This window comes from Emys orbicularis, chromosome 2 (genome assembly GCF_028017835.1).
Source record: "Emys orbicularis isolate rEmyOrb1 chromosome 2, rEmyOrb1.hap1, whole genome shotgun sequence".
Taxonomy (NCBI): domain Eukaryota; kingdom Metazoa; phylum Chordata; order Testudines; family Emydidae; genus Emys; species Emys orbicularis.
In genome coordinates, this window is record NC_088684.1 from 816,603 (window position 1) to 957,164 (window position 140,562).

The 140,562-nt window shown below is 59.0% G+C and overlaps 1 protein-coding gene across 1 annotated transcript; it reads right to left on the reverse strand.

Annotated features, from left to right (window-relative positions):
• Positions 1–36,491: 36,491 nt before the first annotated feature.
• On the reverse strand, positions 36,492–115,049 carry LOC135875122 (microtubule-actin cross-linking factor 1, isoforms 6/7-like). The gene is made up of 31 exons (XM_065400108.1): positions 114,837–115,049; positions 112,910–113,113; positions 112,215–112,446; positions 108,969–109,195; positions 108,637–108,759; positions 107,880–107,981; positions 100,708–100,809; positions 99,995–100,141; positions 97,168–97,323; positions 94,001–94,198; positions 92,294–92,422; positions 91,557–91,850; positions 86,853–87,008; positions 85,532–85,738; positions 85,298–85,417; positions 81,711–81,880; positions 75,530–75,689; positions 73,504–73,701; positions 71,433–71,558; positions 70,676–70,819; positions 62,014–62,202; positions 61,310–61,424; positions 59,634–59,803; positions 58,845–59,007; positions 58,338–58,492; positions 51,358–51,432; positions 49,598–49,715; positions 40,860–41,044; positions 40,523–40,643; positions 38,047–38,168; positions 36,492–37,322 (listed from the first exon to the last, which is right to left on the reverse strand). The coding sequence occupies exons 1-31, from the start codon at positions 115,047–115,049 to the stop codon at positions 36,492–36,494; spliced, it is 5,652 nt and encodes a 1,883-aa protein (XP_065256180.1).
• Positions 115,050–140,562: the final 25,513 nt, after the last annotated feature.

The window sequence follows — 140,562 nt, forward strand, 5'->3', positions numbered from 1 at the left end:
GACGGGTGCAATCAGGGAATATAATTAAAGTAGGTTCTAGATTCCAGACCTTTGTGATCATCTGCTCTGACATCCCCTATGACACAGGCAGATCACCCTAGAGCAGACCCTGGGGAAAACCAGCCCGTCTGGGTTTGACAAGGAAGGATTACTCTCACTGGTAAAAATTCACGCCTTATTTCCAGTCTGAACTTGTCTAGCTTGTATTTTAAAGAAGCCTTATTGAGGGCGCAAGAACAGACCATCCCGATGTGCAGAAAGAAGAGCAAATATGTCAGGTGACAAGTTTGGCTTAACAGAGAAATCTTTGGTGAGCTTAAACACAAAAAAGAAGCTTACAAGAAGTGGAAACTTGGACAAATGACTAGGGAGGAGTATAAAAATATTGCTCAGGCATGCAGGGGTGTAATCAGGAAGCCCAAAGCACTATTGGAGTTGCAGCTAGCAAGAGATGTGAAGGGTAACAAGAAGGGTTTCTTCAGGTATGTTAGCAATGAGAAATAGGTCAGGGAAAGTGTGGGACCCTTACTGAATAGGGGAGGCAATCTAGTGACAGGTGATGTGGAAAAAGCTAATGTACTCAATACTTTTTTTGCCTCTGTCTTCACAGACAAGGTCAGCTCCCAGACTGCTGCACTGGGCAGCACAGTGTGGGGAGGAGGTGACCAGCCCTCCGTGGAGAAAGAAGTGGTTAAGGACTATTTAGAAAAGCTGGACATGCACAAGTCCATGGGGCCGGATGTGCTGCATCCGAGGGTGCTAAAGGAGTTGGCGGGTGTGATTGCAGAGCCATTGGCCATTATCTTTGAAAACTCCTGGTGATCGGGGGAGGTCCCAGATGACTGGAAAAAGGCTAATGTAGTGCCCATCTTTAAAAAAGGGAAGGAGGAGGATCTGGGGAACTACAGACCGGTCAGCCTCACCTCAGTCCCTGGAAAAATCATGGAGCAGGTCCTCAAGGAATCAATTCTGAAGCACTTAGAGGAGAGGAAAGTGATCTGGAACAGTCAACATGGATTCACCAAGGGCAAGTCATGCCTGACTAACCTGATTGCCTTTTATGATGAGATAACTGGCTCTGTGGATATGGGGAGAGCAGTGGACGTGATATATCTGGACATTAGCAAAGCTTTTGATATGGGTCTCCCACAGTATTCTTGCCAGAAAGTTAAAAAAGTATGGATTGGATGAATGGACTATAAGGTGGATAGAAAGCTGGTTCAACAGGTAGTGATCAACAGCTCGATGTCTAGCTGGTAGCCGGTATCAAGCAGAGTGTTCCAGGGGTCAGTCCTGGGGCTGGTTTTGTTCAACATCTTCATTAATGATCTGGATGATGGGATGGATTGCACCCTCAGCAAGTTTGCGGCTGACACTAAGCTGGGGAGAGAGGTAGATACGCTGGAGGGTAGGCATAGGGTCCAGAGTGACCTAGACAAATCAGAGGATTGGGCTAAAAGAAATCTGATGAGGTTCAACAAGGACAAGTGCAGAGTCCTGCACTTAGGACGGAAGAATCCCATGCACTGCTACAAGCTGGGGACCGAGTGGCTAGGCAGCAGTTCTGCAGAAAAGGACCTAGGGGTTACAGTGGACGAGAAGCTGGATATGAGTCAATAGTGTGACCTTGTTGCCAAGAAGGCTAACGGCATATTGGGCTGCATTAGTAGGAGCATTGCCAGTAGACCGAGGGAAGTGATTATTCCCCTCTATTCGGCACTGGTGAGGCCACATCTGGAGTATTGCATCCAGTTTGGGCCCCCCACTACAAAAGGGATGTGGACAAATTGGAGAGAGTCCAGCGGAGGTCAACAAAAATGATTAGGGGGCTGGGGCACATGATTTACGAGGAGAGGCTGAGGGAACTGGGATTATTTAGTCTGCAGAAGAGAAGAGTGAGCGGGGATTTGATAGCAGCCTTCAACTACCTGAAGGGGGTTTCGCAGAGGATGGAGCTCGGCTGTTCTCAGTGGTGGCAGATGACAGAACAAGGAGCAATGGTCTCAAGTTGCAGTGGGGGAGGTTTAGGTTGGATATTAGGAAACACTATTTCACTAGGAGGGTGGTGAAGCACTGGAATGGGTTACCTAGGGAGGTGGTGGAATCTCCTTCCTTAGAGGTTTTTAGGCCCGGCTTGACAAAGCCCTGGCTGGGATGATTTAGTTGGGGTTGGTCCTGTTTTGAGCAGGGGGTTGGACTAGATGACCTCCTGAGGTCCCTTCCAACCCTAAACTTCTATGATTCTATGATTCAACTTCCAAGCCATTGGATCCTGTTAGACCAGGGGTCGGCAACCTTTCAGAAGTGGTGTGCCGAGTCTTCATTTATTCACTCTAATTTAAGGTTTCACGTGCCAGTAATACATTTGAACGTTTTTAGAAGGTCTCTTTCTATAAGTCTATAATATATAACTAAACTATTGTTGTATGTAAAGTAAATAAGTTTTTTAAACACACGTGCCATAGGTTGCCTACCCCTGTGTTAGACCTTCCTCTGCTAGACTGAACGGCCCAATATCAAATCTTTGTTCCCCTTGTAGGTGTCGTCAGACGTCACCGTTGTGATGCTCTGCTCTGTTCAACGTTGATAATAGTCGGCTGCGTGCGTGTTCCCTCTGTGTGCTGCCCTGGCTCTGCGGACAGCTGGCACAGCAGATCTCGAGCGAACCGCCCAATGACCACAGACTCCGATAAGGTACAAAGGCACCTGGCCAGGTTTATTGCCAAACGAAGCACAGTCTCTAGCTCCCTGGATCAGATGTCTACAGTTCTGCTAGTACATATGTGCTCCCTGACAATGGACCGGCTCAGTCAGTGGTGGGACTTTCCACTGCCCCCTTGGCCAGACCAAGACAACTCCCCAGGGATGCGTTCTTAGTCACATGTACAAACATGTTACACATCACTTCTGACATACTGAGGTGCAAGCCCTCTGCGCAACAAGGTGCTGCCTCTCACCTTGTACATGTTGGTTTGAACAAAACAACTCTATCCATCATATTACCCTTTTGCCCCGTCTTTACGATGGGTCCGCCAGTTCCTTTTTATCTGTGTGGAATGTACAAGTATCGGAGTGTTCTGGTATCATCCTGGCACATGTTTATATCGCTAGTGTCCAGTACCTTTAGGTATTTTTGTATTTTTGCAACATCAGCCCTCTTCTTGCCAGCTTCTGTGAGCAGGGCCTGCCTCTGGCTCACAGCTTAACTTTGCTTTATGTTAACAAAGTCTTGACCATTCCTTTAGCTCAGGCCTTAGGCCTCATCCCAAGCCTCTGATACACCCAGCTACACCCTAACCCTGAAACACACCCATTGGATGATGATTCCCCCTGTACAGTTGCAGTTTGAGACCTGTCAGTTAGCCGGTTCTTCATCCATTTAATGTGGGCCATGGTCATTTGATATCATGCTAGTTTTTTAATCAGAGTGTCATGGGATACCAAGTCAAACGCATACAGAAATCTATTATGTCAGCACTATTATCTGTATCAACCAAACTTGTAATATCATCAAAAAAAGATATCCAGTTAGTTTGACAGGATCTATTTTCCATAAACCCTTTGTCACGGAGTCACAGATGTGACGAAGTGGGAACATGTTTAATGTTTTCTCTGACTATTGTGTGTGTGCCTCAGTTTCCCCTATGTGTTACTCAAGTATCTAGGTGATGGATAAGGGTGTGTGATCGCAGCAGAGAGCCCTAGAGGGCAGGTGTGACTGCCGACTGGCTGCCTGAACGCAGAATGGCTGATACTCTGTATCCTGGCAAGTGATGCCCAGAGCCTGTCCTCTGCAATGAGCCAGCCGGAGGTGTTGGAGAACAAACAGAGAGGTGCAGACCAGGTGACCTGTTTGCCCAGGAAAGAGACAAAGCACGGAGGAGAGGCAGCAGGGCATGACGGAGGCTGGGTGTCCACTGGAAGGGGTCAGTCTCCTGGTTTAGGACTCAGGGGGAGAGCCCAGAGCTCTGGATGCCCCCCGATGGACTTTGCTGAATGGTCCTGCTTTCTGTGCTAACAAGCTCTGTCCTACGCTGTGTTCCTGTCGACTAATAACCCTTCTGAGAGTGACGGCTGCCTGTGGAGTGGGAGGCAGGGCCCTTTGGGGGTGCACAAGGCTTCCCCAGGGGTCCCACCCAGGGGGACTCGCCGCAGGGAACTCACGGGGTGAACAGGGGGCTGAATGCTCTGAAGTCAGACCCAGGAAGCACTGAAGCCGAGCAGGCTTCTTGCCCTAGTGAGTGCGCCCTGAGGGGAGACGCTGCACCAGAATCCTGCCTGACTTCATTCAGAGCGGTTCCAGAGCACCCAGCCTGGGACTCCGTGACACGTATTCTGATTGACATTAATTATATTCCCTCCTTTAGTTCTTTATTAATCGAGTCCCATGTCAGATGCTCCATTATCTAGCCTGGGAATCGATGTCAGACTGACAGGCCTATAATTACCCAGGTCATCCCCTTTACCCTTTGTCAATATTGGCCCAACATTCACTTTCTCACAGCCTTCTGGATATTCCCTGGTGCTCCAACAGTAACGGTCCCACAAGCGCCTCAGTCAGCTCTTTTATACTTTTGGATGCAAGTTATTTGGACCTGCTGATTTAAAGATGTCCAACTTTAGTAGCTTGTGCATAACATCCTCCAGGGCTACGAGTGGAATGGAAGGCGTGTTATCACCAGCACTCCTCTGGCAGGAGTCAAGGCTGGTCTGGGACACACCCCACATACTGTAGACCCTGCCACAGTACAAACTCCGGCAGGCCGCAGTGACTTATGGGCAACATCTTACACACTGTAACTAAGACACCTCTGAATCTGCTTTTCGATAAACTAGATAGATGAGCTCTTTGAGCCTCTCCCTTTCAGGCCTTTTCCCAGCCCTCGAACTGCACGGTTGTTGCTCTTCTCTCCAGGTTTTCAATTTCCTTTCCAGAACTGGACACAGGACTGCAGTGCCAGGCTCCCCAGTGCCGTATACTGGGGGTGGCCCCTCCCTGCTGCTCACTAGCCCGTTTATACATCCCACAGCGAGGCAGGGGAGCGTCCCCCAGGCTGTCAGTCTGGCCTGCGTCCTAGAAGTATGAGCTTGCATTTGGCTGTCTTTACCACCCCCCCACCTCTTTTCTTCATGGGCCCATCTTACCCAGCAATCCAGCCTGCTCTGTCCTCATTCACCACTCCGCCAAATCTTCTGTCAGCTGCGGGTTTGATCAGCCGTGATTTGATCTTTACTGATGTCATTATCGAAGTGCCGCGTCGCGTGTGCCTAGAACAATCCCTGTGGAACCCCGTTCCACCACGCGTCTCCATCGAGGGCCGTTTCAGAGCTGTCAGCTAGCCCGGCCTCAATCCATCTCACCAGCTCCTCACAGCTATTCATGGGGCTGATTTTTTAATGAGCGCCTGTGTAACACCAACAGACCACGGTCGTCATCGAACCTGGGACCTCTGGAGCTAAATGCATGACCCTCTACAGCATGAGCCTCAAGCCACAGGGCCCTGAGCTCCGGCTGAGGCAGACTCGTTGATCTCTAAGTGGTCTCGGTGCCACTCGATGGGACACCACCCCCAGGAGGTGTGTGGGCTACACCTGCGTTTTGTCGGCAGCAGCTCAGCCGCTTTGTGCTGCCCTTCACAGCCGGGCGGGAGCCTCGTGGCGGGTGACTTTTTGCCCATTCTAGCATGTCCTGTCTGGGCCCCTCACGCTGCCAGAGCCGCATCCCGCTTCTCTGTCTCTGCAGCAGCATGACAGAGTCATAGACTCACAGAACCGGGGGCTTAAAGGGAGCGCAGGGGCCATCCAGTCTGACCCCCTGCAGGGGCCCTGGAACCTTCCCAAAAGTGGGGGGGTGGGGCCCCACCCCCTGAGGCCCGGACCCGCCCCCTCTCCCCCCAGAGGCCCCGCCCCTGGCCAAGCTGGAAGCCAGGGTGGGGCCGGATTTGAACACAGCCCCCTGCCCGTGACCTCACCCCCCCGGGACCCCTCACTCAGGGCAGGCAGAGGAACCTCGGCTCCCCCAAGCTGCCCACGCTGCTCTTACCCCGACCTGCAGGGCCGGCTCTAGGTTTTTTGCCGCCCCAAGCAAAAAAATTTTTGGCTGCCCCCCGTCCCAGCCCTGGGCTCCTCGCCGCACCCCCCTGCTGCCCCAGCCCTGGGCTCTCCCTACCCACCCACCCACACCCTCTGCCGCCCCAGCTCTGGGCTCCCTCATTCCCCCCCACCATTGCCCCCCACACACACCTCCTGCCGCCCCATCCCTGGGCTCTCTCCCCCCCTCCCCCACCTGCACCCTCCTTCCACCGCAGCCCTGGGTCACTGGTAACTCGCTCCCACGGCAGGTCATTCAGCATGAATTTTAGATGTGCACAGAACACAGACAGGATTGGTTCCCATATGGTTACAGAACTGCAGTAAAGTGGAACAATTTTCAGCTTGTGTGATTGGAGGATATCTGGATGCATATTATAAGACTAGGAGTACTTGTGGCACCTTAGAGACTAACAAATTTATTAGAGCATAAGCTTTCGTGGGCTACAACCCACTTCTTCGGATGCATATAGAGTGAAACATATATTGAGGAGATATATATACACACATACAGAGAGCATGAACAGGTGGGAGTTGTCTTACCAACTCTGAGAGGCCAATTAAGTAAGAGAAAAAAGAAAAAGAAAAAAAAAAACTTTTGTGTGTATATATATCTCCTCAATATATGTTTCACTCTATATGCATCCGAAGAAGTGGGTTGTAGCCCACGAAAGCTTATGCTCTAATAAATTTGTTAGTCTCTAAGGTGCCACAAGTACTCCTGTTCTTTTTACGGATACAGACTAACACGGCTGCTACTCTGAAACCTATTATAAGACTGTCCTACATAAATGAGGAAAAGTTGAGGTGCCTTTATTATTCTTTTCTTCCACTCTTTCTTTCTATGGGGAATTTGCCAATGCAATATCACTGTCTTCCTTTTAAACAAACAAACAAACAAACAAACAAACAAACAAAAAGGCAATGGCTGTTGAAAATAGCAATTCCAGTCCTAATAACCACTGGGAAGCATTTCTTGCTCAATTTTATCCTACTTTTTCTACAGCAAGCTACAGTGGATCAGTATATTTGATTTGGGAGAAATGAAGTAACAGCTGCCCAAACTGAGCTTGAGCACTCCTGAATTTTGAGGTGTTCAAATCTGGAAGGCAGGTGCTGGGGGGGAAAGGGGGCTGTGGCTCCGCGGGGGAGCACGGCAGCATGTATGCAGCAGTGTGTCTGGCACTGCGTGGAGCCAGACATGCTGGTCTGAGTGGCACGGTAAGGTGGCTGGGGGGTTGGATGGGGCGGAGGTTATGGGGGGCAGTCGGGGGCAGGGAGAAGGGGGGGTTAGATGGGTCAGGGGTCGGGGGGGCAGTCGGGGGACAGGCAGCAGTTGGATAGGCATGGGAGTCCCGGGGATTTGTCAGGGGACAGGTAGGTGTGGGGTCCTAGGGGGGGAAGTTGGGGCGGTCTCAGGAGGGGGCAGTTGGGGACAAGGAGAAGGGAGGCTTAGATAGGGGGTGGGGTCCTGGGGGGCAGTTAGGGGCAGGGGTCCCGGGAGGGGGTGATCAGGGGACAGGGTGCAAGGGGGGTCGGACGGGTTGGGGTTTCTGTGGGGGGGGCAGTTGGAGGGGGTGGATGGTGGCGGGGTGGGGCTACCCTCCCTCCCTGTGGAGTGTCCTATTTTTTGAATGTTAAAATATGGTATCCCTGCCCCTCCCAGTGCAGCTCTCCATTCACAGCAGGCTGCAGCATGAGGTCTCAGCTTCCTCACTCCCTCCCCCTCTTTCCTGTTGGTCGTGGCCAAGGGAATGCTGGGAAATGTAGTTCTTTCCCTGCTCTAGGGCTGGCTCTATAGGCAGGGAGCTAACCAAGGAACTACAGCTCCCAGGGCCCCCTGTTGGTTCTCAGCTCCCAGGCTGGATCCCTGCCACCCCTGCAAATGGGCTGCCCCAAGCACGTGCTTGCTTTGCTGGTGCCTAGAGCCGCCCCTGCCGACCCGGCTCCGGCTGGTGGGAGGGGGCCTCGGAGCCGCAGCCCGGCCATGATAAGAGCTGCGTGGGCAGCTCTGGGGAGCCATGGACCCTCCACCAGACTCAGGCGGGGGCGGGGAGGCGCCGAGAGCAGCCCCCAGCCCATGTCCCCGCCCCTGGGCCTCCTTCTAAGGGCAGGCAGAGGGTCCGCGGCTCCCCACAGCTGCCCGCGGCGCGGCTCTTACCATGCCTGGGCTACAGCACCCCTGGCCGGAGCTGGGTTGGGGGGAGCCACGCGGGCAGCTGTGGTGAGATGGGGAAGGGGCAGGGTCTGCCCCGGCAAAAAGTGGACGGGCCAGGCCCCCTGGCCCCCTGGTTCCCACTGCCCTCCGCCAAGATGCAGGATTGGTTGGGTCTAAACCATCCCAGACAGACAGACGGCTCCAGCCTCCTTCAAAAACCTCCAGTGAAGGAGCTTCCACAGCCTCCCCAGGCCTCTGCTCTGTCCCATTGTCCCACTGTTCTTACAGTTAGGAAGTTTATCCTGAGATTTAATCTAAACCTGCCATGCTGCAGTTTGACCCCATCGCCTCTTGTCCTGCCCTCTGGGGCCAGAGAGAACAACTTTTCTCCATTTTGATGGCAGCCTTTCAAGTATCTGAAGACCCCGACATGCCCCCCCCCCATCTCCTCTTTTCCAAACTAAACATACCCAGGTCCTTCCGCCTTTGCTCGTATGGCGGCATTCCAGCCCTCTGATCATCTTTGTCACTCGCCTCTGGATCCTTTCCAGTTTCTACATCCTTTCCATTGGTGACCAAAACTGGACACTGTTCTCCAGCTGAGGCCTAACCAGCGCCGAGTAGAGCGGCACTATCACTGGGGCTGATGGGGGGGGGGAGGAAAGCCGGTACAAATTACCGGGGCCTGGCAGTCCAGAAGGGGGCCTGGGGCCTGGCTTCTCCCCCCACCCTCGTCGGCCCTGTTTAGCCGGTCTGCCCTTGCTGGGGGGCCTGAAAAAAATTCTGGGCTCGGCTTCCCCGGCTTCCCCCCCCCCCTCGTCGGCCCTGTTTAGCCAGCCTGAACCCACTTTCGGCGGCCCTGACTATCACCTCCTGTGACTTGCATGCTATGACTCTGTTAGTGCAACCTGAAATAGCATTTGCTTTTTTTGCATCAGCATCGCATTGCTGACTCATGTTGAGGTTGTGATCCACCACAACTCCCAGATCCTTGTCAGCAGTGCTGCTGACAAACCAGTTATCCCTCCCCAGTCTGTATTTGTGCATTTGGTTTTTCTTCCCTAAGTGGAGCATCTGACATTTGTCTTTGTTGAATTTCATTTTGTTGTCTAGCCCAGTTCTCCAATTTATCAAGATCCTTCTGAATTTTAGCTCTATCCTCCAAAGTGTTGTCAGCCCCCCCAGCTTTGTGTCATCTGTAAACTTGATCAGGATGCTCTCTAGTCCTACATCCAGGTCATTAACACAGATGTTAAATAACACCAGACCCAGAACAGATCCCTGTGGAACCCCACTTGAAACCTCCCTCCAATCTGACATCATTCCATTAATAGCTTCTCTTTCATTGAGGTTGTTTAATCAATTCTGTATCCACTTAATGGTAGTTCTGCCAAGCCCGCATTTCTCCAGCTGACTTATCAGAATGTCACGTGGGACTGTGTGAAGAGCCTGGCTGAAGTCCAGGTTTATTATGTCCACCACATTCCCCCCATGCACCAAACCGGTTATCAACTAAGGAAATCAAGCTGGTTTGGCATGATTTGTTCCTGGTAAATCCGTGCTGTCTGCTAGCGATTTACCCCTCCATCCTCCAGGTATCCGCAAATGGAATGTTTTATCCACTGCTCGAGCAGCTCCCAGGTATCGAGGTCAGGCTGACTGGTCTGTACTTCCCCGGCTCCTCCCCTCCCCCCCCCTTTTAAAGATGGGCACCACATTAGCCCTTGTCCAGTCTTCCAGGACCTCTCCTGTCACCCATGAGTTTGCAAATATTATTTGCATTGAGCTCCCGGGGCTGGGATCTGCTCTGTTTGCTAGTGAAGAGGGGTGTGTTGCTACAGAATGGATACATTATAACAGAACAGTAATTAACCAGCTTCCAGCCCTACCCAGCCCTGAGCTCACACCCACAGCCCCTGTCTCCAGTACTTTCCATCCAGGGCGTGCCCCATACTCCACCCATCGATGCGCTCAGCCTCCTGCCCCCACTCTCAGGGCGTGGGGTTTGGCCCCATTTTACAGAGGCGACTCTGAGGCACTGAGGGGAAGTAATTTGTCCAAAGTCTCGTAGTGAGTTAGTGGTAGAACCCAGGAGTCCTGGTGCCGCCCCTGCCCCCACTCCTTGCTCTCACTCGAGGCTCCCTTTCTCCCTAAAGATGCTCTGCTCTTCGTAACCCCCAGCCCGAGTGCTCCCAGCCAGGGAATACGGATTGCCTGGGATCTAATCCCCAGTGCGTGCCCAGCCAACACCTCCCGCTCCCGGAGCTGGGCTCGGCAGGGACCAGCGTCCTTGGACTGTGTCACCACCTGCCACTGCTGTACCCTGCCCCCGTCCCACCTCCTGGCGCAGGGCCAAGAGCCACCGCTCAGCACCCAGCGCCCTGCTGAGCCCACAGCCCCACCGACCCTCCAGCTGCAGGCCAGGGAGCTCCTGCGCCCAGCGCTTCCCATGTGGCGAGGGGAGGGTCCCAGCTGGGGCTGGGTTGTGGATCCTGCTCTGGAACTACTGGGTTAGCGTCTTTTCACTGCTACGCCCCTGCATGTGCCTGCTCCCCCTTGCAGCGCCCGTACGCTGCCTTGGTGCAGGGGCACGACCAGGATGCGTGGGCAGGACAACGGGCAGCATAATGCCAGACCCTCTGCCCCCCAGGGCCTCCTGCCAAGCCTGGGCCCTGAACTGCTGAGCAGAGTTCTGCTGCGGGCAGGCCTGGGAGCCAGAAGCGCTGGCCATTGCTCGGTGCCGCGGGCTTGCTGGAGGCCTCACTGGCTGGAGCACGCAGGAGCTCAGGCTGGCTGGGCACCATGGGCCCTTTGGCCTCACTCCTGACTGCTCCTGGGCCAGGCTGGGGCAGTGGCACAGCCCAGAGGTGATGTTGCCTGGCTCCTGTCCTGCTCCTGGCTCTTGGTTCCCAGCCAGTCGCCCATCGTCCATCCCGGTGTCCTGGCCTCGACAGCAGCCCGGCCCCCTGAGCCCTGCAGGACACAGCCAGCTGGTATCCGTTCTGCGCCCTGAGCGCTGGCCCTCTGCACCGGCTGTACCCAGGGACAGAGAGCTACAGTGCCTCCTGCCCCCCCCCCGGGTCCTGCCCTCCCCCTGCCTGGCAACGCCCTGGCACCTGCCAGCCCTGGCTAGCTGGTGCCATTCTCTGGGGGGGACCCCTCTGCTAACGGCTGTTTCCTTTGATGACCCCCCCCCCCCCCCGAGCCCATTGGTCGCCCACTGCTCGGCTCCTGTTTGTTCTGGCCGCTTCTCCCAGTGGGGCTTTGGAGCTGCCCCTGCAGCGGGCAGGCGCTGGCCTGGGTTCTCTCCCCCGCACAGGACATGGAAGCCAGGAGCCATCGCTGGCCTCAGCCAGGCTGGCACCGGCCAACTGCCAGGCGCTTTGCACCGGGCTGTGCTGCAGGCTCCAGCCATGGCTCTGTGGGAAGAGGCCACGAAACCCCCACAGGGCTCCCCTCCCCGCAAGCACCCAGGGCCACAGGGCAATGAGTTTGCTCCCACAAATATACCCGACCAGGGAGGCCACCCCCTCCCTGGGCTAAGGGGCAGCACATGTCAATGAGAAAACCCAACCCTCCCCCATCCCCCGTAGACAGATTTCCCCCTCCCTGGCATAGGCAGAACCCCCCAAATCCTGCCAGCCCCTCCTCCAGATCCCCCCAGCCCCTGAGAGCCCCTCAGTCCCTCCCTCAGATATCCCCCATGTCATAACTATAAAGGGAAGGGTAACAGCCCTCCTGTGTACAGTACTAAAATCCCTCCTGGTCAGAGACTCCAAAATCCTTTTACCTGTAAAGGGTTAAGAAGCTCAGGTAACCTGGCTGACACCTGACCCAAAGGACCAATAAGGGGACAAGATACTTTCAAATCTTGGTGGTGGGGGGAAGGCTTTTGTTTGTGCTCTTTGTTTTGCGGGGAGTTCGCTCTTGGGACTGAGAGGGACCAGACATCAATCCAGGCTCTCCAAATCTTTCTGAACAAGTCTCTCATATTTCAAACTTGTAAGTAAACAGCCAGGCAAGGCGTGTTAGTTTTATCTTTGTTTTCTCAACTTGTAAATGTACCTTTTACTAGGGTGTTTACCTCTGTTTGCTGTAACTTTGAACCTAAGGCTAGAGGGGATTCCTCTGGGCTCTTTAAGTTTGATTACCCTGTAAAGTTATTTCCCATCCTGATTTTACAGAGATGATTTTTACCTTTTTCTTTAATTAAAAGCCTTCTTTTTAAGAACCTGATTGATTTCCCCTTGTTTTAAGATCCAAGGGGTTTGGATCTGTATTCACCAGGGAATTGGTGAAGAGTCTCTCAAGGCTACCCAGGGAAGGGAATTAGCACATTGGGAGTGGTGGCAGCGGACCAGATCTAAGCTGGTAGTTAAGCTTAGAAGTTTTCATGCAGGCCCCCACCTTTGTACCCTAAAGTTCAGAGTGGGGAAGCAGCCTTGACACCCCATAAGAACATGAGAACGGCCATACTGGGTCAGACCAAAGGTCCATTTAGCCCAGTGTCCTGCCTTGCGACAGTGCCAGGTGCCCCAGAGGGATGAACAGAACAGGGAATCATCAAGTGATCCATCCCCTGTCACCCATTTCCAGCTTCTGGCAACAGAGGCTAGGGACACCATCCCTGCCCATCCTGGCTACTAGCCCCAGCCCCTGAGAACCCCTCAGCCCCTCTCCCCAGATACCCCTGTCTGGAAGTGGGAACGTTCTTAATGTTTTCTCTGAACACTGTGTGTGCCTCGGTTTCCCCTATGTATTGCTTAAGTATCAGAGAGCCTTAGAGGGCAGGTGTGAGTATGGCCGGCACCCTGTAGCCCAGCAACTGATAGCTCCTCCCTGCTCCAGCTGTTGGGGAAAAAAGAGATCAGGTGACCTTTTGCTGGGAAAAGGGACAAAGGACATGGGGGGGAGCTACAGGGGGTCTCATGCCAGGCAGCTGGAAGGGGTCAGTCACCTGTTTTGGGTCTCAGGGGACAGGGCACCAAGCCTGGATCCCCCCCAAGATGGACTTTGCTGTTCCCAATTTCTGTGCTAACAAGCTCTGTCCTACGCTGTGTTCCTGTTGACTAATAACCCTTCTGAGAGTCACGGCTGCCTGCGGAGTGGGGGGCAGGGCCCTTTGGGGGTGCACAAGGCTTCCCTGGGGGTCCCACCCAGGGGGACTTGCCACAGGGAGCTCACAGGGGGCTGAACGCTCCGAGGTCAGACCCAGGAAGCACCGAAGCCGAGCAGGCTCCTTGCCCTCGCATAAGGGAGCCCTGCGGGAGTCACTGCACCAGAGTCCTGCCTGGCTTCACTCAGGGGGGTTCCCGAGCAGCCTGGGACTCCGTGACACCCCCGAGCCCCTGAGAGCCCCTCCCCCAGATACCCCCATAGCCCCTCCCCCAAATACCTCCTACCCTTCAGCCCCTCTGAGCCCCTCAGCCCCTCCCCCAAATATCCCCCAGATACCCCTCAGCCCCTTCCCCAGCCCCTCTGAGCCCCTCAGCCCCTCCCCCAAATATCCCCCAGATACCCCTCAGCCCCTTCCCCAGCCCCTGGGAGCCCCTCAGCTCCTCCCCCAGATACCCTCAGCCCCTCCCCCAGCCCCGGGAGCCCCTCAGCTCCTCCCCCAGGCCCTGCGCCAGCCCTAGAGTCTGTGCGGACAATACACTGCTCAGGGGGGCTGGGGGCTCCTGTCCATTGCAGCCAGAGCTGGACAGATTCTAGCTTCTCTGGGACTTGGTCTCCAGTGTGCGCCCTGGGGGCAGGGGGCAGCAAGGCCAGGTGCGGGCCGCTCCAGGAGGAGGCCGTTCACAGCGCTGACGCTGGCCCAGTCCCTAGCACAGAGGGCAGCTGGCATCTCTCGTCCAGCAGGGCCTGGTGGGGCTCTCACTGGGGCAAGGCGTCTGCCAGGGCTCTGGGGCCTGGTGCCCCTCACCCTGCCCCAGTGCCTAGCACAGGCTTGTGAAGGGCAATGCACGGGGATGTAATTGGAGCCCTGGTGAGAGAGCTGCATGGGCAGGAGGGCCGGCTGGGCCAGCGAGGCCAGGCCTGGCCCAGTGCCGGGCTGGGGAGAAGGGCAGGCGGGGGCTGGGCCACGTGCACATAAACACGCAGTTCAGCGTCTGTACAGAGCTGCCCAACGCTCGCCTGCCCACACACTCAGCCCGAGCAAGTCCCAGGCTCTGGCTACATGCGCCCAGCTCTGGCCACGGCCCCAGCTAATCCTGGGGGGCCCGGGGGCTAGTGGGAGGACAGGCTAAGTGCCTTGAAGCTGGGTGTTCCTCAACTGCTGTGACGTTATTGACATAAACTGTGACCATATAGATCATTGTTGCAACCACTGTTATATATTTGCACCAAATCTTGTACAAAGGACGTCCAGTAAGGTGTCTATGGAAAGGTTCTGGTTTGCTGGTTATGATTATGCTGTCTGTATGTGTGTATCATTTTTGTAGTTGAAGTTATGAATATTGGCTCTGTACTTGTATCTCAATGGGTTTTGATTCTAAGTAGCCTCAGTGAAGCATTTGATCAGCTTCTTAAGGAAGGACTATTCCCAGTAAGTGCCCAATCAAGAAACACTTAACTGACAATGAACTTTGGGAGACGCCAATCCACATCTGAGCTTCCCTGGGAACATTCAAACTAACATGTAAACAATGGCGTCGGCCTGTAAAGAACTGAGTCATCATGGACATGTGACTTGCCCATGTGACTCCAAACTCCATCTTGCTGCTGTGATGTTCCACAGTAAGAACAAAGGGGTCCTTCCATGGCCAGAGAATATAAAATGCCCTGAAAACCCCTCCATCTTGTCTTCAATCCTGATTCTTACTTCTGGAGGAGCCTTGCTACAAACTGAAGCTCTGAACAAAGGACTGAATGACCCATCCCAGCTGGGGATGTTCCAGAGACTTGATTTGAACCTGCAGTTTATTCTATCACTGCTACAAGCCTGAACCAAGAACTGTGCCATTACTAGGGTGACCAGACAGCAAATGTGAAAAATCGGGATGGGGGTGGGGGGTAATAGGAACCTATATAAGAAAAAGACCCAAAAATCGGGACTGTCCCTATAAAATTGGGACATCTGGTCACCCTAGCCATTACTGTATGTAATTGATTCCATTTAACCAATTCTAGCTCTCATTTATATTTCTTTCTTTTTATGAATAAACCTTTAGATTTTAGATTCTAAAGGATTGGCAACAGCGTGATTTGTGGGTAAGATCTGACTGGTATTTTGACCTGGGTCTGGGGCTTGGTCCTTTGGGACCAGGAGAACCTTTTTTCTTTTACTGGGGTATTGTTTTTCATAACCATTTGTCCCCATAATGAGTGGCACTGGTGGTGATAGTGGGAAACTGGAGTGTCTAAGGGAATTGGCTAGGCAGCAGTTCTGCAGAAAAGGACCTAGGGGTTACAGTGGACAAGAAGCTGGATATGAGTCAACAGTGTGCCCTTGTTGCCAAGAAGGCTAACGGAATTTTGGGCTGTATAAGTAGGGGCATTGCCAGCAGATCGAGGGATGTGATCATTCCCCTCTATTCGGCATTGGTGAGGCCTCATCTGGAGTACTGTGTCCAGTTTTGGGCCCCACACTACAAGAAGGATGTGGAAAAATTGGAAAGAGTCCAGCGGAGGGCAACAAAAATGATTAGGGGTCTGGAGCACATGACTTATGAGGAGAGGCTGAGGGAACTGGGATTGTTTAGTCTGCAGAAGAGAAGAATGAGGGGGGGATTTGATAGCTGAAAGTAGCTATCTGAAAGCGGGTTCCAAAGAGGATGGATCTAGACTGTTCTCAGTGGTGGCAGATGACAGAACAAGGAGCAATGGTCTCAAGTTGCAGTGGGGGAGGTCTAGGTTGGATATTAGGAAACACTATTTCACTAGGAGGGTGGTGAAGCACTGGAATGGGTTACCTAGGGAGGTGGTAGAATCTCTATCCTTAGAGGTTTTTAAGGTCAGGCTTGACAAAGCCCTGGCTGGGATGATTTAGTTGGGAATTGGTCCTGCTTTGAGCAGGGGGTTGGACTAGATACCTCCTGAGGTCCCTTCCAACCCTGATATTCTATGACTTCTGGATAGCCAGTGCAGTCACACCAAAATCTTCTCTGTTTGTTGCCTTGATGTGCAAAGGACCCCCAGCCTAGGGCTGTAACTGCCCTGCTTTAAGCAATTTGCCACCTTGATTACATTGAGCTCATTAGCACTACACAAGTGATTTCCTCCCTTCTGGTCAACTGTTGAGAATAGGCCACTTCCACCTTAATTGAATTGTCTCATTAGCACTGACCCCACACTTGGTAAGGCAACTCCCATCTTTTCATATGCTGTGTATTTATACCTGCCTCTGTATTTTCCACTCCATGCATCTGATGAAGTGGGTTTTAGCCCACGAAAGCTTATGCCCAAATAAATGTGTTGGTCTCTAAGGTGCCACAAGGGCTCCTCATTGTTTTTGCTAATACAGACTAACACGGCTCCACTCTGAAACTTGTCCTGAATTGATACTCTCAGTTGTGTCCCGCCGAGGCAGCATCGTTACAGTGGCGTACTCATGCTAGGAGCCACAGAACCAGGTCAATTAAGCTTTGGATCAGAACCCCACGCTATCCAAATTTGAATTTTGGTACTGAGAGTTTTGTTGGTTAAAGATCAGTGACCGTGAGCCAGAAAGCATCAGGAGAAGTAATGAAACTGCAAGCCCTGAGAGAGAGCCTGCAGTCTGAACATAAACGCTGGCAAAAATGTTGATGAGAGAGAAGCAAGTCTTGGCCCGGCTGGAAAAAGAAGCTAAGGAAAGGAATGCTGAATTGGAGAAGGAAGCTGCTGAAAAGATGGAGGAAAAGCTAAAGAAAGAATGGCTGAATTGGAAAAAGAGAGGAAAGGGCTCGTAGGGGGTGTATGGAGCTGCTGGCTGAGGAGAGGGTTGCCAAACTTAGGCTCCAAATCAAAAAAGCAAGGGAAGAACAGCAGAAACTATCATCTTGAAAGTCCTGTTTATAACAATGTTGGTATGTTGTATTACTCTGTATTTAACCCATTATGCTATGACCAGGGGGAGGGGGACTCTAACCTGGTGGGAAATAGCTATTTGTCTGTGAATGAAGTTTCTGAATGTCTGTCTAATGTCTCAGAAGTGAATCTGGAATTAGATGAAGCACAGAACGAATTGGTCAGGAAAATGTTTCTCAGGAGCAGATTAAAGTGGAGGATCAGGTTAAAGCCCTAACTGAGGAAGAAGAACGAGAAGTACTTGTGGCACCTTAGAGACTAACAAATTTATTTAAGCATAAGCTTTCCATGGGCTAGAACCCACTTCATCAGATGCATGCAATGGAAAATACAGTAGGAAGATATATATACATAGACCATGAAAAAAATGAGTGTTGCCATACCAACTGTAACGAGTGTAATCAGTTAAGGTGGGCTATTGTCAGCAGGAGAAAAAAAAACCTTTTGTAGCGATAAACAGGATGGCCCATTTCCAACAATTGACAAGAAGGTGAGAGTAATTGTAGGGGAATAGTTCTACTTTGTGTAATGACCCATCCAGTCCCAGTCTTTATTCAAGCCTAATTTAATGGTGTCTAGTTTGCAAATTAATTCCAATTCAGTAGTTTCTCATTGGAGTCTGTTTTTGAAGTGTTTTTGTTGAAGAACTGCCACTTTTAGGTCTGTAATTGAGTGATCAGGGAGTCTGAAGTGTTCTCCGACTGGTTTTTGAATGTTATAATTCTTGACGTCTGATTTGTGTCCATTTATTGATGGATTGTTGGCTAATACAGCTTATAAAAGTGAATCTGAAAAGGGTAACTGTGATTTGTTGGCAGTAGCTCAGTGTAGTGAGAAGAGCAGCAGTTTATCTGTTGGGAGTGGCAATGTGCCTGGTAAGAAAAGTTTGGATGGGCCCAGGCAGCCTTGTGAGCTGATGGCTTTGTCTAATCAGCAGTTTGGGAAGGCAAAGATAGTGGAAGATGCTTACCTGTTACCTGTGTGGAGAATTGTGACAGTGAAGGGAATGTACCTGTGTCTTAGGAGTATTGACTTGCCTATGGAGGGAGCTACCCAGTCTCCAAGCAGTTGTCTGTGAACAGCCCTGTGTGCTGGGACAAGGGAAATGAGATCCCAAGCTGTGTGTCTGCTAAAGGGTAAGGTTTCTCCAGCTCTTCTTTGTCTGTGGAGCAGACAGAAGGTGCCTTTCAGCCTGTGATGGTTGAGAATAGTGCAGTTGTCTTAGGCCTGGTCTACACTAGGCTTTTATGTCGAATTTAGCGCCGTTACATCGAATTAACCCTGCACCCGTCCACACCACGAAGCTATTTAGTTCGACATAGAGCTCTCTTAAATTCGACTTCTGTACTCCTCCAAAACGAGAGGAGTAGCGCTAAATTCGAAATGGCCATATCGAATTAGGCTAGGTGTGGATGGAAATCGACGGTAATAGCTCCGGGAGCTATCCCACAGTGCACCACTCTGTTGACGCTCTGGACAGCAGTCCGAGCTCGGATGCTCTGATCAGCCACACAGGAAAAGCCCCGGGAAAATTTGAATTCCTTTTCCTGTCTGGCCAGTTTGAATCTCATTCCCTGTTTGGACAGCGTGGCGAGCTCAGCAGCACTGGCAACGATGCAGAGCTCTCCAGCAGAGATGGTCATGCAATCTAATAGAAGGAGGGCCCCAGCATGGACTGATCGGGAAGTCTTGGATCTCATCGCTGTGTGGGGCGATGAGTCCGTGCTTTCAGAGCTGCGCTCCAAAAGACGGAATGCAAAGATCTACGAGAAGATCTCTAAAGCCATGGCAGAGAGAGGATACAGCCGGGATGCAACGCAGTGCCGCGTGAAAATCAAGGAGCTGAGACAAGGCTACCAAAAAACCAAAGAGGCAAACGGACGCTCCGGATCCCATCCCCACACATCCCGTTTCTACGAGGCACTGCATTCCATCCTAGGTGCGGCCGCCACCACTACCCCACCACTGACCGTGGACTCTGAGGATGGGATATTGTCCGCGGCAGGTTCCTCGTCGGACATGTTAGCGGACGGGGAAGATGAAGAAGGAGATGAGGAGGACGAGGCAGTCGACAGCGCTGGCACCGCTGATTTCCCCGACAGCCAGGAGCTCTTCATCACCCTTACCGAGATCCCCTACCAACCGTCCCCATCCCTTACCCCGGAGACAGAATCAGGGGAAGGATCAAGCAGTGAGTGCTTTAAATATCTAAACATTTATTTTTACAAGAACTAGAATATTTATAATATTAACAATGGCTGTTTATTAAAGTGCTTAAACATGTAAACAATTAACTGCAAAAAAACTGGAATATTTACAATCGTAACAAAGGGTTTTTCATGATTTGTCTGCCTTAGGCTCTTCACAATTTAGTCCCAAGTATTTAAAATTTTTTTTACAATGTCCGGTAAGTCATGATTATGCTGCCCAAGACGCTCCACTCTTTAGTCCCAGTGCACCTACGCGAAAATCCGGTCAATATGGCCGGGGATGGAGGCGAAATCCTCATAGGAGAACTCCTCGTAGGTCTCAAGAAGGTACATTTCCAGCCTGTTCATCAGGTTCCTGGGTAGGGCGATCTTATTGGGCCCTCCGTGGTAGGACACGTTACCGCGCCACGACACCATCAGATAGTCTGGTATCATTGCCCTGCAGAGCATAGCGGCAAACGGCCCTGGTTTCTGAAGGCTTTCTCGAAACATCCTTTCCCTCTGGGACTCCGAGATCCTCAGCAGGGTGATGTCGCTCATTACGCCCTGCTTTGAATTAGGGAGGGGAATGTTAGTATTGGGACTGCTTTACAGCCACGCGGTGGAGGGAGAGGGGCAGCATACAGGGATCTTTCCCTGGAACAGCCGCGAGGGGGTGGGACAGGGGCATAGTTCATGCTGTCCTGATTGCTGGCAGCAGAGACTGGCATTGCTTTCAATGTGAAAGGAGGCCAGTGCTACTAGTACAGTTTTAAGCAGCCAGAAGTCTACGGCTTACCATGATTGCACGCTACAGAAGTTCAGGTGTCCTGCCACGCTTCTCAGATAACTGCAAGACCACTGCAGGACCCCAGGCACTGAAGGCGATGGCCGAAAATTCGACCTTGTCCTGAGTGCGCATGTGAGAGGTGCAGTGCATGGTCTTGTTCACAGAGAAAGACTAGGTTCTTTGTACACAACTTCATTTATCTGTCTCAGGAATTCACTCCATTTTTCCCATTCACACAGACACATCTGCGACTGTCTCCCAACCCAGCCTGTCAGCACACTCCCAGAGGCTAGCGCAGATTAGGAGGAGGAAGAAGAAGACGCGGGAGGACATGTTCTCAGAACTAATGAGCTGTTCCCGAGCCCAGGCAGCCCAGCAGACACAGTGGAGGGAGAACTTGTCCCAAATGCACCGAGCAGTCATGGAACGGGAGGAGAGGTGGCGTCAGGAGGACCAGCAGGCTACTGAAAAGCTGCTTGGACTTCTGAGGGAGCAAACGGACACGCTCCGGCGCCTTGTGGATGTTCTGCAAGACCGGAGGCAGGAGGACAGAGCCCCGCTGCGGTCTATCTCTAACCGCCCTCCCCCGCCACCAAGTCCCACACCCCCCTCACCCAAAGTACAAAGAAGGAGGGGCGGCAAGGGCCGTTAAAACTTTCAGTCAACCCCTGCAGACTGCTCTAGCACTAGAAGGCTCTCATTCCCCAAAATTTTAAAAGTCCTTTCCTACACACCTCACAGAAGCCCCCGTGCAAGTTTCAACCCCCACGTTTCATGTGTGGTTCATAATAAAATATTCGTTTCTGTTAATTACTGTTTCCATGATTTTATTTTGGAGGAGAGTCTGTCTGAACGAGGGGAAGGGGCATGGTAATTGGACAGGACAGTCACCTTTACCAGGGTACAGAGGCGGGGTCAGGTCCAGGATCAGGACACATACCCAGTGCAGTGACTAGTGACCCTGTTCAATCTGGGAGGTGGTTTTCGTGTTCTGGGGGGGGGGGGGGTTGCTCTGTGACTTTGTGGCGGGGGAGGGCAGTTACAGATCTAATGCATCACAGAGCCCCGCAGCAGGGGAGCTGTAACCCTCCTCCCCCTGCCAGACAGTCACATAGCCGACACATACACGCTGTCCCGCCCAGGAGGGCTGGCAGGCTCTGTTGAAACAACCAGTCCACCACTGCGGAACCCGTCATTCCTGGAGTTTAGAAGCATCATTTGCATCACAACAGTAAACCCGCACCCCGCCACAGTCTGCGTCCCAGGTTTAAAACATTCCCGCGAAAACAGTAATAAAGACAACGGTGTTCATTAACAAAACAGAACAGATTTTATTTTTTGGGAAGGGGGTGAAGGGGGTATGTAACTGGAGAGGATAGTCAACGGTAACTGGGTAAAGAAACGGTGGCAAGTTCAGGTTCTGAGTCCACAAACTTAAAATTCACTGGTGACCCTGCTCAGTCTGGAAACTGTCTTTCAAAGCCTCCCGGATGCACAGTGCGTCCCGCTGGGCTCTTCTAATCTCCCGGCTGTCTGGCTGGGAGTAATCAGCAGCCAGGCGATTTGCCTCAACCTCCCACCCCACCATAAAGGTCTCCCCCTTGCTCTCACAGAGATTGTGGAGCACACAGCAAGCTGCAATAACAATGGGGATATTGGTTTCGCTGAGATCACAGCGAGTCAGTAAGCTTCTCCATCTCCCCTTGAGACGGCCAAAAGCACACTCCACCACCATTCTGCACTTGCTGAGCCGGTAGTTGAACAGTTCTTTTTCTGTGTCCAGGGCGCCAGTATAGGGCTTCATGAGCCAGGGCATTAGCGGGTATGCTGGGTCCCCGAGGATCACTGTAGGCATCTCCACATCCCCAAGAGTTATTTTGTGGTCCGGGAAGTAAATACCTTCCTGCAGCCTTCTAAACAGACCAGAGTTCCTGAACACGCGAGCGTCATGAACCTTGCCCGGCCATCCAACGTTGATGTTAGTAAAACGTCCCTTATGGTCCACCAGTGCTTGCAGCACCATTGAAAAGTAGCCCTTTCGGTTGATGTACTGGCTGGCCTGGTGGTCCGGTCCCAGGATAGGGATGTGAGTCCCATCTATAGCCCCACCGCAGTTTGGGAATCCCATCGCGGCGAAGCCATCTATGATGGCCTGCGCGTTTCCCAGGGTCACTACCTTTGACAGCAGTACCTTCACGATTGCCTTGGCTACTTGCATGACAACAACCCCCACGGTAGACTTGCCCACGCCAAACTGGTTCGCGACTGACCGGTAGCTGTCCGGCGTTGCGAGCTTCCAGAGGGCTATGGCCACTCGCTTCTGGACAGTCAGGGCTGCTCGCATCCGGGTGTCCTTGCGCTTCAGGGCAGGGGACAGCAACTCACAAAGTTCGAGGAAAGTCCCCTTCCGCATGCGAAAGTTTCGCAGCCACTGGGATTCATCCCAGACCTGAAGCACTATGCGGTCCCACCAGTCCGTGCTTGTTTCACGGGCCCAGAATCGCCGTTCCACAGTATCCACAAGACCCATTGCCACCGTGATGTCCTCGGCACTGGGTGTCGTGGTTTCAGACAGGCGTGTGCTACTCTCGGAGTTCAGGTCCTGACCCCGGTGCCGTAGCCTCCTCGCCTGATTTCTCTCTATCTGCCTCAGTGAAAGGTCGATGATGAGCTGCGATGCGTTGACAACGGCCACAACTGCAGCGATGGTCACAGCGGGATCCATGCTCGCAGTGCTGTGGCGTCCGCGCTGTCACTGACCAGAAAAGTGCGCGAACTGATTTCCCGCCGGCGCTTTCAGGGAGGGAGGGCGGGAGTGACGGTTGGATGACGACAGTTACCCAAAAGCACCCTCGACACATTTTTTTACCCAGAAGGCAATGGCGGCTCGACCCAGAATTCCAATGGGCAGCGGGGACTGCGGGAACTGTGGGATAGCTGCCCACAGTGCACCGCTTCCAATGTCGACGCTTGCCCCGTTAGTGTGGACTGACAAAGTCGAATTACTGTCCTTAGTGTGGACACACACGTTCGACTTTGTAATATCGACTCCACATATTCGATTTAACTAAAATCGAACTACTCTCGTAGTGTAGACATACCCTTAGAGTTGGTTCTGGATTCAACTAAAGCCCAGGAAGGAAATGGTCCTAAGTTTGTGTCTGCTGGGGAGAATGGCACTGTAACTAGGTTGCATCCAGTTAGTGTCTTAGCAAAATCCCAGAGACCAGACAATTCTGGTGCTTGTATTTTGCCTATTGCTGCTAATGTGTGGCTGGAAAAGGGTGTAGCAACTCTGTCTGATCAGGGTGATATCCTAGCCAGGGCACAGGGAGAGCATGAAGGTGATTTGATTGTGTTACCTACTGACAGTGTGGCAACTGGTAGCCATAAGGAAAAGATTCCTGAGCTTGTGTGTGGCAAGGGAAGGAGAATGCTTCTGACTTTTTGACTATGAAATCTAGCAGTTTGCCTGAAAGGGGATTGTGTAGAAATCCACCTGATGAGCCAACGGTGATCCTGGATGTAAGTGACACCCAGGAAGAGTCTGTTGTTGCTCAGGGAAGTGTTCCTTTAGAGCAAGCCCTAGGTGAAGAGGGTAAGGGCAGAATTTCTGTGAGGGGTGAAAGGAATCCTCAGGGTAATCTGTGCAAGCAGTTTGCTGTAGCCGAAGGGTGTGGAAGGGAGTTAATCAAGGAAGTTTCAGTTCCTGATAGCAGAAAATTTCTGCTGAGAATGGATTCATTGACTTTGCTTTGGAAAGATCCAGTGTGGATAGCTCTGAGAAGGCTTCAGATGGAAGGGAAATTGTTAGGGAATTTGGACAGCCCTATAACCAAGTGGCTGTGTTTGGCCAGCTTGTTGGGAAGACAATGGTGTTGGGACAGGACTGTCTCCATGCTAATTCTTTAAGTGAGCAGTCTGTGCTTCAGGGTCTGAGGACAGATTTGGTTACTGGTGTTTCAGAGCAGAACAGTTTTATGGCTGAATGCTCAAGGATGCAGGGGAGAGCAAACTCTCACCCTTAGGTACTTTGAATTGCTTTGGTATCGCTTTAAAACAGAGTCCAGTCTCTAAGTTGCTGGGGGTGGTAGATTAACAAGCAAGCATGCAGGAGAGTGTCTGTGAAGAGGTTCAAAGTACAGAGGGTCTGTAGTTGGTAAACACACCTGGCCAGCGAAGGAATTCCTGTGAGCAGGAAGTTTGTTTTCAACCTTCTAGAAAAAAATGGGGGGGGGAAGAACCCAATCCTGCAGAAGGGAAGAATGAGTGTCCAGCCTTGAAATTGGTAGCAGCTGTGAGAATTTAAAAGCTAGTGTTTGTGTTGATGCAAATTACCTGACTGACTGGGGGAAGAAAGACTTGCTGATAGGTTTCAGAGTAGCAGCCATGTTAGTCTGTATCCACAAAAAGAACAGGAGAACTTGTGGCACCTTAGAGACTAACACATTTATTTGAGCATAAGCTTTGGGCTGTAGCCCATGAAAACTTATGCTCAAATAAATGTGTTAGTCTCTAAGGTGCCACAAGTTCTCCTGTTCCTTTTGCTAATAGCTGTTAGCAAAGAGCACACCCCATCAGCCAGTGAATTCTGTTAAGCAAGGGAAATCAGGGTTTAATCCTACAGGACAAGGAGGGAAAAAAAAAAAAAAAAAAAACTTAATTTTGCAAAGGGAAGCCACAGGGTGACCCTAAAAGACCCAAACCCCAATGGTATTGAGCCAAAGGTGTGGCATGACAATGGACACTTGCAATGGATTTGTTATTGCTGATGGTAATTTTTGTAACTGTGTTGCTATTACCAAGAACTGTAAAAATGTACAATGTGCCTAATCTTAGAACATAAGAACGGCCGTACCGGGTCAGACCAAAGGTCCATCTAGCCCAGTATCCTGTCTACTGACAGTGGCCAATGCCAGGTGCCCCAGAGGGAGTGGACCAACAGACAATAATCAAGTGATCTCTCTGCCAGCCATCTCCATCCTCTGACAAACAGAGGCTAGGGACACCATTCCTTACCCACCCTGGCTAATAGCCATTAATTGACTTAACTGGATAAATTCATGGTGGTTCTCTTTTAAACGCTGTTCTAGTCCTAGCCTTCACAACCTCCTCAGGTAAGGAGTTCCACAAGTTGACTGTGCACCGTGTGAAGAAGAACTTCCTTGTATTTGTTTTAAACTTGCTGCCTATTAATTTCATTTGGTGACCCCTAGTTCTTGTATTATGGGAATAAGTAAATAACTTTTCCTTATCCACTTTCTCCACATCACTCATGATTTTATATACCTCTATCATATCCCCCCCCTAGTCTCCTCTTTTCCAAGCTGAAGAGTCCTAGCCTCTTTAATCTCTCCTCATATGGGACCCGTTCCAAACCCCTAATCATTTTAGTTGCCCTTTTCTGAACCTTTTCTAGTGCCAGTATATCTTTTTTGAGATGAGGAGACCACATCTGTACGCAGTATTCAAGATGTGGGCATACCATCGATTTATATAAGGGCAATAATATATTCTCCGTCTTATTCTCTATCCCCTTTTTAATGATCCCTAACATCCTGTTTGCTTTTTTGACCGCCTCTGCACACTGCGCGGACGGCTTCAGAGAACTATCCACGATGACTCCAAGATCTTTTTCCTGACTTCTTGTAGCTAAATTAGCCCCCATCATGTTGTATGTATAGTTGGGGTTATTTTTTCCAATGTGCATTACTTTACATTTATCCACATTAAATTTCATTTGCCATTTTGTTGCCCAATCACTTAGTTTTGTGAGATCTTTTTGAAGTTCTTCACAGTCTGCTTTGGACTTAACTATCTTTAGCAGTTTAGTATCATCTGCAAACTTTGCCACCTCACTGTTTACCCCTTTCTCCAGATCATTTATGAATAAGTTGAATAGGATTGGTCCGAGGACTGACCCTTGGGGAACACCACTAGTTACCCCTCTCCATTCTGAGAATTTACCATTAATTCCTACCGTTTGTTCCAGGTCTTTTAACCAATTCTCAATCCATGAAAGGACCTTCCCTTTTATCCCTTGACAACTTAATTTACGTAAGAGCCTTTGGTGAGGGACCTTGTCAAAGGCTTTCTGGAAATCTAAGTACACTATATTCACTGGATCCTCCTTGTCCACATGTTTGTTGACCCCTTCAAAGAACTCTAATAGATTAGTAAGACACGATTTCCCTTTACAGAAACCATGTTGACTATTGCTCAACAGTTTATGTTTTTCTATGTGTCGGACAATTTTATTCTTAACTATTGTTTCGACTAATTTGCCCGGTACCGACGTTAGACTTACCGGTCTGTAATTGCCGGGATCACCTCTAGAGCCCTTTTTAAATATTGGCGTTACATTAGCTAACTTCCAGTCATTGGGTACAGAAGCCGATTTAAAGGACAGGTTACAAACTTTAGTTAATAGTTCCGCAACTTCACATTTGAGTTCTTTCAGAACTCTTGGGTGAATGCCATCTGGTCCCGGTGACTTGTTAATGTTAAGTTTATCAATTAATTCCAAAACCTCCTCTAGTGATACTTCAATCTGTGACCGTTCCTCAGATTTGTCACCTACAAAAGCCGGCTCAGGTTTGGGAATCTCCCTAACATCCTCAGCCGTGAAGACTGAAGCAAAGAATCCATTTAGTTTCTCCGCAACGACTTTATCGTCTTTAAGCGCTCCTTTTGTATTTTCATCGTCAAGGGGCCCCACTGGTTGTTTAGCAGGCTTCCTGCTTCTGATATACTTAAACATTTTGTTATTACCTTTGGAGTTTTTGGCTAGCCGTTCTTCAAACTCCTCTTTGGCTTTTCTTATTACATTCTTGCACTTAATTGGGCAGCGTTTATGCTCCTTTCTATTTGCCTCACTAGGATTTGACTTCCACTTTTTAAAGGAAGTCTTTATCTCTCACTGCTTCTTTTACATGGTTGTTAAGCCATGGTGGCTCTTTTACTGAGTTTCTTAATTTGGGGTATACATTGAAGTTGGGCCTCTATTATGGTGTCTTTAAAAAGCGCCCATGCAGCTTGCAGGGATTTCACTTTAGTCACTACTTTTTAACTTCTGTTTAACTAACCCCCTCATTTTTGCATAGTTCCCCCTTTTGAAATTAAAGGCCACAGTGTTGGGCTGTTGAGATGTTCTTCCCACCACAAGGATGTTGAATGCTATTGTATTATGGTCACTATTTCCAAGCGGTCCTGTTATAGTTACCTCTTGGACCAGCTCCTGAGCTCCACTCAGGACTAAATCTAGAGTTGCCTCTCCCCTTGTGGGTTCCCGTACCAGCTGCTCCATGAAGCAGTCATTTAAAGTATCAAGAAATTTTATCTCTGCATTTCGTCCTGAAGTGAAATGTTCCCCGTCAATATGGGGATAATTGAAATCCCCCATGATTATTGGGTTCTTAATTTTGATAGCCTCTCTAATTTCCCTTAGCATTTCATCATCACTATCACTGTCCCGGTCAGGTGGTCTATAATAGATCCCTAATGTTATATTCTTATTAGAGCATGGAATTTCTATCCATAGAGATTCTATGGAACATGTGGATGCACTTAAGATTTTTACTTCATTTGATTCTACATTTTCTTTCACATATAGTGCCACTCCCCCCCCCACATGACCTGTTCTGTCCTTCCGATATATTTTGTACCCCGGAATGATTGTGTCCCATTGATTGCTCTCAGTCCACCAGGTTTCTGTGATGCCTATTATATCAATATCCTCCTTTATCACGAGGCACTCTAGTTCACCCATCTTATTGTTTAGACTTCTAGCATTTGTGTACAAGCACTTTAAAAATCTTCTAAAAAACCCTCGAACATGTTAAAAGGAATACATGAGAACACACTTTATGTTAAAGGGCCTTGTTATACTGTTTACAGGCATTAACTGTACATCAGTATTGGAACTTTTCACAGGGGAAAGACAGTCCAAACCTGATGTGCTGTATAAAAGGGAAACTGAGGCACACTACCATATTGCTTACATGGCTAAATGCCAAGATTCCTGTACTATGAACAACATTAATATCTACATTGACTTAATGTTTGGAACCCAATTAACATTTGCCAGAGCTTGTATAGATAAAGTAGCTGTTCTCTTTAGCTCTTGGCAACATCACATAAGACATACAGAAACCATGCTGCAAAAGCAGATCCCATCCACTATTGTTCTAACCAAGTTTTACCTTGAGTTGGTAAAGAGATTCAATCATGTTATTGAACATGACTTCGATAAACCATTTCTGTTATACACTGGTGCGGCTTCTAACCCAATACTAGCTGTAGTGAGACAGAACCCAGGATGGGGAGCTCTGGGGATGCAGTCAGTGATGTTTGTGTCATCCCTTCCTGCATCAATTTTGCGTTGGGGGTGTGACGTTATTAACATAAACTGGGACCGTATAGATCATTGTTGCAACCACTGTTACATATTTGCAGTTGTGATTATTTTGAACAAGAGTGTTGTCAAGCTTAAAAAAAACAATAGTATTGTCAGTATTAGGCCTAAAACTTCCGGAAGCTTCACAAAGTGAGCCTTGTAGAATTAGCTTTAAGAAGCAAGCTTTGCAAATGGAAACTTGTGGTCAAAACGCGGTGTTACCAGTTACCACATTATGCTGCTAACTCCTATAAAGTGAGAAAAGTTGTACCCCCCCCGGCACAGCTTGTCTAGCCCACATTGACCGTATTTAGAACATTTGGCTATTAGACAAACCAGAGTCGAGACAATGGCTATATGGACATAAGTTATCTCCTTGTGCATAACTTATAAAACTAAAATGATAATTGGCTACAAGAAAATAAGTAATTATACAGCCAAAGCGACAACACTAATCACATTACAGATTTGGCCTAACCCAATTGGTTAACCTGCTTCAAAACATGGCGGGCAGATAAGAATAAACGTGTAGAGCCTCAGAGAGGGAGGTGTGTGTGCGCGTGTGTCTTGGTCTAGGATGTGGTTCTCCTTGACCATCTGACCCACACCCCCTAAACCGAGGAAACCTGAGTCACACCGACTATCTGTACCTGGCCAGTGCAAAGAGCAGTCGACTAAAGGGTAACGTATTCTCAGTAGGGTAAGGTTTTAAAGTGAAATAGTCCAGCTGCATGCAGAATAAGGTAACAGAGTAAAGAAGTCTGGGTTGCTCGAGCGGATTTGATCTCAAGTTGTACTGACACTATAGTATTAAAAATGGTAGTGTCGGGATAATTTGATCTCAGCTTATATTAATGCTGCAGTATTAGAAATAGTAGTAAAAGTTTTATACTAGTGTTAAGTTGTTTAGGAATAGTAAAAAGTTATTAATCAATTTATAGTAGCTTTGTACTTGTGGTCATTAAGGGCAGGAATAGAACTTGCAAAGCTATTATTACTTATTAACTATTAACCTTACATGTACTCGTGCCTGTCATCAGTAAAAACTGCCAATGTTAAGGACATGCTTTTATAGTAATAAGTAGTGTGACAAAGTTCCTCCTCTATCTTGGTGGGTCCTGCGCTTATTGGTAGATTTTCTTGCCTCAGAGATTCACCATGTGGGTTGGGGAACAGCCCAGAGACCTTCCCCTCTGGAAGAACCCACAGTCCAGGTCAATTGGGAGGTTTGGGGAGAACCCAGGCCCACCCTCTACTCCGGGTTCCAGCCCAGGGCCCTGTGGACTGCAGCTGTCTATAGTGCCTCCTGTAACAGCTGCATGACAGCTACAACTCCCTGGGCTACTTCCCCATGGCCTCCTCCAAACACCTTCCTTATTCTCACCACAGGACTTTCCTCCTGGTGTCTGATAACGCTTGTGCTCCTCAGTCCTCCGGCAGCACACTCTCTCACTCTCAGCTCCTTGCGCCTCTTGCTCCCAGCTCCTCACACTCACACCACAAACTGAAGTGAGCTCCTTTTAAAACCCAGGTGCCCTGATTAGCCTGCCTTAATTGATTCTAGAAGCTTCTTCTTAATTGGCTCCAGGTGTCCTAATTAGCCTGCCTGCCTTAACTGGTTCTAGCAGGTTCCTGATTACTCTAGTGCAGCCCCTTCTCTGGTCACTCAGGGAAAAGAAAACTACTCATCCAGTGACCAGTATATTTGCCCTCTACCAGACTCCTGTACCCCACTGGTCTGGGTCTGTCACAGTAGCTAAAGCATAATATTACCTGTACTTGTGTTTGTTTGCAATATAATTTGTCATTTATATTAATCCTTATTCAATGCTGGTCTTTCATTTTTCTTTTCCTATTCTGTCTGTGTTGCATTTATAGCCGTAAGTCATTAAAAGCCTGTCTTGAGGAATAATCAGTAGTTTTAATTTCTTTATACGGACACCATTTAACCTCATTACATCTGTGTTGGGTGATGAGAAGTAGTGATCACCCAGAGCCCCATTTGGGCCCTGATGTGTGTCCCCTTCTTCCTATATCTCCGCAGCAGCAAATATTGTACAAAGGACGTCCTTTAAGGTGTCTTTGGAAAGGTTATGATGTGCTGGTTATGATGCTGCTGTCTGTAGGTGTGTATCATTTTTGTAGTTGAAGTTATGAATAGTGGCTCTGTACTTGTATCTCAATGTGTTTTGATTCTAACCTTTCTTCTTTTACTGGGGTATTGGTTTTCATAACCATTCGTCCCCATAACGAGTGGCACTGCTGGTGATACTGGGAAACTGGAGTGTCTAAGGGAATTGCTTGTGTGACTTCTGGTTAGCCAGTGGGGTGAGACCGAAGTCCTCTCTGGCTGGCTGGTTTGGTGTGCAAAGGACCCCCAGCCTTGGGCTGTAACTGTCCTGTTCTAAGCAATTTGTCCTGAATTGTCACTCTCAGAAGTGTCCCGCCAAAGGCAGCATCGTTACAGCTTCCCAATGGTGCTGGGCAGGGGGTCGGCGACCAGTCCCCACACACTATGTGCGGCTGGCACGGGGCATGGTACAGGGCTGCTGGGGCCATGGGGTGGCTCATGGGCCGTGGGTCGCTAGGGCAGCTGGGGCTGAACTGGACCAGGGCTCACACACGGCTCTGCGGAGAGCGAGTAGCCAGGCCCCCTGCTCCGCCGGCGCCCCACTGCTCCGAGGAGCAACGCGTTATCCCCTGGGCACGCACAGCCACCAGCATGGTAATAGGAGGGGAGATCGGGGGGGGGGGGTAGCGTGTGCCTCACAGCCCCCTTGCTGGGTGCTAATGGGACAGGCCTGGGAGTCCCACCTGGCCGGGATTTCACCGGCCGTTTTTTTTAATGGATTTGCCAGTTGCCAGAAAAATAATTTAATCAGCCGGGTTTTTTCACGTGGGTCTGAACAGTTTGTGCTATTCTCCAAAGACACTGGGACAGCGACTTCCCGTGTCCGGCTAACGGTGCTGCTGCGTTCCCACTGCCACCGTTAAAGCGATAACAGATCAATCCAAGCGACTGGGCAGGTGTGCAAGGTTTGAGTCACGCGCGAGTGAGGGGACGGGCGATGCTCTCACGCTGAGTGCTCTGTGTTATCACTTTACTGTAAGTGGCTGTTGAAGGGGGGGCCGTGTTGCCTTGCTTTTGGGGCTGCAGGGGGCTTGCCTTGCGGGGGGCTTTCTTTTGCATTGCGAAGGTGGGAACCCTGGCCAGGCCTGCCCCAGGCTGGAGGCTCTGGGGGTCGGGGGTGAGGACCGTGGGTGGGGCAGCAGGGGCAGCTGCCCAGGGGCCAGTGAATGCTCCCTCTTACATGCCTGTGAACTGCTTTTCCTGCTCCATTCCAGCGCAGTGCAGACAGCTGGCTAGACACACCCAGTACACTCACGCAGGCTGGTTTTCACCAGCTTCCAGCAAGGGCAGGTCCCTCACCTCCAACTCCAGCCAGGCCACAACTCTACAAAACCATCTGCACCTGGCAATCCCAGCACGTGGGGAAAAAACATGTAGGGAAGGGCTCCAGCCCCAGCGGGATGAACAAGCACCTCACCCGGTTGTTAGGAGTCAGCAGAGTCTCTCTGGGGAGTGGAAAAGCAAAGAACGGCACATTGTGGGGGTTGAGAGGAGTAGGGATAAAGGGAGGGCTGCTGGAAGTCAAGTTGAATTAGCTCTTGCCAAGGACATTAACACGCATGACGAGGGTTTTTCAGTCCCATCAATAAAAAAGGAATAAGGAAGGATGAGGCTGGGCCACCCTGCGGTGGGGCTGGGAAGGAGATTAAAGACATTCTAGGTATGGCCCAACCCGGACGGTAACAGGGACCGTGCCCACGAGGCTAGATGGCGGCACAAAAGGAAATTCCGACAGCTGAGGTGGAAGAAAATCTTCCAGGGTTTAATGCGCTCAGCTCCGGGGCACTGGGTCATTGCCGGCCCAGAGTGCGGAAAGAACGGGCACAGGAGACTGCGAGTCCGGGCGCAAGGCTTGGTAAGAAATCCAGCTCTGGGGTGGAGAACAGCTGAGGTCGTGCAGGTATTTAAGAAAGGGAAGAGAAGCGACCCAGGCAACTCCAGAGCTGTTAGTCTGACCGTGGGAGCACACCAGGCTGTAGAACGAACGGGGGAGGAAAGCAGAATGAAATTCCTGCAGGCCGGTGGTACAGGGGCCGTAACGCAGCCAGGTTTACCAAGGCAGCCCGGGCCAGACTCACCTGTTCGTTATTTTCTCAAAGAAGGGTGTTGTTCAGAGGGGAATACGGCAGACGGGATGCACGGGGATTTGAGTGCAGCCTTTGAGAATTTAGGTGTATTTTTATCACTTAGCTAGTTATAGAGGTATAAAAGAAAGAATCAAAATCACTGTCTGTCTGTGTAAGGGCCTTCTCTTACTGTGACAGTTTGAGGCCTGGTTCTTAGGCTAAGGCCTTCAGCTAAGCAGCAGAGGCCAGCCATAAACTGGGAAGTGAACGGTCACATCCTCACATTCCAAACTAGTCACACTGAAATAAGGTGCTATCGGGCTGTTAGGATGTGACGAAGTGGGGGATTTTCTTGTTTCTTTTCAGTGGGGTTTCAATGGTTTGCATGCGGAGGGGGTGGGACTCAGTTTCCCTGGGTGTTACTGGTTTAACAAGGTGAGGGGAGAGGGAGTTTGTTGTTACGGAGGACCAGAGAGGGAATGGAGGACCAGAGAGGGAACGTGGGACCCCAGCCAATGGCCTGGAGGATGGATACCCCAGCAACCGGACCCGGAGACCCAGCTCAGGAGACGCAGCCGGTTCTGGCCAGTGGGCGGACAATGGGCTGCAGAGTGAGGAGCCAGTGACCTAACCAGCCGGTTCCAGCCAGAGGACAGAAGCGAGGAGAGGAGGCCCCGGTTTACGACCCTGTTTACCTGGAGAGAAGACAATGGACAGAGGCGCGGCTTGGGGCCGGGGATCTCAGATGCCCAGCTGGGAGCAGGGGGGCTCTGGGCTGGAGAGTGGGAGCAGGCAGAGCCCACCTGTATGTAGAGAGACTGGGATGTGCTGGGCTGAGGGAGGCCAGGCCTGAGTAGGGTTACCATACGTCCAGATTTCCCCGGACATGTCCAGCTTTCCCCGGACATGTCCAGCTTTTTGGTACTCAAATCCCTGTCCGGGGGGAATTGCCAAAAAGCCGGACATGTCCGGGGAAATAGGGAGGCAGCATAAGCCAGGGTCCGCCTGGCCCCAGCACGACCCGCCGGGTCCACAGTGCAGCCCAGCCGCCCGGCTACATTGTAGCGAGCTCGGGCGGGGGAAGGGGGGGCGCAGCCGCAGAAGGCGGCGAAGGGGCCGCTGCTGCCCCCGGAGGCCGGGGCGCTGCCCCCGGGGTCGGGGCGCTGTGCGGCGGCGGGAGCTGGGGGGGCGGGGCTCTGTGCGGCGGCGGGAGCTGGGGGAGGCGGTGCGCTGTGCGGCGGGAGGAGCTGGGGGGCGGGGCGCTGTGCGGCGGGGGGAGCTGGGGGGGTTGGGGCGCTGTGCGGCGGCGGGAGCTGGGGGAGGCGGTGCGCTGGGGGGCGGGGCGCTGTGCGGCGGGGGAGCTGGGGGGGGTCGGGGCGCTGTGCGGCTGGGGGAGGCAGTGCGCTGTGCGGCGGCGGGAGCTGGGGGGTCGGGGCTCTGTGCGGCGGCGGGAGCTGGGGGGGGCGGTGCGCTGTGCGGCGGCGGGAGCTGGGGGGGCCGGGGCGCTGTGCGGCGGGAGGAGCTGGGGGTCGGGGCGCTGTGCGGCGGCGGGAGCTGGGGGGGGTCGGGGCGCTGTGCGGCGGCGGGAGCTGGGGGGGTGGGGCGCTGTGCGGCGGGGGTTACTGGGGGGGGTCGGGGCGCTGTGTGGCTGGGGGAGGCGGTGCGCTGTGCGGCGGCGGGAGCTGGGGGGGCGGGGCGCTGTGCGGCGGGGGGAGCTGGGGGAGGCGGGGCGCTGTGCGGCGGCGGGAGCTGGGGGGCGGGGCGCTGTGCGGCGGCGGGAGCTGGGGGGGAAGTGGCTCTCAGGTGCTCGTCGGGCTGGCTCTTGCTGCCCTGCTCTGGGGCTGAGGCTGCCCCTCTGTGGGGTAGGGACAGAGCCCGCCTGCCCCCATGCTGCAGGGACCTTCCTTGGGCCGGGGGGTTTTCACCGGCCTCTGGAGCCTGGGGTGCGGATCCAGCTCAGTGACTGCCCCCCCCAGCCCCGCTGCATCAGCCGCCCTCGGGCGTGGTCTGTAAATGCCAGAGCCGTCTCCGGAGCCAGCCAAGCCGGCCAGGCTGCAGCATGTCAGCGGCTGTTGACGTTCTCGCTCTCACTCCACCCTGTGCAGGGGCCGGTGCCAGGCCCCAGGCAGCAGACGACACAAGGGAGCTGCACTGCAGGGTTTGCCGGGCGTAGCGAGCTGGGCCTGGGCTTCCCAGCAGCAGGGCGGGGTGCGCTCGCTGGCTAATGCCCTCCAGAGCTGCCGCGGCCTGTCCTGCCCAGCCCTGCCACGCACTGAGCTGCTGTACAAACGTTAACACCTCTCGTTAGCGGGGGCTTAGCAGGGCTCACAGCGAAGCCAGGAGAGGAACGTCCTTAGCACTGAAGTGTCTCTGTGGGCATTGCACGGCCGGCCAGCATGGGGCTGCATCGCTGCTGGCACAGGGAAGGGGGTGGGGGCTGGCACGAGAAGGGGGAGGGGGCTGGCATGAGAAGGGGCGGGCACTGGCACAGGGAAGGGGCAGGGGCGGGGGCTGGCACAAAAAGGGGGAGGGGGCTGGCATGAGAAGGGGCGGGCACTGGCACAGGGAAGGGGCAGGGGCTGGCACAAAAAGGGGGTGGGCGCTGGCACAGAGAAAGGGGTAGGCACTGGCACAGGGAGAACTCACAGAGGGCAGGGGCTGGCACACAGAAGGGGGCAGGGGCTGGCACAGGGAGGACGCACAGAGGGCAGGGGCTGCACAGGGAAGGGGGCAGGGGCTGGCACAGGGAGGACGCACAGAGGGCAGGGGCTGGCAGAGGCACAGAGGGCAGGGGCTGGCAGAGACACAGAATAGTGACTGGGGCGGGGGAGGGGGTGCAGTAGCAGTGTTTGCCTGTCTCACGCCCGGGCCCCTGCCTGAGGGGTCTGGGCAGTTCCCGGGGCGGGGGCTGGATTCGCTCGTCACTGCCCAGCGGGGAGTGGGGCAAGATGGGCTGAGTTCTGGGGTCTGTGTGGCCGGTGCGTCCCCCGGGCAATGAAACGTGTCAGTACCTGCCTACGATGGTGATGATCCCAAAGCACCGTTTGCACGGGCGGGATGTTACTCCTCAGGCACCGCCCGTGTGGCTGGCTCCTGCTCACTACCCCTCGCTGCCTGGGGGGCAATGGGGCTGTGTCTAGAGGGCTGGGCTCTGGCTGGGGGGCTGGGTCTCTCGGGGCCCTGCTGCAGCAGTCGCGGTCAGTCTGACGGCAGGGATGGCCGTGCACCCGCATGAGTGGCAGGCCCAGCGGCTGGCTCCATCCCTGCCTGAGCCCGGGGGGAAGGCAGGTGCAGAGCCCAGGGGGAAGCTGGGGCCCTGGCCCTGAGAGCCGGGCTGCACAGGACCCCTGGCCCCAGCGAGCGGAGCTGCGGGAAGGCAGCCGCCATTGGCTTGCAGTCCCACTTCCTGGTCACTGACACCTGCCTAGCACAACCGAGGGGCCTGAGCCTGCCCCCCCCCCCCCCCGCTGCACCTGGCTCCGCCAGACCCACACAAGCCCCAGCATCAACCTGCTCTCCTAGCAGCCCCCTGCCCCCAGAAGCCCCATCCCCTGGCACCCCCCAGGCCCGTCTGCCCCACTGCAGCTGAGCGCAGGGCGTGCTGCCCATCAGGTGAAGTTAGCGGCTACATGCAAATTGGGTAATTCAATCAGCTGCATGGTTTCACCGGGAGCAGAACTTGTGGTGACCCCTGAAGGCTCTTTGGAGCCTTGGTGCCGGGGTGGGCGTGGCTGCAGGCCACGTTGCCTCCGGGGCTGGGCTGCCCACAGGACCCATCGAGTCCTGGCCCCTTGTCACTGCTCTGTGCTGCCATGCGGGTGGGAGGCACAGCAGGGCCGCTGCACTGCCTGGCACTGGGGTCAGGACGCCGGGGTTCCAGGCCGTGCCGGTGGCCGCCGAGCTCAGGTTCCTGTTCTGGGCGGGGCGCTGTCGGCTCTGGTGCGAGAGCCCGAGGCGCAGGTGCCGGCTGAGCTGAGAAGCAGCAACGCCTCTTTCGCAGGAATCGCGGCGATGTTTGCCTTGGCAACAGGATGAATAAGAGCCGCCGAGCACGCCTGCACCAGCCACCCGCCCGGGGCTTGGCAGTGCCTGCCCCAGTGCCAGCCCCGAGGGGCAGCAGCATGTGTGGGCATGGCGCGCTGGCCAGCCACAGGCACTGCTGCTCATGCAGCTCTCGCCAAGCCACGGGCCCAGCGCTGCCATCTCTGGGCCGAGCCCCAGGGCTCCGTGGAGTGCGGTGCCATCTCGAGGGCTTCCTCCCGCCGTCGTGCCCTCCTGGCTTGGGAACAGCACGAAGTGCAGGCCCGTTGTGAGCTCGGGTTGTGCTTGGAGCCCGGAGCTAAGCGCAGCCTCTGCCCTCCCAGCTTCCCCCCAGGGCCCGGGGCAGAGCTGGCCTGAACCTTGAGGCTGTTCCAAGGGCGCATGACCCGGCCTCTGCAGCAGGGCCTGGCTCCACGTCTCGGCGGGCCCCAGGCGGAGAGCGAGCGGGAGCAGCTGGACAGACAAACGGGCCAGGCAGCGCCGTGGGGCCGATAGAAAAATCTACTCTTTATTGTCCCTGGCTGCGGCCGTGTTTACCTTCAGCGCTAGTGCTGGCAGGTCAGCGGGCGACGGAGAACAGGCTGCAGGCGGTGGCGGGGGGACGGGGCCCTGCTGCCAGGGGTCAGTGCTGCAGGCAGGGGCGGGGTCAGGGGCTCCAGGCAGGACCCGCTGTGGGTGCAGCAGGGGGATTGGAGGGTGGCTGGTCACCCTAGCTCAGCGGGGGGGGCCCTGCTGCTGCTCACACCCAAGGGGGCCAGAGAGGAGTTAGCACCAGATATGGGCCCCGCAGCTGGGCTGGGACTCCAGGCTCTGCCAGCGGGCTCAGGGTTAGCATCTGACTGGAGCGCAGGCTGCAGGGCAGGGGCTCTGGGACCTGTTACTGGCTACCCCACACGGGGCAGCGAGGGGGTCAGGCAGCAGCGTCAGTGACAGTGGGAACACAGAGCCCAGCCTCCCAGCAGGGGGCACTTGGGGGGGGGGGGCAGGAGCACTGGCTGGGGGGCTCCCAGCAGGGGCCTCTGGGGGGGGCAGGAGCACTGGCTGGGGGGCTCCCAGCAGGGGGCTCTGGGGGGGGGCAGGAGCACTGGCTGGGGGGCTCCCAGCTACTGCAGTGCCAGGTTTAACAGTGCAGCACTGGAGCAGACGACGCTCATGGTGACGGGGCTGGTCCTTGCACCTGCTGTTCCAGCCCCAGGGATGCTGAGGGCAGAGTCTTCAGGGCCGGGTGAGATGCCAGGGTCTGTCTCCAGGCGTAGGGGGCTGGGGATGCCTCTGCCGTCACCCTGAGCCGTCTGCCCCCTGCGCCGGGGGAGTTAGCGAGTGCCCGGAGGGGGCGCAGTCTGGTGTGTTTCATGGGGTGTTTGCATATGTCCTGGGCCAGGCCCAGCGGCACGACAGATGGACACAGCAGAGCCCTGCCCACGGGTCCCTCTGGCTCCCTGCCCTGCGAGCCGGGGACAGGCAGAGCCCTCAGCGGAGCGTGTGTGCACCTCCCCCCCCCGAGGTACACAAACACGCGCACACTTTGAGGTACACCCCCCGAGGTACACACACCCACACACCAAGGTACACACGCAGGTACACACGCAGGTGTACACACCCCATGAGGTGCACATGCAGGTACACACACATACACACCATGAGGTACACACACACGGCCTGCGAGGTCCACACGCACAGGGCCGGCTCCAGGCACCAGCTTGCCAAGAAGGTGCTTGGGGCGGCCGCTCCGCAGAGGGGCGACACGTCCAGCTATTCGGCAGCAATTCGGCGGACGGTCCCTCACTCCCGCTCGGAGCGAAGGACCTCCCGCCGAATTGCCGCCGCAGATCGCGATCGCGGTTTTGTGGTTTTTTTGGCTACTTGGGGCAGCCAAAACCCTGGAGCCGGCCCTGCACATGCAGGTCCACACACGCACACACACACACTTTCCCAAGGTACAGACGCAAGAACACACACACCCCGTGAGGTACACGTCCCCTGAGGTACACACAGAGGTACACCCCCTCCCCCATGAATTACACAGACAGGTACATGCTCAGCCTGTGAGACACCCCCCCCCCCAAGGTACACGCTGTGACGAAGTGGGACTGTTCTTAATGTTTCCTCTGAATACTGTGTGGGTGCCTCAGTTTCCCCTATGTATTTCTTAAGTCTCCAGTGTGCATAAATCACCGACATTCCGTATCCTGGCAACAAATGGCTGGGGCCCTTCCCCCCTGCAAGGGAATAGCTAAAGGTGAACAAAGAGGTCAGGTGACCTCCTGGCCCAGGAAAGAGACAAAGGATAGAGGAGGAGGGGCTGGAGGGGGTTTGAGAGTTGGAGCCGGCTGGGGACTGGAAGGGAGGGCAGATGGGGATGTCTGGCTCGTGGGACCCCAGAATGGACCCAGCTGAGGGGTCCTGTTCTCTGTACCTACAAGCTCTGTTTTAGACCGTGTTCCTGTCATCTAAGGGCTTGGCTACACTTACGCGGTAGTTCGGCGGCTGGCAATCGAACTTCCGGGTTCGATTTATCGCATCTTGTCTGGATGCGATAAATCGAACCCAGAAGTGCTCGCCGTCGACTCCGGTAATCCTGCTCGGTGAGAGCAGTACGCGGAGTCGACGGGGGAGCCTGCCTGCCGCGTCTGGACAGCGGTAAGTTCGAACTAAGGTACGTCGACTTCAGCTACGTTATTCACGTAGCTGAAGTTGCGTACCTTAGTTCGAATTGGGGGGTTAGTGTAGACCAGGCCTAATAAACCTCTGTTTTACTGGCTGGCTGAGAGTCACGTCTGACTGCGATGTGGGAGTGCAGGACCCTCTGGCTTCCCCAGGACCCCGCCTGGGCGGACTCGCTGTGGGAAGCGCACGGAGGGGCAGAGGATGCTGAATGCTCCCAGGAGAGACCCAGGAGGTGAAGCCGTGTGAGCTTCTTGCCCTGAAGACAGTCTGCTCCATGGGAGAGGAGGCTCCCCAAACTCCTGACTGGCTTTGTGGGGAGCAGTTCCAAAGCATCGCCCGGGGACTCCGTGACACATGCGCAGGCAGACACACACCCCGAGGTGTATCCCCCCCCCCGAGGTACACACACACAGACCCCGTGAGGTACACGTGCAGGTACACACCCTGCGAGGTTCACTCACATGTACACATACACCCCACGAGGTACACACGGAGGTACACACACCCACACCCCGAGGCGCACACACACACACCCCGAGGTACACACACCCACACCCCGAGGCACACACACACACACCCCTAGGTTCACACACACACACACACACACACACACACACACACACACACACACACACACAGCTCTCTGCTGAAGGGTTGGGGCTGGGGTCTTCCACCCTCTCCAGCCTTGGAGCCACATCCCCGGCGTGGAAGTGTCTCTGCTGGCGCAGCCATCGGGAAGGGCAGAAAATCCTGAGTGGGGCTCGGGCTGGGCCGGGGAGGGCGCCTGCCCGTCCCTGGGGCCGGGGGGCCGCTCCGACGGGTGCTCTCGGGCTGCGCTCTCAGATGGGGAGGCCTTCGGGGGGCTCTGGAAGCAAAGCAGAGAGAGGGCCTGGTCCAAGAGCAGCAGGGGCAGGCCCAAGGGCCAGGGGGTGGGAGGCCTCCCGCTACCCCTTCCCAGCTGCTGGAGTCTGCTCGTGGGCTCTCACCTGGGGGCGCAGCCTCTGTGCTGGCCTGGGGGGCGGAGAAGCTCAGCTCAGCCCCGTCAGCCAGGAGGGAGCTGCGGGAACGGGGGCACCGGTCTCCGGAGCGCGTCCGGCGCAGGACAGCCTGGGGGCAGAGGAGAGGCGGTTACTCGAGGACAGGGCTGGGGGAGGAGCTCGCTGCAGGGCTGTGGCCAGGCAGAGCCTGGGTTGGGGAATCCAGCCCGTGTGTGATCCCGGGCTCCAGGGCCCCTGTGGGGCCCTGCCCTCCTTGCAGGGGGCACACACTGCCATGGGTCCCCCTCCCGTCGCTCCCTGGGCTCCCCAGGCCGGCGGTTCTTACCTTCCTGGCCAGGGGGCTGCTGGGGGCTGAGGCGCTGCTGTACAGGCTGAGGCTGGAGTTGGAGCGGCTGGGGGACAGCACTTTGGAGGGGGGCGCTGACTGGCTGCCGGCACCGGCGGTCGCGGCCCCTAAGGCGTCTGGAGACAGGTATTTCTCATTGATCTTCAGGTTGGTCCGTCCCTTCACTGCTCAGGGGAGACGGAGCCTGTGAGCGAGAGGCTGCGGGCACAGGCAGCGGCTGCCCGCTGGCAGGGCCATGCTGAGCACAGGCCTAGGCTGCGGGGGGCATGGCCTAACTGTGGCGTGCCAGGGGCTCCTGGGAGGGAGTCACCAGGGCTGGCCCTGGGCCCTGGCTGGGTCTGCCAGTGGGGCAGCCACAGCTGGGATGAACAGGTGCTGCCAAGGATTATTCCCAGGGGACCAGCTGGGGTAGGTTTGGGCTGCAGATTCTATGAGACATGACTTTTAGCACGGTCGAGTGGGTAGAGTGGGGTGGGGGAGGGGAGAGGGCTGGGAGCCAGGACTCCTGGGTTCTCTCCCTGCCTCTGGGAAGTGAGTGGGGTCAAATGGGTAGAACAAGGGGGGGCTAGGAGCCAGGACTCCTGGGTTCTCTCCCCAGCTCTGGGAGGGGAGTGGGGGCTGGTGGGTTAGAGCAGGGGGGGCTGGGAGCCAGGATTCCTGGGTTCTCTCCCCGGCTCTGGGAGGGGAGTGGGGGCTGGTGGGTTAGAACAAGGCGGGGCTGGGAGCCAGGACTCCTGGGTTCTCTCCCCGGCTCTGGGAGGTGTGGGGGTTGCAGCTGGGGGCTAGGACTCCTGTGTTCTCTCCCCGGCTCTGGGAGGTGTGGGGGTTGCAGCTGGGGGCTAGGACTCCTGGGTTCTCTCCCCGGCTCTGGGAGGTGTGGGGGTTGCAGCTGGGGGCTAGGACTCCTGGGTTCTCTCCCCGGCTCTGGGAGGTGTGGGGATTACAGCTGGGGGCTAGGACTCCTGGGTTCTCTCCCGGGCTCTGGGAGCTGTGGGGGTTGCAGCTGGGGGCTAGGACTCCTGGGTTCTCTCCCCGGCTCTGGGAAGTGTGGGGGTTGCAGCTGGGGGCTAGGACTCCTGGGTTCTCTCCCCGGCTCTGGGAGGTGTGGGGATTACAGCTGGGGGCTAGGACTCCTGGGTTCTCTCCCCGGCTCTGGGAGGTGTGGGGGTTGCAGCTGGGGGCTAGGACTCCTGGGTTCTCTCCCCGGCTCTGGGAGGTGTGGGGGTTGCAGCTGGGGGCTAGGACTCCTGGGTTCTCTCCCCGGCTCTGGGAGGTGTGGGGATTACAGCTGGGGGCTAGGACTCCTGGGTTCTCTCCCCGGCTCTGGGAGGTGTGGGGGTTGCAGCTGGGGGCTAGGACTCCTGGGTTCTCTCCCCGGCTCTGGGAGGTGTGGGGGTTGCAGCTGGGGGCTAGGACTCCTGGGTTCTCTCCCCGGCTCTGGGAGGTGTGGGGATTACAGCTGGGGGCTAGGACTCCTGGGTTCTCTCCCCGGCTCTGGGAGGTGTGGGGATTACAGCTGGGGGCTAGGACTCCTGGGTTCTCTCCCCAGCTCTGGGAGGGGAGTGGGGGCTGGTGGGTTAGAGCAGGGGGGGCTGGGAGCCAGGATTCCTGGGTTCTCTCCCCGGCTCTGGGAGGGGAGTGGGGGCTGGTGGGTTAGAACAAGGCGGGGCTGGGAGCCAGGACTCCTGGGTTCTCTCCCCGGCTCTGGGAGGTGTGGGGGTTGCAGCTGGGGGCTAGGACTCCTGTGTTCTCTCCCCGGCTCTGGGAGGTGTGGGGGTTGCAGCTGGGGGCTAGGACTCCTGGGTTCTCTCCCCGGCTCTGGGAGGTGTGGGGGTTGCAGCTGGGGGCTAGGACTCCTGGGTTCTCTCCCCGGCTCTGGGAGGTGTGGGGATTACAGCTGGGGGCTAGGACTCCTGGGTTCTCTCCCGGGCTCTGGGAGCTGTGGGGGTTGCAGCTGGGGGCTAGGACTCCTGGGTTCTCTCCCCGGCTCTGGGAGGTGTGGGGGTTGCAGCTGGGGGCTAGGACTCCTGGGTTCTCTCCCCGGCTCTGGGAGGTGTGGGGGTTGCAGCTGGGGGCTAGGACTCCTGGGTTCTCTCCCCGGCTCTGGGAGGTGTGGGGATTACAGCTGGGGGCTAGGACTCCTGGGTTCTCTCCCCGGCTCTGGGAGGTGTGGGGGTTGCAGCTGGGGGCTAGGACTCCTGGGTTCTCTCCCCGGCTCTGGGAGGTGTGGGGGTTGCAGCTGGGGGCTAGGACTCCTGGGTTCTCTCCCCGGCTCTGGGAGGTGTGGGGGTTGCAGCTGGGGGCTAGGACTCCTGGGTTCTCTCCCCGGCTCTGGGAGGTGTGGGGGTTGCAGCTGGGGGCTAGGACTCCTGGGTTCTCTCCCCGGCTCTGGGAGGTGTGGGGATTACAGCTGGGGGCTAGGACTCCTGGGTTCTCTCCCCGGCTCTGGGAGGTGTGGGGGTTGCAGCTGGGGGCTAGGACTCCTGGGTTCTCTCCCCGGCTCTGGGAGGTGTGGGGATTACAGCTGGGGGCTAGGACTCCTGGGTTCTCTCCCCGGCTCTGGGAGGTGTGGGGATTACAGCTGGGGGCTAGGACTCCTGGGTTCTCTCCCCGGCTCTGGGAGGTGTGGGGGTTGCAGCTGGGGGCTAGGACTCCTGGGTTCTCTCCCCGGCTCTGGGAGGTGTGGGGGTTGCAGCTGGGGGCTAGGACTCCTGGGTTCTCTCCCCGGCTCTGGGAGGTGTGGGGATTACAGCTGGGGGCTAGGACTCCTGGGTTCTCTCCCCAGCTCTGGGAGGTGTGGGGGTTGCAGCTGGGGGCTAGGACTCCTGGGTTCTCTCCCCGGCTCTGGGAGGTGTGGGGATTACAGCTGGGGGCTAGGACTCCTGGGTTCTCTCCCCGGCTCTGGGAGGTGTGGGGGTTGCAGCTGGGGGCTAGGACTCCTGGGTTCTCTCCCCGGCTCTGGGAGGTGTGGGGGTTGCAGCTGGGGGCTAGGACTCCTGGGTTCTCTCCCCGGCTCTGGGAGGTGTGGGGGTTGCAGCTGGGGGCTAGGACTCCTGGGTTCTCTCCCCGGCTCTGGGAGGTGTGGGGGTTGCAGCTGGGGGCTAGGACTCCTGGGTTCTCTCCCCGGCTCTGGGAGGTGTGGGGGTTGCAGCTGGGGGCTAGGACTCCTGGGTTCTCTCCCCGGCTCTGGGAGGTGTGGGGGTTGCAGCTGGGGGCTAGGACTCCTGGGTTCTCTCCCCGGCTCTGGGAGGTGTGGGGATTACAGCTGGGGGCTAGGACTCCTGGGTTCTCTCCCCGGCTCTGGGAGGTGTGGGGGTTGCAGCTGGGGGCTAGGACTCCTGGGTTCTCTCCCCGGCTCTGGGAGGTGTGGGGATTACAGCTGGGGGCTAGGACTCCTGGGTTCTCTCCCCGGCTCTGGGAGGTGTGGGGATTACAGCTGGGGGCTAGGACTCCTGGGTTCTCTCCCCGGCTCTGGGAGGTGTGGGGGTTGCAGCTGGGGGCTAGGACTCCTGGGTTCTCTCCCCGGCTCTGGGAGGTGTGGGGGTTGCAGCTGGGGGCTAGGACTCCTGGGTTCTCTCCCCGGCTCTGGGAGGTGTGGGGATTACAGCTGGGGGCTAGGACTCCTGGGTTCTCTCCCCAGCTCTGGGAGGTGTGGGGGTTGCAGCTGGGGGCTAGGACTCCTGGGTTCTCTCCCCGGCTCTGGGAGGTGTGGGGATTACAGCTGGGGGCTAGGACTCCTGGGTTCTCTCCCCGGCTCTGGGAGGTGTGGGGGTTGCAGCTGGGGGCTAGGACTCCTGGGTTCTCTCCCCGGCTCTGGGAGGTGTGGGGGTTGCAGCTGGGGGCTAGGACTCCTGGGTTCTCTCCCCGGCTCTGGGAGGTGTGGGGGTTGCAGCTGGGGGCTAGGACTCCTGGGTTCTCTCCCCGGCTCTGGGAGGTGTGGGGGTTGCAGCTGGGGGCTAGGACTCCTGGGTTCTCTCCCCGGCTCTGGGAGGTGTGGGGGTTGCAGCTGGGAGCCAGGACTCCTGGGTTCTCTCCCCGGCTCTGGGAGGTGTGGGGATTACAGCTGGGGGCTAGGACTCCTGGGTTCTCTCCCCGGCTCTGGGAGGTGTGGGGGTTGCAGCTGGGGGCTAGGACTCCTGGGTTCTCTCCCCGGCTCTGGGAGGTGTGGGGGTTGCAGCTGGGGGCTAGGACTCCTGGGTTCTCTCCCCGGCTCTGGGAGGTGTGGGGATTACAGCTGGGGGCTAGGACTCCTGGGTTCTCTCCCCAGCTCTGGGAGGTGTGGGGGTTGCAGCTGGGGGCTAGGACTCCTGGGTTCTCTCCCCGGCTCTGGGAGGTGTGGGGATTACAGCTGGGGGCTAGGACTCCTGGGTTCTCTCCCCAGCTCTGGGAGGTGTGGGGGTTGCAGCTGGGGGCTAGGACTCCTGGGTTCTCTCCCCGGCTCTGGGAGGTGTGGGGATTACAGCTGGGGGCTAGGACTCCTGGGTTCTCTCCCCAGCTCTGGGAGGTGTGGGGGTTGCAGCTGGGGGCTAGGACTCCTGGGTTCTCTCCCCGGCTCTGGGAGGTGTGGGGATTACAGCTGGGGGCTAGGACTCCTGGGTTCTCTCCCCGGCTCTGGGAGGTGTGGGGATTACAGCTGGGGGCTAGGACTCCTGGGTTCTCTCCCCGGCTCTGGGAGGTGTGGGGGTTACAGCTGGGGGCTAGGACTCCTGGGTTCTCTCCCCGGCTCTGGGAGGTGTGGGGATTACAGCTGGGGGCTAGGACTCCTGGGTTCTCTCCCCGGCTCTGGGAGGTGTGGGGGTTGCAGCTGGGGGCTAGGACTCCTGGGTTCTCTCCCCGGCTCTGGGAGGTGTGGGGGTTGCAGCTGGGGGCTAGGACTCCTGGGTTCTCTCCCCGGCTCTGGGAGGTGTGGGGATTACAGCTGGGGGCTAGGACTCCTGGGTTCTCTCCCCAGCTCTGGGAGGTGTGGGGGTTGCAGCTGGGGGCTAGGACTCCTGGGTTCTCTCCCCGGCTCTGGGAGGTGTGGGGATTACAGCTGGGGGCTAGGACTCCTGGGTTCTCTCCCCGGCTCTGGGAGGTGTGGGGATTACAGCTGGGGGCTAGGACTCCTGGGTTCTCTCCCTGGCTCTGGGAGGTGTGGGGGTTACAGCTGGGGGCTAGGACTCCTGGGTTCTCTCCCCGGCTCTGGGAGGTGTGGGGATTACAGCTGGGGGCTAGGACTCCTGGGTTCTCTCCCCGGCTCTGGGAGGTGTGGGGGTTGCAGCTGGGGGCTAGGACTCCTGGGTTCTCTCCCCGGCTCTGGGAGGTGTGGGGGTTGCAGCTGGGGGCTAGGACTCCTGGGTTCTCTCCCCGGCTCTGGGAGGTGTGGGGGTTGCAGCTGGGGGCCAGGACTCCTGGGTTCTCTCCCCGGCTCTGGGAGGTGTGGGGATTACAGCTGGGGGCTAGGACTCCTGGGTTCTCTCCCCGGCTCTGGGAGGTGTGGGGGTTGCAGCTGGGGGCTAGGACTCCTGGGTTCTCTCCCCGGCTCTGGGAGGTGTGGGGATTACAGCTGGGGGCTAGGACTCCTGGGTTCTCTCCCGGGCTCTGGGAGGTGTGGGGATTACAGCTGGGGGCTAGGACTCCTGGGTTCTCTCCCCGGCTCTGGGAGGTGTGGGGATTACAGCTGGGGGCCAGGACTCCTGGGTTCTCTCCCCGGCTCTGGGAGGTGTGGGGATTACAGCTGGGGGCTAGGACTCCTGGGTTCTCTCCCCGGCTCTGGGAGGTGTGGGGGTTGCAGCTGGGGGCTAGGACTCCTGGGTTCTCTCCCCGGCTCTGGGAGGTGTGGGGGTTGCAGCTGGGGGCTAGGACTCCTGGGTTCTCTCCCCGGCTCTGGGAGGTGTGGGGGTTGCAGCTGGGGGCCAGGACTCCTGGGTTCTCTCCCCGGCTCTGGGAGGTGTGGGGATTACAGCTGGGGGGCTAGGACTCCTGGGTTCTCTCCCCGGCTCTGGGAGGTGTGGGGGTTGCAGCTGGGGGCTAGGACTCCTGGGTTCTCTCCCCGGCTCTGGGAGGTGTGGGGATTACAGCTGGGGGCTAGGACTCCTGGGTTCTCTCCCGGGCTCTGGGAGGTGTGGGGATTACAGCTGGGGGCTAGGACTCCTGGGTTCTCTCCCCGGCTCTGGGAGGTGTGGGGATTACAGCTGGGGGCTAGGACTCCTGGGTTCTCTCCCCGGCTCTGGGAGGTGTGGGGGTTGCAGCTGGGGGCTAGGACTCCTGGGTTCTCTCCCCGGCTCTGGGAGGTGTGGGGGTTGCAGCTGGGGGCTAGGACTCCTGGGTTCTCTCCCCGGCTCTGGGAGGTGTGGGGATTACAGCTGGGGGCTAGGACTCCTGGGTTCTCTCCCCGGCTCTGGGAGGTGTGGGGATTACAGCTGGGGGCTAGGACTCCTGGGTTCTCTCCCCGGCTCTGGGAGGTGTGGGGATTACAGCTGGGGGCTAGGACTCCTGGGTTCTCTCCCCGGCTCTGGGAGGTGTGGGGATTACAGCTGGGGGCTAGGACTCCTGGGTTCTCTCCCCGGCTCTGGGAGGTGTGGGGATTACAGCTGGGGGCTAGGACTCCTGGGTTCTCTCCCCGGCTCTGGGAGGTGTGGGGATTACAGCTGGGGGCTAGGACTCCTGGGTTCTCTCCCCGGCTCTGGGAGGTGTGGGGATTACAGCTGGGGGCTAGGACTCCTGGGTTCTCTCCCCGGCTCTGGGAGGTGTGGGGATTACAGCTGGGGGCTAGGACTCCTGGGTTCTCTCCCCGGCTCTGGGAGGTGTGGGGATTACAGCTGGGGGCTAGGACTCCTGGGTTCTCTCCCCGGCTCTGGGAGGTGTGGGGATTACAGCTGGGGGCCAGGACTCCTGGGTTCTCTCCCCGGCTCTGGGAGGTGTGGGGATTACAGCTGGGGGCTAGGACTCCTGGGTTCTCTCCCCGGCTCTGGGAGGTGTGGGGGTTACAGCTGGGGGCCAGGACTCCTGGGTTCTCTCCCCAGCTCTGGGAGGTGTGGGGGTTGCAGCTGGGGGCTAGGACTCCTGGGTTCTCTCCCCGGCTCTGGGAGGTGTGGGGATTACAGCTGGGGGCTAGGACTCCTGGGTTCTCTCCCCGGCTCTGGGAGGTGTGGGGATTACAGCTGGGGGCTAGGACTCCTGGGTTCTCTCCCCGGCTCTGGGAGGTGTGGGGATTACAGCTGGGGGCTAGGACTCCTGGGTTCTCTCCCCGGCTCTGGGAGGTGTGGGGATTACAGCTGGGGGCTAGGACTCCTGGGTTCTCTCCCCGGCTCTGGGAGGTGTGGGGATTACAGCTGGGGGCTAGGACTCCTGGGTTCTCTCCCCGGCTCTGGGAGGTGTGGGGATTACAGCTGGGGGCTAGGACTCCTGGGTTCTCTCCCCGGCTCTGGGAGGTGTGGGGATTACAGCTGGGGGCCAGGACTCCTGGGTTCTCTCCCCGGCTCTGGGAGGTGTGGGGATTACAGCTGGGGGCTAGGACTCCTGGGTTCTCTCCCCGGCTCTGGGAGGTGTGGGGGTTACAGCTGGGGGCCAGGACTCCTGGGTTCTCTCCCCAGCTCTGGGAGGTGTGGGGGTTGCAGCTGGGGGCTAGGACTCCTGGGTTCTCTCCCCGGCTCTGGGAGGTGTGGGGATTACAGCTGGGGGCTAGGACTCCTGGGTTTGACAGTCGGCTCTTGTTCTGAGGGCTCTGAGCACAAAACGAGCTTGCACCAAGCCCGGCGTGTTTTTTGCTGCTGCGGCAGCCTGTGGCTCGGGGCCGGTGGAAGGGAATATCTGTCTGCCCGGCCGGCACCCGGACGCTCCCAGCTTTGGGACACGACTTCCAGGGCCGCAGCCATCCCCATCCCTCGGGCTGGGGCACCCCCTGCTGGCTCGCACAGGCAGAGCACAGACACCGAGCCCCCCACTCGCCCTAGCTCCATGCTACCCCGCTCCGGCCATTCTGGGGGCAGCTCGGGCCCCGCTACCCCCTGCCCTGCTCAGCCAGTCAGTGAAGCCCCCACCCAGGAGCCCAACAGGGTAGGGGGTGAAACCCTGCTAGTCTCAGTCAGTCCCCCCCCCCCCGCTGCTCCCTGGGGGCTCCGGCCCAGCCACAGCCTGGGGCACCCAAGGGCAGCATTGGCTGGGCCGGGCCGGGCCGGGCTGGGCCAGGGCTCCCCAGAGGGCACAGGGCAGGCGGGAGGGCCCTGCCCCTCTAGCCTGGGTCCCCTCCTCTCACTACTGGGCAGGGGGACCTGTGGGTTAGCAGTGGGGCCGGGGACTCAAGCGTCTAGGGCCTGCGTAAGGGAGCCGGGGGGCTGGCGAGGGGCCCTGGGCGGCAATGACAGCTGAGCGAGCCAGGCACTGCTGTGAGTGGGATGCAGGGGGGCCCATGGCAGGGGTCCCCCATCATGTACCGAGCCCTGGGGACAGGCCCTGACTGGAGTGGAAATGCAGGCACAGGCTGCAGGACTCCAGCGAGGAGCCGCCGGGGAGCTGAGCAGCCCCCCTGCTCCCTGACTCGGCCCTAGACCCACAGGAAAACCAGGCCCCTGGGGAGGGGACAGCCTGAGCCGTTTCCAGGCCGCCAGCCGGCCGGCGACCTCACCCCCAGGCACAGGGTGAAGCCCCAGGTCCCCCTGCGGCCGGGGGCGGCCCCCCAAGATCTCTGGTTCTGCCCCATGTGCTGCAGGGAGCCCAGGCCCCGCCGCTCCGCCTACCTCTGCAGGGGTCGTTCTTCACCAGGAACTCGTCGAGCGCGATCCAGCCTCCCCCCACTCGCACCATCAAGGTGCTGCGCAGAATCCGCACCATGCGCAGCTGCTGCGACTCTCCGAACTGCAGGCAAAGCGCGGGGGCAGCGTGAGGCACCGGGGCTCTGCAGCCAGGCCCGGCCTGAGGGGCGCACTAGGGTGACCAGACAGCAGGGGGACAAGCCAGGTCGGGGGTGGGGTAATAGGCACCGATACGAGACAAAGCCCCCAATATTGGGACTGTCCCTGGTCACCCTAGTAGTAGGAACAACAGCCCCTTGTGCTCCAGCGGCAGCCAGCCAGCCATGGCGTGGGGCCGCTGACGGGGCAGGTGTCTGCAGGGGCTGTGCTGGGCACGGCTAGGGTGAGCCAGCACCTACACGGGTTGGGACGCCTGGGAGGAGCCAAATTATCATGGTCCCTCTCCAACCCCCAGCCCCAGGCTCCCGGCCTCCTAGCCACGGGTCTCACTAGCCCCCAATCGTCCCGTCACCCGCCTCCAACCCCCAGCCCCAGCCCCCCGGCCTCCTAGCCACGGGTCTTGCTAGCCCCCAATCGTCCCGTCGCCCGCCTCCAACCCCCAGCCCCAGGCTCCCGGCCTCCTAGCCACGGGTCTCGCTAGCCCCCAATCGTCCCGTCGCCCGCCTCCAACCCCCAGCCCCAGGCTCCCGGCCTCCTAGCCACGGGTCTCGCTAGCCCCCAATCGTCCCGTCACCCGCCTCCAACCCCCAGCCCCAGGCTCCTGGCCTCCTAGCCACGGGTCTCACTAGCCCCCAATCATCCCGTCACCCGCCTCCAACCCTGCTCGGGTCCTGTCAGGCCCTTTCTGAGCCACGGTGCCCAGCCCCGGGTGCAGGGTCTCACCCATGTACAGAGCGGCTCTAGGACATCCCCCAGCCCCACCAAGCTGTGCACCGAGTGGGGGCTGCCCTGGGCTGCCCAGGCCCCTCTCCGGAGCGGGTGCAGCGAGCGCAGGGCCCAGACTGGGAGAGGAGGTCAGGGAAAACGTCTCTGCAATGGACAGGGCTTTGCATTGTCGACCCCGTTCTCCGGCTCAGTGGGGCCCCCCTGGAGCACCGGCGTCTCCTCGCAGCTCCACTGAATTACATCGCATGGCCCCATCTGCGAACGCTGCCCCTTCCCGGCTCTCTCCAGCCCAGTGCCTGAGAGAGCCGGGCCTGGGCCTGGCCAAACGCCTTCTCCAGCCAGTCACAGCAGGAGCTGGTTCCCCCGATGATGGGGAGCCTGACTGGGTGGGTGGGACACGGCCTCTCCGTACTGACCGGGGGGGGGGGGGGGAAGGTAGGGAGCCACAGCCTTGCTGTACTGATGGGGGGAAGGAGGGAACAGCCTCTCCGTACTGACCAGGATGGGGGAGCCGTGGCCCCTCTGTACTGACGCGGGGGGGAGGGGGAGGAGCCGCAGCATCTCCGTACTGACCGGGGGAGCTGCGGCCCCTCTGTACTGACCGGGCACCTCACCGGGCTGCTGTGTGGGGCCCAAGGGGCAGGGAGGACTCAGCCCCAAGTCTCAGCTCTGGCCCAGTGGGCTGAACCTCTCCCAGCTCCCCGGCAGAGAGAGGTCAGGGCTGAGGGAGACTCAGGATAAGTGCGGTGTCCGCGCTCGTGGACCCAGGTGTCCGAGTGGGCAGGGACATGCCAGGCTCTGGCAGTCCCAGCTCTCCAAGGGCAGGCGGGAGGCAGCACAAGCCCGGGGGTGGCACTTACCCGATACCGATTGGCACTGATCTGCTCCACCTGGAAGCGCTTGGCGCAGCTGCACTGGGCCACCTGCCGGTTTACCTGGAACACAGCACAAGGGCCGGGGCAGCGTGAGGTCTGTGACCGCCCACCGCGGCCTCCAGAGACTGGGACTCCATGAGCTGGCTACAGCCTGGAGAGACCCCCTCTCCCCGCCAGCGTCTGCCCTTCCTCCCTCCATCATCTTCCCCACCTGCTGTGAGCCCTGGGCCCTGCACCGGTCTGCGAGCTGCCCAGCCCTGGTGTGGCCCTCGCAGACGCCAGGGTGAAGGGGCAGGAACAGCTCCAGCCTGCCTGCCAGGCGGGGCATGACCCCAGAGCCCCGATTCAACCCATCAGCCATATGGGGCAGGGCGGCTGTGGCTGGCACACTCCTCCCCATGTACCCTGTGTCAGGGCGACATCACGGGGCGACGACGGCGAAGGGCACCTGCAGCCCCCCCACAGGTCTGATTGTTTCCTCCCCCGGGCTCCGAGGGCGGCACAATTCATAGATCCAGGCAAGGGAGCCCGTTAGAGTATCTCGCCTGAGCTCCTATGTAGCGCAGCCCAGCGACCCCTGTGCTGAGCCCCGCGGCGTGTGCTTGGCTAAAGCATGTTCCAGCCAGGCTGGACTCCAGCGCGGGAGAGCCCACCCCGACCCTTGGCAAATTGTTCCATGGCTACCCACCCCTCTGTTAAAATCCTGTCCCTTATTGCCAGGCTGAATTGGTCCAGCTTCAGCTTCCAGCCGGTGCCTCTTTCTCGGGCCAGCTGCTGTCAGCACTCTCCCCATCGGTCCTTGCAGGCTGCGAGCACGGCACCTCTCTGCCGGTCTCGAAACTCAACAGAGCGGGCGCTTTGAGGCTCTCGCTGGCAGCCCTGGAATTCTGTCTGTGGCTCTCCAGCGTCACAGCCTCCTGTTTCCAATGTGGAGCCCAGGACAGGACGCAGAATCCCAGTAAGGGCTCGGCAGTGCTGCATGCAGGTCAAATCACCTCCCTGCTCCCTCTCTCTATTCCCCTGCGCACACAGCCTGGGATCCTATCACCCGGCTGGGCCCCACGGCTGCACCAGGAGCTCTGCCACAAGCTCTCAGTCCTTTGCAGGGTCACTGCCTTGGAATCCAACCCCCATGCGGTGCCACCTACAGTTTTGTTGTTAGATGTCTGACCTTGCATTTCACTGTGTCCAAACGCACCCTGTTCAAATGAGCCGCCATCCCAGGCGATCCAGCTCACCCTGTGACCAGTTCCCGGCATTATTTGTCTTCTTCAACGCTTAGCCGAGCAGTTGGCTGAAGCGATCACTCACCATTCAGTCCGTTCCTGCGCGGTCACAAGGGCTTGATGGCCCAAGAGTCAACATTGGAACAGACGTGATGAACCCATGTAATAGGGGGTCTGCCTCTGCACCACCTGCAGCCCTGAGGTGGTGGAATTTTATCCCGGATGTTACGAGCCACCCGGAGAATGACGTTCGCTGGGCTGTCTTGTGGCATTCTCGCGACACGTCCGAAAAGCGTAAGACACTCTGCGGACAATGGCCCCGGGAGTCTGTAGGCCAGAGCGACCATAAACGTCTGCATTACAGATGAAGTCATCCCACTTAGTGCCCAATATACGACGCTGGCATGTTGTGTGGAAAGCTCCAGCTTGGCCCAGTCTGAGCAGCGCAGCAGCCGGACAACAGTCCGGAGAGGATACAACTCAAATAGATCCTGAACTTGGTTGTGGTGCTGGGATGAGGCTGATTCCATATTTGTTGTAAACGACCCATGGCAGACGCAGCGATGCCAATCCGACGGAGAACCTCCGTGTGAGAGCTGGAGGAACTGGTGAGTATAGAAACCAAATAGCAAACGTTGGAGACTGCTTCGACAGTTCGTTATTCAGAGATTGGAATCGTAGGTGGACCTGGTCCTGGATTTTGCAGCTTTGTCTTTGACCACGAAACATGGAGGCCAATCTTAGCCGACTCCCCCGAGTCCAACCTGTACCTCATCATAAGTGTGTGTGTGTGTGTGTAACATCTGAAGTAGGGGATTGCTACGCCATCAGCGAGGAAGGCTTGTCCGAAATATCGCCCTGGGCATTATGCGAGGTGGACAGGCCAGCGTGAGCCCTGGACGTGGTGGCTAACACCGGCGGCGAAGATGCAGGGCAGCGGCTGCACCTCGCGATCTGAGGTGAGGGAAGTCGCTGAGAAAGACTCAATGGCTCGGGTCGCGCAGCGTGAAGCCAGTGCCGGTAGCCCAGGAGAAAGGTCGTGTTACTGTTCCTCCGGCTCATCCCAGCGGGACGAGGTATTTCCCGGGATAATCGTACACTCTTGCTTTCCTTACATCAGCGAGTCTGTCTGTTCTTCCAGATCACTGGTAAAGACGCCAGCCTGATTCCACCGCTAGGTTTCACCCGCTCCCAATATTGTTAAACAATGTGAGCCGCTCCCCAGCCCAGGCACGTGTCCCAGACAGGGCTCAGCCCAACCTCTCCCCGCAAACTCCAGCCTTTTAAAGGATGCCGTGATGGCACCTGAACTTGCCCATCAAAAAAACCCAGGTCGTGGCCCCCCTACACCCTGCCAATGCCCTGGGACCAGGGTCCGCCCACTCTGCCTGCCCCACGACTAAGCCCGCAGGCTCCGCACACTGCCCCAGTGCACAGGCTCTGCGGGCTGAGATGTCACTGGAGTTCCCTTCCTGCAGCCCTGGGTGAGTTCACAATGGGGAGACAACCTGGGCAATTACAGGCCTGTCAGGCTGACTTCGATCCCGGGCAAGATAACAGAGTGGTTGACACGGGACTCAATTAATACTGATGTAAAGGCGGGTAATGTAATTAATGCCAATCAACATGGCTTTATGGAAACTAGATCCTGTCAAACTAATGATGAGATTCCGAGCTTGGCTGATAAAGACGATAGTGCTGACAGAGAGATTGAGACTTCTGTAAGGTGTCTGACTTGGTGCCGCACGACACTGATTACAAAACGAGAATGACATAAAATGACGGTGGCACACGTTACATAGACTGAAAACTGGCAAACTGCTCGGTCTCAAAATGTCCCTGTAAACGGGGTATTGTCATTGAGCGGGTGTGTTTCCAGTGGGGTCGCACAGGGGCTGGTGCTTGGCCCTACGCTCTAACATTTGTATCAATGACCAGAAGAAAACCTAAAATCATCAAAGTGATCATCACCAGAAAACCAGAAACCGGATCACCTCTGCAAATGACACAAGAATTGCGGGCGTGGTAAATTCAGATTGAAATTCTGATTCAGAGTGACCTGGATCGCTTGGTAAATGGGGTGCAAGCAAACCATAGGGCTAAATGTAAATGTACATAACACAGGAGGGGGAACTCTACCCTGGGAAGCAGGGACTCTGGAAAAGATTTGAGGGCTCTGGTGGATACTCAGGTGAACATGAGCCCTAGTGGGATGTGGTGGCCAAAGGGCTAATGGGATCCTTGGAGGCATAAACAGGGGACTCTCGAGTAGGAGCAGAGAGGTTCTTGTACCTTTGTATTTGGCACTGGTGTGACTGCTGCTGGAACACCGTACGGTACAGTTCTAGCATCCATAATTCAAGGATGTTGATAAATGGGGGAGGCGTCAGAGAAGACCCACAAGAATGATTAAAGGATTGGAAAACATGCCTTATATTGAAAGACTCAAAAAGCTCAATTGAACATAGGAACAGCCATGTTGGGTCCATCTAGCCCAGTAACTTGTCATCCAACAGTAGCTGGAACCAGGTGCTTCAGAGGGAATGAACAGAGCAGGGTAATTTTGAATGACCCATCCTGTCATCCAGTCCCACCTTCTGGCATTCAGAGGTTTAGGGACACCCAGAGCATGGGGTTGCATCCCTGACCATCTTGGCTAATAGCCATTGATGGACCTATCCTCCAGGAACTCATCTAGTTATTTTTTGAACCCTGTTATGGTCTTGGCCTTCACAACATCCTCTGGCAAAGAGTTCCACAGGTTGACTGTGCGTTGTGTGAAGAAATACTTCCTTTTGTTTGTGTTAAACCTGCTGCCTGTTAATGTCATTGGGTGACCCCAAGTTTTTGTGTTATGAGGAGTAAATAACACTTCATAGAATCATAGAATATCGGGGTTGGAAGGGACCTCAGGAGGTCATCTAGTCCAACCCCCTGCTCAAAGCAGGACCAACCCCCAACTAAATCATCCCAGCCAGGGCTTTGTCAAGCCTGACCTTAAAAACCTCTAAGGATGTTGTCACGGAGTGTGGGGGAGTCAGGGCCCTGCACCCCACTTCCTGCAATTCACCGTGACTCTCAGCCAGCCAGTAAAACAGAAGGTTTATTAGATGACAGGAACACAGTCCCAAGCAGGGCTTGTAGGTACAACCAGGACCCCCCAGCCAGGTCCCTCTGGGGGGGCAAGGATCTTAGACCCCAGACTTGGGTTCCCTGCCTCTTCCCAGCCAGCCCAAAACTGAAACCAAAAAAAAACCCCTCCAGCAGGCTCTTTCCCTTTGTCCAGTTTCCCGGGCAAAGGTGTCGACTCCCCCCACCCCCCTTCCTGGCTCAGGTTACAGGCTCAGGGACCGTCCCTCACCTAAAGTCATCCCCTGCTTTCCCATCCCCCATGCAGACAGTTCCAGCAAAACTAAACGACATTCCCAGGTCAATCCACCCCGCTCCCTACTGCGTCACAGATGGAGATTCCACCACCTCCCTAGGTAACCCATTCCAGTGCTTCACCATCCTCCTAGTGAAATAGTGTTTCCTAATATCCAACCTAGACCTCCCCCACTGCAACTTGAGACCATTACTGTTTGTTCTGTCACCTCGTACCACTGAGAACAGTCTAGATCCATCCTCTTTGGAACCCCCTTTCAGGTAGTTGAAAGCAGCTATCAAATCCCCCCTCATTCTTCTCTTCTGGAGACTAAACAATCCCAGATCCCTCAGCCTCTCCTCGTAAGTCATGTGCTCCAGCCCCCTAATCATTTTTGTTGCCCTCCGCTGGACTCTTTCCAATTTTTCCACATCCTTCTTGTAGTGTGGGGCCCAAAACTGGACACAGTACTCCAGATGAGGCCTCACCAATGTCGAATAGAGGGGAACGATCACGTCCCTCGATCTGCTGGCAATGCTCCTACTAATGCAACTCAGTATGCCGTTAGCCTTCTTGGCAACAAGGGCACACTGTCGATTCATCTCCAGCTTCTCGTCCACTGTAACCCCTAGGTCCTTTTCTGCAGAACTGCTGCCTAGCCATTCGGTCCCTAGTCTGTAGCAGTGCATGGGATTCTGCACTTGTCCTTGTTGAACCTCATCAGGTTTCTTTTGGCGCAATCCTCTAATTTGTCTAGGTCCCTCTGTATCCCATCCCTACCCTCCAGCGTATCTACTACTCCTCCCAGTTTAGTGTCATCTGCAAACTTGCTGAGAGTGCAGTCCACGCCATCCTCCAGATCATTAATGAAGATATTGAATAAAACCGGCCCCGGGACCGACCCTTGGGGCACTCCGCTTGATACCGGCTGCCAACTAGACATGGAGCCATTGATCACTAACCGTTGAGCTCGACGATCTAGCCTGCTTTCTATCCACCTTATAGTCCATTCATCCAGCCCATACTTCTTCAACTTGCCGGCAAGAATACTGTGGCAGACCGTATCAAAAGCTTTGCTAAAGTCAAGGAATAACACATCCACTGCTTTCCCCTCATCCACTTCTTTATTTACTTTCTCCACCCCAGTCATGATTTTATAGACCTCAGTCATATCCCCCCTTAATGTACACAGAGGGTCTGATCCAGTCTGGCAATTCCGACATTATTAAACAATGAGCTCCAATAAGACAAGGAACATGCCCTCCAGCAATCCCCCATAACCACCTGCCCTTTGCTTTCTTTGTCCCTTCTCTGTATGGGTCAGAACCTGAGCTCCCTCCTCAGGGTCAGCAGCGACTGAAGCCAATGGGAGCTTTGCCTAAAGAGTGCACAAGGCTGCTAGGGTGTGGCCATGTCTGTGGCTGTCTCTCTCCCTCTCTCCATCATTCTATGTTCTTCTCCCCTTGATGCAGTTCCCAAGACCTTGTGCTGCAGAAAGTGCAACCTGCCAGTTAAAGCCATACCCAGAGCATCCTCCATCCCTGCACAGGTCCCCAGTCCCCTGGCCCCGCTGCTAACTCCTCTCCAGTCTGTCTGGACTGTCTCGGGGACAGATACTGGAGCACAGGAGCTGTCTCCTCATCCAGACAGACCCCAGCCTCCCCTTCTCAGCCTTTCAACAGCATTCTGTCCAGCCTGTCGGAGGCTGGGCGCCGGGCGTAAACCCTGCTAATTGCTGGCAGAGGGCGGCGGAGACAGTGTAGTGGGGAAAACCCACCTGGTGACCAATGCCTGGCCTGCAGACACCAGCACTGCAGCCCCGTCCCATCCCCGCGGCCGTGCTCTAACTGGGGAGAAGCAGAGGCCTTAGGAACTATATGGAAAACCAAATGTTTCCAGTGGGGTTTCCCAGCACACAGACGGCCCGTCCATTGGCTCACAGCGAGCAGGTCCGGGGCGAGTGGAGCACGGTCTGTGAGCACGACACAAGGAACAAAGGTTTGATAATGGGCCCTTCAGTGTAGCAGACGAAGGGCCACCAGGATCGCAGGGCTGGAAGCTGAAGCCAGACTAACGCAGACAGGAGATGAGGCTACGTTTCTCACAGGGAGGGCAATGAGGCGGTGGGACAATGTACCAGGGCGGTGGTGGAGTGTTTAAATCCGGGTTGGGTGTTTGTCTGCAAGCTCTGCTCTAGGAGTTAGCTGGGGGCATCTCTGGCCTCCATGACACAGTCCAGCCCAGACGATGCCAGTGGTCCCCTCGGGCTCTCACTCGCTGCCCATCGCCCCCTGCAGTAGCTGCGAACGCTCCTCTCCTCCAGCTCCTGGTGCCCTCCCAGTGCCTGAGCTGCCCAGCTCCGCGCCCTGCCATACCTCGTCCTGGATCTGGTCAGCGTCAGCGACCCTCCGCAGCGGGTCCCGGCTGGGGTGCAGAGCGCTGACAAACTCGTAGTAATCAATGAAGCCATCACTGTTCATATCAAAGATACTGGCCACGGCGCTCATCTCCAGGACATTAGTGGGGAATTCTGGGTGGGGGGGGAGCGCGCTGTCAGAAAACCTTTCAGTGCCCCTGCAGCGGTTCCCCTGCGAGCCGGGCAGCTCCCCGGCTCTGGTCTGGGTCTCCCTGGCTCCAGTCCTTCCCGGAGGGAGAAATTCCCCAGTGTCAGGGCCCTGTCCCTCCCCCACCCACCCCCACCAGTATCAGCCCTTCCAACCCTACAAAAGCATCACTCCCCAATGATGCCTTCTAGTCACCATGGAAACCAGGTGATGTGGAGAGGTGCAGCTTGCATCAACCAGGTCAACCGGACCCGGGCTCCCCAGACCCCCTGGACGGACTCCCCCACCCCCAACTCCAGGGCCCGGACCCCTGCTCACTGGAGGAGAGGACGCTCTGGACGAACTCCCGCTGGCTGATCCGCCCATCCTGGTCCCGGTCAATGCCTCGGAAAACATCCAGGATGCGGGATTTCCTGTGGCTGATCCACTGCATGTACCGCTTCCTCCAGACGCCAAAGTCAAAGTGCGCAAACTCCTCCACCTCAGAGACAGGGATGCCAGGAATGAACCACGGGGGCAGCTCGGCTGGGCATGGGCCAGGAGGCGGGGAGCGAGTATGTGTGCCCTGCCCCCCCAGGGCAGCTCAGCCGAGCACGGGCCATGGGGAGGGAAACGGAGCGTCTGTGCCCTGCCCCTCCCAGGGTGGCTCAGCCAGGCATGGGCCATGGCTGGGGTTCTGTTGCCCGAAGCAGAGTGTGGTGCTGTGGTGCACACTGCAGCCAGGCCTGGCTTCCATCCCATCAGCCAGCCTGCACCCACCCCAGCCTGCCGCTCCCACGGACCCCACCTGCCACCTCTGCTGGGGAGAAGGGCCCAGCCAGCGCCTGGGGGCCTGGGCAACACTGCCACATCAGACACACCCAGCGGGTGCCCCAAGGGCCACGCCAGCCAGTGTTGCTGGGCTGCTCTGCCCCTGCTCTGCCAGGGGTGTCTGGCCTGTGCCGAGTTACCAGGCCCGAGGGGCACACCTTGCCGCCCAGCGGGCTGGGTCCTGGCACGCTCCGGCCCCCAACATGCCCTGCTCTGACCCAGGCCCGTGCCTGTGATGTGCCCCGCAGACCCTGCAGCAGGGACCCATGAGACCAGGGCAGGAGCCCAACTCCCTACCTCGCGCAGCCGCTGCAGGGCGCTCTGCAGCCGGTACTGCCGGTCCAAGGCCAGGAGCCAGAGCTGCTGCCAGCGGTGCAGGAGCTGCGCCATGGGGGGGCTCTGGGGCTCCAGGTCGATGAGCGGCACCTGGGGAGTGGTGCGGGTGGGTTTCACAGCGCTGCGTCGCCCTGCAACCAGACAAAAGACGGGCCTCAGTGCCCATGGGTTGGGGGGATCGAGGGGGCGGTGAGCGGGGATCCAGGGGGAAGTAGGAGGAGGCAGATGAGGGGGGCAGTGAGGGGGGATCCAGGGGGCGGTGAGGGGGGATCCAGGAGGTGGGGGGGGGCGGATCGAGGAGGAGGGGTGTGACGTTGCGCTCCATATGATTTTATGAAATATGCTAATGAGTGGGACTATAATGTAACTGGAATATGCTTCATGCAAAAGGTCTCTTGTAAGGTATCATTACAAAGCTTATAATCTACTGAGTGTGATCATCCTATTTGTATAAATGTATCACTCTTGTATCTGAAACTAGGAATATGAACTATAACTCTGAGGGCCTATTGTCATTATGCAAACTGTGGGCCATTAATGGTGCCTTAGAATCTTGATGGCTCCCATTGACTAGGACAATTGGTTGTGAATGGGTTTATTTACCTGCAAACCTTCCTGTATACTGGGTAATGAAGAATGAGGTCTTACAGTGACATGTGACCATGTCACCTGATACTGGAATCCATCTTAAACCCGGTGCTTTTCCATTTAGAAGGAGGGGTGGGGACCCAGAGACAAAAGATTCCCGACTTGTGCCAAAGATATAAAAGGGGGTGGAACAGAACAAAGGGTGCTGCAGTCATGAGAAATCCCCTAGCTAACACCTGAGCTGGAACTAACAAGAACTGTACCAGGGGAAAGGATTGGGCCCAGACTAGGAAGGAGTCTAGTCTGTGAAAGAAGCTTACTGGAACATCTCTGAGGGTGAGATTTACTTGTATTCAGTTTCTTAATGTGTTAGGCTTAGACTTGCATGTTTTGTTTTATTTTGCTTGGTAACTTACTTTGTTGTGTCTGTTATTACTTGAAATCACTTAAATCCTACTTTTTATACTTAATAAAATCACTTTTGTTTATTAACTAACCCAGAGTAAGTGATTAATACCTGGGGGAGCAAACAGCTGTGCATATCTCTCTATCAGTGTTATAGAGGGCAGACAATTTATGAGTTTACCCTGTATAAGCTTTATACAGAGTAAAACGGATTTATTTGGGGTTTGGATCCCATTGGGAACTGGGTGTCTGGGTGCTGGAGACAGGAGTACTTGCTGAGCTGTTTTCAGTTAAGCCTGCAGCTTTGGGGACGTGGTTCAGACCTGGGTCTGTGTTTGCAGTAGGTTTGCGTGTCTGGCTCAACGAGGCAGGGTTCTGAAGTCCCAAGCTGGCAGGGAAAACGGGCTCAGAGGTAGTTTCAGCACTTCAGGTGACAGTCCCAAGGAAGTCTCTGTGACCGAACCCGTCACAAGGGGGCAGTGAGGGGGGATCCAGGGGGCAGCGAGAGGGGATCCAGGGGGCAGTGAGGGGGGCTCCAGGGGGAAGTGGGAGGTGGCAGATTGTGGGGGGCAGTGAGGGGGGCTCCGGGGGCAGCGAGGGGGGATCCAGGAGCAGGCGTGGGAGCCAGTAGCAGGCGCCCTTACCTGCAGCCAGCCGGCGGGTGGTCGGCGGCCCCAGCTCCGGGGCCAGCTTGCGCTTGCAGCTTTTGGTGACCTTCTCCACATCCGGCTGTTTGCGGTTCAGCTCCTCCATGAACTCCTGGGCAGGAGAGTCGGCGTGAGGGGGAGCAGGGCCCGGGCTCCTCCCAGCGGGGCCCCCATGATGCGTGCGCCCCACCGTTGGGGGCTGGCGGGCAGGGCCCCAGTACAAGCCAGGGCAGATCCCATGGGCCAGCTGGGCAGTTCTGCCTGGGGCCAGGGCCCTCTCACCCCCCCGCTCCAGGACGCTCTGGATGGGCCACAGAGCGACCAGGCCCGGCCCCAAAGAGCTTCTAGGCTGAGCTGACATGGGGCAGTGGGGCGGTGAGGACGAGGGACATCACTGCCCCATGAGGGTGGGGCGGGGGGAGGGTCAGAGCCCCATGGGGCCAGGGCATTGCGGGGGGGGAGGGCGAGGGACATCACTGCCCCATGGGGGTGGGGCAGGGGATTCAGACCCTGGGCCAGTAGGGACAAGAAGCAGTGACGTGCTGGCTGGGCAGTGGATGGCAGAGGAGGGGATGGCAGGGGGCAGCTGGGGGGGACAGAGGGGGCAGCAGAGGGGAACAGCAGGGGTGTGGCGGGGCAGAGCGGGGAATGGCAGAGGAGGGGGCAGCAGAGGGGGCAGGTACCGGCCCCAGCCCTGTTACCATGTGCTGGGAGTTGAGCTCCTCCAGCTGCTGGGCGTCGTCAGGCAGTGTCTCCTGGTCCCTCAGGCTCAGCGACTCCTCGGCAGCTGCAATCCAGTCGACGAGCCGGCCCATCTCCTCCCGCTCTGCGGACAGCCTGGCCGTCTGGGCCTGGAGCCGCTCGCCCTGCTGCTGGGCCCAGCTCAGCACCTGCACACACGGGCAGTGACCGGGGGCAGCATGGAGGAGAGAGTGCGGGAAGCACCCCTGGCCACAGACCAGGGGGAGCAATGAGGGCACAAACAGGCCTGTGGGCACAGGGCATCAAGGGTACGAATTGTGAGCCCATGGGCCCAGGGCACTGAGGACACTGACCATGGGCCCCATGGGAAAAGGGAACGGAGGACACGGACTGAGGGGCAGCAGGGACACAGATCGGGGGGCCCACGGGCACCGAGGACATGGAGTGGAGCCCCGTGGGCACAGGGTGTTAGGATATAGATATTCAGGCCTGTCTGCAAAGGCCTATACTTATGAATTTAGGTGTATTCTTATCACTTAGCTAGTTATAGAGGTATAAAAGAAAGAATCAAAATCACTGTCTGTCTGTGTAAGGGCCTTCTCTTACTGTGACAGTTTGAGGCCTGGTTCTTAGGCTAAGGCCTTTGGCTAAGCAACAGAGGCCAGCCATAAGCTGGGAAGCGAACGGTCACATCCTCACATTCCAAACTAGTCACATGGAAATAAGGTGCTATTGGGCTGTTAGAATACAATCCTGTCCTGATATTCCTATCACCTCCAGAGAAAGGAAAGAGCCTAGAAGATGTAAAAGGAAACTTAGTTTGATAGCATCCTGTCTGGCAAGAACTCACTTATCAATAGCTGGGATGTGAAAAAGACGGTTACTTACCTTCTGTAACTGTTGTTCTTCGAGATGTGTTGTTCACGTCCATTCCACATTAGGTGTACGCGCGCCGCGTGCACGAACGTCGGAAACTTTTTCCCTCAGCGGCTCCCGTCGGGCCCGCAGGGTCTCCCTTCCCGCCAGAGCGGCGCCCCGCCCTAGCGTATATATATCCCTGCTGGCCCGACCCTCCCTCAGTTCCTTCTTGCCGGTGACTCCGACAGAGGGGAAGGAGGGTGGGGAGTGGAATGGACGTGAACAACACATCTCGAAGAACAACAGTTACAGAAGGTAAGTAACCGTCTTTTCTTCGAGTGCTTGTTCACGTCCATTCCACATTAGGTGACTCACAAGCTTACCATTGGAGGAGGGTAGGAGTCAAGGAATAACTGATTGAAGCACCGCTCTGCCGACCATCGCGTCATCTCTGGTCTGATGGTGGATCGCGTAGTGGGCTGTGAAGGTATGCACCGACGACCAGGTGGCTGCCTTGCAGATCTCCTGAAGCGGGACCTGCGCCAAGAAGGCCGTCGAGGATGCTTGGGCCCTAGTAGAGTGAGCCCGGATCTGAGGTGCAGGCACGTTGGCGAGCTCGTAGCACGTGCGTATGCAAAGCACGATCCACGCCGACAGGCGTTGCGTCGAAATAGGCCGGCCCTTCATCCGCTTCGCAATGGCCACGAATAGCTGAGTCGATTTGCGGAAAGGTCTGGTACGGTCCAGATAAAAAGCCAACGCCCGCCGAACATCGAGGGTATGCAGGCTACGATGGCGAGGGTCCGTATGGGGCTTGGGGAAGAACACCGGCAAACAGATGTCCTGCCCCATGTGAAAACTCGTGACCATCTTAGGGAGGAATTTAGGGTGAGGTCTAAGCTGCACCTTATCCTTATGAAAAACAGTATAAGGAGGCTCCGAGGTGAGGGCCCTCAGCTCCGACACCCTCCTAGCCGAGGTGACGGCCACGAGGAACGCGACCTTCCATGAAAGGTGCATGAGGGAGCAAGAGGCCAGGGGTTCAAAGGGGGGCCCCATGAGCTTAGTGAGGACCAGATTGAGGTCCCACGGGGGTATAGGTGGGCGAGTGTAGGGGAACATCCTTTCCAGCCCCTTGAGGAATCGGACCACAGTGGGGTTGGAGAATACGGACAGCCCCAATCCCCCCGGGTGAAACGCCGATATGGCGGCTAGATGCACCTTAATAGAAGCGGGGGCAAGGCCTTGGCGCTTAAGGTGCAGCAAGTAGTCCAGAATCAGTCGTATCGAGGCCTGCAAGGGCTGGACGCGCTGAGGCTCACACCAGAGGGAGAAGCGCTTCCACTTGGCAAGGTAGGTTGCCCTTGTGGAGGGCTTCCTACTACCCAGGGGGATTTGCTGGACCTCCTGAGAGCACCTGTGCTCCACCTCACTTAGCCAGAGAGAAGCCATGCCGTGAGATGCAGCGATGGCAGGTTCGGGTGGAGTAGGCGACCTCGGTCTTGTGTTATGAGGTTGTGATGGAGGGGGAGGGCTATCGGAGAGGCCACGGACAGCTCTAAGAGAGTTGTAAACCAGTGTTGACGTGGCCATGCCGGGGCGATGAGAATGACCGTCGCCCTGTCCCTGCGGGTCTTTAGAAGGACCCTGTGGATGAGTGGGAACGGGGGGAAGGCATACCGCAGGCTCCCGCCCCACGGGATTGCAAAGGCGTCCGCCAGAGAGCCCGGACTGCGGTTCTGGAAGGAGCAAAACTGCGGGCACTGGCTGTTGTCCATGGTGGCAAACAGATCCACCTGGGGAAACCCCCACCTCAGGAAGATTGAACGGAGGATGTCCCGCCTCAGCCTCCACTCGTGTGTGAGATAGGACCGGCTGAGATGGTCCGCCAATCCGTTCTGGACCCCGGGGAGATATGCCGCCCGAAGGTGCACTGAATGGGCTATGCAGAAGTCCCAGAGGAGGAGAGCCTCGCGACAGAGAGGAGAGGACCGGGACCCGCCCTGCTTGTTTATGTAAAACATAGCGGTAGTGTTGTCCGTCAGAACTGACACACTGTGCCCTCTTATGGTGGCGTGAAAGGTCTGGCAGGCGAGGCGAACCGCCCTCAGCTCCTTCAGGTTGATGTGAAGCGACTGTTCCTCCCTGGACCACAAGCCCTGAGTGCGCAGGTCCCCTAGGTGCGCCCCCCAACCCAGGTCCGACGCGTCTGTCACTAGCGTCAGAACTGGTTGTGGGGCGGCGAACGGGACCCCCGCACAGACCTGCTGTTGGTCGAGCCACCAACAGAGGGCGCTCGATACCCGAGCCGGGATCGTGACGACCATGTCCAATGTGTCGCTGTTGGGGCGATATACTTGGGCCAACCACAGCTGCAGAGGCCGGAGCCTGAGGCGGGCGTGTCCAACCACGTGGGTGCATGCCGCCATGTGCCCCAAGAGCTGTAAGCAACGTCTGGCCGCGGTCGTGGGGAATCTCTGAATGGAGGTCATGGCCTCCTGGATCGCCAGGAAACGCGATACGGGAAGACTCGCCCGTGCCGCCACTGAGTCCAGGACTGCCCCTATGAACTCCAGTCTCTGTGTGGGGACTAGTGAGGACTTGGGCACATTGACCAACAGGCCGAGATCGCGGAACACTTGTAGCGCCAACGTCACGTGGGCGTGAACCTCTGCCTCTGACCGGCCCGCCAGGAGCCAATCGTCTAGGTATGGGTAGACGCGCATCCGTCGTTTTCGAAGGAAGGCCGCCACCACGGACATGCATTTCGTGAAGACACGTGGGGCCGTTGCCAGGCCGAAGGGCAAGACCGCAAACTGAAAATGACGCTGCTGGATAGTGAAGCGCAGGAACCGCCGGTGGGCCGGGCGGATAGCGATGTGAAAGTACGCGTCTTTCATATCGAGGGCAGCGTACCAATCCCCCGGATCCAGGGAAGGAATGATGGTACCGAGGGAGACCATACGGAAACGTGGTTTTTGCAAGTACTTGTTCAGCTTGCGAAGGTCCAGGATAGGACGGAGGCCCCCTTTCGCCTTGGGAATGAGGAAGTATCTGGAATAGAACCCTTTTCCTCTGAGGTCCCGAGGAACCTCTTCCACCGCCCCTACAGCGAGGAGGGTCCGTACCTCCTGCATAAGGAGTTGCTCGTGAGAGGGGTCCCTGAAGAGGGACGGGGGAGGTGGGTGGGAGGGAGGGGGCGAGGAGAACTGGAGGGCATATCCTGACTCTACCGTGCGCAGGACCCAATGGTCTGATGTTATATGGGACCCGGCACGGAAAAAACGGGATAGGCGGTCCCTGAAACACAGGGGAGGATCCGGGGAAGAGATCGGTACGCTGTCCTCGATCGCATCTTCAAAATCCCTGCTTATTTCCCGGCTGCGGCTTATTGTTGCCCTGGTTTTGGCCCTGGTTAGGCGTATTGTTGCGCCTACGCCTATTGTCTCTGCCCCGCCTACGGTAAGGTTCGTGTCGAGGGCGAGGCTGGTACTGCCTCTGTGGAGGCTGCGGTTTGAAGGGCTTCCTCTGTGTCACAGGGGTATGCATCCCCAAGGACTTGAGGGTAGCCCGCGAGTCCTTGAGGCCATGGAGTCTGGCATCCGTCTGCTCCGAAAACAACCCCGTCCCTTCAAACGGAAGGTCTTGGAGGGTGTTTTGCACCTCGGGGGGAAGACCAGACGCCTGCAACCACGCTGAGCGTCTCATCACCACGCCGGACGCGATAGTCCTAGCGGCCGCATCAGCCGAGTCGAGCGAGGCCTGTAACGAGGTCTTGGCCACCGCCTTTCCCTCGTCCACAATGGCCGCAAACTCGGGTTGCGATCCCTGAGGCAAGGCATCCTTAAATTTAGACACCGACGCCCAGGAGTTGAAATTATGTCTGTTGAGGATCGCCTGCTGGTTCGCGATCCGCAACTGGAGGCCTCCGGACGAGTAGACCTTTCTGCCGAACAAGTCTAATCGTTTCGCCTCCTTGGCCTTGGGGGCTGGGGCCTGCTGGCCATGCCGCTCCCTCTTGTTGACCGCCGAGACGACCAGCGAACATGGGGCTGGATGGGAGAAGAGGAAGTCAAACCCTTTGGATGGGGCAAAGTACTTCCTCTCGACGCCCCGCACGGTCGGCGCAGAGGAGGCTGGCGTCTGCCACACAGTCTTATAATTCGACTGTACAGTCTTTATTAGTGGAAGAGCAATCCTGGAGGGACCCTCCGGGCTGAGAATGTCTACCATGGGGTCCTCCTGCTCGACCGTCTCCTCCGCCTGCAACCCCAAATTGAGGGCCACCCGGCGGAGCAAGTCCTGGTGTGCCCGGTGGTCAATCGGGGGAGGGCCGGACACTGTTGTGCCCGCCACGGCTTCATCCGGTGAGGAGGAGGAGGTCATGGCCTTTTGAGCGTCCTCATCCTCCTGTAACTCCTCCTCAGCGGGGTGGCCCTCCGGGGTGCGTCCCCTGCCCTGGGTCACGGACGGTGCCGGGCTCGGTGCCGAGTCCGCCCTCTCTGCATCAGGTGGTCTGGAGACCGTGGCCTCCACACGGGAGGTGGGGCGGCACCGTGGGGAGCGGGACCGGTCCCCTGAAGGGCCCGATCTCGAGGTTCTGGACGGAGGGCCTTGCTGATGATAGGCCCACGGGGTCCAGAACGGCCACTGTCCCGGATGGCTCCAATGCGGTTGCCAAGAGGCCTCGTGTCCTTTAGCGGCGTGCCCTCTGCGGCCATATCTCGAAAGCCCCGAGCTCTCTTCCGACGCAAGCGACGGTGACCTAGAGGGCCATGGCGGTGCCGTGGGGCGGTGCCGGTCCGGTGTCGGGGAGCGGTGCCGTCGGGACCGGGACCGTGAGTAGCGCCGTACCGATCTGGACCTAGAACGGTACCGTTGACCGCGGGACCGGGAACGGCTGCGGGAGGATGGTCTGGGGGCCCTCGCCATCGAAGCGTCCCGGTGCCTGCTCGAGCCGGGCTGCTGGGACGGTGCCTCGCTCGCGTCGGGGCCTGTCTGTTTGGAGGCCCGTTGCGCGGCAGGAAGCCGGGAGTCCACCGAGGCGGAGCTCGACCGGGACCGGCGCCGTGAGCGGTGCCGAGATGGCGACCGCGACGGGCGCATCATCGCCGGCTTGCCCTTGGAAGGCAGTCGCGGCGGAATGTCTTTGGCGCGGAGTGTGCTGACGGAGGACAATTCAATGAGGTCCTTTGCCGCCTCAAATGTGTCCGGGGTGGAGGGCTGTTCCAACAGTTCCTCCAGTCCTTCCTCCTCACTCGACGCGCTTGTCCCGGGGCTCGACGGGCCTTTCGGCGCCGGAGCCACTGGTACCGGGACCTGTATCGGGGCCGGCACGGCCTTGGTCGCACTAGCGGTCTTTGCTGGTGCCACCTTCTTGTGCGGGGAGCGACCCCGGGCCTTGGGCTGGCTCTTGGGCTTGGCCTGCGAAGCAGACCGGTGCCGGGCGTGATCTCGCCGAGGCGGCACCGTAGACTTAGTCTGCACCGCCTGTGTCGGGTCGCGGACCGATGCCGGGGCACTTCGCACCGACGCCGACGGTGCCGTGGGAGCGGAGGGCTGTAACGCCATCTCCATGAGGAGCTGTTTTAGACGAAAGTCTCTCTCCTTTTGTGTTCTGGGCTTGAAAGCCTTACAAATCTTACAGCGCTCCTTCTGGTGAGCTTCCCCCAGGCAACGGAGACACGACTCGTGCGGGTCGCTCACTGGCATGGGCCTGCGGCACGCGGCACAAGCCTTGAAGCCTTGGGCGTGCGGCATGCCCCGCCGCCCAGGGCCGGTGCCGGGGTTGACCAAACCCCTATCACCAAGAGTTTGGTTGGTCTTTGTAACAACTAAAAAACTACTTAACTCTAACACTTACTAAACAAAGAACTGATAACTACTGCTAATGACTATGCTAAGGGACACTCTCGAGTTGAGAGAAGAGCTGTTCCAATGTCGCCACGGGCGGTAAGAAGGAACTGAGGGAGGGTCGGGCCAGCAGGGATATATATACGCTGGGGCGGGGCGCCGCTCTGGCGGGAAGGGAGACCCTGCGGGCCCGACGGGAGCCGCTGAGGGAAAAAGTTTCCGACGTTCGTGCACGCGGCGCGCGTACACCTAATGTGGAATGGACGTGAACAAGCACTCGAAGAAGAATCCTCATTTCTCTATTGTTCTATCACTGTAGTCTCCACTTCCCTATTGTTTGTCTGTATAATCTCTGTCTGGTTCTGTGATTGTTTCTGTCTGCTGTATAATTAATTTTGTTGGGTGTAAACCAATTAAGGTGATGGGATATAATTGGTTAAATAACCATGTTACAGTATGTTAGGATTGGTTAGTTAAATTTCAGTAAAATGATTGGTTAAGGTCTAGCTAAGCAGAACTCAAGTTTTACTATATAGTCTGCAGTCAATCAGGAGGGGGGGGAATGGGAACAGGGACTGGGGGTGGGGGAATTGGAATCATGTTTTGCTAAGGGGGGAATGGGAACAGGGAGACAGGCAGGGCTCTGTGGTGTCAGAGCTGGGAAGGGGGACACTGAGGAAGGAAACTGGAATCATGCTTGCTGAAAGTTCACCCCAATAAACATCGAATTGTTTGCACCTTTGGACTTCGGGTATTGTTGCTCTCTGTTCGTGAGAGAAGGACCAGGGAAGTAAGAGGGTGAAGGAATAAGCCCCCTAACACAGGGTACCGCGGATACGGAGCCGGGCCCCGTGGGCACAGGGTACCGCAGATACAGAGCCAGGCCCTGTGGGCACAGGGTGCCGCGGATACAGAGCCAGGCCCCGTGGGCACAGGGTGCCGCGGATACAGAGCCGGGCCCCGTGGGCACAGGGTGCCGCAGATACAGAGCCGGGCCCAGTGGGCACAGGGTGCCACGGATACAGAGCCGGGCCCCGTGGGCACAGGGTGCCGCGGATACAGAGCCGGGCCCCATGGGCACAGGGTGCCGCGGATACAGAGCCGGGCCCCGTGGGCACAGGGTGCCGCGGATACAGAGCCGGGCCCCGTGGGCACAGGGTGCCGCGGATACAGAGCCGGGCCCCGTGGGCACAGGGTGGCAAGCTATGGCACTGTGTCTCCATAAGGGTTTGTCACTTGTCTATGTTGCGCTGTGTCCAGGGTTGTGGCAGGCTCAGGTGGGGAGGCCTGGCAGGCTCACGGGAGGGGGGTCCCCACTCACACAGGTTCCACCCCCCCCCCCCCCCAAGGGAGACGCAGCAGGAAGCCAGTGACTGCCACCTGTCAGGTGCTCTGCTGGAGCAGTCCGTGGGTGTTCTCCCGGCCAGACCCTGCTGGGTGCCCCGGCCAGCCGGGAGATGCCCTGCTGGGCCCAGAACCCATGGAAGGGTGAGGGGAGTGGGGCCACGGCAGGGCCTGCCCTACTGCAGAGCGGGCTGGAACCTCTCAGGAGGGGCTGTGCGTTGCTGAGGAGGCAGGAGGGGTCTGTCCTGATGTGTCTGGCGCTGGACAGCGGGAGGAGGGCAGCCCGACCACCTGCGGCTGGAGCCCGTCCCACTGGTACAGCGTGCATGCCAGGCGTGTGGGAATCCCCTCTGCTCCCAAGCCCTGCCCCAGGGCCCACGAGGACACAGGGCAGACACAAAAGAAGTCCCACTGTCTGGGTCGGGAAGAGCCTGGCCGGGGGGTCGAGGTCAAGGGGAAAGGGGCGATGCAGGTGGCCAGCCCAGGCCCAGTGTGGGCCGTATGCTGGGCCGCGGGAGCCCATGGACCCCAGCTCATCCCCTGGGATGCTGGCGGGCGCCCTGGGGCTCTGCCTGCCCCGGCCCGGCGGGCTCTGCTCACACTCACCTCCTGGAAGCGGCTCTTGGCCACGGTGATCCAGGACTTGATGGTGACGACGGAGTCGGGGTGGCAGGCAGACAGGATCTCCTCCCCCAGGGACGTGATGCACTCCAGCTCGAGCTGCTGGCACTGCAGAGTCTTCATCAGCTCCTGCTCCGGACGCAAGGGCAGCTCAGCTCCGCAGCATGCCCGAGAGCTACCGAGCCGGACTGAGGGGGCTGCCGAGCCGGGCTGAGGGGGCTGCCGAGCCGGGCTGGGGGGGCTGCCGAGCGGGGCTGGGGGGGCTGCCGAGCCGGGCTGAGGGGGCTGCCGAACCGGGCTGGGGGGGCTGCCGAGCGGGGCTGGGGGGGCTGCTGAGAGGGGTTCCAGGCTGAGGGGGGCTGCCAGGCCGGGCTGGGGGGGCTGCCGAGTGGGGCTGAGGGGACTCCATTGGGATGGAGACGCAGTGCCAGCATGGTGGCTGCAGAGACCTGGTCCTGAGGCCTGGGGGTGCAGAGGCTGCCTGGCAAGACAAGGGGTCAGGATGGGGCCAGGTCTGGGCCAAGGGAGAGCTCCTGCTTCGCACTGCCCTGCCTGGGGCGTGGCCAGGAACGGACTGGGGGCATGGCAGGGGGCAGGACAAAGGCAGGGGGCAGGAGCTGACACTGGGTGGTGGGGGCCAGAGTGCGAGGCAGCGGAGCTGGCACCCCGGGCCCTGCTCCAGGCCTTGCTGCACCCAGCCAGGAGGAGAGGCGGGGCAGGAGCTGGGGTGGGGGGCACTCACTTGCAGCTGGCTCTGGCACTCGCGCAGGGCCGCCTCCTCCTCCGGGAAGACGCCGTGCCGGAGGGTTTTCTCCGACTCAGCCAGGTGGGCCAGGAACGAGCGCACCAGGGTGTGGAACTCCTCCGCCTGCACAGGAGAGCAAGGGTTGGCAGGGCCCGGACCAGCCTTGGGCTCAGAGCCAGCCCACCTGCCCGGGGCCGGTGCCCCTCTCGCCCAGCTCGACCCCCCGCGTGGCCAGGTGGCCCGCCGGCCCTGTCCCGACTCGGGGGCTGGGGGTGGGGTTAGCTCAGCCCGACACTCTCCACAGACGCGCCAAAGGGCCGCGAGTCCCCGACCGCATCACACAGACCGGCCTGGTCCCCTTCGCAGTGACCCAGCAGCCCGGGAAGCTGACCCAGTGAGACCGGCGCCATCCCTGTGTGGACCCTGTGATTTCGGGCCAGGAGCAGCTCCTGGGGGTTCAGCTCAAACCGGCTGGGCACAGGACTGAGCTAACCTGCAATGGCCTCTCCTGGACTGAAATCGGCACGTCCACATTAGTGCCCCAGGCTGCAACCTCCTAACCGGATTGTGGTGCTGCTTCCCTGCCTGACAGGGCCTGCGACAGCTCCCTCCGCCTAAACAAACCGTCACATGCCTGCCTAGTGATATAAAATTATTCTGCTTAACTGCCAGGGGGCAAATTTGTCACGTGGAAGATATACAGCTATAGGTTGTCTTAACTCAGGAAGTTCCTTCGAGAGGAAATGTAGCCAAACTCCAAACCTATAGACAATGGAACTCCCTGTGCCTGTATCCTATAGATAACTAACTGCTTGGTTTGCAAAATAACAAGGGTGGGGAGCAAGTAAATGAACAATAAGGGGTCATAAGAGGGGCAGATACATGTAGCTTGCTAATTATGTATGGTAATGATGGCAAATTTTGGCCAATCGTAAAGCAATAAATTATCATAGTCAACTGCATATAATGCTTTGGTGTAAGTGTTTTCTTTGTTCTTGCTGACTTATGAGCTCGAACCCAATTGCAATTGAAATAAACGGATCGCCCCTCCCGGGGCTCCTTGCTTGATTAGCTGTGTCCGTCTCTCCTTATTCCTCAGCTGGAACGGACAGAAATTTCTATGACACTAGGCTGGGCCCCCGGCCACGGCCCCCTGCCCTCCCTGCTAGTCTGGGCCCCCGGCCACGGCCCCCTGCCCTCCCTGCTAGTCTGGGGCCACGGCCCTCTGCCCTCCCTGCCTAGTCTGGGGCCACGGCCATGGCCCCCTGCCCTCCCTGCCTAGCCTGGGCCCCCGGCCACGGCCCCCTGCCCTCCCTGCCTAGCTTGGGCCCCCGGCCACGGCCCCCTGCCCTCCCTGCTAGTCTGGGGCCACGGCCCTCTGCCCTCCCTGCCTAGCCTGGGCCCCCGGCCACGGCCCCCTGCCCTCCCTGCCTAGCTTGGGCCCCCGGCCACGGCCCCCTGCCCTCCCTGCCTAGTCTGGGCCTCGGCCACGGCCCTCCCTGCTAGTCTGGGCCCCCGGCCACGGCCCCCTGCCCTCCCTGCCTAGTCTGGGCCCCCGGCCACGGCCCTCTGCCCTCCCTGCTAGTCTGGGCCCCCGGCCACGGCCCCCTGCCCTCCCTGCTAGTCTGGGGCCCCGGCCCCGGCCCCCTGCCCTCCCTGCCTAGCCTGGGCCCCCGGCCACGGCCCCCTGCCCTCCCTCCTAGACTGGGCCCCCGGCCACGACCCTCTGCCCTCCCTGCCTAGCCTGGGCCCCCGGCCACGGCCCCCTGCCCTCCCTCCTAGACTGGGCCCCCGGCCACGACCCTCTGCCCTCCCTGCCTAGTCTGGGCCCCCGGCCACGGCCCTCTGCCCTCCCTCCTAGTCTGGGCCTCAGCCACGGCCCCCTGCCCTCCCTCCTAGTCTGGGCCCCCGGCCCCACAGCCACGGCCCCCTGCCCTCCCTGCTAGTCTGGGCCTCAGACACGGCCCCCTGCCCTCCCTCCTAGTCTGGGCCCCCTGCCCTCCCTGCTAGTCTGGGCCCCCGGCCCCATAGCCACGGCCCCCTGCCCTCCATCTCTCCCTCCTCTCACCTGCTGTAACGAAGCCTCTAGCCGGCCCTGCTTGGAGATGGAGAGTTTGCAGATCAGGTCCCAGCGGCCGCTCAGCTCCTCCATTTGCTTCTGCAGCCACTGGGAGTCGACGCTGTTGCTGCCCCGAGTCAGGTCCCTCACCGAGCGCTTCAGCATCTTAATGCAGCTGGCTCGCTTGCCCAGCTCCTTCTGGAAAGCCTGCGGAGGGAGAGCAGGTGTGGGCGGGACCGTGCAAGGTCCGTGTCAGAGCAGCTGCAGGGAGCCCTGGGCCCGCAGCTCTGCCTGTCCCCGGGGCCCCAGGCATGGAGCTGAGTGGGACTCTCGCTGGGCACTCCCTTTGCCTGGGCGTCCGTGCCCAGCTGGGAGCCCAGGCTGCCAGGCGAGAGAGACCTCTGCCGGGGACTGTCGCGGCTGGAAGGTGCCAGGGAGTCAGAGCGTCGGCATTTCTGGGCGAGCTCCCGCCCCAGCGTGCATCAGCCCCGCGTCCTGGGCGGGGATTGTGCATCCTGGAGAGTGTGGGACGGGGGGAGGCAGAGTCGGGGGACACAGCTGTGACGGTGCCCCCCATAAGGATTTATGGAAATGTGCTTATGAATGTAAATATGACATAACTGGAATATGTTTTACGCTACATATGCCGTCTAACATATCTCTGCAAAGGTTATGATCTACTGAATCTATTCATCCTATCTGTATGCATGAGTCATTGTTGTACTTGAAGTTATGAATATTGCTTGTGCACTGGTTTGATTTTAAGTAGCCTTAGTAAAGCATTTGGTCAGCTTCTTTAGAAAGGAATTTGCAAGTTAAGTGCCCAATCAAGAAGCACTTAACGGACAATGGATCTTGGAAGGCTCCAATCCACACAAGAAGTCTACTTGAGGCTGTTCAAGGCAGCATGTGAACCATGGCTGCTACCTGTAAGTTCTGAGTCATGCGTGGACATGTGACTTGCCCATGTGACTCCAAAACTCCATCTTGGAGCTGGGATTCTACATGGGGGAGTGAGGAGCGTCCACCCACAAGAGAAAGTCTATTTAAACCCATGGGAGACCCCTCCATTTTGTCTTCAGCTGGCTCAAGAGATAGCCTCTCCACCCCCAAGGATACCCGAAAGAAACTGGAACAAAGGACAGTAACCACGGGGGTGTGAGTGATTGCTAGACCCAGACTAGAAGGAGGCTAGTCTGTAAAAGAGGCTTCTTGGAACATCTCTGAGGGTGAGATTTTATCTGTATTCAGCAACAGAGTCCTGTGGCACCTTATAGACTAACAGATGTATTGGAGCATGAGCTTTCGTGGGTGAATACATGGACATGCGTCTGACGTAGTGGGTATTCACCCACGAAAGCTTATGCTCCAATATATCTGTTAGTCTATAAGGTGCTACAGGACTCTCTGTTGCTTTTTACAGATCCAGACTAACACGGCTACCCCTCTGATACTATCTGTATTCAGTTTCTTACTGTATTAGGCATAGGCTTGTGTGTTTTATTTTATTTTGCTTGGTAATTCACTTTGTTCTGTCTGTTATTATTGGAACCACTTAAATCCACTTAAACCACTTTTTGTATTTAATAAAATCACTTTTTACTTATTAATTAACCCAGAGTATGTATTAATACATGGGGGCGGGGGGGGGGGGGGGGGGAAGGAAGGAACCACTGTGCATATCTCTCTATCAGTGTTATAGAGGGCAAACAATTAATGAGTTTACCCTGTATAAGCTTTATATAGGGTATAAGCTTTATACCGGGTAAAACGGATTTATTTGGGGTGTGGACCCTATTGGGAGTTGGGCATCGTAGCGTTAAAGACAGGAACACGTCTTAAGCTGCTTTCAGTTAAGCCGGCAGTTTGTGGGACGTGTTTGTGGCCGGCAAGCGTGTCTGGCACCACCAGGCAGGGGGCTGGAGTCCCAAGCTGGCAGGGAAAGCAGGGGCAGAAGTAGTCTTGGCACGAGTTGGCAGCCCCAAGGGGGTTTCTGTGATCCAACCCGTCACAGCGGCACCAGAGGAATACAGACCTTGTGCTTGTCCATGAGGTCGCTGACCAGGTCGCGATCCCCCCCAACCGGCACCTCCTCACACAGCTGCGGCTCGGCCCGGTACAGCCAGTCCAGCAGGGCTTGCAGGGCGTCTGTGAACTTGCCCGAGAATAGCAGGCTCTCCTCCAGCTTGTGCTGCCTGAAAGGGAACGGGCGATGGGCAGCGACCCCACCATGCGCAGGCCTGGGGCAGGGAGATGGGCACGCTGCCCTGGGAAGGGTTTCCCCCAACCAGGAGAGTGTGTGTAGAATGGGGCCCCCACCCACGCAGTGTGTGTGTGTATGTGTAGTGTGGGGGCCCCACCCGCGCAGTGTGTGTGTGTAATGTGGGGGCCCCACCCGCGCAGTGTGTGTGTGTGTGTGTGTAGTGTGGGGGCCCCACCCGCGCAGTGTGTGTGTGTGTGTGTAGAGTGGGGGCCCCACCCCTGCAGTGTGTGTGTGTGTGTGTAGTGTGAGCCCCACCCGCACAGTGTGCGGGTGTGTAGTGTGGGCCCCACCCGCGCAGTGTGTGTGTGTGTGTAATGTGGGGGCCCCACCCATGCAGTGTGCGGGTGTGTAATGTGGGCCTTGCCCCAGCAATGTGTGTGTGTGTTTCAAGTAGGGGCCCTGCCCCCGCAGTGTGTGTGTGTGTGTATGTGTGTGTGGAGTGGGGGCCCTGCCCCAGCAGTTTGTGCATGACCCAGGGAGGGGAGAAGGTAAGAGTCCAAGGGGGGCATTTTTATGAATTTGCCGAGGTGCCAGTTAGATGTTAAAGTAGAAATCTACCTAACGAGCTTTGCCAATTCGCTGAGTGCCACAGCCACTCCTGAGCTGGCCCCACAGGCGAACCCTGTGTCCCTGAGCCCAGGCAGCGCTACCTAAGTTAACACTAGGTTCATGGAAACATAGACCCACAGAGCGCCCGCAAGGGTCAGCTAGTCTAACGCCCGCACGATGCAGGATTTGTTGTCTCTAAACCAGCCAAGACAGTTCGCTCTCCAGCCTCCTTTTGAAAACCTCCAGTGAAGGAGCTTCCACAGCCTCCCCAGGCCTCTGCTCTGTCCCATTGTCCCACTGTTCTTACAGTTAGGAAGTTTATCCTGAGATTTAATCTAAACCTGCCATGCTGCAGTTTGACCCCATCGCCTCTTGTCCTGCCCTCTGGGGCCAGAGAGAACAACTTTTCTCCATTTTGATGGCAGCCTTTCAAGTATCTGAAGACCCCGACATGCCCCCCCCCCCATCTCCTCTTTTCCAAACTAAACATACCCAGATCCTTCCGCCTTTGCTCGTATGGCGGCATTCCAGCCCTCTGATCATCTTTGTCACTCGCCTCTGGATCCAGTTTCTACATCCTTTCCATTGGTGACCAGAACTGGACACTGTTCTCCAGCTGAGGCCTAACCAGCGCCGAGTAGAGCGGCACTATCATCAGGGCCGATGAGAGGGGGGGAAGCCAGTACAAATTACCGGGGCCCGGCAGTCCGTAAGGGGGCCCGGGGCCCAGCTTCTCCACCCCCCTCTTGTCAGCCCTGTTTAGCTGGTCCACCCTTGCTGGGGGGCCCGAAAAAATTTTTCACCGGGGCCCGAACCCGCTCTTGGCGGCCCTGACTATCACCTCCTGTGATTTGCATGCTATGACTCTTGTCACTGAGTGTGGGGGGACTCAGGGCCCTGCACCCCCGGCTTCCTGCGATTCACCATGACTCTCAGCCAGCCAGTAAAGCAGAAGGTTTATTTAGACGACAGGAATACAGTCCAAGACAGGTCTTGCAGGCACAGACAACAGGACCCCCTCAGTTAGCTCCATCTTGGGGTCCCAGGGCGCCCCAGCCCCCTTGCGAGGTCAGAGCCCCGTCTGCCTCCCAGCCAGCTCCTGAAACTCTCTCTTCAGCGACCCCTCCCACAGCCTTTGTTCAGTTTCCCGGGCAAAGGTGTCACCTGGCCTCTAACCCCTTCCTGGGTTCTCATGTTACGTGCTCAGGTATTCTCCGTTGGTCAGTCTCCCATCCCCCAATGCAGACTATCCTAGCCACACTCCCCTGTCAGCATTCAAAGCCCACAGTAAGAACAGTCCCAGTTCGTCACAACTCTGTTAATGCAACCTGAAATTGCATTTGCTTTTTTTGCAACAGCATCGCATTGCTGACTCATGTTGAGGTTGTGATCCACCACAACTCCCAGATCCTTGTCAGCAGTGCTGCTGACAAACCAGTTATCCCCCCTGTGACGCTGCACTCCATGTGCTTTATGGAAATATGCTTGGAGTGTGAATATAATGTAACTGGAATATGCTTCAGGCAAAAGGTCTCTTGTAAGGTATCATTACAAAGTTTATAATCTACTGAGTGTGTTCATCCAATTTGTATAAATGTATCACTCTTGTATCTGAAACTAGAAATATGAAGTTAACTCTGAAGTCCTATTATAATTATGCAAAGTGTGGGCCATTAATGGAGCTAGGCTGTTCTCAATGGTACCAGATGACAGAACAAGGAGCAATGGTCTCAAGTTGCAGTAGGGGAGGTTTAGGTTGGATATAGGAAACACTATTTCACTAGGAGGGTGGTGAAGTACTGGAATGCGTTACCTAGGGAGGTGGTGGAATCTCCTTCCTTAGAGGTTTTTAAGGTCAGGCTTGACAAAGCCCTGGCTGGGATGATTTAGTTGGGGTTGGTCCTGCTTTGAGCAGGGGGTTGGACTAGATGACCTCCTGAGGTCCCTTCCAACCCTGATATTCTATGATTCTATGATCTGACCTGGCGAGGGGGGGGAGGATGCAGCGCTGCCCCATAGATCTGACCCAGCAGTGGTGGGCGGGGGAGGATGCAGCGCTGCCCCATAGATCTGACCCAGCAGTGGTGGGCGGGGGAGGATGCGGCGCTGCCCCATAGATCTGACCCAGCAGTGGGGGGCAGGGGAGGATGCGGCGCTGCTCCTTAGATCTGACCTGGCGAGGCGGGGGAGGATGTGGCGCTGCCCCATAGATCTGACCTGACGGGGAGGGGGGGAGGATGCGGTGCTGCCCCATAGATCTCACCAGGCGAGGGGACGGGAAGGATGTGGCGCTGCTCCGTGGATCCGACCCGGCAGTGGGGGGCAGGGGGAGGGTGCAGTGCTGCCCCATAGATCTGACCTGGCGAGGGGGGAGAGGATGTGGCACTGCCCCATAGATCTGACCCAGCAGTGGGGGGCAGGGGAGGATGCGGCGCTGCTCCTTAGATCTGACCTGGCGAGGCGGGGGAGGATGTGGCGCTGCCCCATAGATCTGACCTGACGGGGAGGGGGGGAGGATGTGGCGCTGCTCCGTGGATCCGACCCGGCAGTGGGGGGCAGGGGGAGGGTGCGGTGCTGGCCCATAGATCTGACCCGGCAGCGCACTAGCAGCTTGCACAGGGAGGTGGGGTACAGGGCTGTACACACACTCTGAGCCACTGCCCAGAGCTGTGTGGACGTGGGGGCAGGTGCTGAGGGGCTGCAGGGCCGAGGGTTGGGACGGGTGTTAGGAAGGGGGTGTGGGGGGCGCCTGGCCCAGGGAATGGGAGGCTGTGCCGGGCAGAGGGGGCACTGATGGTGCAAGGGCGGCAGGGCGGGTCTGTTGTGATAACAGGGCCTATAAAACGTCCCCCATTCTGAAGTGAAATGTCGCGAGGACCTGCGGGTGCTCCAAGGGCGCTACCAGCAGCAGACGCGGAGCCAGGAGTTAATGGACCCAGCCCAGACGGACGGAGCAGCCTGAAAGGCGTCCTTCTGCAGGGGAGGCCACCAGGCCTTGCTCAGCTTCTAGGAACTTTGTTTTTCACGGTGAGGTCTGAAAGTCATCAGGGCTCCATGACGCCCACGCTCAACCCTTTGGGGGACACCCAATTGCCAGCACCCCAAAGGCACGGGAGCTCCTGCTCGGTTCCCTTCCTATCAGGTTACTTTCTGCCCCCCCACCCCACCCCCACCCCCTCCTATCCCATCTCCCTCTCTCAGCGGCTCACCAGCCCCTGAAAGCCACAGCACTGCGTCGGCACCATGCGATGACCTGCCCACCAGCCCGCCCTGGCTAGGGAGAAAAGACCCAACCAAATGACATTTCTGACTGGAGTGGGAACCAGGGTCCAAGCACCAGGCTCTGTGGTCCACCCATGGCTGACCAGACGGCCTGTGTTGGATTCCCCCCTTTCTAGCCTCCCTCGCCTGCAGCTTGTGCCAGTCAGGCTGGAGACGAGCGCACCCGGACAGCGTGAATTACCCTCCCATGGGCAGCACAGCGAGGTTACTCTGGGAATAAATGGCTCTGCTAGTTCGAGGATGACTTGCATGATGTGACGCAGTAGGGAGGATTGATCTGGGAATGTCATTTAGTGTTACTGGGGCTGTCTGCATAGGGGATGGGAGAGCAGGGGATGACTTTAGGTGAGGGACGGTACCTGAGCCTGTAACCTGAGCCAGGAGGGGGGTTGGGCCAGGTGACACCTTCTGCCCGGGAAGCTGGACAAAGGGAGAGGGGGAGAGAAGGAGGGGGGAGAGCCGGCTGGAGGGGTTTTTGGTTTCAGTTTGGGGCTGGCTGGGAAGAGGCAGGGAACCCCAAGTCTGGGGTCTAAGCTCCTTGCCCCCGCAGAGGGACCTGGCTGAGGGGTCCTGGTTGTACCTACAAGCCCTGCTTGGGACTGTGTTCCTGTCGTCTAATAAACCTTCTGTGTTACTGGCTGGCTGAGAGTCCCGGTGACTCACAGGAAATGGGGGGTGCGGGCCCTGACTCCCTCACACTCCGTGACACAGGGTTTGATTCCATTTGTTCTGCACAAATGTAAAGGCTAGTTTTCAGTTCCTGTGCTCGATGCACTTCCCCTCTGGGGTGTCTGCCAAGGAGCCGAGAGCCCCCGGTCACTGCAGAGCAGAACCCCGAACCTGCATCACCGGTCTCATGCTGCACACTGGAAGATTTACAACTTTAACTCTTTTGACCCTTGACATTTATCCAACTGTGACGAAGTGGGATTGTTCTTAATGTTTCCTCTGAATCCTGTGTGGGTCCCTCAGTTTCCCCTATGCATTTCTTAAGTCTCTAGGGGATGAGATTGTTGCAGAGCATAGGGCCAGTGCACATAAATGGCTGACAAACAAATAAAAGGAAGTTCTTCTTCACACAGCGCACAGTCAACGTGTGGAACTCCTTACCTGAGGAGGTTGTGAAGGCTAGGACTATAACAGAGTTTAAAAGAGAACGGGATAAATTCATGGAGGATAGGTCCATCAGTGGCTATTAGCCAGGATGGGTAAGGAATGGTGTCCCTAGCCTCTGTCTGTCAGAGGGTGGAGATGGATGGCAGGAGAGAGATCACTTGATCATTGCCTGTTAGGTTCACTCCCTCTGGAGCACCTGGCATTGGCCACTGTCGGTAGACAGGATACTGGGCTAGATGGACCTTTGGTCTGACCCGGTACAGCCTTTCTTATGTTCTTATGACATTCTGTCTCCTGGCAACTAATGGCCAGGCCCTTCCCCCCTGCAAGGGGATGCTAAAGGTGTTTGGAGAACAAAGGGATCAGGTGACCTCCTGGCCCAGGAAAGGAACAAAGCCCAGAAGAGGAGGGGCTGGAGGGTGAGTTTCAGTTTGGAGCTGGCTGGGGACGGGAAGTGAGGGCAGACGTGGGTGTCTGCCTTGCTGGACCCCAGAATGGACCCGGCTGAGGGATCCGGTTCTCTGGACCTACAAGCTCTGTTTTAGACCGTGTTCCTGTCATCTAATAAACCTCTGTTTTACTGGCTGGCTGAGAGTCACGTCTGACTGCGAAGTGGGGGTGCAGGACCCTTTGGCTTCCCCAAGATCCCGCCTGGGCGGACTCGCTGTGGGAAGCGCACGGAGGGGCAGAGGATGCTGAATGCTCCAAGGTCAGACCCAGGAAGGTGGAAGCCATGTGAGCTTCTTGCCTTGAAGACAGTCTGCTCACAGAGAGGAGACTTCACCAGAGTCCTGCCTGGCTTTGTGGGGAGCAGTTCCAGAGCATCGCCCGGGGACTCCGTGACACCAACATATCCCAAGGGGGGAGCCAAGGAGAAGATGGGGTCACAAGCACCAGCAGGGTGGGAGGTGGCAGGGTCTCAGGCCTGCATAGGGACCCAGCTCCCCAGGGTCCTGGCCCAGCAGAGACCAGTGCCAGCAGGACAAGGGCAGAACACCAGCCTCACCTCTCCACAGCCCGGCCACCCACGTCGTCCCAGCGCTCCTTCAGCTCCCCCAGCAGCTCCTCCAGCGGCTGCACGTCCTCGGCCAGCTGGGCCTTCTCCCGCAGCAAGCGCCCGCTGCGCAGCGTGGCCTCGTACACGGGACGCTTGGAGCGCAGCAGCTTCTGGAACTCCTGCTGCGCCGGAGAGGGCAGGTTAGTCCAGGAGAAACGGGCAGGGGCTGGAGACTAGGCCTGGTGGGTCAGCCCCGGGGAGATGGGTCAGGGGAGCAGGTGGGTCGGCCCAGGGGAGATGGGCAGGGGCTGGGCGGCTGGAGCTGGGGAGCAGGTGGGTCGGCCCAGGGGAGTCTCTTGCACCCCAGGAGTCCTTGCCAAGGTGGGCAGTCCCTGGGGGGGAGAGGGCTCCCGGAGACTGCTGTCCCAGAGGGTCAGTGTCTGGCTGTGATGGGACATGCCCCAGTTCTGCCTGTGCCGGGCCCCACTGGCCCGAGCCAGCCTTAAAAGCCAGCCCCCGCAAGCACTGCCCAGCCCCTCACCCCAGACCTCCTTGGGCTGAGTGGGGCCTGGGAGTGCAGCTGGCCAAAGGGAGCGGTACCAGCGTGTCACACAGAGATGGGGAGCCACTGGCCAGTGCAGATCTGGGCACCCCCTCCCCCTGGCAGTCCCTGACCTTGCACACAGGGGCCCCAAGCCATTGTCTTTCTGCCAGAGGAGGGGGGCACGTTAGACACGACGTGTGAAGAAGTGGGAATTTTCTGCAGTAGGGGTATGACTGAGAGGCCTGGGCAGGCTGTGGGGGGTGATGGCCCCTTGTCCTGGGGACCCCCCCATACCAAAGGGGAGGTTCTGCAGTAGGGGTACGGCTGAGAGGCCTGGCGTGGTGCCGAAGGGTGACGATGCCCAGGGCAGAGCAGGAGTCCGGAGGTGCTGGGTCAATGCCCCGTTGAAGGGCCCCGTGGAGGATCCGGGAGGGCGACGGGAGCTCTGAGGGCAGGCGGGAGCTGTGACCTCAGCCGGAGGCTGCAGGAGGGGATCAGAACTGGCTTTGGGGAGACCAAGGGGCTCTCAGCTGGCACTGACAGGGACCTGGGGTGGAGCGCTGGCTCGGCCAGGCTGGAATATGTCTGAACCCGGGCATCTCGGTACTAACCTAAGGCCTTCCCGAGACCGCCTGACAAATACGGTTCTGGTCTGAGCTGGCCTCTGCGTGGCGCAGCAAGTACTGGCTGGGAGCATGGAATTGTCTGTAATATTTGTATGAATCCCTCACGCGCCTGTTTCCCTCTGTAGTTTGCATTGTACGGGGGGGGAGGGATGAGCATAGATTTTTAAGGGCAATTATCCTTTGGCCCAGTTTCCCCAGGCTGGGGGTGGATTCCCCATCACTGACAATGTCAGATCCAAACGCCCAGGAGTTCTTTGGGGAGGCTCTGGGGCCTGTGATGAGGTGGGCACAGCGATCCCTTCTGGCCTGGGAATGGGGTACGTCTGCTTCTGGGGCAGCGCAGCGACCTGAGCTGGAGTCACCGCGCTCTGGGGCCTGACGGGACTGGCTCAACCTGGCCCAGGTCAACAAGGGCTGCAGAGAGACAAGGCAAGCACCAAAGACTCAGGAGTGGGAAGCTCTGGCCGGTGGGGTGTGTGACGTTATTGATATAATCTGGGACCACATAGAACATGGTTGCAACCAAAGTCCTGTAATGGCACCAAATCTTGTATAAAGGGGGTCAAATGAGGTGTCTAAGACAAGGTTATGGTTTGCTGGTTATGATTATGCTGTCTATATGTGTGTATCAGTTTTGTAGTTGAAGTTATGAATATTGGCTCTATACTGTCTGTATTTCAAATTTATGCTATGCTGCTGGGTGACACCCCAGACAAACTGGTGTTAGCTCTGCCTAGCCTGCTTGATGGCCCATTAAGGACCATCAGCTACAATTGACCCATTGAGAGAAGGCGGATACGCCTTGTGACTCAGCAAAGTATGCAGGGACTGGCCCATGTGACTCCAGAATCCATTTTGCTGTAATTTTCCACAGTAAGGACAAAGAGGTGTTCTTACACCTGGAAAAGACTATAAAAGGCTGATGCCTCATCTCCATCTTGTCTTCAATCCTGCTTCTTACCTCTGGAGGGACCTTGCTACAAACTGAAGCTCTGAACAAAGGACTGAGGACCCATCCCAGCTGGGGATGTTCCAGAGACTTGATTTGAACCTGCAGGTTATTCCATCACTGCTACAAGCCTAAACCAAGAACTTTGCCATTACTGTATGTAATTGATTCCATTTAACCAATTCTAGCTCTCATCTCTATCTTTTTCCCTTTTATGAATAAACCTTTAGATTTTAGACTCTAAAGGATTGGCAACAGCGTGATTTGTGGATAAAATCTAATTTGTATATTGACCTGGGTCTGGGGCTTGGTCCTTTGGGATTGAGAGAACCTTTTTTCTTTTACTGGGGTATTGGTTTTCATAACCATTTGTCCCCATAACGAGTGGCACTGGTGGTGATACTGGGAAACTGGAGTGTCTAAGGGAATTGCTTGTGAGACTTGTGGTTAGCCAGTGGGGTGAGACCAAAGTCCTCTTAGTCTGGCTGGTTTGGTTTGCCTTAGAGGTGGAAAAACCCCAGCCTTGGGCTGTGACTGCCCTGTTTGAGCAATTTGTCCTGAATTGGCACTTTCCGTTGGGTCCCGCCAGAACCGCATCGTTACAGGGTGTGAACACAGCCAGGCCTGGGGAACACAGGACGGGGACGTATCGGGCAGGGTATCCAGGGCTGGCTTCTGGAGGACGCCGGCTGGTCTCTCCAGGGACTGACAAGGAGTCAGAGAGCGACGCAGCCACTCCAGCTTGGCTGGCCGATTGCTCCGGCTCGGCAGACGGACGATGCTTTTACCTTCAGTTCTCTGTGCTGAGCTAGGGCTGGCCAGGCCCTGTCCCAGCTGACTAGTAAACCCTGCGCGGTTTGGAACCACGGCCGGCCGGGTGTCGCTGCAAACGCTGGCTGGTGCACCCGTCCCTGCACGTCTCTCCCAGGGTCTGGCTCAGGACAGAGCTCCCGGCATGACGCAGGAGCGCTGGAGCCTAGTGGCTCAGGAAGGAGCCGGTGAGACCTGGAGGCCGGCCCTCGAGGAAGAGTGGGACCCCTTGGGGGGCTGGCACCCTGAAGGGGCGTTGCTCAGAGCCCGTGGGGACACACCGCGTTCTCGGGAGTTTGGCAGCAGCGGGCAAAGGCTGCAGGCTCCTGAGCAGGCACTCGACCCCCCCATCCAGCCGAGGGCTCAACAGCTCCCCTGGGCCTAGCACCTCGCAGCCGGGAGGCAGGGGTCACCCCTGCTGTCTCCCAGTTCTGCCCAGCCCTGGGGACGCAGCAGCCCTGGCCCTGCTGAGAGCAGAGAGATGGGTGTAGGGACCTCGTGCTCGGCACAGGGGAAGCCCGGGGCAACCCCAGAAGAGCCCTAGGGAGCACCGCCCTTGGGGGCAGCTCAGAGTCCGGGGAATCTGCAAGCCGCCGTGCGCTGGCGCGACAGCCCGGGGCAGAGCACAGGGCCCAGGGGGCTGGGGAGGGGAGTCACGGCGCCGCACCTTGTGCTCAGCCAGCTGGCACTTGATCTCCTCCTGGCTCATGGCGGCGTCACCGGGGACCTCCAGAGTCTGCTCCACCTCATCCATCCAGTCCAGGAGGAGCTGCCGCGACTCACTGAACTGAAAGTGAGCGAGAGGGCGCGTCAGCAGGAGCCGCCGGGAACGCCGGAGACCAGCCCGCTTGGCAACAGGGCCCACTCCCCGCCACATCCTCGGGGCGCCCCCACACGGTACCTGCTTGGCACGCTTGCGAGCGTCCTCCAGCGCGGCGCCCCGCTCACCAGTACGCCGCAGCACCTTGGCCACCCGCTCCTTGGCCGTCAGCACCAGGCTCTGGATCACAGCGCAGTCTTGCTTCCTGCTCACGTCCTTCAGGCGAGCGGCCACCGCCTCCAGGCTGGACAGCTGCTCCCCGCGGGCCGTCACCTCCTTCAGCAGCGCCTGCCGAGCGAGCCAGAGCTAGCCGGGGCTGGCGCAGCCGGCCCTGGGGGAGGCTGCGGCCAAAGGGCAGCAGCCTGGCTCAGCGGGGGGCTTCTCCGAGCAGGCTCCAGGCACCGGAAGAGCTGTGGTGCTGGGAGCAGTGGGATCCCCCCACCGCTGCGGGAGGGAGGCATGCCTAGTGGGGAAGACACGCTGCGACGGGGTGTGGTGACAAAAGGGTTAAAGCGACCAATTAACCTCGGAGGGGTGGGGGTTAGGCTGAAGCTGGGGGCTGGGTCTCCAAGGGCTGCTCCGGGAGGGGCCAGCATGTTGCCCCAGGTGAAAGGGAGCTGGGAGCCTGCCTGGTGCCAGGCTGCTCAGGGCCCCTGCCAGCCTGAGCCCTGGGTCGAGGGAGAGTGGGGCAGGTCCCAGGGCCTGGGGACCGGCTGGGATGGCCTGAAGCGGGGGCAAGCCGGCAAAGGAGAAGGCTCCCGGGGAGCTGAAGCGCGGTTGTTTTGCTGCGTTCTGTGGCTTTGGAGGCCCTGTGAAGAGCTGGGCTGTTACCTGGCTTGGCTGGGGGGCCAGAGCATAGCTGTTGCAATGCCACATAGAGACACTGGGGACATGGTATTGCAGCAACTTTGCCACGCACCCACCCCCGTACTGCCAGCATCTCCCTGGGGAGCCCCCCTGCCTGCCCCAGTGCCCCAGAGCACCGTTCCCAGCAGAGCCTAGCACGGACACAGTGCCCGCCGGGGCCCCTCGGGCCATGCCCTGTGACAGGAGAGGCACTGCTGGGAGCCAGGCCCTGTTCCTGGCTGGCCCTGGCTGCAGGCTCTGGGAGCTCACGCCGGGCACCGCCGGGTGAGACCAGGTCCCTGCAGCCATGCACCAGACCGGCCAGGCTGCTCCAGGGTCAGCGAGGAGGCAGGGCCCAGCGCCAGCCCCTGCAGGGCGAGCTGCACGGCAGGCTCTCCAGGGAACAGGCGCCCTTGGCAGGGATTGCATGGCAGCAAGGCCTGCCGAGACTCTGAGCAAAGGCAGGTGGGTTCTGTCTGGGGCCAGGGGTCGTAGCCTTGCCAGCACGGCGCCCAGCACCAGGCACCGAGAAAGCCGCTGGGCCAGCCACACTCACCTTGTGCTCCTGGACCTGCCTGAGGACCATCTCCAGCAGGAAGCTGGGCGGCTCCGGGGCACTCAGGCTCTGCTCCGTCTGCCCCAGCCACTGCAGCAGCTCCTGCGCCGTGCTGTGGAACTCCGTGCTGAGTGTCAACCCCTCCGCCAGCCGCTCCTGGGGGATAGGAGCCCCAATCAGAGACGCGCCGGGCCAGCAGGGAGAGCCGGCAACCGCCCGCGGGGCTGTGCCTGCTGCAGCCTAAAACACCCTCCCTCCCCACCCCCCTGTTCCAGCCAGGGACCGACCGGCTGTGCCTGCTACAGCCTAAACCTCTCCCCTCTAGGTGGGGGGACACCCCACCTCCCCGCCCCCCATTCCAGCCAGGGACCGACCGGCTGTGTCTGCTACAGCCTAAACCTCTCCCCTCTAGGTGGGGGGACACCCCGCCCTCCTCCCCCCATTCCAGCCAGGGACCGACCGGCTGTGTCTGCTACAGCCTAAACCTCTCCTCTCTAGGTGGGGGGACACCCCACCTCCCCGCCCCCCATTCCAGCCAGGGACCGACCGGCTGTGTCTGCTACAGCCTAAACCTCTCCCCTCTAGGTGGGGGGACACCCCGCCCCCCCGCCCCCCGTTCCAGCCAGGGAACTGTCCAGCTGTGTCTGCTACAGCCTAAACCTCTCCCCTCTATGTGGGGGGACACCCCGCCACCTGTTCCAGCCAGGGAACTGACCAGCTGTGTCTGCTACAGCCTAAACCTCTCCCCTCTAGGTGGGGGGACACCCCGCCCCCCCGCCCCCCGTTCCAGCCAGGGAACTGTCCAGCTGTGTCTGCTACAGCCTAAACCTCTCCCCTCTATGTGGGGGGACACCCCGCCCCCCCGCCACCCCATTCCAGCCAGGGAACTGACCGGCTGTGTCTGCTACAGCCTAAACCTCTCCCCTCTAGGTGGGGGGACACCCCGCCTCCCCGCCCCCCATTCCAGCCAGGGACTGACCGGCTGTGCCTGCTCCAGCCTAAACCGCCCGCCCGTTCCAGCCAGGGACCGACCTGCTGTGTCTGCTACAGCCTAAACCGCACCCCCGTTCCAGCCAGGGGGGTCGGACAGACACACAATCCCAGCCATTGGAGGCACACACGCATGCATAAGTGTACACCTCCTCCCCTAGCCCAGCCATCAGGGACACACACACAAGCACACACCCCTGCGGAGGCACAGACATGCACATATGTACACACACACACAACATCACAGCCAGTGGGACCACACACACACACCCATGTGTGCACCCCTCATCCCATCATAGCCAGCAGACCCACACTCACAATCCCAGCCCGTGGGACATACACACACACACACACACACACACACACCCAGCCCATGGGGCACGCGCGCACACACACACACCCATTCCCAGCCCATGGGACACTCACACACACCCAGCCCGTGGGACACACACACACACACACACACACCATGGGACACACACACACACACACACTCCCAGCCTGTGCGACACACACACACACTCCTAGCCCATGGGGCACACGTGCACACACACACTCACAAACACACACACACTGTGACGAAGTGGGGGATTTTCTTATTTTTTTCGTGGTTTTCCAGTGGTTTGCATGCAGAGGGCGTGGGACTCAGTGCCCCTGGGTGTTACTGGTTTAACGAGGTGAAGGGAGAGGGAGTTTGTTGTTACAGAGGACCGGAGAGGGAACGTGGGACCCCAGCCAATGGCCTGGAGGATGGATACCCCAGCGACCGGTGACCTGACGACCCGGAGACCCAGCTCAGGAGTCGCAGCCAGTTCTGGCCAGTGGGCGGACAATGGGCTGCAGAGTGAGGACCCAGTGACCTAACCAGCCGGTTCCAGCCAGAGGACAGAAGCGAGGAGAGGCGGCCCCGGTTTACGACCCTGTTTACCTGGAGAGAAGACAATGGACAGAGGCGGGGCATGGGGCCGGGGATCTCAGATGCCCAGCTGGGAAGCAGGGTGGCTCGGGGCTGGAGACGGGGAGCAGGCAGAGCCCACCTGGATGCAGAGAGACTGGGGTGTGCTGGGCTGAGGGAGGCCAGGCCTGAGGCCATGAGAGTTTCCTGTGCTGTGTTCAACTCTCAATAAATCCTCCTGTTTTATGCTGGCTGAGAGTCACTTGTAGGACTCATGAATGAAATTGTTTTTAATTGTTCACTTTATTAATGTAACTTCATAAGTAAAGTTTTATGAATGAAACAATATTCATTCATAAAACCGGTTACCCCAATAACTGGCTAATTAACAGTTAAAATGCTTGTTAAGAGCCATAGCTGTTCAGTCAGCTGCCTTTGTAAGTTTCACTGTCAATCCAATTCCTGCTTAAATCACTGAGACTTGCACTGTTTCAGTATTGTAACTTCTGTTCACCATTTATTACACTTGCCTACAGTGTAACTTCTGTTCACTGTTTGCCATCCATTATACTTGTCTATCTTGTAACTTCTGTTCACTGTTTGCCATATTGTAATTCAAACCCCATTTTAAAACGCTTACTCCATTTTGTAAGGGCTTGCTGCAACCTTCATTTTTGCAAACCCTGCTGTAATCTTATTAGTTTAGTTTAGATGTGTGAATGAGGTATGTATGGATGATGGAATCACCTCCAGCCCCAGCCTGTCCTGATGAAATAGAGTTCAAACACCAACGGCTGAAGATGCAGACAAGAGCCCTAACAAAGTAAGAAGAATCCACCCTAAAAAGAAAAGGTGCAATAGAAGGAAGATCAAAGCCCGGTCCCAGGCTGAAAGTCATGTCTGCAATTGACGGGTGATCAATCACCAAACCTGGAGGCAGCAAGACCTATAGACTCTGGATTCAAACTAAAGCCTACAAAAAGGATGGGTGAGATGGAAAACTTTGGAGGAGGGTAACATTCTGCTGCCAACATGGAAGGGCATCGGTGCATGCCCAACTGAGACCCAGCTCGTCCTTGTGCCCGGCTTTCCAGGCCAGTTAGCCGCCACAAGCTACGAACCCAAGCTGCAAACTCAAGCCACAGACTCAAGCAGGACTGGTAACTATGCAGCAGCTGCAGAACATCTGATGGATGTGTGTGTGTGTGAATGTGTGTGTATGTGTGTATATAGGTATTAGGTATAATGTGTGTGTATAAGAATTAAAATATTAGTTATTGGTCATAAATCAAATTGTTATCATAATAAATGTGGCATCTTTGTCTTGACCCCTAAAATGATCCTGTATAAGTTTGTGGGACAACACACTCCGGTCTAGAGAACAGGGCTGCATCAACCCCTTCGGGGGGGGTGTGTGAAGGCCTGGGGGGTCCAGAGTGAGGGGACTCCCTGAGGGGGCCCACGGCATAGACAGACGTGCTAAGGCTCAGAGAGGTGCGGCTCCAGGAGGTGAGGGGCCTGACCCCTGGGAGAGAGGGGACCCTGAGAAGGGCTGTCTCACTAAGAGGGGCACCCCCCACGGACCGCACAGGGCCAAGAGTGGGCACGATCTGTGAGTCCGTGACACACACACACTCCCAGCCCATGGGACACACACACACACACACAGCCCATGGGACACACACACACACACTCACTCCCAGCCCGTGGGACGGACGTGCACACACACACACACACACACACAGCCTGTGCGACACACACACACACACACGCCCAGACCGTGGGACACACACACACTCCCAACCCGTGGGACACACACACACACACACGCCCAGCCCGTGGGACACACACACACGTGCACACGTACACACACACACACACACTCACTCCCAGCCCGTGTGACATGCGCACAGACACACACACTATGGGACACACACACACACACACACCATGGGACACTGTGACGAAGTGGGACTGTTCTTAATGTTTCCTCTGAATACTGTGTGGGTGCCTCAGTTTCCCCTATGTATTTCTTAAGTCTCCAGTGTGCATAAATGGCCGACACTCTGTCACCTGGCAACAAATGGCTGGGGCCCTTCCCCCCTTGCAAGGGGATAGCTAAAGGTGAACAATGGGATCAGGTGACCTCCTGGCCCGGGAAAGAGACAAAGGCCAGAGGAGGAGGGGCTGGAGGGGGTTTCGGTTTGGAGCTGGCTGGGGACGGGAAGTGAGGGCAGACGTGGATGTCTGGCTCGCTGGGCCCCAGAATGGACCCGGCTGAGGGAGCCTGTTCTCTGTACCTACAAGCTCTGTTTTAGACGTGTTCCTGTCATCTAATAAACCTCTGTTTTACTGGCTGGCTGAGAGTCACGTCTGACTGCGAAGTGGGGGTGCAGGGCCCTCTGGCTTCCCCAGGACCCCGCCTGGGCGGACTCGCTGTGGGAAGCGCACGGAGAGGCATATGCTGAATGCTCCAAGGTCAGACCCAGGAGGTGAAGCCGTGTGAGCTTCTTGCCCTGAAGACAGTCTGCTCTGAGGGAGAGGAGGCTCCCCAAAGTCCTGACTGGCTTTGTGGGGAGCAGTTCCAGAGCATCGCCTGGGGACTCCGTGACAGACACGCACACACACTCACTCCCAGCCTGTGGGACACACACACACACACACACACACACACACACACACTCACTCCCAGCCTGTGGGACACACACACACACATTCACACTCCCAGCCCCAGGACGGACACACACACACACGCGCGCGCACGCGCACACACACTCCCAGCCCGTGGGACACACACACACACAGACACGCACACACACCTTCCTCTCCTGGACCTGGCTGCTGACGCTCTCCCATTTCTGCTCCAGGATGCGCAGGCTGTGCTGGGTGTGGCAGGCCCGGGGTAGGCTGCAGGAGGCCAGCAGGCGCTGCAGCCGGTCCCTCACGCTGTTATACGCCTGCTGCTTGGACTCCAGCTCTTTGGCCAGCTCCTGTGGAGGCACGGCAGGGGGGCAGTGCCGGCCCCGGCTCTCCGGCAGCACTGTGCAGCCAGGGGCTTGGAGCAGGGCCGGGGACGCCTCTCGCGCCGCGCGGGTGCACGGGACCCTTCTCCCCTAGGCAGGGAGTGAAGGGCCCAGGGACATGTCCCGGGACCACGGGCCAGCGGCTTGGCAAGGAAAGGCACAGGCGTGTAGGATCAGCCCCAGGCCACCGCTCTGGCATGGAGGAGAGGGGGCTGGGGCAGACGTGGTCCGGGGGGGGCTAGGGCAGACGTGGCCCGGGGGGGGGAGGGCTGGGGCAGACGTGGCCTGGGGGGGGGGCTGAGACAAACATGGCAAAGGGAGGATCTGGGGCAGACGTGGCAAAGGGGGGAGCTGGGGCAGACGTGGCAAAGGGGGGAGCTGGGCAGACATGGCAAAGGGGGAGCTGGGGCAGATGTGGCAAAGAGGGGAGCTGGGGCAGACTTGGCTCAGAGGGAGCTGGGGCAGACGTGGCAAAGGGGGGAGCTGGGCAGACGTGCTCCGGGAGCTGCTCAGGGCTGGCAGGAAGTGCTCACCAGGTGCGCTGCCAGCTTCTCCTTGGTGGTTTCGGGGTGGTCCCAGACGGGCTTGGAGAAGAAAAGCCGCAGCTCCACGTGCTCCAGCCACTGCAGCAGGTCCATGATCTCTAGCGTGATGTCCTGCACCTGTGGGCGGCCTGGGCACTAAGTGAGCGCGTGCCCCCCGCCGAGCCGGGCCTCAGACGCCAACAAGGCACGGAACTGCATGGGACCCAGACCCGCAGCCACCAGCAGAGCACAGACCAGCCAGCTCCCACCCCCCCACCCCGCCCCACCTGAGCCCCAGTGTGCCGCGGGGTCCCGGCACAGCTCTGTGGCTGGTGAGCCCAGAAACATTCTGTGGCTTCCCAGTGAAATGAATACACAGTGTGTGGGGCCTGGCCCTGGGCGCTGCCCAGGGCCCGGGGAGGAGGTATAGAATCATAGAATCCTAGAATCTCAGGGTTGGAAGGGACCTCAGGAGGTATCTAGTCCAACCCCCTGCTCAAAGCAGGACCAACCCCAACTAAATCATCCCAGCCAGGGCTTTGTCAAGCCAGGCCTTAAAAACCTCTAAGGAAGGAGATTCCACCACCTCCCTAGGTAACCCATTCCAATGCTTTACCACCCTCCTAGTGAAAAAGTTTTTCCTAATATCCAACCTAGACCTCCCCCACTGCAACTTGAGACCATTACTCCTTGTTCTGTCATCTGCCACCACTGAGAACAGTCTAGATCCATCCTCTTTGGAACCCCCTTTCAGATAGTTGAAAGCAGCTATCAAATCCCCCCCTCATTCTTCTCTTCTGAGACTAACCAATCCCAGTTCCCTCAGCCTCTCCTCATAAGTCATGTGCTCCAGTCACCAATCATTTTTGTTGCCCTCCGCTGGACTCTTTCCAATTTTTCCACATCCTCCTTGTAGTGTGGGGCCCAAAACTGGACACAGTACTCCAGATGAGGCCTCACCAATGTCGAATAGAGGGGAATGATCACGTTCCTCGATCTGCTGGCAATGCCCCTACTTATACAGCCCAAAATGCCGTTAGACTTCTTGGCAACAAGAGCACACTGTTGACTCATATCCAGCTTCTCATCCACTGTAACCCCTAGGTCCTTTTCTGCAGAACTGCTGCCTAGCCATTCGGTCCCTAGTCTGTAGCTGTGCATGGGATTCTTCCGTCCTAAGTGCAGGACTCTGCACTTGTCCTTGTTGAACCTCATCAGATTTCTTTTGGCTCAATCCTGTAATTTGTCTAGGCCCCTCTGTATCCTATCCCTACCCTCCAGCGTATCTACCACTCCTCCCAGTTTAGTGTTATCTGCAAACTTGCTGAGAGTGCAGTCCACGCCATCCTCCAGATCACTAATGAAGATATTGAACAAAACCGGCCCCAGGACCGACCCTTGGGGTACTCCGCTTGATACTGGCTGCCAACTAGACATGGAGCCATTGATCACTACCCGTTGAGCCCAACGATCTAGCCAGCTTTCTATCCACCTTATAGTCCACCTTATAGGTACTGGCCCCAGGAGCTGCCCTGGGCCTGGGGAGGAAGTACTGGCCCCGGGAGCTGCCCTGGGCCCGGGGGGTGCTGTTGGCAGGACCAGCAGACACGGCCGCGTGGAGCTCCCCCGGCATGTCTTGTCTGTGGCTGAGCCGTGGGCCTGGTGAGTCCCCGTGTCCCGGGCAGCGTCGTTGCAGGGGGCAGGGGCTCCACGTACCTGGCTGAGGTTGTTCTCCAGCTCCAGCTGGCGGCTCTCGGTCTCACTCCGCACAAAGTCCCAGCGCTGGTTGAGCTGCTGAAGGCTGCACTGCAGCGCGTCCGTGCTGTCCCCAAGGCTGGAGAGCAGCAGCCCCTGGCCGGCCTCGTTCACAGACTGGACTGTCCGGGCGTGGGACATGACGTCGTTTCTCAGTACCTGCAGGGAGGCGCAGCCTGGGCGTGGGCCATCCCCTTCGCCCCAGCTGTGCCTCTGCCCAGGGGAGGGGCAGCCAAGCGCCTTCTCTGCCTCTAACCCGCCCGCCCGCCATACTAGCAGCTACAAACGTCTGCCCTGCTGCAATGGGCCCCAGCGCTGCGGGCGCTGCCCTGTCTCTGGGCCTGTCAATGCTGATCAGTAGGGCCCGTCCGAATTCACAGCCATGAGAAACGTGTCATGGACCCTGAAATCTGGGCTTCCCCTGTGAAATCTGGTGTTGTGTGTGCTTTTACCCTGTACTATACAGATTTCATGGGGGAGACCAGCGTTTATCAAATTGGGGGTCCTGACCCTTAAGGGAGCAACGAGGGGGGATCACAAGGTTATTTGAGGGTGGTTGCGGTATTGCCACCGTTACTTCTGCGCTGCCTTCAGAGCTGGGGGCTGGAGAGCGGCGGCTGTTGGCCAGGTGCCCAGCTCTGAAGGCAGCACCCCACAAGCAGCGGCACAGAAGTAAGGATGGCAATACCATACCAGGCCACCCTTACTTCTGCACTGCTGCTGGCGACGGCTCTGCCTTCAGAGCTGGGCTCCCAGCCAGCAGCCGCTGCTCTCCGGCTCCCCAGCTCTGAAGGCAGCGCCGTCGCCAGCAGCAGCGCAGAAGTAAGGGTAGCAGTCTGCAACCCCCCCATAATAACATTGCGATTCCCCCCGCCCCAACTCCTTTTTGGGTCACGACCCCAACAATTACAAGACCGTGAAATTTCAGATTTAAATAGCTGAAATCATGACATTTGCTATTTTTTAAATCCTGTGACCATGAAATTAACCAGAATGGACTGTGAATTTGGGGAGGGGCTAGCGCAGGAGGGATCCCCTGCGGCTCTTGGTTCCGCACCAAGGACAGAGGCACCTGCCACCTCAGCCCAGGCCTGGTGGAACCATCTCTGGCACCACGGCTGGGGTGCAGGGCCCCCAACAGGCCTCCCGCCGGCTCTGCCCCGGACATGCCTAGGAACTGGGCACCGTGACGAAGGGGGGATTTTCTTAGTGTTTTGCATGAATACAGTGGGTGCCTCAGTTTCCTCTGCATGTGTAACGCGGGGGTGGGAAAGGGGTTTGTGGTTGCAGAGGGCCAGGTGTGACCTCGCCTAGCAGCTGGGACCCTGGACAACGGCCTGGACTCAGTGGAACTTAGCAACCAGTGACCTGGAGGCCCAGCCCAGCTTGGGAGCCAGCCGGCTCTGGCCCGTGGGAGGACAAAGGAGGGAAGAGAGAGGGCCCAGGCGATCTGTTTGCCCAGGAACGAAGACAAAGGGCAGAGCAGGGGCTATTGGGGAAGGTGATATCTGACAATCGGTCACGGCTGGACACAGGAGACAAAGAGGGGTCTGAGCCCATCTGAACTGGGGCAGAACCAGATGGACAGTGCTGGCCTTTCTATGCTTGAGAGCCCTGAGATCTTCCTGTACTGGGTTCAGACGTTCAATAAACCTCCCGTGTTAGTCTGGCTGAGTCATTGCAGGCTTGAGATCGGGGGGGGGGGGGGCATTGCTCCCTCTGGGGGAGGAGGCCCCGGGGATCCAGATGAGGGGACCCCCTGAGGGGGCTCATGGAGAGAGACAGACGTGCTAAGGCTCAGCGGTGCGGTCCCAGAGGCGACAGGGCCAAAGGGCCTAACCCCCGAGAGAGAGTGGACCCTTGAGAAGGGCTGTCACACGGAAGGGAGGAATTGGAATTGGAATTGGAAAAGGTTCAGAAAAGGGCAACAAAAATGATTAGGAGTCTGGAACAGCTTCCGTATGAGGAGAGATTAATAAGACTGGGACTTTTCAGCTTGCAAAAGAGACGACTAAGGGGGGATACGATAGAGGTCTATAAAATCATGACTGGTGTGGAGAAAGTAAATAAGGAAGTGTTATTTACTCCTCATAACACAAGAACTAGGGGCCACCAAATGAAATTAATAGGCAGCAGGTTTAAAACAAATAAAAGGAAGTTCTTCTTCACACAACACACAGTCAACCTGTGGAACTCTTTGCCAGAGGATGTTGTGAAGGCCAAAACTATAACAGGGTTCAAAAAAGAACTAGATAAGTTCATGGAGGATAGGTCCATCAATGGCTATTAGCCAGGATGGGCAGGGATGGTGTCCCTAGCTTCTGTTTGCCAGAAGCTGGGAATGGGCGACAGGGGATGGATCACTTGATGATTCCCTGTTCTGTTCATTCCCTCTGGGACACCTGGCGTTGGCCACTGTCGGTAGACAGGATACTGGGCTAGGTGGACCTTTGGTCTGACCCAGTCTGGCCGCTCTTATGTTCTCCCAGGGGCCGTACAGAGCCAAGAGAGTACGGGGCTGTGAGTCCGTGACAGGCAGATTTACATAAGTTGGGTGTATTCAAGTCGTCAGGACCTGCTGAAATTCCCCCTGGGATTCTTAAGGAACTTAGGGTTACCATACGTCCGGATTTTCCCGGACATGTCCGGCTTTTTGGGACTCAAATCCCCGTCCGGGGGGAAATCCCAAAAAGCCGAACATGTCCGGGAAAATCCGGCGCCGCTGGGTGCTGGGCCGGGGCCGGCGGTGCTGGGCTGGGGGCTGGCCCGGGGCCGGCACCCCAGGGCCCGAGCCGAGCCAGGCTGGGGCCGGGGCCGGCCGCCGGAGGGGGCCAGACTGGGCCGCGCCTCCTCCCCCCACCCCCCCCAGCTTACCTGCTGCCTGCTTCAGGCTTCCCGCGAATCAAATGATCACGGGAAGCAGGGGAGGGGGCGGAGTTGGGGCGGGGACTTTGGGGAAGGGGTGGAGTTGGGGCGGGGGCATGGGCGGGGCCGGGGACCCGTGGAGTGTCCTCTTTTTGGACACTCAAAATATGGTAACCCTAAAGGAACTAGCTGAAGGAATCTCAGAACCGTTAGCAATGAGCTGTGAACTCAGGAAGACCGAGCTGTTCTCTGCTGCGTCTTACCTTGTGCTTGGCCAGCTCGATCTCACAGCTCTGCAGATCCAAGCTCAGCGGTCTCCGGCCCTGCAGCTGCTCTGCCGTGTGGGAAATCCACTGCACCAGCTCCTCCAGCTGGTTCTGGAACTGCCCCAAGCCCAGGAGCGCCGCTTCCAGCTGGTGCTGGGAACGGGAGGAAAAAAACAATGGACCCATCAGACCCAGCCTCCCTGGAGCCGGGGCCCCCTGCCCCGCAGACCCCTGCAGTCAGCTAGGCCAGCTCCATGACTGAACAAGTAGAACCTGTTTGTGCCAGGCACAGCAGGAGCCCCGAAGGAGAGAGATCACATGACCAGCACCCACGGACCCCGGCCCCACCTCCCTGGGCCTGGCAGCTGGGTCACCAGCACCCACGGACCCCGGTCCCCAACTCCCTGGGCCTGGCAGCTGGGTGACCAGCACCCACGGACCCCGGTCCCCACCTCCCTGGGCCTGGCAGCTGGGTCACCAGCACCCACGGACCCCGGTCCCACCTCCCTGGGCCTGGCAGCTGGGTCATCAGCACCCACGGACCCCGGCCCCACCTCCCTGGGCCTGGCAGCTGGGTCACCAGCACCCACGGACCCCGGTCCCCACCTCCCTGGGCCTGGCAGCTGGGTGACCAGCACCCACGGACCCCGGCCCCACCTCCCTGGGCCTGGCAGCTGGGTGACCAGCACCCACGGACCCCGGCCCCACCTCCCTGGGCCTGGCAGCTGGGTGACCAGCACCCACGGACCCCGGCCCCACCTCCCTGGGCCTGGCAGCTGGGTGACCAGCACCCACGGACCCCGGCCCCACCTCCCTGGGCCTGGCAGCTGGGTCACCAGCACCCACGGACCCCGGTCCCCAACTCCCTGGGCCTGGCAGCTGGGTCACCAGCACCCACGGACCCCGGTCCCCACCTCCCTGGGCCTGGCAGCTGGGTCACCAGCACCCACGGACCCCGGTCCCCACCTCCCTGGGCCTGGCAGCTGGGTGACCAGCACCCACGGACCCCGGCCCCACCTCCCTGGGCCTGGCAGCTGGGTGACCAGCACCCACGGACCCCGGCCCCACCTCCCTGGGCCTGGCAGCTGGGTGACCAGCACCCACGGACCCCGGCCCCACCTCCCTGGGCCTGGCAGCTGGGTGACCAGCACCCACGGACCTCGGCCCCACCTCCCTGGGCCTGGCAGCTGGGTGACCAGCACCCACGGACCCCGGTCCCCACCTCCCTGGGCCTGGCAGCTGGGTGACCAGCACCCACGGACCCCGGCCCCACCTCCCTGGGCCTGGCAGCTGGGTCACCAGCACCCACGGACCCCGGCCCCACCTCCCTGGGCCTGGCAGCTGGGTGACCAGCACCCACGGACCCCGGCCCCACCTCCCTGGGCCTGGCAGCTGGGTCACCAGCACCCACGGACCCCGGCTCCACCTCCCTGGGCCTGGCAGCTGGGTGACCAGCACCCACGGACCTCGGCCCCACCTCCCTGGGCCTGGCAGCTGGGTCACCAGCACCCACGGACCCCGGTCTCCACCTCCCTGGGCCTGGCAGCTGGGTGACCAGCACCCACGGACCCCAGCTCCCACCTCCCTGGGCCTGGCAGCTGGGTGACCAGCACCCACGGACCCCGGTCCCACCTCCCTGGGCCTGGCAGCTGGGTGACCAGCACCCACGGACCCCGGCCCCACCTCCCTGGGCCTGGCAGCTGGGTCACCAGCACCCACGGACCTCGGCCCCACCTCCCTGGGCCTGGCAGCTGGGTGACCAGCACCCACGGACCCCGGTCCCACCTCCCTGGGCCTGGCAGCTGGGTCACCAGCACCCACAGACCTCGGCCCCACCTCCCTGGGCCTGGCAGCTGGGTGACCAGCACCCACGGTCCCCGGTCCCCACCTCCCTGGGCCTGGCAGCTGGGTCACCAGCACCCACGGTCCCCGGTCCCCACCTCCCTGGGCCTGGCAGCTGGGTGACCAGCACCCACGGACCTCGGTCCCCACCTCCCTGGGCCTGGCAGCTGGGTGACCAGCACCCACGGACCCCGGCCCCACCTCCCTGGGCCTGGCAGCTGGGTGACCAGCACCCACGGACCCCGGTCCCCACCTCCCTGGGCCTGGCAGCTGGGTGACCAGCACCCACGGACCCCGGTCCCCACCTCCCTGGGCCTGGCAGCTGGGTGACCAGCACCCACGGTCCCCGGTCCCCACCTCCCTGGGCCTGGCAGCTGGGTGACCAGCACCCACGGACCTCGGCCCCACCTCCCTGGGCCTGGCAGCTGGGTGACCAGCACCCACGGACCCCGGTCCCACCTCCCTGGGCCTGGCAGCTGGGTCACCAGCACCCACAGACCTCGGCCCCACCTCCCTGGGCCTGGCAGCTGGGTCACCAGCACCCACGGTCCCCGGTCCCCACCTCCCTGGGCCTGGCAGCTGGGTGACCAGCACCCACGGACCTCGGCCCCACCTCCCTGGGCCTGGCAGCTGGGTGACCAGCACCCACGGACCCCGGTCCCACCTCCCTGGGCCTGGCAGCTGGGTCACCAGCACCCACAGACCTCGGCCCCACCTCCCTGGGCCTGGCAGCTGGGTCACCAGCACCCACGGACCTCGGCCCCACCTCCCTGGGCCTGGCAGCTGGGTGACCAGCACCCACGGACCTCGGCCCCACCTCCCTGGGCCTGGCAGCTGGGTCACCAGCACCCACGGACCCCGGTCCCACCTCCCTGGGCCTGGCAGCTGGGTGACCAGCACCCACGGTCCCCGGTCCCCCCATCACCGTGGGCCCAGCGGCTGGCGAGTGACGCTCGGGACTCGTGTAGCCTGAAAGTCCTACCTGGCGGCTGACAATCTCCTCCTCCAGGCAATCCCAGCGCTGCCGGAAGTCACTCAGCAAAGCTGGGGGGCCTCTGTCCTCAGCCCCTGCATGGTGCCGCAGGCTCTCCACATCCACCTTGCACTGGTACAGCTCCCTCTTGAACTCCTGGTGAGACGGGACCACGAGCAGCGGGCTTGAGGGCACCTCCAGGCACCTCCCAGTACCGCAGCCCCATGGCACCCTGGCTTGGCACCCACCCAGCACTCTATCGGGGATTCTGCTCTGTTCAGGCGTTCCCCCTCCCCATCTCCCCGGGGGTGCTTGGGCCTGGCCAGGCCCAGATGGCTGCCCCATCAGAGGGGCAGGGGTACCAGCCCTGCACCAACCTGGTACCAACCTCCCCAGATCTACATGGGACCCAGGGCCCACATTTCCATCTGTCCAGGGCACCAGGTTCAGCCTGGCCACTGGGCCCCTCCCCTGGGGAAAGCAATCTCACTGCACACCACACCCTGCCCCACCTGGCTGAGCCGCCACCCCCCACTGCCAGTCTCTAGGGTGCCGGGGAGGAGGAGGGCCTCGCAGGGCACAGGCTCCGCCCCGCCCAGGTGCACAGTGCTGGGTCCCCTGTGACAGGTGAGGGGCAGTGCAGATGGGCGCCAGCCATGCCAGCAGATCCAGCCCCACCCCAGCAGTGTCTGCGAAGGGCAAAGCCCCAGAACATTTCCCACCTTCAGCTCCACCAGCTGCTGCCTCACCAGCTCCAGGTCCCCCCCAACCAGGAACTCCTCCGCCATGCGCAGCTCCGCCGTGGCCAGCCAGTCACAGAGCCTCTGGGGAGGGAGGCAGGGAAAGGGGGTTAGGGAGGGGAAACAACCCCCCCCCCCCATGATGGGGGGGGGCACGGCCACGCACACACTCGCTGGTCCCTGGGCTGCCCGAGCACGAGAACAGTGCCAGCTGCAATTCCTCCAACAGGAACAGCAGCGCTGCACGCCCGGCTGGGGCGAGCCGGGTCAGAGCCGCTGCTCTGGCCTTGGCATGGGCACGGAGCAGGGACTGACAGCACCTGCATGGCCAACAGGGCAGCTCTGGAGACAGCAGGCTCTGCTCACTCCAGCAGCTCCAGGGAGGGGGAGCCTGTGGCTGTCCCGGTGGGGTGATAAGCAGGCCCCAGCCAGCCAGCTCTCCCTGGCTCTCCTGCGGGGCAGTGTGACGAAGTGGGACTGTACTTAATGTTTCCTCTGAATACTGTGTGGGTGCCTCAGTTTCCCCTATGCATTTCTTAAGTCTCCAGTGTGCATAAATGGCCGACACGCTGTATCCTGGCAACAAATGGCCGGGGCCCTGCCTCCCTGCAAGGGAATAGCTAAAGGTGAACAAAGAGATCAGGTGACCTCCTGGCTCGGGAAAGAGACAAAGGCCAGAAAGAAGGGGCTGGAGGGGTTTTCAGTTTGGAGCTGGCTGGGGACGGGAAGAGAGGGCAGACGGGGGTGTCTGGCTCGCTGGGCCCCAGAATGGACCCGGCTGAGGGAGCCTGTTCTCTGAACCTACAAACTCTGTTTTAGACCATGTTCCTGTCATCTAATAAACCTCTGTTTTACTGGCTGGCCAAGAGTCACGTCTGACTGCGAAGTGGGGGTGCAGGACCCTCTGGCTTCCCCAGGACCCCGCCTGGGCGGACTCGCTGTGGGAAGCGCACGGAGGGGCATATGCTAAATGCTTCAAGGTCAGACCCAGGAGGTGAAGCCGTGTCATTTAGGAATGACCGGAAAAAAGGTAAAGGTGGGGGTGTGGCATTGTATGTCAATAATGAGCTAAAATGTAAAGAAATAATAAGTGATGGAATGGATAAGACGGAGTCTGTCTGGGCAATAATTACACTGGGTAAAAGAACTACTAGAGCCTCCCCTGAGATACTGCTTGGGGTGTGCTATAGACCGCCGGGATCTAGCCTGGATGCGGACAGAGAACTATTTAATGTTTTTAAGGAAGTAAAAACTAATAAGAGCTGTGTGATCATGGGGGACTTTAACTTCCCAGACATAGATTGGGGAACAAATGCTAGTAACAATAATAGGGCTCAGATGTTCCTAGACGTGCTAGCAGATGAATTCCTTCATCAAGTAGTAGCTGAACCGACGAGGGGGGATGCCATTTTAGATTTGGTGCTGGTGAGTAGTGAGGACCTCGTTGAGGAAATGGTTGTAGGGGACAACCTTGGCTCGAGTGACCATGAGCTAATTCGGTTTAAACTAAATGGAAGGACTAACAGAAATAAAACTGTGACTAAGGTTTACGATTTCAAAAAGGCCAACTTTAATAAATTAAGGCGACTACTTAGGGAAGTGGATTGGGCTAGCATACTTAGAGAGCTAAAGGCAGATGAGGCCTGGGATTATTTCAAGCTGAAGTTGCACGAGCTGTCCGAGGCCTGTATCCCGAGAAAGGGGAAACGGTTAGTGGGCAGGAGAATTAGACCTAGCTGGATGAGCGGGCGTCTCAAAGTGGCGATTAAAAAAAAACAGAAAGCGTACAAAGAATGGAAGAGGGGAGAGATCGGCAAGGAAACCTACCTTATTGAGGTCAGAGCATGTAGGGATGCGGTGAGAAAGGCCAAAAGCCGTGTAGAGTTGGACCTCGCGAGGGGAATTAAATCCAATAGTAAGAGGTTTTATAGCCATATAAATAGGAAGAAAACAAAGAAAGAGGAAGTGGGGCCGCTGAAGCATGCAGATGGAGTGGAGATTAAGGATAATCTAGGCATGGCACAATATCTAAATGATTATTTTGCGTCGGTCTTTAATAAGGCTAATGAGGGGCTTAGGAATAGAGGGAGCGGGACAGAGGGGAATAAAGGAGGGGCGATTGACATTACAGTATCAGAGGTGGAAGCCAAACTTGACCAGCTACATGGGACTAAATCGGGCGGACCGGATGATCTTCATCCTAGAATATTGAAGGAGCTGGCGCGAGAAATTGCAAGCCCTTTGGCGATAATTTTTAATAAATCTGTAAACTCGGGGGTGGTACCAATGGACTGGAAAATAGCTAATGTGGTTCCTATTTTCAAGAAGGGGAAAAAAAGTGACCCGGGTAACTACAGGGGCCTGTTAGCTTAACTTCTGTAGTATGCAAGGTCTTGGAAAAAATTTTGAAGGAAAAAGTAGTTGAGGACCTTGAGGTGAATGGCAATTGGGACAAATTACAACATGGGTTTACGAAAGGAAGATCGTGCCAAACCAACTTGATCTCCTTCTTTGAGAAAGTAACAGACCTTCTAGATAAAGGAAATGCGGTGGATCTAATTTACCTAGATTTTAGTAAAGCGTTTGATACTGTGCCGCACGTGGAATTATTGGTTAAATTAGAAAAGATGGGGATCGATATGAAAATCCAGAGGTGGATAAAGAACTGGTTAAAGGGGAGACTGCAGCGGGTAGTACTGAAAGGTGAACTGTCGGGTTGGAGGGAGGTCACCAGTGGGGTTCCTCAAGGTTCGGTTTTGGGTCCGATTTTATTTAATCTATTCTTTACTGACCTCGGAACCGAATGTAGGAGTGGGCTGATAAAGTTTGCGGATGACACAAAGTTGGGAGGTATTGCCAATTCGGAGAAGGATCGGGATATTCTGCAGGGAGACTTGGATGACCTTGTAAATTGGAGTAACAATAATAGGATGAGATTTAATAGTGAGAAGTGTAAGGTGATGCATTTAGGGATGACTAATAAGAATTTTAGTTATAAGTTAGGGACGCATAGGTTGGAAGTGACGGAGGAGGAGAAGGACCTCGGAGTCCTGGTTGATCGCAGGATGACTATGAGTCGGCAATGTGACGTGGCTGTGAAAAAAGCTAATGCGATCTTGGGATGCGTTAGGCGAGGTATTTCTAGTAGGGACAGGGAGGTGCTGCTTCCATTATACAAGGCGCTGGTGAGACCACATTTGGAGTACTGTGTGCAGTTCTGGTCTCCTATGTTTAAAAAGGATGAACTCAAACTGGAACGGGTACAGAGAAGGGCCACTAGGATGATCCGAGGAATGGAAAACCTTTCCTATGAAAGGAGACTCGAGGAGCTCGGTTTGTTTAGCCTAACCAAAAGAAGGCTGAGGGGGGATATGATTGCTCTCTTTAAATATATCAAAGGGATTAATACCAAGGAGGGAGAGGAATTATTTCAGCTCAGTAGTAATGTGGACACGAGAACGAATGGATATAAACTGGCCGTGGGGAAGTTTAGGCTTGAGATTAGACGAAGGTTTCTAACCGTCAGAGGGGTGAAATTTTGGAACAGCCTTCCGAGGGAAACGGTGGGGGCGAAAGACCTCTCTGGCTTCAAGATTAGGCTTGATAAGTTTATGGAGGGAATGGTTTGATGGGATAACGTGATTTTAGTCAATTAGGCATTAACGTGCCATCGCGGGTAAAATGAGGGTCCGGCTGTAGAATCTTGCCTGTATGCTCGGGGTTCTGCTGATCGCCATATTTGGGGTCGGGAAGGAATTTTCCTCCAGGGTAGATTGGCAAAGGCCCTGGAGGTTTTTCGCCTTCCTCCGCAGCATAGGGCAGGGGTCGCAGGCTGGAAGATTCTGTTGTGGGTGGCTCAGCTTTTGTGGCCTGCATCATGCGGGAGGTCAGACTAGATGACCATATTGGTCCCTTCTGACCTTAAAGTCTATGAGTCTATGAGTCTATGAGTGTGAGCTTCTTGCCCTGAAGACAGTCTGCTCCGAGGGAGAGGAGGCTCCCCAAAGTCCTGACTGGCTTTGTGGGGAGCAGTTCCAGCGCATCGCCTGGGGACTCCGTGACAGGCAGTCCCCGGCCCAGCCAGACGGCTTCTGGCTCCCCAGTGAGCTAGGGTTGCCAACTTAAAACCGAACATCCCTGCTCCGCCCCTTCCCCGAGGCCCCACCCCTTCTCTGCGGCCCCACCCCTGCTTGCTCCAACCCCCCTCCCTTCGTTGCTCATTCTCCCCATCCTCACTCACTTTCACTGGGATGGAGCAGGGGGTTGAGGTCTGGGAAGGGGGTGAGGGCTCTGGCTGGGGGTGCAGGCTCTGGCGTGGGGCTGGAGATGAGGGGTTTGGGTGCGAGAGAGGGCTCTGGGCTGGGGCAGAGGTGCAGGGAGGGTATGGGCACTGCGCTGGGTTGTGGGCTCCAGCTGGGGCCAGAAATGAGGGGTTCAGGGTGCGGGAGAGGGCTCCGCACTGGGGCAGGGGGTTGGGGTGCAGGGGGTGAGGGCTCCGGCTGGGGGTGTAGGCTCTGGGTGTAGGAGGGGGCTCTGGGCTGGGGCAGGAGGCTGGGGTGTCTGTGGGGGGGTGAGGGCTCTGGTGTGGGGCCGGGGATGAGGGTTTTGGAGTGCAGGAGAGGGCTCAGGGCTGGGGCAGGGGGTTGGGGTGTTGGGGTGGGGGTGCAGGCTCTGGGAGGGAGTTTGGGTGGAGGAGGGGACTCCAGGCTGGGGCAGGGGGTTGGTGTGTTGGGGGGGGTGCAGGCTCTGGGAGGGAGTTTGGGTGCAGGAGGGGGCTCAGGGCTGGGGCAGGGGGTTGGGGTGTTGGGGGGGGTGCAGGCTCTGGGAGGGAGTTTGGGTGGAGGAGGGGACACCATCCTGGGGCAGGGGGTTGGGATGTGGAGGGGGTTCGGGGTACAGGGTCCTGGCAGTGCTTACCGCGGCTCCCGGGAAGCGGCCGCCAGGTCCCTGCAGCCCCTAGGCGCATGGTGTGACGAACTGGGACTGTTCTTAATGTGGTCTTTGAATGCTGAGTGGGGAGGTTGGCTGGGACGGTCTGCATTGGGGGATGGGAGACTGGCCTTGAGGGAGGAGACCTGAGCAGGTAACATGAGAACCCAGGAAGGGGGCTGGAGCCAGGTGACACCTCTGACCGGGAAACTGGACAAAGGCTGGGGGAGGAGCCGGGGAGAGGCTGAGGGAGACGCTGGAGGGAGTTTCGGTTTGGAGCTGGCTGGGAAAATTGAGGGGAGCCCAGACGGGGCTCTGACCCCCCAACGGGGCTGTGATGTCCCTGGGGCCCCAAGATGGACCTAACTGCGGGGGGTCCTGTTGTCTGTGCCTGCAAGACCTGTCTTGGACTGTGTTCCTGTCATCTAATAAACCTTCTGTGTTACTGGCTGGCTGAGAGTCATGGTGAATCGCAGGAAGTCGGGGTTGCAGGGCCTTGTCCTCCCCCACACTCCGTGACACATGGGCAGCCAGGGAGGCGCCGCCCCCGCAGCTCCCATTGGTCAGGGTTCCTGGCCAATGGGAACTGCGGAGCCGGCACTAGGGGCGGGGGCAGCGCGTGGAGCCTCCCTGGCCGCCCAGGTGCCTAGGGGCTGCAGGGCCTGGCGGCCGCTTCCCAAAAGCCATGTGGAGCCAGGACAGGCAGGGAGCCTCCCTTGGCCCGGGCCCCCACTGCGCCGCCGACCGACCTTTTAACGGCCCAGTCGGAGCCACCAGGGTCGTTCCGGTCGAAAACTGGACACCTGGCAACCCTACTAGTGGGGCAGCCCCGGGCCCAGCCACCCCCTCCCCCCGGCATAGCCAGCCAGGCTCCTGTCTCCCTGGGGGGCAGCCCCGGGCCCAGCCAGCCAGGCTCCTGTCTCGACAGTGGCGGGCACTGGCCGGTCAGAGGAAGGGCAAGGCCCAGCAGTAGAACTGGGGAGACTCGGCCTCGGGGTCGTGTGACGAAGTGGGGGGTTTTCTTGTTTTTCCTTGTTTTCGGTGGGGTTTCAATGGTTTGCATGCGAAGGGGGTGGGACTCAGTTTCCCTGGGTGTTACTGGTTTAACGAGGTGAGGGGAGAGGGAGTTTGTTGTTACAGAGGACCGGCGAGGGAACTTGGGACCCGAGTCAATGGCCTGGAGGATGGATACCCCAGCGACCGGTGACCTGAGACCCCGACCCGGAGACCCAGCTCAGGAGTCGCAGCCGGTTCTGGCCAGTGGGAGGACAATGGCCTGGAGAGTGAGGAGCCAGTGACCTGACCAGCCGGTTCCAGCCAGAGGACAGAAGCGAGGAGAGGAGGCCCCAGTTTACGGCCCTGTTTCCCTGGAGAGAAGACAATGGACAGAGGGGGCTTGGGGCCGGGGATCTCAGATGCCCAGCTGGGAGCAGGGGGGCTCTGGGCTGGAGACGGGGAGCAGGCAGAGCCCACCTGGATGCAGGGAGACTGGGATGTGCTGGGCTGAGGGAGGCCAGGTCTGAGGGTCAGAGAGTTTCCTGTGCTGTGTTCAACTCTCAACAAATCCTCCTGTTTTACGCTGGCTTAGAGTCACTCCGGTCTAGAGAACAGGGTTGCATCAACCCCTTCGGGGGGTGGAGGCCCTGGGGGTCCAGACCAAGGGGACTCCCTGAGGGGGCCCATGGCAGAGACAGACGTGCTAAGGCTCAGAGAGGTGCGGTTCCAGGAGGTGGAGGGGTCAACCCCGGGAGAGAGTGGACCCCCGAGAAGGGCTCTGACCCTGCAGGGGGTTCCCCCCATGGACCGCACGGGGCCAAGAGTGGGCACGACCTGTGAGTCCGTGACAGGTCGTCCCTCCCGAGGGGGGCTGGTGCCCGAGGGGTCTCTCCCGCATTCGCATTCGCATTCACAATTGCCATAGTCCTGCTACTGGCACCAGCCCACGAGCCCCCAGCTCCACAGGCCGGGACCCTGGTTGTAGCCCCTCTGGGCCGGAGGCTGGTGCCCGCAGCCAGGCAGAGGCCGGAGTGGGCTGGGGATTGTCCTGTGAGCAGGCAGAGGAGCGGGGCCTTTTCTGGCTGGGTCCCTGCAGACCCCGTAAGCTGCCCCTTCCCCTCCCTGCCACAGGCCCGACCTGCCCCCTGCCAGCACCCCGTGGGGCAGGGTGGGGCCGGAGCTGTGCGCGTCGGGGGGCAGGAGGCACACGTGGGGGTCTGTCCACGCACCTGCATGGCCTCCTGGTAGCGTAGCGAAGCCTGGAGCTGCTCCTGCAGGCGGCCCTGCCGCTCCGTCCACACCTTGCTCAGGCTGTGCCAGGACGAGTAGAGCTGCGCAGGAGGGAGGGGCACCGAGATCAGCCTGGCACTGCCCCATGGAGCCCCCCGACTGCCCCACGGGGCCCCCCCGACTGCCCTATGGGAACCTCAGCCCCAGGGACCTGCTGACTGCCCCACGGAGCCACCCAACTGCCCCACGGAGCTCCCACTGACTGCCCCATGGGAACCTCAGCCCCAGGGACCTGCTGACTGCCCCACGGAGCCACCCAACTGCCCCACGGAGCCCCCACTGACTGCCCCATGGAGCCCTCCAGACTGCCCCACGGGGACCCCCCGACTGCCCCACGGAGCCCCCACTGACTGCCCTACAGGGCCCCCCGACTGCCCCACGGGGCCCCCCCGACTGCCCCATGGGAACCTCAGCCCCAGGGACCTGCTGACTGCCCCACGGAGCCACCCAACTGCCCCACGGAGCCCCCACTGTCTGCCCCATGGAGCCCTCCAGACTGCCCCACGGGGACCCCCCCAACTGCCCCACGGAACCCCACCCACTCTGCCCACAGATCCCCATCCAGCCCCTGGGGAGCCCCGCCCATTTGACCCCACAACGGCCCCACACACATGCTCCAAGGGGCCCTCTTAGGGACAGGTGGTGCGCCCCACTTCCCACCCTTTGCAGGCCCGGGGCCCCGTCACACCCCCTCACATCGTCCAGGCTCTTGGTGACGTCCGGTTTGTCCGGGTCGCCGCAGGACGACATCAGCTCCACGCCCAGGATGCCCAGCGTGTCCAGGTCGTTCTGCAGCGCGTCGATCTCCTCTCGCAGCGCCTGCGGGGCAGGGACAGGGCTGGGTGCCCGGCCTCAGGCACATGGCCAGGGGCCCACAGCGGGGCCCTGCCCCAGGGACTGAGCCTGGTGCTCTCAGCTCCTGTCTGCTGCCCCCGGGTGCTGTGAGAGCTGCCAACCACGGGGGCCACGGCAGGCCGGGCACTGCGCCCCCCGGCCCCCTGCCCTCCTCCCCCATCGCTCGCTGGTACCTGCATGGTGTGGAGCCGCGCCCGGACGGCTTCGGGGTCGGAGCCGGCTTCCTCCAAGTCCAGCACCATCTGCTGGGTGTCTGTGAGGGTGACGGCCAGCTCAGCGAGCCCCTGCCAGAACCGCTCGGCCAGCGCCAGCAGCCCCCTGAGCCACCGCTCCCGCTCCTCGGCCTGCCCGCGAAGGCAGCGCCACTGGCTGCACAACTGCTCCGTGCGCTCCTGGATGACTGCGGGACAGGAGACGGGCGTGAGGGGCTGGAGAGAAGCACGGACCTCCCGTCCCCAGGGCCCCGCAGCACCGCCGCCCCCCAGTGCCAGCCCCCAGGCCCAGGGGCACGGACCTCCCGTCCCCAGGGTCCCGCAGCACCGCCGCCCCCCAGTGCCAGCCCCCAGCCCCAGGGGCACGGACCTCCCGTCCCCAGGGCCCCGCAGCACCACCACCCCCCAGTGCCAGCCCCAGCCCCAGGGGCACTGACCTCCCGTCCCCAGGGCCCCGCAGCACCACCTCCCCCAGTGCCAGGCCCCAGCCCCAGGGGCACGGACCTCCCGTCCCCAGGGCCCCGCAGCACCCCCCCCCAGTGCCAGCCCCCAGCCCCAGGGGCACGGACCTCCCGTCCCCAGGGTCCCGCAGCACCACCTCCCCCAGTGCCAGCCCCCAACCCCAGGGGCACGGACCTCCCGTCCCCAGGGTCCCGCAGCACCACCTCCCCCAGTGCCAGGCCCCAACCCCAGGGGCACGGACCTCCCTTCCCCAGGGCCCCGCAGCACCGCCTCCCCCAGTGCCAGGCCCCAGCCCCAGGGGCACGGACCTCCCGTCCCCAGGGTCCCGCAGCACCACCTCCCCCAGTGCCAGCCCCCAGCCCCAGGGGCACGGACCTCCCGTCCCCAGGGTCCCGCAGCACCACCGCCCCCCAGTGCCAGCCCCCAGCCCCAGGGGCACGGACCTCCCGTCCCCAGGGTCCCGCAGCACCACCGCCCCCCAGTGCCAGACCCCAGCCCCAGGGGCACGGACCTCCCGTCCCCAGGGTCCCGCAGCACCACCGCCCCCCAGTGCCAGCCCCCAGCCCCAGGGGCACGGACCTCCCGTCCCCAGGGCCCCGCAGCACCCCCCCCCAGTGCCAGCCCCCAGCCCCAGGGGCACGGACCTCCCGTCCCCTGGGTCCCGCAGCACCACCGCCCCCCAGTGCCAGGCCCCAGCCCCAGGGGCACTGACCTCCCGTCCCCAGTGTCCCGCAGCACCACCACCCCCAGTGCCAGCCCCCAGCCCCAGGGACACTGACCTCCCGTCCCCAGGGTCCCGCAGCACCCCCCCCCAGTGCCAGCCCCCAGCCCCAGGGGCACGGACCTCCCTTCCCCAGGGTCCCGCAGCACCACCGCCCCCCAGTGCCAGGCCCCAGCCTCCGGGGCACTAACCTCCCGTCCCCAGGGCCCCGCAGCACCACCTCCTCCAGTGCCAGGCCCCAGCCTCAGGGGCACTGACCTCCCGTCCCCAGGGCCCCACAGCACCGCCCCCCAGTGCCAGCCGCCAGCCCCAGGGGCACGGACCTCCCGTCCCCAGGGTCCCGCAGCACCACCTCCCCCAGTGCCAGCCCCCAGCCCCAGGGGCACGGACCTCCCGTCCCCAGGGCCCCGCAGCACCGCCACCCCCAGTGCCAGGCCCCAGCCCCAGGGGCACTGACCTCCCGTCCCCAGGGCCCCGCAGCACCACCGCCCCCAGTGCCAGGCCCCAGCCCCAGGGGCACGGACCTCCCGTCCCCAGGGTCCAGCAGCACCACCACCCCCAGTGCCAGGCCCCAGCCCCAGGGGCACGGACCTCCTGTCCCCAGGGTCCAGCAGCACCACCACCCCCAGTGCCAGCCCCCAGCCCCAGGGGCACGGACCTCCCGTCCCCAGGGTCCCGCAGCACCACCGCCCCCAGTGCCAGGCCCTAGCCCCAGGGGCACGGACCTCCCGTCCCCAGGGCCCCACAGCACCGCCACCCCCAGTGCCAGCCCCCAGCCCCAGGGGCACTGACCTCCCGTCCCCAGGGTCCCGCAGCACCGCCACCCCCAGTGCCAGCCCCCAGCCCCAGGGGCACTGACCTCCCGTCCCCAGGGTCCCGCAGCACCGCCGCCCCCCAGTGCCAGACCCCAGCCCCAGGGGCACGGACCTCCCGTCCCCAGGGCCCCGCAGCACCGCCTCCCCCAGTTCCAGCCCCCAGCCCCAGGGGCACTGACCTCCCTTCCCCAGGGTGCCGCAGCACCGCCGCCCCCCAGTGCCAGCCCCCAGCCCCAGGGGCACTGACCTCCCGTCCCCAGGGTGCCGCAGCACCGCCGCCCCCCAGTGCCAGACCCCAGCCCCAGGGGCACTGACCTCCCGTCCCCAGGGTCCCGCAGCACCACCTCCCCCAGTGCCAGACCCCAGCCCCAGGGGCACGGACCTCCCGTCCCCAGGGCCCCGCAGCACCGCCTCCCCCAGTGCCAGCCCCCAGCCCCAGGGGCACTGACCTCCCTTCCCCAGGGTGCCGCAGCACCGCCGCCCCCCAGTGCCAGCCCCCAGCCCCAGGGGCACTGACCTCCCGTCCCCAGGGTGCCGCAGCACCGCCGCCCCCCAGTGCCAGACCCCAGCCCCAGGGGCACTGACCTCCCGTCCCCAGGGCCCCACAGCACCACCACCCCCAGTGCCAGGCCCCAGCCCCAGGGGCACGGACCTCCCGTCCCCAGGGCCCCGCAGCACCCCCCCCAGTGCCAGCCCCCAGCCCCAGGGGCACGGACCTCCCGTCCCCAGGGGCCCGCAGCACCACCTCCCCCAGTGCCAGCCCCCAGCCCCAGGGGCACTGACCTCCCGTCCCCAGGGTCCCGCAGCACCACCTCCCCCAGTGCCAGACCCCAGCCCCAGGGGCACTGACCTCCCGTCCCCAGGGTCCCGCAGCACCACCGCCCCCCATCCCAGGGTGCCCCCCATTCATTCCTCCATCCCCAGGGCCCAGTAGTGTCACCTGTCCCCCCTCAAACCCCTCCCCCGTAATCTCTCCACCCCGAGGCCCTGCAGTGCCATGCTCTTTCCCCAGTTCCAGGCTCACGCAGCTTTCACTGTGCAAAGGGGCTGGTGTGTGGGGTGGGAGCAGCCTGGCCCCGGTCCGTCTCCCCCACACAGGCAGCAGACTCGGCCCCTGGGGGTCTCTTGGGATCTGGAGCTGCTGGCTCTGAGTGCCTGTGCCATGGGGCGACCCCGGGCAGAGCCTCGCGGGGTTGCAGACACCGGTACCTTTCGCCGCAGCGTTGGCGTGAGCCATCTGCATGCTGGCCAGCAGCTCGGCCCCCTGGCTGCGCACGGTCTCCAGTGCCACCCCCAGCTTCTCCAGCTCGCCCAGCGCCAGGCTGTTCTCGCAGATCTGCTCCCGGAGGTGGGCCGCGTCGCCCCGGACCGCGGGGGGGTTCTGCACCCGGCCCTGGAGCCGCTCCAGGCTCTCCAGCAGAAAGTCCATGCGCTCCGTGAGCTGTGGGAGACAACACGGGGCCGACCGGGGGTTTCTCGGCGGCCCAAGGGACGGGCCCCCAAAGCTCCAGCTGCCTGGTGGGGATGGGGATGGGGCAGGCTGAGAGCTGGGGTGTGGCTGGAGCACAGCCCAGACCAGCTCCCCCGAGCAGGGTCCCACCCAGCCTGGGCAGCACCCAGGGACCCATCGGTCCTTCAGGCACTCCTAGGGCCAGCTCCCCTTCCCCTGGCAGGCCAGGACCCCTCCCAGGCACCGAGCAACAGCTCCCGCCAGCCCATCGCTCGCCACCCAGAGTGTGTGGTGTGGGGACACCGGGCTGGCTGGGACACTGGGCGAGGTGCCCCCTGGCCAGCCCAGTGACATGGGGGCCACATGCTGGGCTCGACGGGCCCATGGGCCTGGTCCGGGGAGGGGAATCCGGGCCGTGCTGGGCCGGGGGCTGTCACGGAGCTGCTCTGTGTACCTGGCTGTAGCGCGGGATGGCATCTTCCAGCACCGTGGCTGCCTGGCGCACGTGCTCCCGGATGCTGTCGTACTGCTCCTCCGCCGCCTGGCACCGCTGCTGGAACGGGGCCCCCTGCTCCGGGCTCAGCTCTGCCAGCTGGGCGGAGACGCGCTGCAGCTTCCCCATCAGGGGCCGGTGCTCAGCCAGGGCCTCCCGGAGACCCTGCGGGGACGCGAGCGCGAGGCAGGGCGAGGGGTAAACACCCAGTGTGAGGGTGGCAGGGAAACCCACAGAGCACACGTGGGAGCGAGGGGAGCGCTACTCTCTCCAGCTGCCCCCCGTACCTCCCCGGACGTTATTAGTTTGGCCTCCCTCTGCCCACCCCACTCCCTCATGTCCCGGCAATGCTCCTGTCCATCAGTGCCCCCATCTCTGCCCATCGCCTCCCCTGGCCCCAGCCTGGCCTGAGCCCCGGTCACTGGCAGCCTAGAGAGCGGGGCCAGGCCCCACAGTGGATGGCACCACCTGGGCCCGCAGCGCAGGGCAGTGCGGCGTGGAGGGGGCCCGTGGGGAGAGGTGAACGCCGCTGCCCCTTAGTTCTCAGGTGACAGACCCTGCACGCTGCTGGAGCCACTGGGTGCTTGGCCCCTGGCAGGATCGGGGCCCTGCCCCTCATCCATATAGGGTTGCCAACTTTCTGATCGCACAAAACCAAACTCCCATTGCCCCGCCCCCTTCCCTGAGGTTCCGCCCCCTGCTCACTCCCTCTGTCGCTCACTCCCCCCCCCCCTACCCCCCCACTCACTTGCTCATTTTCACCAGGCTGGCTCAGGGGGCTGGGGTGCGGGACGGGGTGAGGGCTCCGGCTGGGGGTGCGTGCTCCGGGTGGGGCCGGAAATAAGGAGTTCAGGGTGCGAGAGGGGACTCTTGGCGGGGTAGGGGCGCAGGAGGGGGTGAGAGGTGCAGGCTCCGGGAGGGAGTTGGGTGCGGGAGGACTCTGGGCGGGGGCAGGGGGTTGGGGCGTAGGAGGGGGTGAGAGGTGCAGGCTCCGGGAGGGAGTTGGGTGCGGGAGGACTCTGGGCGGGGGCAGGGGGTTGGGGCGTGGGAGTGGGTGAGGGGTGCAGGCTCCGGGAGGGAGTTGGGTGCTGGAAAGGACTCTGGGCGGGGGCAGGGGGTTGGGGTGCGGGAGGGGGTGAGGGGTGCAGGCTCCGGGAGGGAGTTGGGTGTGGGAGGGGACTCTGGGCGGGGGCAGGGGGTTGGGGCGTGGGAGGGGGTGAGGGGTGCAGGCTCCGGGAGGGAGTTGGGTGCGGGAGAGGACTCTGGGCGGGGGCAGGGGGTTGGGGTGCGGGAGGGGGTGAGGGGTGTAGGCTCCGGGAGGGAGTTGGGTGCGGGAGGGGACTCTGGGCGGGGGCAGGGGGTTGGGGTGCGGGAGGGGGTGAGGGGTGCAGGCTCCGGGAGGGAGTTGGGTGCGGGAGGGGACTCTGGGCGGGGGCAGGGGGTTGGGGTGCGGGAGGGGGTGAGGGGTGTAGGCTCCGGGAGGGAGTTGGGTGCGGGAGGGGACTCTGGGCGGGGGCAGGGGGTTGGGGCGCGGGAGGGGGTGAGGGATGCAGGCTCAGGGAGGGAGTTGGGTGCAGGAGGGGACTCTGGGCGGGGGCAGGGGGTTGGGGTGTGGGAGGGGGTGAGGGGTGCAGGCTCTGGGAGGGAGTTGGGTGCGGGAGGGGACTCTGGGCGAGGGCAGGGGGTTGGGGTGCGGGAGGGGACTCTGGCCGGGGCAGGGGGTTGGGGTGCGGGAGGGGGTGAGGGGTGCAGGCTCTGGGAGGGAGTTGGGTGCGGGAGGGGACTCTGGGCGAGGGCAGGGGGTTGGGGTGCGGGAGGGGACTCTGGGCGGGGCAGGGGGTTGGGGTGCGGGAGGGGGTGAGGGGTGCAGGCTCTGGGCGGTGCTTACCTCGGCCAGCTCCCCAGAAGCGGCAACACGTCTGCTCCGAAGCGGAGGTGTGGCCAGAAAGCTCTGCGCGGTGTGGGCTGCCTCCGCCCACAGGCACCGCCCCTGCAGCTCCCATTGGCTGCGGTTGCCGGCCAATGGAAGCTGCAGAGCTGGTGCTCGGGGCGAGGGCAGTGCGCGGAGCCCCCCTGGCCTCGCCTCGGAGCTGAGGGACATGTCACCGCTTCTGGGGAGCTGCACGGAGCCGAGCAGGGAGCCTGCCTTAGCCCCGCTGTACCATCGACTGGACTGTTAACGGCCCGGTCAGCAGTGCTGACTGGAGCCACCAGGGCCCCTTTTCGCCCGGGTGTTCCGGCCAAACACCAGACACCTGGCCAAGGCCACCCTACTCCCATTCCATAGGGCCCCTCCCGGTTCTTGGGCTCCGTCCCCGCAGCCTCGCTCTCCCTCCAGCCCCGCTCACCTGCAGCAGGTCCTGCTGCTCCTTGAAGGCTTCCCAGCTGATGGCGTCCGGGGAGAGCCGCGCGGCCACCAGCTGCGTCTCCTCCAGCCAGGGTGTGAGCTCGTCATGGGCCTCAGCGAACTGGGCTAGCAGGGCCTGGGCCCGCTCCAGCTGCACCGCGCAGGCTGCGCTCTCCAGGAAGAGCCGCTCGGCTTGCTCCCGGAGGGACTGCGCTGACGGCTGGGGCAGAGAAACAGCTCACAGGGGCGCGCACGGTGCTGGGCAGAGCATGGGCCATGGGCCTTCTCCCCGAGCGCACTGGCTCTGCCCAGCCCAGCCCACGGGCTGTGGGGCTTTTCCCCATGGAGCAGCAGTGTCACCCGGTGGCTGGTTGGGGAACGCAGGGGGTCAGGTACCCGAGGGGACACCCCTTGCTGCCCATCACCCACAGGCCCCTGGACAGAGGCCGTGCCGGGTCTCACCTGCGGGTGCTGGTGTGAGGGCAGGGGCCAGGCGCGGAGCAGTGGGTCGGAAATCCCCAGCAGGCGCTCCACCAGGCCGCGGTGGTGCAGAACCTCGGCGGACAGGAGCTGAGAGGGAGAGAGGCGTTAGCACAAACCCGGCTGCTGCCCTCTCCCATGGGGAACACAGGCAGGCGAGGATCCAGCTGCCTCTGCCCCGCCGGCAGGAGCCCCAGCTATACACCTGCCAACTCACCCGCTAGGCCACGCTCACTTCCCCACCCCTCCAGGCCCCGGGGGGGTTCCCTTGGCAGACAGGCAGGCGAAACCCAGCTCTCTCTGGCCGCCACTCACTGCCCTGCGCTGGGCACGGTGCCTCTGCCGTGGACGGCCTTTGTCTCCATGCCCCCAGCAATCCCAGAGCCAGCGAAGCTGGGCCCGAGCCAGGGGCAGCGCTATGTATTTTGTGGCCCCAAGCACGTCAGTCAGGTGGCTTTCGGACGGCTGGTAACGCGGATTCGGCGGCGTGCCTGCGGGAGGTCCGCCGGTCCCGCGGCTTCGGCGTATCCGCCGCTGAATTGCCACCGAAGCCATGGGACCGGCAGACCTCCTGCAGGCACGCCGCCGAAGGCTCTCTGACTGCCGCCGTCACAATGACCGGCACAACGCCCCCTGCGGCTTGCCCCCCCAGGCATACGCTTGTTGCGCTGGTGCCTGGAGCCGCCCCGGCCCGAGTTCTAGGGAGCTCCGCACGAAGGGGATCCGAGCTCACACGCGGGGAAAGCAGGTCCTACCTCCTCCGACAGGGCACTGCGGGCTCGGCTCTGCCACGCTCTGGCAGCACCCACGGAGCTCGTCGGGCTGAGCGCCTCGCTGACCTGAACGTACTGAACTGCTCATGAGAGACGCCTGCCCTCAGTTGATGTGTCTGCATGTGTGCATTGGCTAGAGCGGCGCAGTCTGTGCGAATCGGTGGGTGCTGTGTGTGTCTCGGTCAGTGTTTCTGAGTGTGTGTGTGCACAGGCTACCGTGACTCAGTCCGCGCGAATCGGTGCGTGCTGCGTGTTGCAGTCAGCATGTGTATGACTCAGTCCGTGCAAATCGGTGTGTGCTGCGTATTACAGTCGGCATGTGTATGTGGCTCGGTCCGTGCAAATCAGTGCGTGCTGCGTGTCTCAGTCAGCGTGTGTATGTGGCTCGGTCCGTGGGAATCAGTGCATGCTGTGTGTCTCGGTCAGCGTGTGTATGCGACTCGGTCCGTGCGAATCGGTGCGTGCTGCGTGTCTCAGTCAGCGTGTGTATGTGGCTCAGGCTGTGCGAATCGGTGCGTGCTGCGTGCCTTGGTCAGCATGCGTATGTGACTCGGTCCGTGGGAATCAGTGCATGCTGTGTGTCTCGGTCGGCGTGTGTATGCGACTCGGTCCGTGTGAATCGGTGCGTGCTACGTGTTGCAGTCGGTATGTTTATGTGGCTCAGGCTGTGCGAATCGGTGCGTGCTGCGTGCCTTGGTCAGCATGCGTATGTGACTCGGTCCGTGGGAATCAGTGCATGCTGTGTGTCTCGGTCGGCGTGTGTATGCGACTCGGTCCGTGTGAATCGGTGCGTGCTGCGTGTTGCAGTCGGTATGTTTATGTGGCTCAGTCCGTGCGAATCGGTGCATGCTGCGTGTTGCAGTTGGCGTGTGTATGCGAATCGGTGCGTGCTGCGTGTTGCAGTCGGCGTGTGTATGTGGCTCGGTCCGTGCAAATTGGTGTGTGCTGCGTGTCTCGGTCAGCATGCGTATGTGACTCGGTCCGTGGGAATCAGTGCATGCTGTGTGTCTCGGTCGGCGTATGTATGCGACTCGGTCCGTGCAAATCGGTGCGTGCTGCGTGTTGCAGTCGGCATGTTTATGTGGCACAGTCCGTGCGAATCGGTGCATGCTGCGTGTTGCAGTCGGTGTGTGTACGTGGCTTGGTCCGTGCGAATCGGTGCGTGCTGCGTGTTGCAGTCAGCATGTGTATGACTCAGTCCGTGCAAATCGGTGTGTGCTGCGTATTACAGTCGGCATGTGTATGTGGCTCGGTCCGTGCAAATCAGTGCGTGCTGCGTGTCTCAGTCAGCGTGTGTATGTGGCTCAGGCTGTGCGAATCGGTGTGTGCTACGTATTACAGTCGGCATGTGTATGTGGCTCAGGCTGTGCGAATCGGTGCGTGCTGCGTGTCTCGGTCAGCATGCGTATGTGACTCGGTCCGTGGGAATCAGTGCATGCTGTGTGTCTCGGTCAGCGTGTGTATGCGACTCGGTCCGTGCGAATCGGTGCGTGCTGCGTGTCTCAGTCAGCGTGTGTATGTGGCTCAGGCTGTGCGAATCGGTACGTGCTGCGTGTCTCGGTCAGCATGCGTATGTGACTCGGTCCGTGGGAATCAGCGCATGCTGTGTGTCTCGGTCGGCGTGTGTATGCGACTCGGTCCGTGTGAATCGGTGCGTGCTGCGTGTTGCAGTTGGCGTGCGTAAGTGGCTTGGTCCGTGTGAATCGGTGCGTGCTGCATGTTGCAGTCGGCGTGTGTATGTGACTCAGTCCGTGCAAATCGGTGCATGTTGCGTGTTGCAGTCGGCATGTGTATGTGACTCAGTCCGTGCAAATCGGTGAATGCTGTGTGTTGCAGTCGGCGTGTGTACGTGGCTTGGTCCATGTGAATCGGTGCGTGCTGCGTGTTGCAGTCAGCGTGTGTATGTGACTCGGTCCGTGCAAATCGGTATGTGCTGCATGTTGCAGTCAGCGTGTATGTGACTAGGTCCGTGCGAATCGGTGCGTGCTGCGTGATGCAGTCGGCGTGTGTACGTGGCTCGGTCCATGCGAATCGGTGCGTGCTGCATGTTGCAGTCGGCGTGTGTATGTGACTCGGTCCGTGCAAATCGGTGCATGCTGCGTGTTGCAGTCGGCGTGTGTACGTGGCTCGGTCCATGTGAATCGGTGCGTGCTGCATGTTGCGGTCAGCGTGTGTATGTGACTAGGTCCGTGCAAATCGGTGCGTGCTGCGTGTTGCAGTCGGCGTGTGTACGTGGCTCGGTCCATGCGAATCGGTGCGTGCTGTGTGTTGCAGTCGGAGTGTGTATGTAACTCAGTCCGTGCGAATCGGTGCATGTTGCGTGTTGCAGTCGGCGTGTGTACGTGGCTCGGTCCATGCGAATCGGTGCGTGCTGCGTGTTGCAGTCGGCGTGTGTATGTGACTCGGTCCTTGCGACTCGGTGCGTGCTGCGTGTTGCAGTCGGCGTGTGTATGTGGCTCGGTCCGTGCAAATTGGTGCGTGCTGCGTGTTGCAGTCAGCGTGTGTACGTGGCTCGGTCCGTGCGAATCGGTGCATGCTGCGTGTTGCAGTCGGCGTGTGTATGTGACTCAGTCCGTGCGAATCGGTGCGTGCTGTGTGTTGCAGTCGGCGTGTGTACGTGGCTCGGTCCATGTGAATCGGTGCGTGCTGTGTGTTGCAGTCGGCGTGTGTATGTGACTCAGTCCGTGCGAATCGGTGCGTGCTGCGTGATGCAGTCGGCGTGTGTACGTGACTCGGTCCATGGGAATCGATGCGTGCTGCGTGTTGCAGTCGGCGTGTGTACGTGACTCGGTCCATGGGAATCGGTGCGTGCTGTGTGTTGCAGTCGGCGTGTGTACGTGACTCGGTCCATGGGAATCGGTGCGTGCTGCGTGTTGCAGTCAGCGTGTGTACGTGGCTCGGTCCGTGCGAATCGGTGCATGCTGCGTGTTGCAGTCGGCGTGTGTATGTGACTCAGTCCGTGCGAATCGGTGCGTGCTGCGTGTTGCAGTCAGCGTGTGTACGTGACTCGGTCCATGGGAATCGATGCGTGCTGCGTGTTGCAGTCGGCGTGTGTACGTGACTCGGTCCATGGGAATCGGTGCGTGCTGTGTGTTGCAGTCGGCGTGTGTACGTGGCTCGGTCTGTGCGTGTACATGTGGCCATGTGCCTGGCTCCGTGCGTGTGTCCAGGGGAATCCAGCGGGGACAGGAAACGCAGCCTGAATTCCCGGCGCTGGCTGGGGCAGAGGGAACGCCGGGTGCCTTTGGCTGCTGCCCTGGGCGCGTGCTGCCTCCCTCTGAGTGATTGGCGTCCGTGTAGACAGGAGCACGGGGCTGGGCGCGGGGCCGGCGTCCCTACCTGCTGAGCGGAGAGCTGCGAGCAGATGGCCTGGGCGTCCAGCTGGACCTGCCTCAGCTTCTCCAGGTGCTGGCCGAGCCTGGCCAGGTGGGCGTGTTCGGCCCCCAGGACCTGCTCAAACTGAGACAGAGACGCCCCTCGGGTCAGACGCCAGGTGTGTTTGTGGGGGGGGGGGAATTGAGCATGCACGAGGTGCTACGGGGGGGAGTGGAGTGTGCACGAGGGACTGCGGGGGGGGAATGGGACGTTCACAAGGTGCTGGGGGGGGAGTGGAGCGTGCACGAGGTGGTGTGGGGGGGGAGTGGAGCGTGCACGAGGGGCTGTGGGGGAGGTGTGGAGCGTGCACGAGGGGCTGTGGGGGAGTGGAGCGTGCACGAGGGGCTGTGGGTAGGGAGTGGAGCGTGCTTGAGGGGCTGTGTGGGAGGAGTGGAGCGTGCACGAGGGGTTGTGGGGGGAGTGGAGCATGCACGGGAGGCTGCGGGGGGGGGAGTGGAGCATGCACGAGGGGCTGCAGGGGGGGGAGTGGAACCTGCACGAGGGGCTATGGGGGAGGAGTGGAACCTGCAGGAGGTGCTGCAGGGGGAGTGGAACCATTGGGTAGCTCAGCTGGTGAACCCCTGCCTAGCAGGGCCCGGAGCATTTCACCCCCTTCCTCTGTGCTCAGCCCGATCACCTGAGCTTGGCTAAAGCAACATTCCCAGGACGTTGTCAAGCCGAGAGCTGGAGACACCAAGAGATGGAGAATCCCCCTCCCCCTCAGTCCCTTGGGAGGTAATTTCCCTCCCTGCTAAACACATCTGGCTCCAGTTTCCAGCCATCGGTCCCTGTTGTGCTTTACTCAGTCACAGAGCTCTCCGCACCTGCTGTGTGCTCCCCGCCACGGTGCCTGGACACGGCGCCCAAGTCACCTCTCAGTCTGCGTTCTCACAAGCTAACAGCCTGCGCGCCTTACGTCTCTCGCTGCCAGGCGTTTTCTCCAGCCCTCCAATCATTTCCTGGCTAAGCTGCACCTCTCCAGTTTTCCATCAGCCTTTGAAATGTGGTCCCCCGGACTGGGCCCAGTATTCCAGCGCCGGTCTCAAATCACCTCCCTGCTCCTGCTCGCTACTCCTGGTCATACAGCCACAGGTCGCACTAACCGTTCTTGCCCCAGCATCGCACTGAGCAACCATGAGCTGCCTGGCCACTCTGACCCCTAACAGCCCCGTCTCTAGGGACACGGGCACTCCTGGGCCCCAGACCTACGGCCTTGCATATCGCTGCTGTCCAGGACACAGCCCCGTCTCTAGGACACGGGCACTCCTGGGCCCCAGACCTACGGCCTTGAGTATCGCTGCTGTCCAGGACACAGCCCCGTCTCTAGGACACGGGCACTCCTGGGCCCCAGACCTACGGCCTTGAGTATCGCTGCTGTCCAGGACACAGCCCCGTCTCTAGGGACACGGGCACTCCTGGGCCCCAGACCTACGGCCTTGAGTATCGCTGCTGTCCAGGACACAGCCCCGTCTCTAGGACACGGGCACTCCTGGGCCCCAGACCTACGGCCTTGAGTATCGCTGCTGTCCAGGACACAGCTCCGTCTCTAGGGTCACAGGCACTCCTGGGCCCCAGACCTACGGCCTTGAGTATCGCTGCTGTCCAGGACACAGTTCCGTCTCTAGGGACACGGGCACTCCTGGGCCCCAGACCTACGGCCTTGCATATCGCTGCTGTCCAGGACACAGCCCCGTCTCTAGGACACGGGCACTCCTGGGCCCCAGACCTACGGCCTTGAGTATCGCTGCTGTCCAGGACACAGCTCCGTCTCTAGGGTCACAGGCACTCCTGGGCCCCAGACCTACGGCCTTGAATATCGCTGCTGTCCAGGACACAGCCCCGTCTCTAGGGACACGGGCACTCCTCGGCCCCAGACCTACGGCCTTGAGTATCGCTGCTGTCCAGGACACAGCCCCGTCTCTAGGACACGGGCACTCCTGGGCCCCAGACCTACGGCCTTGAGTATCACTGCTGTCCAGGACACAGCTCCGTCTCTAGGGACACGGGCACTCCTGGGCCCCAGACCTACGGCCTTGAGTATCGCTGCTGTCCAGGACACAGCCCCGTCTCTAGGACACAGGCACTCCTGGGCCCCAGACCTACGGCCTTGAGTATCGCTGCTGTCCAGGACACAGCCCCGTCTCTAGGGACACGGGCACTCCTGGGCCCCAGACCTACGGCCTTGAGTATCGCTGCTGTCCAGGACACAGCCCCGTCTCTAGGACACGGGCACTCCTGGGCCCCAGACCTACGGCCTTGAGTATCGCTGCTGTCCAGGACACAGCTCCGTCTCTAGGGACACGGGCACTCCTGGGCCCCAGACCTACGGCCTTGAATATCGCTGCTGTCCAGGACACAGCTCCGTCTCTAGGGTCACAGGCACTCCTGGGCCCCAGACCTACGGCCTTGAATATCGCTGCTGTCCAGGACACAGCCCCGTCTCTAGGGACACGGGCACTCCTCGGCCCCAGACCTACGGCCTTGAGTATCGCTGCTGTCCAGGACACAGCCCCGTCTCTAGGACACGGGCACTCCTGGGCCCCAGACCTACGGCCTTGAGTATCACTGCTGTCCAGGACACAGCTCCGTCTCTAGGGACACGGGCACTCCTGGGCCCCAGACCTACGGCCTTGAGTATCGCTGCTGTCCAGGACACAGCCCCGTCTCTAGGACACAGGCACTCCTGGGCCCCAGACCTACGGCCTTGAGTATCGCTGCTGTCCAGGACACAGCCCCGTCTCTAGGGACACGGGCACTCCTGGGCCCCAGACCTACGGCCTTGCATATCGCTGCTGTCCAGGACACAGCTCCGTCTCTAGGGACACGGGCACTCCTGGGCCCCAGACCCAAGGCCTTGAGTATCGCTGCTGTCCAGGACACAGCCCCGTCTCTAGGGACACAGGCACTCCTGGGCCCCAGACCTACGGCCTTGCATATCGCTGCTGTCCAGGACACAGCCCCGTCTCTAGGGACACGGGCACTCCTGGGCCCCAGACGTACGGACTTGCATATCGCTGCTGTCCAGGACACAGCCCCGTCTCTAGGGACACGGGCACTCCTGGGCCCCAGACCTACGGACTTGAGTATCGCTGCTGTCCAGGACACAGCCCCGTCTCTAGGACACGGGCACTCCTGGGCCCCAGACCTACGGCCTTGAGTATCGCTGCTGTCCAGGACACAGCCCCGTCTCTAGGGACACGGGCACTCCTGGGCCCCAGACCTACGGCCTTGAGTATCGCTGCTGTCCAGGACACAGCTCCGTCTCTAGGACACGGGCACTCCTGGGCCCCAGACCTACGGCCTTGCATATCGCTGCTGTCCAGGACACAGTTCCGTCTCTAGGGACACGGGCACTCCTGGGCCCCAGACCTACGGCCTTGCATATCGCTGCTGTCCAGGACACAGCCCCGTCTCTAGGACACGGGCACTCCTGGGCCCCAGACCTACGGCCTTGAGTATCGCTGCTGTCCAGGACACAGCCCCGTCTCTAGGGACACGGGCACTCCTGGGCCCCAGACCTACGTCCTTGAGTATCGCTGCTGTCCAGGACACAGCTCCGTCTCTAGGACACGGGCACTCCTGGGCCCCAGACCTACGGCCTTGCATATCGCTGCTGTCCAGGACACAGCCCCGTCTCTAGGGACACGGGCACTCCTGGGCCCCAGACGTACGGCCTTGAGTATTGCTGCTGTCCAGGACACAGCCCCGTCTCTAGGGACACGGGCTCTCCTGGGCCCCAGACCTACGGCCTTGAGTATCGCTGCTGTCCAGGACACAGCCCCGTCTCTAGGACACGGGCACTCCTGGGCCCCAGACCTACGGCCTTGAGTATCGCTGCTGTCCAGGACACAGCCCCGTCTCTAGGACACGGGCACTCCTGGGCCCCAGACGTACGGCCTTGCATATCGCTGCTGTCCAGGACACAGCTCCGTCTCTAGGGACATGGGCACTCCTGGGCCCCAGACCTACGGCCTTGAGTATCGCTGCTGTCCAGGACACAGCCCCGTCTCTAGGCGACACGGGCACTCCTGGGCCCCAGACCTACGGCCTTGAGTATCGCTGCTGTCCAGGACACAGCCCCGTCTCTAGTCGACACGGGCACTCCTGGGCCCCAGACCTACGGCCTTGCATATCGCTGCTGTCCAGGACACAGTTCCGTCTCTAGGGACACGGGCACTCCTGGGCCCCAGACCTACGGCCTTGCATATCGCTGCTGTCCAGGACACAGCTCCGTCTCTAGGGACACGGGCACTCCTGGGCCCCAGACCTACGGCCTTGAGTATCGCTGCTGTCCAGGACACAGCCCCGTCTCTAGGGACACGGGCACTCCTGGGCCCCAGACCTACGGCCTTGAGTATCGCTGCTGTCCAGGACACAGCCCCGTCTCTAGGGACACGGGCACTCCTGGGCCCCAGACCTACGGCCTTGAGTATCGCTGCTGTCCAGGACACAGCCCCGTCTCTAGGGACACGGGCTCTCCTGGGCCCCAAACCTACGGCCTTGAATATCGCTGCTGTCCAGGACACAGCCCCGTCTCTAGGACATGGGCACTCCTGGGCCCCAGACCTACGGCCTTGAGTATCGCTGCTGTCCAGGACACAGCCCCGTCTCTAGGGACACGGGCACTCCTGGGCCCCAGACCTACGGCCTTGAGTATCGCTGCTGTCCAGGACACAGCTCCGTCTCTGGGACACGGGCACTCCTGGGCCCCAGACCTACGGCCTTGAGTATTGCTGCTGTCCAGGACACAGCCCCGTCTCTAGGACATGGGCACTCCTGGGCCCCAGACCTACGGCCTTGAGTATTGCTGCTGTCCAGGACACAGCCCCGTCTCTAGGACATGGGCACTCCTGGGCCCCAGACCTACGTCCTTGCATATCGCTGCTGTCCAGGACACAGCCCCGTCTCTAGGGACACCTGCGCTCCTGGGCCCCAGACCTACGTCCTTGCATGTGGCTGTGTTCAAATGCATTTTTTAAAAATGGGGCCAGTTCACCAAGCGATGGCGATCACTCTGGGGGTGCGTCTGCCCTGCAGCTGGGTGCGTGCTTCCCAGCATACGTCGACAGTCACATGCTAGCTCTGCTCAAGCGAGGGTGTGGCCGTGGGGGCACGAGCCGCAGCTCAGATTAGCACCCGAGTCCAAACCCCCTTGGTGCACACTCAGGAGCTCGCCAGCGCTGCGGCGGCCCCCTGCTATTGCAGCGCGCTAGCGGGTGTCTGTCTCCCATGCTGGGATGCATGCTCCCGCTGCAGCAGTGCCACACCTGTCTGGTGCGCTGTCCTCGTTACTTACCGCTCTGCCAATGTCTGTCTCCTCTGATGGAAGTGGTGAGTCCCTAGAACGGTCCCTGGGGAACCCCCCTAGGTACACCCTGAGCCTGAGTCTCGGAGGAGTCCTTGCTGACAGCTGCTTTCTTAGATCTCTGTTACCTGGTTCCTAATCCATTTCACCTGTGCTTCTACAGCGCTAATTGTAGTGAGACTGTCGGGCTGTACCAAGCCAAAGGCCTCCCGAAATCTATTACAGCTGTGCAAGCAAACCTGTAACCTCATCACAAACAAGCCCAGGTTTGTTTGACAAGACCCACGCCCCATAACGCCGACTGGCAGTAATTCGGTTCCCTCCCTTTAACTCTATATTAACTGAATCCCGTATCAACGGTTCATTATTTAGCCTGGGAATGAGCCATAGATTGAAAGAGTTCAAGGCCAGAAGGGATCACTGTCATCATCTCGCCTGACCGCCCGTGTGACATGGGCAGAGACCTGCCCACAGCAATTCCTGTCTGAACTAGAGCAGAGCTTTTAGGAACATCCCAGCCAATCTGGATTTTAAAATTGCCAGTGAGGAGGAATCCTTCGGGAAGTTGTGCCAATGGTTAATTATCCTGATGTCTTCTGGAATTTGTATAAATCAGTGGGCCAGAGATGTCCTCCGCCAGCTCTTTTAGGGCTCTTGGCTTGGAGTTACCTGGGCCTGCTGAGTTAAAAATGTTTCTCCCTAGTAGATGCTGTTAACATGCTTCTTAGTTACTTTGTCGTCCTGGTGTGCTAAGCGCACATCATCCCGCAGCTTTTCAAAGTCAGAGCAGCACTATTTACTGAACACTTCAGCCTTTCCTGCTGTGACCAACTGGAACTGTTCTTACTGTGGTCTTTGAATGCTGAGTGGGGAGGTTGGCTGGGACGGTCTGCATTGGGGATGGGAGACTGGCCTTGAGGGAAGATACCTGAGCATGTAACGTGAGAATCCAGGAAGGGGGTTGGAGCCAGGTGACACCTCTGCCCGGGGAAACTGGACAAAGGCTGGGGGAGGAGCCGGGGGGAGGCTGAGTGAGAGACGCTGGAGGGCGTTTCGGTTTGGAGCTGGCTGGTGAAATGGAGGGGAGCCCAGACGGGGCTCTGACCCCCCAAGGGGGCTGTGGGGTCCCTGGGGCCCCAAGAGGGACCTAACTAAGGGGGTCCTGTTGTCTGTGCCTGCAAGACCTGTCTTGGACCGTGTTCCTGTCGTCTAAATAAACCTTCTGTGTTACTGGCTGGCTGAGAGTCATGGTGAATCGCAGGAAGCCAGGGGTGCAGGGCCTGGTCTCCCCCACACTCCGTGACACCTGCATCATTAATCACTTCACCATCTCCACCTAGTAATGGCCACAGGGCCCCTCGGGGTCAGGCAGAGGCGTAGGGGGTCCCTTGCCCAGCTGCTGCCTGGGCTGTACCCACCCTGGGGAGACAGAGGACTGGGTACAATTTGGAACCTGGCAGGACGATTTGCACGACTGGAAAGTTACGACACTGGGCCGTGTGTGCCCACCAGAGGGGAGGAGGTGAGATCGGGGATGGGGGTTGAGTCTCAGCCCCGGGACTGATCCTGGGCCCTTCCCCTCGCCCTTGCCCTCAGTACCTTTTCTCTGTCGCTGGCACTGACCGGATGCGGCCCATCACTTGGCTGGCTGTCCCCAGAGCACAGCTCCTTCTCCATTCGACCCAGCCAGAGAGCCAGGTCCTCCTGGGCAGAGTCCACATGGGATGAGGCCTCCAGTGTCTGCACCAGCCGGTGCTGGATGTCGCCGCTGCTCTGCCCCATGATCAGATACCTCATCCTCAGGGACTCCATCTTCTCCTGGGCCAGCTGGGCTTCCTCGCCTGCAGAGGGGTCGAACGTCAGGAGGGAGCACAAGACCATCTGGTCTGACCTCCTCCATTGCACGGGAGAGACCCATCATCCCTGCCCTGAGCCCACAACCCCTGGCTGAGCTAGAGCAGAGATTTTGGAAGATCCAGGCTGGGTTCACAGACGCCAGGTGATGGAGAAGCCACCATGGCTCTGGGCGGGCTCTTCCAATGGTTAATTGCATCACCACTAACCACTGCCCCTTAGTTCTAGTCTGCATTTCTCTCGCTTCTGCTTGCAGCCCTCAGATCTCATTCTGCCTTTGTCTGCTGGATCAAAGAGCTGTCTGCTCCCAGGGTGTGATCGGCATCCCAGGTACAGCCCCCAACCTGAGCTACAGTCTTTGTTCCGCTGTAGTAAAACAGCTATTGTTCTACAGAGCCCATCTCACCGAGCCATCCGCTCAGTCGCTACCACTGACCGGTCCCCCGCATTATTTACCACTCCACCACTGCTGTGCCATCTGCAAATGTCACCAGCAAAGATTTTATATTTTCTTCCAGGTGACGGATAAAGACACTGAACAGCCTTGGGCTGAGAACAGGTCCCGGTGGGACCCCACTAGAAACATACCCAGTGGATGATGTCTCCCCAGGTACAACTATTTTTTGCACTCTGTCATAGAATCATAGAATATCAGGGTTGGAAGGGACCTCAGGAGGTCATCTAGTCCAACCCCCTGCTCACAGCAGGACCAATCCCAACTAAATCATCCCAGCCAGGGCTTTGTCAAGCCTGACCTTAAAAACCTCTAAGGAAGGAGATTCCACCACCTCCCTAGGTAACCCATTCCAGTGCTTCACCACCCTCCTAGTGAAATAGTGTTTCCTAATATCCAACCTAGACCTCCCCCACTGCAACTTGAGACCATTACTCCTTGTTCTGTCATCTGGTACCAGTGAGAACAGTCTAGATCCATCCTCTTTGGAACCCCCTTTCAGGTAGTTGAAAGCAGCTATCAAATCCCCCCTCATTCTTCTCTTCTGCCGACTAAACAATCCCAGTTCCCTCAGCCTCGCCTCATAAGTCATGTGCTCCAACCCTCTAATCATTTTTGTTGCCCTCCGCTGGACTCTTTCCAATTTTTCCACATCCTTCTTGTAGTGTGGGGCCCAAAACTGGACACAGTACTCCAGATGAGGCCTCACCAATGTCGAATAAAGGGGAACGATCACATCCCTCGATCTGCTGGCAATGCCCCTACTTATACAGCCCAAAATGCCGTTAGCCTTCTTGGCAACAAGGGCACACTGTTGACTCATATCCAGCTTCTCGTCCACTGTAACCCCTAGGTCCTATTCTGCAGAATTTCTGTCAATTAACTAATTTGTAATTCAACTAATGTGGGCCATAAGAACAAAAGACTGGCCATACTGGGTCAGACCAGTGATCCATTTAGCCCACTTCTGACAGTGGCCAATGCCAGGTGCTTCAGAGGGTATGAACAGAACAGGGTAATTATCCAGTGATCTATCCCATCGCCCATTCCCAGCTTCTGGCAGTCAGAGGTTTAGGGACACCCAAGCATAGGGCTGTATCCCTGCCCATTTTGGTTACTAGCCAGTGATGGCCCTATCCTCCAGGAACTCATCTAATTCTTTTTTGAACCCAGTTATACTTTGGGCCTTCACAGCATCCCCTGGCAATGAGTTCCACAGGTTGACTGTGCATTGTGTGAAGAAATACTTCCTTTTGTTTGTGTTAAACCTGCCGCCTATTAATTTCATTGGGTGATCCCTAGTTCTTGTGTTCTGAGAAGGAGTAAATAACACTTCCTTATATACTTTCTCCACACCAGTCATGAATTTATAGACCTCTAGCATATCCCCCCCTTAGTCGTCTCTTTTCCAAGGGGAAAAGTTCCAGTCTTTTTAATCTCTCCTCATACAGGAGCAGTTCTATACCCTTAGTCATTTTTGTTGTCCTTCTCTGAACCTTTTCCAATTCCAATATATCTTTTTTGAGATGGGGCGACCACATCTGCACACAGTATTCAAGATGAGGGCGGCCATGGATTTATATAGAGGCAATATGATATTTTCTGTCTTATTATCTATCCCTTTCTTAATGATTCCTAACATTCTGTTCACTTATTTTGACTGCCGCTGCACATTGAGTGGATGTTTTCAGAGAACTATCCACAATGACTCCAAGATCTCTTTCTTGAGTGGTAACAGCCAATTTAGATCCCATCAATTCATATGTATAGTTGGGATTATGTTTTCCAATGTGCATTACTTTGCATTTATCAACATTGAATTTCATCTGCCATTTTGTTGCCAGTTTTGTGAGATCCCTTTGTAGCTCTTCGCAGTCAGATTTGGACTTAACTATTCTGAGTAATTTTGTATCGTCTGCAAATTTTGCCACCTCACTGTTCACCCCTTTTTCAGATCATTTATGAACATGTTGAATAGCACTGGTCCCAGTACAGACCCCTGGGGGACACCACTATTTACCTCTCTCCATTCTGAAAACTGACCATTTATTCCTACCCTTTGTTTCCTGTCTTTTAACCAGTTACCAATCCATGAGAGAACCTTCCCTCTTATCCCATGACAACTTACTTTGCTTACGAGCCTTTGGTGAGGGACCTTGTCAAAGGCTTTCTGCAAATCTAAGTCCACTACATCCACTGGCTCCCCCTTGTCCACATGCTTGTCGACCCCCTCAGAGAATTCTAGTCGATTGGTGCCACAATAATTTTGTACAGTGCTAATGTGTCCTGTGTGACTAAGTCACCCGCCTTACGGAAGGTTCAGCACATCACATCAACCGGGCACTGCACTGGGGCTGAGGAGACCTGGGTTCTTGTCCTGGCTGGGTCCCTGGCTTCCTGGGTGACCTTGGCCAAGTCCCTTTCCCTCTCTGTGCCTCAGTTTCCTCACCTGTACCTTGGGGGTAATGATAACGACCTGGTCTGTAAAACACTCGGAGCCCTGAGGAAAGGGCTAGCACAGAGGCAGGTACCTTAGAGTATTATTACTGTCAATCACACTTGAAATCACTTCAGAAACGCTATCAAGTTAAGACCTATTGTCCTATAGCCAGGAGAACTGGTATTTCTTATGCTTCCATCTTCGGAGTCTCTCTCGAGCGTGTCAGCCTTGCCATGACCTGCCCAGCTCAAGGCCAGGCTAAGCAGCCTGGGTTCCTGGGTCAGCTCATTTCTCCTTTCCAAATACAGGCACTGCCATAGCTTCCTCCAGCGCTCTGGGAAGTCCCCAGTTCTTCAAGTTTTACTAGAAATCAGCATTAGTGGGTCAGTGAGCACCTCAGCCAATCTGATGATACCCCTGGGGCAGAGTTATACAGGTGAGTAGTTACAGATGGGAGACACTATTCCCTGGCCACTGTAAGATGTGAATACCTCCCCCTGCGTCTTTCTGAATGGAACAGAAATAGTTATCGAATATGTCTGCCTCTTCTGCATCACGCCTGCAGCGTTGCCCTCCTTGCCTGGGATCAAACCTAGACCGTTGCTGGGATTTCATTCCTTCCTGCTACACAGACGGCCCAAGACTTTGCACTGATACCGTTAGCTTCTCTTGTCAATTATCTGCCTTCCTAACTCCTGATTTGTCCTCGCGGCTGTCAGCTTCCCAGATTTTCCTTGCATTTGATATTAAATCAAATCACCTAAATGAATCCATAAATAATTGCTACTGCTTCTTTAAATACTTCCTGACATTCAATTTTGCTCAGAGTTGTTTTACACTTTGGAAGCTTGTCCGTTTCCAAGTGCCCGCTCTGTGTATTACTGGTCCGGGCCACGCTGAATTTAGAGCATAATCCCCTGCACCTAGACAAGCCTCAGGTTTTCCTGTGATCAATTCATCTTTGTCACGGTGAGGTCTCCTGTGTGTGTCTAGACACAAATGCCCCGAGTGGCTGTCAGGTCTCTAGCCTAGAAAGTTAGCACCTAGCATTGTTAGATATTGAAGTGAGCCCCAGAGGGGCTGATTGGAGCAAACACTCAGGGAGGAACAGGCTCAGAACAGCACGTGGGGAGGAGAGGTTCAGGGTGAGCACTGGGACAGGAATGGGACAAGGGGAGCACCAGGGGATGAGTCAATCCAGACGGGATTGTGCAGCACACAGGGAAGGAAGGGATCAGGGTGGCCTGTGGTGGAGGAGTGAACTGGGGTGAGCAGTTTGGGAAAAGCAAATTTCAGCATCCGAAGAAGTGGGTTGTAGCCCACGAAAGCTTATGTTCTAATAAATTTGTTAGTCTCTAAGGTGCCACAAGTACTCCTGTTCTTTTTGCAAATTTCAGCAAATTCCCAAGCAGGAGTGGATTGTAGAGAGCGTCCAGTGAGAGGGTAAGCACCAGGGCAGGAGCCCCCAACAGTTTGGTTGGAGGATCCAAGCGTGTCCCGCTGGGGAATGGGGGGGGCGGTAGGATCCGAGCGCCCCCTGATGGGGAATGGGGGAAGGGGGGGATTTGCGCGCCCCCTGGTGGGGGATGGGAGGCAGTAGGATCCGAGCACCCACTGGTGGGGAATGTGAGAAGGGGGGATTCGTGCGCCCCCTGGTGGGGAATGGGGGGCAGTAGGATCCGAGCACCCCCTGGTGGGGAATCTGGGAAGGGGGGATTTGTGCGCCCCCTGGTGGGGAATGTGGGAAGGGGGATTTGGGCGCCCCCTGGTGGGGAATGTGGGGCAGGGATTCACCGCTGGGCAGTCTGGGCCTGGGGGCTGCAGTTCCCAATAGCCAGCTGCTCTGCCACTTGCCTGTCACCAGCTCCAGCACCTGCTGCCCCCGCTCCAGGGCTTGCTCCAGGTCGCCCAGCCTGGAACGAATCTCCTCACAGAGACCCTGCAGGAAAAGGACAGGTGAGACTCAGCAGGCCTGCTCAGCCCAGCCCCACAGCCTGGCCCCTGCACCGCCCCCCACGTGCCCACCCCCCAAGTCCTCCCCCTCGTGCGCAGGAACGGCTGGGGGGTTCTGGAGCTGGGGGCTGCTCCATGCTCTAGGGGCCCCTGCCCCTGTACCCGTCCCTCCCCTCGGCCATGCTGCAGGGCCGGCTATGGGTCCCAGCCAGGCCAGCCCAGCGCAGCCACCCTCCTGCCCTCACCTGGCTTTGCTGGTGGGCAGCCTGCAGCTGGCTCACGCATCCATTGGCATGCCAGAGCTGGGCCAGGCACCGCTCTGTGGCGCTCAGCCACTCCTGGAAGGAATCCACAGACTCCTGGAAGTGCTGAGCAGCCGGCAGGATCCGCTCCAAGCAGCCGTGTCTGTGGGGAAAGGAGGCTGGGGAGAGCCAGGCGGGGGCCATGCCACGTGTCCCCCAGCACTGGGGGAAGGGCTGAAGGTCCCCAGGGTCCCCATAGGGCAACTACCCCACTGGCATTTCGCCCAGGGGAGCCCCTGGTTAGAGCATCTCCCCTTTGCTCAATGGGCTCCTCTCCCCCATTTCCCCAGTGACACCCTCTCCTCAAGCACCCCCTGCTTCCCATACCCCCCTCTCACCTGCCCCTTCCATTCTGCGCCCCACCCGCCCTGTGCTGCCTGCCCCCCGAGCTGCCCACGGCCCCACAGAGAGGCATGAGCAGTGCTCCTCTGGTTCCCAGGCATACCCTGGCCCAGGCTGTGCAGCCCCAAAGGGCGACGTCTCTGCAGCAGAGCTGGCCCAAGTCGGCAGCAGCAGGTGGGGGGCCCAGCCCGGCTCAGCGCTCTCCCCCAGGCAGCCCTGACTTGGTGGACCCAGGACCCAGGAAGTGCCTGGCAGAGCAGCCCAGGGGCTAGCCAGCCCAGGCTCTGAAAGAGGAGATGGTCCCTCCTAGCCAGACAGCGAGGGGCTGGCACCTGTCGGGGGCAGGCAGGACTAGTGCCCTCACTGTTACAGCCGCTGGGCTCTTCCCCAGGTAAGCACCCGGTCCTCTGCTAAATCCTGCTGCGCTCCCGGCCTCATTGCTCCCTAGTGGCAGGGAGTTCCCCAGGACACATGAGACTGCAGGAGACTCCAAGGGAGGAGACACGAGCAGCTCCATAGACAAAGTGCCCCTTGTTCTAGTGAGGCCTGGGGCAGTGAGTAATGGCCAACACCTACCCCTCTGCCCCATGGGGGCTGGGGCAGGCAAGGGACAGAAAGCTCCTCTGATTGGTCTCTTCATCCTATAGCACGGGAGCTCGAGTCACAGCAGGGACCCTGGCGCCAAGCCTCCCCACCCCCCAGTTCCAGCCCTGCCCCTGCACGCTCATGGGCAACTCACGTCCTCACTCTGTGCCTCAGTTTCCCTCTGTACCATGGTCAGCAGGCATTAGGGGGACCTTGGGGAGAGTGTGCAGGGTGGTCTGGGATCCACCTCCCCCCAGCAGGGGGGTCAGAGGCTGTGGACCCCCTGCAGCTCCCTCAGCACTGCTGCAGCGGCTCTTGTCCTCACCCAGGGGCACTTTGTGTCCTGATGCAGCCCAGTCAGCCAGAAAGCACAAAGGCCCTTTCACCCCGGAGCCCACCGGCCCTGCCCCCCAGACTGCACCGCAGCATGGGCTGTCCTGGCCATTGGGGGCGTGAGGCCATCGGAGCGACGGGGCCGGGCCATGCAGTGGGGCCGAACGCAGGTGACACTGAACAAGGGGAACTTTATGAACCCTCGTGGGCTGCTGTGTCCGTGTGGCTGAGCCACTGCCGGGTGAGCTCCCTGTTCCACCCGTGTCCCCTCCACACCAGTGGCCTCTGATCCTGTGCCACTGATCCTGAGGCAGTGTCCGTCCCCCCGCCCAGGCTGGCAGGTTGTGTGAAGCTGACAGGCCCGTAGGAAGATTGACAGTTCTGGCTCCTCTCTTCCCTGCTCCACTCCACCGCCTGTTCGTGTGCCCCCACCCCAAATGTCCATGAACCTCTCCCCACGGAACGCCCTCCCTGACCCGGCCACAAAGCCCTTCCGCCCTGTAAGGCCTGAGGCCTTTGTCTGCAGCCACGTTAGGACAGCAGCAGCCATGAGCCACGAAGCAGAAAGTCACATTCCTTCTAAATTACATGAAAACAATGTCCTATCGGGCTGTTCCGAAGGCTCCAGTCCCAGTAGCACCCACCATCACCAGATAAAGATGGTGAAAGGAAACTTTGTTTGACGGCATTCTGCTGGCAAGGAATCACGTATCAGCAGTTGCGGGTGTGAAATCCCTACTTCTTTATTGTTTTGCCTTTACGGGCCCCACTTCTCTAGTGTTTATCTGTCTGGTTTCTGTCGGGTCATTGATTGTTTCTGTCAGTTGCATAATTAATTTTACAAGATTTAAATCAACTAAGGTGGTGGGGTATGACTGGGTAAAGAATTATTTCACAATACGTTAGGATTGGTCAAAGAATTATTTTGTAATATCTTAGTAAAATCATTGGTTAAGGCACAGCTAAGCGGGACTCAAGATTCTATATAAACTGAGGCCCAAGAAGGAGACCAGCTGGGAAGGAAAGAGAAAGGAAAAGGGAAAAGAAGAAGGAGGAAAGACCTGAAAAGAAGAACTCACCCCCCAAGACACAGCCTAAAATCAGAGCTGCTAAGAATCCTCTGCATGACCGTGAGGTGCAGCAGCCAGAATCCAGACAAGACTGACCTTGCCTGGTGTGACGTTAGGAGTGTGATATAATATCTCATTGGAAGGTGACAGGGCCAGAAAGAGTTAATTACCTCCCAGACTGACCTGACCCATGGCCGAACTTTAGAGACTGGTTAGGAAGATCTGTAAATGAACAGAGCTTTGAAATGCAAGTCTGCATTGTTAGAGGTAGAAGGTCTTGTGATGTCAGCAAACAAGTCTGGTCTATTGCTATAGCTTTAATTCAAAGATCAAAAAAGGAATATTAACATGTAGGAAGACACTTGAGGGAACTAGTATTATTGTCTCTATGTCTCTTTGAAGGTTGTGGTAACCTGTATCTGAACTGTGTAATGGATAAATTACCCTGTGCTAATTGCCAGGATGTTTGGGAGAAGGAGAGTTAAGCCTATTGTTTTCTCAGGCCAAAAGGCTGCTGGAAATGTATAAGAACCCTGGGACACGATCCTGCTTCATCTCAGATCTGCTTTGGGTTTCATGGGGGGGGAAACCTTAAGCCATAAGGATTGAGATCCCCAGTCACTGACTGGAGTCACCCTGAATATGGACATAGAAATAGTCCAGAGGTTATAGTCCAAAAAGAAGTTTTGGTAACTACAAACTCACCATCTCTGCTATGTACCTGAACCTCAAGAATTGAATTCAAGTCTGTCTGTATATTGATCTTTTAACCAACACTCTCTCTCTTTTCTTTTTTAATAAATTTTAGTTTAGTTAACAAGAATTGACTATAGCGTATATTTTGGGTAAGTTCTAAGTTATAACTGGACCTGGGTATGTGGCTGATCCTTTGGGATTGGAAGAACCTTTTCTTTTATATGATGAGATCAGATTTTCAGTAATCATCATCATATCTGACAGGTGTGTCTGGACGGAGGCCTGAGGCTGGGCACTTTAAGGGAACTGCGTTGTTTGGACTTCTGAGTAACCAGTGAGGTACTACAGAAGCTGTTTTGGTAAATCTAAGTATTGGAATATCCACCAGCGTTTGGGGTTTGTCTGCCCCGTTCTGTTTGCAGTTCACCCTGATTGAGTGACCTCGGCTGGCTCCCACGGGCAGCATCCTCACACCTGGCCAACAGGGAAAGTCTGCCTGCCTGATCAGGACAGGTGAGCAGAGCATTGTATGCTTAGCGTGTGTGTTCTGCTTGGTGATTGTTAATAACTAGAGGATAAGGATATTGCTGTGTGAGGCTCTTTCACTGGTAAAAAGATCTTGCAGACCTGCAGAGGAGTATGTCCTGAGCCCTAGGAACTGGGTGTTGGTGGGTGCCCTGGAATGCGCGGGTAACACCACCCGCCCTCAGCTCCCAGGTCAAGGTGGTGACAGGAATCCACACGGCAGCACTGGGCAGGGGATTGGCATGTCTGGGGCCAGTGCCTAGCTGTACCCTCTGCCAGTGGTTTGGGGCAGCCTGTAGGGACAGGGACCACAGCTCCCAGCACGGGCAGTGCCTTGCACCAGGGCCCCGAGTCTGACCACGCACTGTCCCAGCACAAACAGCGACTGACTGACCCAAAGGGAACTGCTGTGAGGTCCAGAACCTGCACCCCAAACCCAGCACCAGGAGGGGGCACTTCAGGGCAGGAAAGTGGTTAGCGTGGGAGGCCAGAGCCCAGCGTGCCCACCTCACCCATGCTAGCAGCGGCACTGGCCTCCACAGAGCCTCGCTGCACAGATCGCAGCTCTGCTCACTCACCTGGCGTTCGCCTTCTGGATCAGTTTTCCCCACTTCTCCTGCAGGTCTGAGAGGCCCCCGCTCACCTCCTGTCCGTTTGTCCTGGCAGCATGCTCACGAGGCAGCTGTCTGTCCTGCAGGACACACTCCACTCGGGGTCTCCGCTCCTCCAGAAGCCGTTTCAGGAGCTGTTCGGGAATCAGGGCATGGGGTGATGGCGGCGCTGTCCTCATGGCGAACCCAAGGGAATCGCCTCCACAGCCTAGGCACGTCCTGGCCCTCAGCCCCCGGGCAGTGATCCGAGCACCTTGCACAGCACCATGCACCCAGGGGACCAACCCACTACACCCCCCCCAGCAGAGCCAGCTGCAAGCAGCAGTCAATTATCCCCAGCCCCGGGGGTGGGGGGTGGCAGACACAGGGCCGGCTCTACCATTTTTGCCGCCCCAAGCAAAAAAAAAAAACCAAAAAGCCGCCCGGACTGCACCGCCCCACGAATGGCCGGAATGCCGCCCCTTAGCATGAGCCGCCCCGGCACGTGCTTCCTCCGCTGGTGCCTGGAGCCGGCCCTGGGCAGACAGACCCCCTCCAGACTGCAGGCAAGGCAGGGGCAGTGAGCAGGAGAGCCATGACAAGTGCTGCAGCATGGCCTGGGGGCGGTGCCTGCCCCAGCTCCCAGGGCAGAGAGGCTATTCAGCATCCATCAGGCATTAGCCTCCAGCAGGAGCAGCTACCGAGGCTGCCATGGAGCCGGAGAAGGGCTCACTCCTGATGCGCTGCCCAGCACTGGGCTGTGGGCTGTACGCTGTGCCTCCTTTTCATGCCCTGCCTAGTGAGACGTCACCCCTCCGGGGAGCGGGCAGCACCCTTCGTGCAAGCATGGCCGTGCTCAGCCACACACAGCCGGGATGCCATGTCCTGGCAGCTCCCCCCAGGACCCAGCAAGCACTGCCCACCTCTCCCCAGAGCCGCTCCTTCCCCGGAAACCCCTGGGAGGGACCTCGGGGGCTCGCTCACCTTCTGCTCCTGCAGCTGGGCTTTCACCACCTTCACTTCAGAAGAAGGGGGCTTCTGGTTGCCAACCAGGTCCTCCATGTCAGCCACCCAGGTCAGCAGCGTCTCCAAAGTGTCCTGGGCCTGCTCCACACTCGGGGAGCCCTCCGGGAGCGTGATGGCCCGCAGGGCACCCTGGGGACGAGAGGAAGATGTGCCCGTGAGAACCCAGGGGCTGCCGGCAGGTTACCATGGACAGGACACAGCCCAGCGCTACGTTAGCCCCATGGGCAGCACCAACGGCCCCGGTGAACAGCACAGTCCCAATCCTGGGCACCCCGTCACTTTCAGCAGCATCCTACCCCCCGCCCCACGGTAACCGCAGTGCCAGGCACACGCGGGGCCAGCCCTCCCCTTACCCCCTTATCAGGGTCATTGCCCACCCTCGGGGCAGCTGTTACCTTGCTGCTGAGCACGGCCCACTGCTCCCGCGAGCTGCCCGGTCGGCAGGCAGGGACCCGTTGCTCTGGAGCGGGTGCAGAGTCAGTCACAAAACAGCTGCTTACACCCCCTGGAGCAGGCCCCAGGGACTCCGACCCTCCGCTCCCAGCCATGCACAGCAGCTGGGCGAGCGAGGCAGAGACCTCACGCACCACGGCTACTGCCTGTGCTGAGAGAGCCAGCGGCTTCATGGGCAACCCCCCTCCAGCTTGTCGCTGGGAAGCAGCAGCCATGGCCCATCCCCGTCTGGGCGCAGGGATGAACTGAGCTCCCTGGGCGCTCAGAGGAGGCTCCGCAGCCCAGCTGGAGTCGGGTGCCCCGTCCCTGGGACCTCTCCCTACAGGCTGCACCCGGGGAGCTCTCAGACCATTCGGCCAGGGGCCACCGCACGGCCTGGGCAGGCGGTAGGGGGGATTTGCCGGCCCGCCCAGGTGAAATGCAGGAGCAAGGAGCCAGTGAGACACGGACAGAAACCAGGTTCCACAAGCCCACTCCCAGCTACGGCGCAGGGGGCTCGGGCTGTGCCTGAGACGGGCCGGAGCCAGGACACCGCGTAGCGCCCTGAGCCCCGGGGGAACGATGTCTCCTGTGAAAGGAACACGACGGTTCACTACGAACACGGTCCCTGCTCAGCATAGGGTGACCAGACAGCAAGTGTGAAAAATCGGGATGGGGTGGGGGGTAATAGGAGCCTATATAAGACAATGACCCAAAAATTGGGACTGTCCCTATAAAATCAGGACATCTGGTCACCCTAGCTCAGCACCCAAACCACAGCACGAGCCACAAGAAACAGCCCACCCAGCCCGGCCCCCCGTAACGCACCCACCCGGCACTGGAACCCACCCACCCAGCCCGGCCCCCCTAACACACCCACCTGGCCCGGCCCAGCCCCCGTAATGCACCCACCCGGCACTGGAACCCACCCGCCTGTCCCGGCCCCCCTAACACACCCACCTGGCCCGGCCCAGCCCCCGTAATGCACCCACCCGGCACTGGAACCCACCCACCCAGCCCGGCCCCCCTAACACACCCACCTGGCCCGGCCCAGCCCCCGTAATGCACCCACCCGGCACTGGAACCCACCCACCCAGCCCGGCCCCCCTAACACACCCACCTGGCCCGGCCCAGCCCCCGTAACGCACCCACCCGGCACTGGAACCCACCCGCCTGGCCCGGCCCCCCTAACACACCCACCTGGCCCGGCCCAGCCCCCGTAATGCACCCACCCGGCACTGGAACCCACCCACCCAGCCCGGCCCCCCTAACACACCCACCTGGCCCGGCCCAGCCCCCGTAATGCACCCACCCGGCACTGGAACCCACCCACCCAGCCCGGCCCCCCTAACACACCCACCTGGCCCGGCCCAGCCCCCGTAATGCACCCACCCGGCACTGGAACCCACCCACCCAGCCCGGCCCCCCTAACACACCCACCTGGCCCGGCCCAGCCCCCGTAATGCACCCACCCGGCACTGGAACCCACCCACCCAGCCCGGCCCCCCTAACACACCCACCTGGCCCGGCCCAGCCCCCGTAACGCACCCACCCGGCACTGGAACCCACCCGCCTGTCCCGGCCCCCCTAACACACCCACCTGGCCCGGCCCAGCCCCCGTAACGCACCCACCCGGCACTGGAACCCACCCGCCTGTCCCGGCCCCCCTAACACACCCACCTGGCCCGGCCCAGCCCCCGTAACGCACCCACCCGGCACTGGAACCCACCCACCCAGCCCGGCCCCCCTAACACACCCACCTGGCCCGGCCCAGCCCCCGTAACGCACCCACCCGGCACTGGAACCCACCCACCCAGCCCGGCCCCCCTAACACACCCACCTGGCCCGGCCCAGCCCCCGTAACGCACCCACCCGGCACTGGAACCCACCCACCCAGCCCGGCCCCCCTAACACACCCACCTGGCCCGGCCCAGCCCCCGTAACGCACCCACCCGGCACTGGAACCCACCCACCCAGCCCGGCCCCCCTAACACACCCACCTGGCCCGGCCCAGCCCCCGTAATGCACCCACCCGGCACTGGAACCCACCCACCCAGCCCGGCCCCCCTAACACACCCACCTGGCCCGGCCCAGCCCCCGTAATGCACCCACCCGGCACTGGAACCCACCCGCCTGGCCCGGCCCCCCTAACACACCCACCCAGCCCGGCCCAGCCCCCGTAATGCACCCACCCGGCACTGGAACCCACCCACCCAGCCTGGCCCCCCTAACACACCCACCTGGCCCGGCCCAGCCCCCGTAATGCACCCACCCGGCACTGGAACCCACCCACCCAGCCCGGCCCCCCTAACACACCCACCTGGCCCGGCCCAGCCCCCGTAACGCACCCACCCGGCACTGGAACCCACCCACCCAGCCCGGCCCCCCTAACACACCCACCTGGCCCGGCCCAGCCCCCGTAATGCACCCACCCGGCACTGGAACCCACCCACCCAGCCCGGCCCCCCTAACACACCCACCTGGCCCGGCCCAGCCCCCGTAACGCACCCACCCGGCACTGGAACCCACCCACCCGGCCCGGCCCCCCTAACACACCCACCCGGCCCGGCCCAGCCCCCGTAACGCACCCACCCGGCACTGGAACCCACCCACCCGGCCCGGCCCCCCTAACACACCCACCTGGCCCGGCCCAGCCCCCGTAACGCACCCACCCGGCACTGGAACCCACCCACCCAGCCCGGCCCCCCTAACACACCCACCTGGCCCGGCCC

Excerpts from the sequence above, each read along its gene's own strand:
- LOC135875122 (XM_065400108.1), bottom strand. The coding sequence starts at position 115,049 with ATGTCCCTCAGCTCCGAGGCGAGGCCAGGGGGGCTCCGCGCACTGCCC. Across the intron at positions 100,810-107,879 it reads GCTACCAGGAGGCCATGCAG|AGGCTCTGTGACTGGCTGGC; the intron begins GTGCGTGGACAG and ends CTCCCTCCCCAG. Across the intron at positions 71,559-73,503 it reads TAGAGGCTTCGTTACAGCAG|GCGGAGGAGTTCCACACCCT; the intron begins GTGAGAGGAGGG and ends TCTCCTGTGCAG.